This window comes from Schistocerca cancellata, chromosome 1 (assembly GCF_023864275.1).
Source record: "Schistocerca cancellata isolate TAMUIC-IGC-003103 chromosome 1, iqSchCanc2.1, whole genome shotgun sequence".
NCBI lineage: Eukaryota > Metazoa > Arthropoda > Insecta > Orthoptera > Acrididae > Schistocerca > Schistocerca cancellata.
Genome location: NC_064626.1, coordinates 740,044,689 through 740,188,867, shown reverse-complemented (window position 1 = coordinate 740,188,867; position 144,179 = coordinate 740,044,689). Strand labels below are relative to the sequence as shown.

General features: G+C 40.2%; 2 protein-coding genes across 2 annotated transcripts; one reads left to right on the top strand and one right to left on the bottom strand.

Annotated features, from left to right (window-relative positions):
- Positions 1-33,171: 33,171 nt before the first annotated feature.
- Positions 33,172-124,242, bottom strand: LOC126185554 (U3 small nucleolar RNA-associated protein 18 homolog). Its single transcript, XM_049928138.1, has 10 exons — positions 124,164-124,242; positions 101,934-102,095; positions 76,122-76,346; positions 75,581-75,764; positions 75,215-75,400; positions 72,099-72,296; positions 47,808-47,976; positions 40,024-40,322; positions 33,456-33,595; positions 33,172-33,360 (listed from the first exon to the last, which is right to left on the bottom strand). Exons 2-10 carry the CDS (start codon positions 102,083-102,085, stop codon positions 33,336-33,338), a joined length of 1,578 nt encoding a protein of 525 aa, XP_049784095.1. The 5' UTR covers positions 102,086-102,095; positions 124,164-124,242; the 3' UTR covers positions 33,172-33,335.
- A 192-nt stretch (positions 124,243-124,434) lies between these two features.
- LOC126185570 (nucleoside diphosphate kinase A) lies at positions 124,435-128,300 on the top strand. The gene is made up of 4 exons (XM_049928140.1): positions 124,435-124,696; positions 124,774-124,875; positions 127,851-127,963; positions 128,067-128,300. The coding sequence occupies exons 1-4, from the start codon at positions 124,520-124,522 to the stop codon at positions 128,185-128,187; spliced, it is 513 nt and encodes a 170-aa protein (XP_049784097.1). The 5' UTR covers positions 124,435-124,519; the 3' UTR covers positions 128,188-128,300.
- Positions 128,301-144,179: the final 15,879 nt, after the last annotated feature.

Genomic DNA, 144,179 nt, shown 5'->3' with positions numbered 1-144,179 from the left:
TCCATCCTTACTTTTAAACCCATCATTTGAAGTTATCGAGTTCAAATTTATTCAACTGTTGGATCTTCTTATTTCAAAACATCGGCCAAGTCTCGATATAGCTCAAAGATTACGTCAAAGTTCTTAATACATAGTTTTGCCACGCATTTTCTATCACTTCCGCGCCTGCTAATTTTAATTCATTCACTATTTTTTTAAAAAAAATACTGGAGAATATTGCTGTCTCACTACAGGCTCTTAACCTCGATTAGACCAACTTGTTTCTGCAACTTGCTCTGCTGTCGATTCCTTGGAGCTCGAACTTCTTCATTAATGGTCTCTCAAATGTAGTTTTCTTATCACTCACAAATTACAGTTACTTGTTCGAAATCGTGTAGTTCATTTCAGTCTCAGATTTTCTTCTTCTCAAATCCCCGTGTCGCCAATGTTCGTCTTTGATCTCGAAACGAATGTATAGTATTTCTTCATTTTCAGATACATCTCGATTCGCCTTTTCCAGTTCCCTAGTCCTCTCCATCAAATACCGGTATCTAAATGTCGGCTTTATCTAATTTCACGAATTACACTTCTCAAATCACAGTTCTCTTTTTAGTTAAAACCAACCACTTCTTTTCGAACAACAGCCTTCATTTTAGGGTTCCAGACCTCCATCGGTAAAAACATGATCCTTATATGATCGCTTTCTGGTCCTTCTGTCTACCTGACTACTCTTTCCTCAGGAGCGGTTAGACGCATAAAGTTGATATTTATGTCACATCCTGAGGTTTATGGTCCCTTGGCGGTGAAAATAATATAACCTGCCATTTATGTCACATATTTTGATAATTGCGAAATCTCTCATAAAATCGCATAGCGGCTTCCCGTTGACCTGGAGTTATGAACATTGGCAAGAAGCAAGGTTTCACGGTACAATAAGAGGAAAATCCTAAAATTGTTAGTTTGTAACTACCACATGAAGCCCGCATCTCGTGGTCGTGCGGTAGCGTTCTCGCTTCCCACGCCCGGGTTCCCGGGTTCGATTCCCGGCGGGGTCAGGGATTTTCTCTGACTCGTGATGGCTGGGTGTTGTGTGCTGTCCTTAGGTTAGTTAGGTTTAAGTAGTTCTAAGAGAGGGGACTGATGACCATAGATGTTAAGTCCCATAGTGCTCAGAGCCAACTACCACATGAGAAAAATATTTTTGTCTTTTATTTTCAGCCTGTTTTTCTGTCTACTAAGAACCCTTTATCTCACGAATTACAGTAGCAGATGCTAAATCACACAAAAAAATTTAAACTTAAAACTTAACATTAAAATTTCTCGAAGGTCTTGGAATTCCCGGGACCCATATTGTAAGAGTATCGACATTGATAAAAGACAAAAATTGTCGAAATTCTAATCCTAACAGCATGAGACCTATACGCACTTCGCCGATTTTTTAGTTAACAACCGTCATTTACTATGTTGTTAAGAATATTTACTAACACCTAGGTACATGTAACGTACATCAGTCTTTGAGCACTGAACACAATCCTGAAATGGAACTGATAACTGTTCTGTAAACGTATAGGCCTATACATGCACTGTTAAAGATGTACTCTAGACCGCATAGCAAGTCACTATTTTCAAATGTCAGCGATCTGGTCATTTTGACTTTTTGGCTGAACTCATCTTCTGTATTAATGTAACATAAGGTGTGAAGTCTCCTTGTTTTTATTCTTTTGTCTCGCACCTGTCTTCACACATTTCATCGTCCTTTGTAATTTCAGTTAAAATAATGAGGTTACTTAAGTTAATTGATATTTTTATTTAGAAGCAATTGGCCGCTATTCATTTACTGGTACCCCTGCTTTGAACCTGACAAAAATACTTTGTTTCAATACTGTATTTTTTTCAGTTGTGATACAATGGCTGAGGTGAGCGGGCTCGGTTACAAAGTTGAGGGTTTGTGTGTGTGTGTGTGTGTGTGTGTGTGTGAACAAGATCGCTTTGGTACAACCCCACCTCGTAAAGCAACCTTACTTCATTGGATTGGGAGAAACATTTTTTCGATTCGGACAATGCCATGGACAGGTTAAAAAGTGGATGTAAGAAAACGTGGAAGGAATATGTGTAATCTGCATTAAAGTCCATACTCACTGGCCACTTAGTTACAGAAAAGGGTTTCCACCTAATTTTGCACATTACGAGGGCTATTCGGAAAGTAAGTTCCGATTGGTCGCAAAATAGAAACCACTGTGAAAACCAAAAAGGTTTTATTTGCAATTGTTAGCTACACCTTACAGCTACTTCTCTACATAGTCATTGCTCCGACTCTTAGACATGTGTAGCATTGTGCCAACTTTCCAACACCCTTATCGCAGGAGGTAGCCACCTTCAAAATGTTGTCTTCATAGCTAGCAATTAATGTGAGCAGAGGTGAAACTGAGGACGAGCCAGTTATGGGCTGTGGTGTGGGTGATCAAATACTGAGCATCTTCATTGCCCTGCAGAGTGCGGCTGAGAATTGTCATTAAGAAGGAAATGCATGACGTGTTATGTGGGCTGGACGATATCATGGGAAATCTCTCACCAGGCCCTCTTGCTTGGCGACACACACTATTTTCTAGGCATCTTTACGTGCTCACTTTGCGCTCAGAACTGAAAAGAGCGACGTGCCGGGATCGACGGGAACACTAAAAACACTATGCAACACATCTGTGCAAAATTTTTATCAGATTCTCAAATATTTTTCCATTTCGCAATCGATCAGATCTTACTTTCTGAATAGCCCTTGTAAATTAGTAGGAAAGCTGCTACTTGGCAAAGGTCTGCTGCTTCACCAATACATGTCTACTGTTTCCTTAGTGGTAGCTTAGCATTTAAAAGAATAAAATTATAGACATTGCCTGACAAAAAAGTTAACTGCATTGAAAGGAGAAGACAAAACGAAATGAAACTTCGCGGGCTGATGGGGTATGTGATGTTATTTCAGTGACTACGAAGTCCAGTCAAATTCATAAAGACCTTGGCATATGAACACACTTACCAGCACAGTATTACACCCCTCTCTAGCCTGGATGCATGCACTGATTCATTTGGGAAGTGTGTCATAATGCCATGTGTGGCAAGTTAGCCCACAACTGCTGTCACTAGTCCTTGATATCCTGAACACATTCCCATGCTGTCCAGTATCACATCTGAAAGGCCCACAAATCTGGATACTGCACAATTCGAGCAGCCAGCCAAATGGAGACCCACGATGAGGCCACTTGCAAACTATGTCAGATGCTGATGATGCTGTCTGACACAAGTATGCAGCATCCCCGTGTTTTCCACAGTGATCACTCGACATCTGACACTGCTCGTCTCCTAGGTACCCTAGCAGACCAGGAATCAACACTAAAATGGCCGTTCTACCTTTCACAGCGAACTGTAACACTAATCATATCCATACTCACTGATGGTGTGTTCGTGTATGATGTTACACTGACATCTGAACATGTCTTCTGTGTGCTTCACCATTTTTATCAGGCAGTGCATTTCAAAGAAAATAGTTTTTATATACATCTATAACAAAGGCCTACTACTTGATGATGATTTGTGGGTAATGACACTAAACAGCAAAGTCATCATCAGTGCAGTACTACTAACACTGCAATGTACACTGGTGTCTATGGAAAATTATCTGGGAGGGTGTGTCATGGCAAGACTGCAAAATTACCATTTCATACAGCAATTGTTAAAGCCACAGTATTGTCTCATTACAGTCAGCTCCATAATGCTACAATTGGCTGGATGAGAGGTTTAGTAGAATCAGCTCTGAAAGTGCATGAGAATCTTATAATAACTAGTAACTTTGTACTCCAGATAGCGAGGGGTAGGGGGCAAGTGCTTCCTCTTGCGAATGCCTATGGCCATATAGCTATTGGGTATTTTGGCTCCCAACCAGATAATTTGCTGGAAAAATGGCTGATAAGGTAGGTTCTTAATTTCCTTTTGAATTGGTAGAATTTCCCAATTTCTTGCTATATGTAAGTTGCGAGTTTGTTGACTTTTGCACTAGAGTATGTGAATTCGCTTGGAACTAAAATCAATGGCCTGGCACAGAAATTAGCACACTAGATTTGCATTTGGGAGCATAACATTTCAAATCTGCATCTGGCCATCCAGATTTACATATAAACACTAATCTTCTTCCTTCCTTCCCAAGAGAAGAAGGCAAAGTCTAGAAGTAAATTATTTGCGTCTTACACTGGGATTATTCTGTCTGATGTTGTTTTGTAGAATCAACGACCAATGGTGTTAAGGAGTGGATTTATTGGGAAGTTAATGTATGAAATCCAAAACTACTGATGAGGCCACTACAAGATAAGGAATTATTTACTCTACACCAGGGCTTCATAACGTAAGTGCTCGCGGGGCTGTGAGCAGCAAGGCGCCAGCACGGAGCAGCGCGAGCACGCTACCCCCACTACCGGACCAGAGCGGAGAGTGGGGAGAGTTACGTCGGGCACCCAACAGCTGCCGCCAGTCAGTGTAAATCCGCGGCTACCTGCAGGGATATCACTCACGAATTATTACTGCGACAAATGAAACAAGGAGAATGTACACGTGCCACATAATTTTATTAGCTTAGTGTATGCCTCTACATTCGTATTAATTTGTGAAGTGTTACACAATAAAAGGTGTCACTGAAGTGTGGGATTCTCGGTTATCTTGTACTTTTTGCCCTTTGCAATTGCGTCTATGTTCGGAGTAATTGTTCTTGTGCATTGTAGGCGCACCGTGCAGTTAAATTTCGATCAGACAATGCGTTTCTCAGGCGCGTCTTGTTACATTTCATTGCAGAGAACAGTTGTTCACAAACATACGTGGAACGGAACATTGATATTCTTGTAGCCGCCAGTTTGTGCAAACGAGGATATCTATCCTGAGGGAAGTGTCTGTAGAATTCAAAAATGTTTTTCTTGTTCTGAAATGTGTCTCTGTATTCTCTGTCACACTGCAGGTCAATAATTTCTAGTTGCAGCTCAGGACGAATCTCTTCAATATTCGCTGAATACGGAGAGGAGAAGAGATCAAACTCACTGTCTAGTGCTGTCAGATCTTGAAAGCGTTGATCAAATTCTTCATTAAGGGCAACTAAACTATGCGAATAACGTTCACAGTCTTTGTGAACATCTTGCATGGATGATAATTTAGGAAAATGAGCTAGATTTCCTGTTTCCAGCTGACTCACCCAAAGTGTCAATTTCGTTTTAAAATCTCGTATTCGATCTATGAAATGAGTAATTAGCAGATCTTTACCTTGTAGTGAAATGTTGAAAGCATTCAGATGGCTAGTTAAATCTGCTAAGAACGCGAGATCACATTTCCATGAAGGCTCTTTCAATTCAGGAACACAGATGTTATTTATTTTCATGAACATATTTATCTCATCTAATAGGCAAAAAAATCGATTTAATAATTCGCCGCGACTAAGCCAGCGGACCTCGCTGTAATAAGGCAGGCTACCATACTGGCTTTCTACATCCTCAAGAAAGATTTTAAATTGCCTGTGTTGTAGCCCATGCTTCCTTATATAATTGGTTGTACGAACAACAACACTCATCACATGTTTTAAAGTGATACTCTTTGCACGTAAGTTTTCCTGGTGGATCACACAGTGAATGCCCCTTATTTCATTCGGCACGGTCAGTTTTTCCATTTTCTCCTTCAACAGCGCAACGAAACCTGATTTTTTCCCTGTCACCGCTGGTGCACCCTCTGTAGACACTGTAACTAAAGAATTCCACGACAATCCTATATTTTCAACACTTTCTTCAACACTACTTAAAATATCACCTCTGGTTGTAGTGTTCTTCATGGCTACTACATCGAGGAGCTCCTCCCTCACCTGAAGATATCTATTAACACCTCTAATAAATATGGCAAGCTGCGCTGTTCCAGTGATATCAACACTTTCGTCCAGAGCTAGAGAATACGCCGTAAAATCTTTACAGATATTCGCAAGCTGGCTCTGGACGTCGTCTGCCATGTCCTGTATGCGACACATAATGGTCATGTTAGATAATGGCACAATCCGAAACTGTTCAACTTGAGATGGACACAAATGTTCCGCTGCAACTACCAAACATTCTTTTATTAAATCGCCATCGGTGAAGGGGCACAGGGATTTTGCTAAAAGCAAAGCAATTTTGTAACTCACTCTGAGAGCTGCCTCAGTTGATTTTTCTTCGTCGTCCAGATCTTCTTCGGATAGCTTCCTTTTAAGTGTCGTCGTAACTGCCGTCTGCTTCACGTCTGCTGTGCAGCGAGCTACCTTAATTTAGGTATTAACTGTATTTTTCTTACTTGTCACTTCTTCTTCCGTGTGTATTTGCTTTTAGGAAGCTTTAATTGTCGGGTGCTATTAATAGTGTTCCATAGATTTCGTGTTTGTTTTGAATACAGTCAGAGAGAGTCCCTGTACTCAACCATAGTGCCAGTAGTGCTAGTGTTTGTTTTCAATACAGTCCAGAGACAGGTAGTGCTATTTTCATTGTTTTCTACAAGAAGTGGCTAGCAACCACAGTTTAGTGAATAAACAGCCGCCTTTAGTGAATTAGTAGTCTAGTTAAAGGTTGATTAACTCTCTTCAGTAAATTGATTCCTTAGGATGGATAGGATGTGGGACTGCTGTGTACGGACGCAGGAGGAGCTGGCCACTGTTCGCGAACGGCTGAGCGTGTTGATGGCCGCGGTCAGCCGTCTTCAGGCTGCTGCCTCGGAGTGTAGCGGCGGTAGGGAGTCTGGTGCGTCGCAAGGTACACCCCAGGTGTTACATGCTTCACCCACTGTCCCTGCTGTCGAGACATCTTCGCGGGTACCGGGCGCGGTTGGGCCACCCTCTCCCCAAGGGGAGTGGCGGGTTCAGCGGCGTTCGCGTCGCACGAGGCGGAGGGTCAATGTGGAGGCTGGCCGTGTGGCGTCGCCGGCTCTGCCTGTGAGTGGACATGTGGCTGCTCCTTCAGCAAGGTCCGAGCAGGCACACGGGGGGAGGGGTTTATTAGTTATTGGGAGCTCCAACGTTAGGCGGGTGATGGAGCCCCTTAGGAAAATAGCGGGAAGGTCGAGGAAGAAGGCCAGTGTTCACACTGTCTGTCTCATCCGAGATGTGAAGAAGGCCCTACCGGCGGCGATAGAGAGCACTGGGTGCACCCGACTGCAAATTGTTGCTCATGTCGGCTCCAATGACTCCTGCCGTCTGGGTTCAGAGGTCATCCTCAGTTCGTACAGGCGGTTGGCGGAATTGGTGAAGGCGGAAAGCCTCGCTCGCGGGGTGGAATCAGAGCTAACTATTTGTAGTATCGTTCCCAGAACCGATTGCGGTCCTCTGGTTTGGAGCCGAGTGGAAGGCTTAAACCAGAGGCTCAGACGATTCTGCGGAGATCTGGGGTGCAAATTTCTCGACCTCCGCTATCGGGTGGAGAAATGTAGGGTCCCCCTGAATAGGTCAGGCGTGCACTACACGCCGGAAGCGGCTACAAGGGTAGCGGAGTACGTGTGGAGTGCACATGGGGGTTTTTTAGGTTAGAGAATCCCCTCCCTAGGCCCGACAAGACGCCTCCTGAGACGCGGCAAGGTAGGAGTAGGCAAAATGCAACAGGGAATAACAATATTAATGTGCTAATAGTAAACTGCAGGAGCGTCTATAGAAAGGTCCCAGAACTGCTCTCATTAATAAACGGTCACAACGCCCATATAGTACTAGGGACAGAAAGTTGGCTGAAACCAGACGTAAACAGTAATGAAATCCTAAACTCAGATTGGAATGTATACCGCAGAGACAAGCTGAACAGTGAAGGGGGAGGCGTGTTTATAGCGATAAGAAGTGCAATAGTATCGAAGGAAATGGACGGAGATCCGAAATGTGAAATGATTTGGGTGAAGGTCACGGTTAAAGCAGGCTCAGACATGGTAATTGGATGTCTCTATAGGCCCCCTGGCTCAGCAGCTGTGGTGGCTGAGCACCTGAAGGATAATTTGGAAAATATTTTGAGTAGATTTCCCCACCATGTTATAGTTCTGGGTGGAGATTTTAATTTGCCGGATATAGACTGGGAGACTCAAACGTTCATAACGGGTGGCAGGGATAAAGAATCCAGTGAAATTTTTTTAAGTGCTTTATCTGAAAACTACCTTGAGCAGTTAAACAGAGAACCGACTCGCGGCGATAACATATTAGACCTTCTGGTGACAAACAGACCCGAACTATTTGAAAAAGTTAACGCAGAACAGGGAATCAGCGATCATAAAGCGGTTACGGCATCGATGATTTCAGCCGTAAATAGGAATATTAAAAAGGGTAGGAAGATTTTTCTGTTTAGAAAAAGTGACAAAAAGCAGATTTCAGAGTACCTGTTGGCTCAACACAAAAGTTTTGTCTCAAGTACAGATAGTGTGGACAAAGTTCAAAACCGTCGTACATTATGCGTTAGATGAGTATGTGCCAAGCAAGATCGTAAGAGATGGAAAAGAGCCACCGTGGTACAACAACCGAGTTAGAAAACTGCTGCGGAAGCAAAGGGAACTTCATAGCAAACATAAACATAGCCAAAGCCTTGCAGACAAACAAAAATTACGCGAAGCGAAATGTAGTGTGAGTAGGGCTATGCGAGAGGCGTTCAATGAATTCGAAAGTAAAGTTCTATGTACTGACTTGGCAGAAAATCCTAAGAAATTTTGGTGTTATGTCAAAGCGGTAGGTGGATCAAAACAAAATGTCCAGACACTCTGTGACCAAAATGGTACTGAAACAGAGGATGACAGACTAAAGGCCGAAATACTAAATGTCTTGTGTCTGTGTATGTGTGGATGGATATGTGTGTGTGTGCGAGTGTAAACCTGTCCTTTTTTCCCCCTAAGGTAAGTCTTTCCGCTCCCGGGATTGGAATGACTCCTTACCCTCTCCCTTAAAACCCAATCCTTTTGTCTTTCCTTCTCCTTCCCTCTTTCCTGACGAGGCAACCGTTGGTTGCGAAAGCTAGAGTTTTGTGTGTATGTTTGTGTTTATTTTTGTGTCTATCGACCTGCCAGCGCTTTTGTTGGGTAAGTCTCATCATCTTTCTTTTTAAATATAATCAAAGTGTTTACTTTGACGACGTGAGATGCCATTCTTGGGATACTCATTGATGGCAGCTGGTATTAGCCCACTGCAAGATAAACTTGCCATTATCGAAGAGATGGCTCGCCCCATTGATCATCACCAGTACGCTGGTTCTTTGGAACAGTTAATTTCTATAGACATCATCTGTCTAATGCGGCAGCCATCCAGGCACCTTTGACATCAAAACTAGCCAGGAAGGACACAGTGGGCAAATGATCTTTGCAGTTGAGACCAGAGATGCTGATGGCATTTGATAAGATCAAGGCATGCCTACGTCAGTCAATTATGTTGGCACACCCGGTTCCTCAGACGCAACTGGCAATTCTTGTGGATGCTACCCAGCAAGCCATTGGCACAGCTCTAGACCAGCGCATTCAAGGCCACTGGCAGCCCCTGGGCTGTGCTTCTCCATAAACTTACGTCATCACAAGTTAAATGGAGCACTTACAACAGGGAACTGATGGCAATTAACCAAACTGCCAGACACTTCTAGCCACAAGTGGAAGCCAGACCGTTCACGGTTTTCACAGACCACAAGCCATCTACTTTGACCTGCAGTAAAATCACGGATGGCTGCTCACTGCGACAATTTAGACAACTTGAATTCATTGCTCAATTCATGATGGACCTGCAGCATATAAAAAGGAGCTGAGAATGTTGTAGCAATTTCCTATCTTGGTTGGAATTGATCTCTCACGCTATTGACTACAGTGAGTTAGCTGCTGCACAAGAAACAGACCAACAGCTCAACAAATTATGTTGATATATTACACCCTGGTTATGTCTGTAGCAAATACAACCTGCCGGTGAACGTTTCTGAGTTTGGTGTGACATATCACAGGGAAAACCGAAACCTTTTGTCCTTGAGAAAGTGTGATGGCAATTATTTGACAGAATCCATGGGCTGGCTCAACCTGGAATAAATGCGTGTCAAATTGATGGAGATGTTTTTCATTCGGACCACGGATGCTATTTTAGTTCAATAAAACGAAACACATTGAGTCACAAGACAGATTTAAAATACCTTCACTGATTTCAGAAGTAACCTAAGAAAAAGATAGGCCTCTTGAAAAAAAAGTATAAGGTGGAGAAGAATTGTGGAAACCAACACTGCAGGTGACCACCGATAAAATGTTAGGTCTACTATGTTTGTTATTGTTGGTTATTATCCATGTGTTATACCTATTATTTTACAGTTATCTTGTGATTTTTCTTTCCAGCAATATGAGTATATAATGTATAATTTATCAGTGACTGCCACAATTTTCTTCACCTTACCGTCCATACTTTCTAACACATAAACTACTTCTGAAGTGCTAAAATATACTAGGACAAATAAAATGTGTATAAAACACCACATTGTACAATGTACTTGTGGTGAGGTAGTCACAATTACTGAAATCCATCACCCAAGACCTCTGGCCTGCTGAGGAGTACTGCAGTCTTGGGTCCATGGATCAACAACGGAAGTCTGCTGCATTATGCCACACAAACAGACCCGGCCTGCAGGCATATTGCTAAGACTAGCTCTGACGGGAAGGACCTGCACATTAGTGGGAAATGAATGGCTTCACATCGGCAGCCTCGAACCATTACAGATACCCACAGATACAGACTGTGGTTTTGGTCCATCACAGAAATCCAGTTGTGTGGCCAGCTATTCAGGAGCCACAGACAGCATGTTGATGAAATGACACCATGACGATCACTCCATGCAACAGATAACTTGTTCAAATACTCTGAGAATCAATAATAATGAGGACAGGTAGCAACTCACCATATGGATGATTTCTAAGCCGCAGACAAGCAAGTAGAAAAGACAATTACACTCTCAAATTTTCAGCCTTAGCTTTTGTCAGAAAGTAAGAGTATACACACACACACACACACACACACACACACACACGATCACTCAGACACACCTCATTCACGCATGACCGCCATCTCTGGCCGCTGTGTCTACAGTCTCTGGGAACCAGATCCAAACAAACCACTCCTCATCTCTGGCCGCTGTGTCTACAGTCTCTGGGAACCAGATCCAAACAAACCACTCCTCATGACTTCCTGCCTCTCGTTGACAGCTGCTAGACTAGTGGCAAGAAGTGGTGGCAGCACTGACTGCAAGTTGGGTGGGGGTGGTAGGAAGGAGAGAAGCAGTAGTAATGAGGGTGAAGGGAAGCAGCGCATGTACTTAGCTGCACCCAAACTTCTCTGATATTTCCCTGGCATGTTTGAAATTCCCCGATTTCCAGAACCTGAGGCAACCCTGCCAATGTTAAATAAGGACTGCCGTGGCTGGGCAAGAATGTGCTTTGATTGTCAGAGAGGTAGGGTTCGATGACACATACACAAAGCGATAGGAAACTTCCCACTAAAAAAGCAATATTTCACACACATGCATCTGGGCATCATAGGACCTCTGTTGCCATTGGGAGGATACTGTTACCTCCTCACTGCAGTGGACCGCTTCACCAGGTGGACGGATGCAATTCCACTATCAGACATTTCGATAGAAACTGTGGCATGAATATTTCTTTCATGGTGGATCGCATGTTTCGGCTGCCCTTTAAATGTCATCACAGACCAGGGGCATCAATTCGAATCGATGTTATTCTCAAAATTGACCAGCCTCTGTGGTTTCATCAGCATTATACCATGGGGTACCACCCAACAAGCGGTGGAATGGTGGAACGCTAGCATAGGACCTTAAAAGCCCTGTTTATGAGCCACGTGCAGTCTTGGTCATCAGCTTTGTCACTGGTTTTGTTCGGCCTTCGTATAGCATTAAAAGTGGATTTAGGAGCATCCACTGCAGAACTGGTTTATGGTGAACCCTTATGACTGCCTACAGAATTCTTCGCTGATCACACTGAGCATACGGCCAGACTTTGCTTATCCGCTGTCTCGAGACATGGGGCAATAACTACGTTTGAGCACAAAGATCTATAGTCATATACATATGTGACACTACAGATGAACTCTGTCAAGTCGCTGCTGCAGCCCCCATATTCTGGGTCCTAGAGTGTTCTCCCGGGATGAACATACCATCCATATAGATCAAAATGTGAAGAGCCAACTGGTACTATTGGAATGGGCCAAACCTGCACATACATTACTGACTGAAGAGAATGTACATGGTGAACACCAAGTGTCACCGTCCACACTACTGGACATGCACAACACTGTCTCAGCTCCACTGCCAGCACTGGAGGCTGAAGAAGTTCAAGCATTGCCTTCAGTACACATGAGAGCTGGGCGTTAGGTGAAATATAAATGCCCCTACACATTCCTGGAGCTCCACTCTAGTGGGGGGTGTACTCTCCCCCCTCCTTCCTTCTACTGTCCACATTAAACAATGCCCAATCCAAGTAATTAATATGCAAAGCCTTTGTGAAAATTTGAGAGAAGCGAAGATTGCAATAAACTTTCAAGTTTACTTAGCTTGTCAGGCTGAGATGGCTCCAGTTCTTCTTGTCTAGGTGTCTGATTCTTGAAGCTGAAAATCTAACATCAGCTCCTCACAGTTGGTTTGAACTAAATAAATTGGAAGGTTGTTCTTGCAGAATTTTTAACGTAAATATATTTTCCACTGATTTTCTCACATTTTAGTATATCATACAGTGTTTTGATTTTTGGTTGGTTTGTTGGGGTTGAAGGGACCAGACTACAAAGGCCATCGGTCCCTTGTTCCACGGCCATAAAATCCTACAAGGAATTAAAAAAACAAGCAATTGAGATGGCAAGGGATGACACAGAACCACAAAGACACAGACAAAAGGGATTAAAAGCACACAGAGTGTGACATTGATTGGCCAACCATGAAAACAAAAAAGGAAAAGCCAACCACCAAGAAACACTAAAAACCATGATCTAAAGCCGTAGGCCAAAGGCCAGACTCAACACAAAAAAGGACAGAAACCCTAAGATCGAGCGATAAAAGCCCCCTGCATGAAAAAAACTCAAAACTAAGTCTGCCATTGCAGCGTCATCCGATAAAAGTGCAGGGAGCATATCAGGCAGCGCAAACATCTGCCTGAGCGCAATTAAAGGTGGACGGGCCAACAAAATGTGGACCACTGTCAAAGCTGACCCGCAGCGACATAAAGGTGGGTTCTCATGGCGCAATAAATAACTGTGCATCATCTAGGTGTGGACAATGTGCAACTGGCTGAGGACAACAGAGTCCTTGCAAGAGACCCACAAGGAGGAGCGCCACGCACCGGTAGTCTCCTTGACCCAAAGTATGTTGGGTGAAGGCAGGGTGCGCCATTCATCACCCCACGTACCAAGTACCTTCTGCCACAAAACTGACCTGAGATCACACTCCAAAAGGCCAATCTCCAAGGCCGGTGCACTGACAGCCTGTTTGGCCAGCGTGTCAACTCATTCATTACCTGGGATGCCGACATGACCCGGGGTCTACAGAAAAATGACGGAGCGGCCACTACAAGCAAGAGTATGGATGGACTCCTGCATAGCCATCACCAGATGAGAGCGAGAAAACACTGGTTGATAGCTCATAAACCGCCCAGGGAGTCACTACAGATAACGAAGGACTCACCTGAGCAGGAGTGGCTATACTCTAGGGTGAGAGAGATGGCGACCAGCTCTGCAGTGAAGACACTGAAGCCAGTCAGCAATAAGTGTTGTTCATAATGATCCCCTAGAGTAAGAGCATAACTGACTTGACCAATAACCACTGAACCGTAAGTATAGACCACATCAGAGCCTTGAAACACGGCAAGGTTTGAAAGAAAGTGGCAATGGAGAGCCCCAGGAGGGACTGAGTCCTTCAGGCCCTGTGCCAAATCGAGCCGAAGGCACGGGTGCGGCACACACCAAGGGGGTATATGTAGTGGGGCCCAGAAAAGAGGCGGAAGAGGGAAAACCTAAAGCCCAGAGAGAAGTGCCTGGACGCGAACCATGATCGTACACCCTGGCCGGGGCTGCTGTTCTGGCAGATGGATGACCGAGTTGGGGAACAGCAGACGGTAATTGGGATACCCAGGCAAGCTACAAACGTGCAGCATAAGTGGCCAGTAGCTGGTGGTGCCGGTCCGTAATGGTGGGACACCAGCCTCCACAAGTATGTTGGTGACAGGGCTTGTGCGGAAAGCTCCAGTGGCGAGTTGTATGCCACTGTGAAGGATGGGGTCCAGCAACCGCAATGCAGAAGGGGATGCCGAACAGTAAGCCAAGCTCCCATAATCTAGACGGGACTGAAGTAACACCTGGTACAGTCATAGAAGGGTAGACCGATCGGCACCCCAGCTGGTTTGACTCAAGCAACGAAGAGCATTAAGATGCCGCCAGCATGTTTGTTTAAGCTGCCGAATATGAGGGAGCTAAATCAACCGGGTATCAAAAACCAATCCCAAAAACCGATGCATCTCCACCACAGAAAGAGGTTCATCGTCAAGATAAAGCCGTGGCTCAGGGTGAACAGTGCGACACCGGCAGAAATGCATGACATACTTCTTGCCAGCTGAAAACTGGAAGCCATGCACTACAGCCCAAGACTGCGCCTTGTGGATAGCGCCCTGCAGCTGCCATTCAGCAGCTGCAATGCCAGTGGAGCAATGGACAGTGGAGCTATAGTATGGGCAGAAGTCATCAGCATAAAAGGAAGCTGAGACTGACAAAGCACTGCAATGAGCCCATTAATTGCAAATAAAATGAGGCCGACGCTCAAGACAGATCCTTGCGGGACCCCAGTCTCCTGAACTTGGGAGGAAGTATGGGAGGCCACAACTTGCACATGGAAAGAATGAAGCGACAGAAAATCTTGTATGAAAATCAGGAGCGGGCCCCAAAGACCCCACCCATGAAGCGTGGAGAGGATGTGATGCCATGTTGTATCGTATGCCTTCCGCATGTCAAAAAAGACGGCAACCAGATGCTGACAGCCGGCAAAGGCCATACGGATGGCACACCCCAGACATACCAGATTATCAGTGGTAGAGCGACCCTTACAGAACCCACCCTGAGGCAGAGCCAGAAGGCCCCAAGACTCAAGTAGCCAACTGAACCTCTGGCTCACCATGCGTCCAAGCAACTTGCAAAGAACGTTGGTGAGGCTAATGGGGTGGTAGCTGTCCACCACCAGCGGGTTCTTTCCATGTTTCAATACGGGGATTACGATGCTTTCCCACCAACTCGACGGGAACTCACCCTCAACCCAGATTCGGTTGAAAAGGTCTAGGAGGCGTCGCCGGCAGTCCACTGAGAGGTGTTTGAGCATCTGACAGTGGATGCGATCTGGCCCAGGAGCCATATCAGGGTGAGCAGCTAGGGCACTTTGGAATTCCCACCCACTGAACAGAGCACTGTACGATTCAGGGTGGCGCGTGTGGAATGAAAGGCTATGATGTTCCAACCACTCTTTCAGGGAGTCGAAGGGCAGCGGGTAATTCGCAGAAGCGGAACTCTGAGCAAAATGCTCCACTACGCAGTTTGCAATCGTGTCGGAGTCAGTACAGACTGCTCCATTCAGTGAAAGTGCAGGTACGCTGACAGGGGTCTGATAGCCATAGTTGCCTAATCTTGGCCCAAACCTGCGATGGAGAGGTATGGAGACCAATGGTGGAGACATACCTTTCTCAGCACACCTGCTTGCATCGGTGAATGAGGCGGCGGGCTTGTGCACAGAGCCGTTTAAAGGCGATGAGGTGTTCCAATGATGGATGCCGCTTATGACGCTGGAGGGCCCGCCTGCAATCTCGGGTGATCACCAAGGCACAGTCCTCCGCCGAGGGGACCCAGAAGAACAGGGAATTGCAGATTCAGTGGCAATAATGATGCTGGTGATGATAGAGTGAACCACCGCATCAATGGCGTCATTGGAAAGACGCTCGATAGTGGCAATGGAGATGAACGAGTCCCTGTCAGCCTTATTCATAGCCCATCTGCAGGGGCACCCAGAAGAGTGACACTGTGGCAATGGCAGAAAGATCTGAAAGTGGTCACTACCACACAAGTCATCATTCACACTCCACTAGACAGATGGTAATATGCTATGGCTGCAGATCGAAAGGTCAATGGCTGAGTACATGCCATGCTCCACACTAAAATGTGTGAAGGCACTATTATTTAAAAGAGGAAGGTCGAGCCGTGCCAACACTTGCTCAATGGCGCTGCCTTGGCCTGTTGCCACTGATCCACCCCACAGAGGGTTATGGGCGTTGAAGTCATCCAGTAACAGAAAAGGTGGTGGCAATTGAGCTATCAGCACAGCCAGGACATGCTGTGGGACATCACCATCTGGTGGAAGATAGAGACTGCAGACAGTAACAGCCTGAGGCATCCACACCCGAACAGCGACAGCTTCTAAAGGTGTTTGAAGAGGAACACACTTGCTGTAAAGAGAGTGAAGGATGACGGTGCAGACACCATCAGATACCCTCCCATATGCTGCCCGGTTCTTATAATAACCCCAATAGCCACAGAGGGCCGGATTTTGCATCGCCGGAAACCAAGTTTCCTGAAGGGCAATGCAGAGGAAAGGGTGAAAGCTGAGAAGTTGGTAGAGCTCAGCAAGGTGGTGGAAAAAACTGCTGCAATTCCACTGAAGAATGAAATTGTCCATGGCCGAAAATGGCGTGAAGGAACCGAGGAGGCAGATTACACTGCTGGATCACCTGCTGCCACCGAATGAGTATGTGTGTGTGTGTGACATCCATGTCTGAGGTTCTGGCGAGATCTAGGTCCTCAGCGGATGCCAGAATCTCCACCTCGTCCTCAGCGGACGCCAGAATCTCCACCTCATCTTCAGATGCAGAGCTTGTAGGTGGTTGTGCGGTGGGTGCCACTGCAAGTTCCTTGGTATTTGAGGTTTTCTTCTTTTGACTTTTATCACTGCTCCTTGGGTTTCACTGGCTGGGAGGGCTTCACCTATTGAATCTCTGGGACTGAGGAGGATTGTAAAGCCCTACGACCAGGACCAGCTGCTTGTGGGCACTTACGCCACTGGCGGGCATCACCCTTCCCACTGGTGGAAACCTGAGAAGGGAGGGAACCCAAAGGTCTCCTCCCGAGCGAGAGGAGCCGAAGAAGTTGGACAATTCTCCGGCTGATTTTTCACATTACCAAAGCCGAAATTACATTGTTCGCGCTTATTATATAAAAATACGTCCGATAACATCAGAGATGAACTTATAACTTCACACTCTGTGGAAATCACAATACTGCAAAGGGTTTACATTTTTTCTGAACAAATGAATTTCTACTTTTTTTCATTACATTATTATTTCGTAAATGAATCCTGAAATAAACAAAGTAAACAGTGCAGGCCTGTGTAATTAATAATAGAAATTTTAAGTGTGCAAATAATTCATAATTTCAAATGTTTCGAAGAAAATAATTTTAACTGTACATTCAAAACTAGTACTTATCGATTATAACAAAAATATTTTATAAAGTAATTCGTTTTCATAAATTTTAGCTTGAAATATACATACTGTGTATAAAATGATATGGAAGTTTTCAGAAAAGCAAAAAGATAATAATGACCTGTTCCAAATTAGAAAAATAATACTGATGTTGACAGCTACTGTTGATGGAAAGTAATGCTAGAGAAGGACGTCCCATTACAGGGGGAGGGATGGGCTGTGTAGGAGTTGCCAGAACACCTGTGAATGCACAATGAAGCTCAGCAGTATTCTGTGGCAATGAGCGCACAGACAATCTTCTTTACTCTTTGATTTTTATTACTATTCTCTGCATTTACTTCAATTTTTTTTAGCATGGTGTTTGAGCTTAAAAATAAAAAGTCATCGCCTGACTACTTCCGTGTACGTCTTTATTGGACAGAGGTAATCTGTAGTTGGTTAAAACTTCTTTTCAAGATACTAACCATCCCACTCGATGGATTTTCCAAGTTCTTGGGCAAGATTACATCATCAGCAATCCTCAGAATATTTGTTTCTACTTCCTGAATTTCAATTCTCTTTGCAAACTGCTCTTTGGTTTCTTTTACTGTAAGCTAAATGAAAATACTGGATAATAGGGTGGTTAGTCTTTTATACTCTCTTCTCAATTAGTGCCTTATTTTTATTTCCTCTGACTTTTATAACTGCAGATTCTTTTTTACATGGTAACTTCATAATTTCAAAGAGTTTATACCAGTTAAACATGTTTTCTATACCTACAAATGCCTTTCTTAAACCCACCTTCTAAGATAACAGATAGGGACAGTACTGTTTTGTGTGTACCTACCTGTCTCTGGAATCCAAGATGATCTTCCCCCCAAGTTGGTTTCACCAGTATTTTCATTCTTAATGTTAGTGACTTACTAAACTGATGGTTTGGTAATACGTCTATCAGCACCTACCTCTTTTTTTTTTTGTATTAGGATTATTACATTCTTGAAAGCTGAGGGTATTTTTTCCATCACATATATCACACATTTCAGATGGAACAATTTTATTGTGGTTGGGTCTCTGAAGGGCCTGAATAATTATGAAGGTATGTTGTCTACTCCAGGTGCCTTGTTTTAACTTATTTCTTTCAGTGGTCTGTCAAATTCTTCTTTCACTATTGCAACCCCGATCTGATCTTTACCCACTCACTTTTCCCTTTCCATAATTTTAAGTTGCTTTCCTTTATACAGCTCTTTACTTCTATTATATTGACATATGCAAAAGTTAAATATTAAACCTGATGATGTGTCTTTGATTTTAATTCTTGGATTCCCTGATAACATCAAATGAGAAGCAACAGTAGAATACTGATAATGGTACTCTGTGTGTTATTGTTAACTGTAGTTAATCACAATGGCAAACAAATGAAATCATCTGTCAAGCTGAGAAATCAGACAGATTTTTCTAAATGCATGGTAAATGGTAAGTGGCATTCACGTTACCCATAAAATGTGCTTCCCACTACTACCAAAAATTTGTTTTCAGTGACATGGGCACCTGACAGCAGTTTTTTTATTCAATTCATCCAAGGCATTTGTGAAAAACAGTTTGGTTAAGCACAAGGGACTACCGAAAATTTAGGTCAGAATGAGACAAAGTGGAAATTCTCTTACACAGTGAGCAATGACCTAGGTAAAAGTAGTTCAATAGAAGATGAGTAGAAGGAAAAAATTAAAATAGGAATGAACATGGAGTGTAGCAAAAGCAGGGGTTAAGAAGCTATGGACTAATCATGAAATACTTGAGTTTATGGGTGGAATATTTAACTGAGGTATGGGGATCCAAAGGCATGAGGTTTGATCTCCAATCCGTGAAATGATCTTTTCTGTCAGTTACCAGCATTTTCACCTCTAGCAATAACTTGTTAATGTAAAAAGTGCCACATAAAACTGTCATTTAGTGTCCATATTGGATTGTACGTCTCCCTTCAAGTGGGTGGATAAATAAGTACAAAGATACAAATCTTTAACATATTGCAGCGTGTCAGCAACTGTGAAATGTACAGCAAATAAACAATGTTTTCAGCCTTCAGTTACAAGGTAATTTTATTCGTTTACCTAGGTTTCGATTCCAGTAATGGAATCTTCTTCAGAACCTGTTTTCAGTATACTGGAATCGAAACCTAGGTAAATGAATAAAATTACCTTGCAACTGAAGGCTGAAAACATTGTTTATTTGCTGTACATTTCACAGTTGCTGACACGCTGCAATATGTTAAAGATTTGTAAATTTGTACCTGCCAAGGCAAGTAAAGCAGCTAACAGATATATGGACATAGTGTATAAAATACTGAAAACAGGTTCTGAAGAAGATTCCATTACTGGAATCGAAACCTAGGTAAACGAATAAAATTACCTTGCAACTGAAGGCTGAAAACATTGTTTATTTGCTGTACATTTCACAGTTGCTGACACGCTGCAATATGTTAAAGATTTGTAAATTTGTACCTGCCGAGGCAAGTAAAGCAGCTAACAGATATATGGACATAGTGTATAAAATACTGAAAACAGGTTCTGAAGAAGATTCCATTACTGGAATCGAAACCTAGGTAAACGAATAAAATTACCTTGCAACTGAAGGCTGAAAACATTGTTTATTTGCTGTACATTTCACAGTTGCTGACACGCTGCAATATGTTAAAGATCTGTAAATTTGTACCTGCCGAGGCAAGTAAAGCAGCTAACAGATATATGGACATAGTGTATAAAATACTGAAAACAGGTTCTGAAGAAGATTCCATTACTGGAATCGAAACCTAGGTAAACGAATAAAATTACCTTGCAACTGAAGGCTGAAAACATTGTTTATTTGCTGTACATTTCACAGTTGCTGACACGCTGCAATATGTTAAAGATCTGTAAATTTGTACCTGCCGAGGCAAGTAAAGCAGCTAACAGATATATGGACATAGTGTATAAAATACTGAAAACAGGTTCTGAAGAAGATTCCATTACTGGAATCGAAACCTAGGTAAACGAATAAAATTACCTTGCAACTGAAGGCTGAAAACATTGTTTATTTGCTGTACATTTCACAGTTGCTGACACGCTGCAATATGTTAAAGATTTGTAAATTTGTACCTGCCGAGGCAAGTAAAGCAGCTAACAGATATATGGACATAGTGTATAAAATACTGAAAACAGGTTCTGAAGAAGATTCCATTACTGGAATCGAAACCTAGGTAAACGAATAAAATTACCTTGCAACTGAAGGCTGAAAACATTGTTTATTTGCTGTACATTTCACAGTTGCTGACACGCTGCAATATGTTAAAGATTTGTAAATTTGTACCTGCCGAGGCAAGTAAAGCAGCTAACAGATATATGGACATAGTGTATAAAATACTGAAAACAGGTTCTGAAGAAGATTCCATTACTGGAATCGAAACCTAGGTAAACGAATAAAATTACCTTGCAACTGAAGGCTGAAAACATTGTTTATTTGCTGAAGTTCAAAGATCAAAGGAAGGCATATAGGTATCACCTCCAACAGGTTCATGGCTAGTAAAGCAAAGTGGTGTCCAGACAAACTTTTGGACTGCATGCAGCTTTATACCACTGTTTTAAAACTGACACAGGAAGATAGTAGTATAGCATATTTAGGAATGAAATTAACAGGAAACGAAAACAGGTTAAATCAGAATGTATGAGAGGATCATAGAAAGATACTGAGAGAGATATAACTGTAAGAAAAATGACATATCGTACAGGAAAATTAAACATAACATTGGAGAAGTACTGTCGTTAATGAATCTTCATCATTTCTTGTAAAGTAGGCATTTTTAAATGGTCTGCTGATGGAAGAAAAATACCTTCACAGCATTTATTGACAACAACGAATTTTGACTGCAAGCAAAAAAAAAGCATATACATGTCAAATAGCCTAAGGGATATCATGGTAGCATCAGCAGAATATGTAAATTCTTCTTATGTCTATGCATTAAAGCGATCTGCAAGACATTGTTATAATCCATTTAAATATAAGTTGGCTAATTTTAAATTAATTGAAACCAGTTCATTTACTGTGGCCTAAAACATATGTGTAGACACTGACTGAACTGGATGCCTATCGTCCACTTTCCATCAGTCAGAAGATTTACAAAGTATGTATACTCAATCAATTTGCCTTAACACTAAGTGACAAATATGTACATTTGAAATATTCACAGTTAAGCATAATGACATTTATTTTGGGGTAAAATGTGTGACACATTTTCCATAAAAACAAGAAGATTGTCCACAGCCCATTGTTAAAATACGTAAAATGGATATTGTCACCTGATTTATGTGTGAAGCTGCTTAACAGTCAGATGAGCTGGAAGCATGAAGTGATGTTGGCCATTTCCTAAGTTGCCAAGTCTAGCAGTGTGGCAATCTTATGCGAGTACATTGGCGTGCTTGTTCTCATAACGGGTCGAGGAAACAGCAGCAGCAGCAGCAGCAACAACAACAAGAACAACGACAAAAACAACAACTTGTACTTCCATAAACTAGGAAGAAGAAAATAAAGCAAGAGTGTGGTATTCCATTAATTCTTTTCAATTTCGATCCTACATTTGCCCTTTTCAGCCATGCCTTCACAGGATACCACATCATCATTTTTTTTTTTTTTTTTTTTAAATCAAGGAAAAGGGAAATTACTATACCTTATGGAGCAACAGCCACACCTCAAGGTGCAAGCTGCTGAATTTGTTAAACCCTCAATCTCTCAAGACTTAATAGCATGAACAATGGATGTAGCAAGGTGGCACTCATTGCAATCCTACCATCAGATGCAATTTTGGCTGGGGAAGAAAACTGATGCATGCTAGTGGGGCTGGAAGAAAACTTAGCCTTTTTTCCCGTAAGCATGACGAAAGATGCTTAACCACACGCACATACAAAACAGGATGCACAGCAGTATGTGGGTGCTGCAATCCTGGACTGAACTGCTCCTCAACATGCAAACACTGTTGTGACTTATCTTGTGAGAACACTCCAGAAATTGGGCTCAACAAGGATGAGGAAGAGATCAAAGGTATGGTCCAAGATGAGGGAATTGGTGAAGGCATGCAATGGAGCTGCTGTAGTCTCCCAAATGACCTGGATGGAATTGAAATTTGATAAAATGTTCATATCTGATATTTAATTTTTTTAAAAATATTATCACATCCTTTCATTTTTTTCTTTTCTAAACATTTTTTGTTACTCATAGGTAAATAATAATGACCATTACTATTTACTTGGGTTTAATTTTGGCAACCCACTCTTACCAATTAAGGCAAGGATAAAAATGAATAAAAATAGACACACAGAGAATACATGTGTGCTCATTAGAGAGCACTCTCCACAATAGAAATTTCATTTCATTGAATAATTTTGACATAAAAGTAAAACAACAAAATGGAATTGCTTTGGCTTGTATAAACACTTAATAGTGCTTTAAACTGAGAAACTAGATGCTTCTGCAACATGAAATTTCATGCTCTACAACTTTGGTAACTTGACTTTTGAGATACATTTGCTTTTTAGCCAAATTGGTAAAAATGAATGAACTTTGACAACTGATTGCGGATGAACAGCTGCACCAATTTTCACATTTAAATAGACGATTTTACACAAAATTTAATGTTTTTCATTTTGGTAACGGTAACATTTTCAGTAGGATGCAGTTTCCAAGTAATAGGCGAAAATCGATAAAAGGTGCCAAATTTTTTTGTCACAAAAAGTTGTTCTGCAATTTTTGGAGGGTGAAAACTTGGATTCAGCATACTCTCAACTATATACACAAGACAAAAAAATAAAATAATCTACCTCGCTTTTTGCAAGCAAAAATTTCCCCGTTACCGGACTATGTAATATTAAACCCATGATAAATCTATGTCAGGGATCAAAAGAATATAGTACCTTCCAGACAGAAAGAAATTTTAACTGGGTTTATGAAATATACAATACTAGAATGTAAAGCGACAGCTGGAAAATCGTCTTTTGTCACCTAAACTGGCCTCGGCAGCCAGAGACAGTTCTCTCTCTCTCTCTCTCTCTCTCTCTCTCTCTCTCTCTCTGTGTGTGTGTGTGTGTGTGTGTGTGTGTGTGTGTGTGTGTGTGTGTGTGTGTGTGTGGCCAAAAGTTTACTTGTTTGACAGTCTTTTTGTTGTGCCTAGCTGTGACTCTACATCTCTGCTATATGGTGAGCAGCAATGTCAAATATAAGAAAATATGTGAGACTTTCAACCTTTAGTGAGAACCACCTTTACCTACTTTAAACAATGAAAACTCCAGGTAGGAATAACAACAACATAGAAAAAGACAGAGTGCCACTTACCGTAAAGACAACATGCTAAGCTCCAAACAGGCACAGTTAAAAGATACAAGTACGTTTTCGGCACAGCCTTTGTCAGAAAAACACAAACATACACCATTTATTCACAAAGCAAGCACACTGCACGCACATCTGGCCACCACATCCAGCAGCTCAGGCCCCACTGTAACTATCACTTGGGATGGCAGCAGCAAAGGGATGGGGTGGGGAAGGGATAACTTCTGTACAGGTGAGGCAGGGGAAGAGGGCTGTCTGATGGGATGTGCACGAGCTAGAATGCCAACAGGTGCAGCATCAGGTTTTGAGGCAGGAAGGTGGGGAAAACGGAGGGCACCGTGTAAAGTAGGTTGAGTATGGGATCTGTATCCTACCCTGCAGCCATTTCATGAAAAAAATGTTCTTAATTAGGTGTGACATCCCAGAGCCCTAAAACTGATAATAGTACCCAGAACAGCTTTTAGTTCGAATCTTGTCAAGTGCTTACAAATTTATTTTCCAATCTTTATCAAAATTATTTTGATCATTATTTTTTATCAATTAATTGATTTAAACGTATTTTTAAAATTTTTAATCCTTTGTCACATCATTTTAATCATTGTACTAATTATTCATTTCCTGTTATTTCTTTTGAAAATAAAAGGATTGGTAACTTTGTGCATTTTATTTTAATTATCTTTTATTTATCTATTGTAATATTAAATATTTAAAAATGCTGATCTATTGATTAAAAATGGGAGACAAAGTAATCTCTTTATATTGGCTGTGCAATGTCAAAATTGCATTCTTTAATTACAGGATGTACGTTTTTGGATGGTAATTGTCATACAAACATTTATAACACAAATTCTTCTTGCACTATGGACAAAATAATGCAGCAGAATATTTAAGCAAAATAAGGACTTGTAAATAAAACAAAATTCATGCAAAAAGGGGAAGAGACATAATAAATATGCAACAACATGGACAAACATATAAAATGATACAATGTAAGAAATTAAATCAAAGTTAATTCATGAAAATACATAAAATCAGATGCACAAAGATCTCAAATGACGAAAGAATGGCTGGAAGACAAAATATGGGCAAATGAAATATGGTGATTGAAATGACATGACAAATCATTAGAAATTTAAAACACTGCATTTAAACCAGTTAACAGAATACACTTAATGATAAAAGTCACACCGGAAGCAGCTACTAGGGTAGCAGAGTACGTGTGGCGTGCACACGGGGGCTTTTTAGGTTAGAGGGACCCCCCCTTGGGCAAAACGATAAAATACCTGACGGCTTACCAGAGAGGACATTATCATCGTTGATAAAGAACGTCCGTCCTCAGAGACCAAAAACAGGAAAAGTTAATGTAATATTGGTAAACTGCAGGAGTATCCAGGGCAAGGTTCCTGAATTAGTATCTCTTATTGAAGGAAATAGTGCGCATATAGTATTAGGAACGGAAAGTTGGTTAAAACCGGAAGTGAACAGTAACGAAATCCTAGACACAGAATGGAATATATACCGCAAGGATAGGATAAACGCCAATGGTGGAGGAGTATTTATAGCAGTAAAGAATTCAATAATATCCAGTGAAGTTATTAGCGAATGCGAATGTGAAATAATCTGGGTTAAGCTAAGTATCAAAGGTGGGTCAGATATGATAGTCGGATGCTTCTATAGACCACCTGCATCAGCAACCGTAGTAGTTGAGCGCCTCAGAGAGAACCTGCAGAACGTCGTGAAGAAGTTTTGTGATCATACTATTGTAATAGGGGGAGACTTCAATCTACCAGGTATAGAATGGGATAGTCACACAATCAGAACTGGAGCCAGGGACAGAGACTCTTGTGACATTATCCTGACTGCCTTGTCCGAGAATTACTTCGAGCAGATAGTTAGAGAACCAACTCGTGAAGCTAACGTTTTAGACCTCATAGCAACAAATAGACCGGAACTTTTCGACTCCGTGAATGTAGAAGAGGGTATCAGTGATCATAAGTCAGTGGTTGCATCAATGACTACAAGTGTAATAAGAAATGCCAAGAAAGGAAGGAAAATATATTTGCTTAACAAGAGTGATAGGGCACAAATCGCAGAATATCTGAGTGACCACCATCAAACGTTCATTTCTGAGGAAGAGGATGTGGAACAAAAATGGAAAAAATTCAGAAACATCGTCCAGTACGCCTTAGATAAGTTCGTACCGACTAAGGTCCAAAGCGAGGGGAAAGATCCACCGTGGTATAACAATCATGTACGAAAGGTACTACGGAAACAAAGAAAGCTTCATCATAGGTTTAAGAGTAGTCGAATCATAGCTGATAAGGAAAAGCTGAACGAAGCGAAAAAGAGCGTAAAGAGAGCAATGAGAGAAGCATTCAACGAATTCGAACATAAAACATTGGCAAACAATCTAAACAAGAACCCTAAAAAGTTTTGGTCATATGTAAAATCGGTAAGCGGATCTAAATCCCCTATTCAGTCACTCGTTGACCACGATGGCACCGAAACAGAGGACGACCGAAGAAAGGCAGAAATACTGAATTCAGTGTTCCGAAACTGTTTCACTGCGGAAAATCGTAACACGGTCCCTGACTTCAGCCGTCGCACGGACGCCAAAATGGAAAATATTGAAATAAACGATATCGGAATTGAAAAACAACTGCTATCACTTAGTAGCGGAAAAGCATTCGGACCAGACGAGATACCCTTAAGATTCTACAGTGATTATGCTAAAGAACTTGCCCCCTTTCTATCAGCAATTTATCGTAGATCGCTGGAAGAATGTAAAGTACCTAGCGACTGGAAGAAAGCGCAGGTCGTTCCCATTTTGAAGAAGGGTCATAAATCAGATGCGAATAATTATAGGCCTATTTCGCTTACGTCAATCTGTTGTAGAATAATGGAACATGTTTTGTGTTCTCGTATTATGACGTTCTTAGATAATACAAATCTCCTTCATCATAACCAACATGGATTCCGCAAACAGAGATCATGTGAAACTCAGCTCGCCCTATTTGCCCAAGAAATTCACAGTGCCGTAGACACTGGCGAGCAGATTGATGCCGTATTCCTGGACTTCAGGAAGGCATTTGATACGGTTCCGCACTTACGTTTAGTGAAAAAAATACGAGCTTACGGAATATCGGACCAGGTTTGTGATTGGATTCAGGATTTCCTAGAAGAAAGAACACAACATGTCATTCTTAACGGTTCAAAATCTGCAGATGTAGAGGTAATTTCGGGAGTACCGCAAGGAAGCGTGATAGGACCTTTATTGTTTACAATATACATAAATGACTTAGTTGACAACATCGGTAGCTCCGTGAGGCTATTTGCAGATGACACGGTTGTCTACAAGAAAGTAGCAACATCAGAAGACTCGTACATACTCCAGGAAGACCTGCAGAGGATTAATGCATGGTGCGACAGCTGGCAGCTTTCCCTAAACGTAGATAAATGTAATATAATGCGCATACATAGGGGCAGAAATCCATTCCAGTACGATTATGCCGTAGGTGGTAAATCATTGGAAGCGGTAACGACCGTAAAATACTTAGGAGTTACTATCCGGAGCGATCTGAAGTGGAATGATCACATAAAACAAATAGTGGGAAAAGCAGGCGCCAGGTTGAGATTCATAGGAAGAATTTTAAGAAAATGTGACTCATCGACGAAAGAAGTAGCTTACAAAACGCTTGTTCGTCCGATTCTTGAGTATTGCTCATCAGTATGGGACCCTTACCAGGTTGGATTAATAGAAGAGATAGACATGATCCAGCGAAAAGCAGCGCGATTCGTCATGGGGACATTTAGTCAGCGCGAGAGCGTTACGGAGATGCTGAACAAGCTCCAGTGGCGGACACTTCAAGAAAGGCGTTACGCAATACGGAGAGGTTTATTATCGAAATTACGAGAGAGCACATTCCGGGAAGAGATGGGCAACATATTACTACCGCCCACATATATCTCGCGTAATGATCACAACGAAAAGATCCGAGAAATTAGAGCAAATACGGAGACTTACAAGCAGTCGTTCTTCCCACGCACAATTCGTGAATGGAACAGGGAAGGGGGGATCAGATAGTGGTACAATAAGTACCCTCCGCCACACACCATAAGGTGGCTCGCGGAGTATAGATGTAGATGTAGATGTAGATACAGATTTAGAAAATAAAATACATGGAACCTGATAAGAATTAAACCCCATGACCTTCTGTATCTTAACCACTATTCTACACCACTTCCCTGTATAGCATTATCATTTTTAAGGATCTATGAATAAGACAAAATTCCCTTTTATCGCTCACTTACTTGCAAATGAGGGCCCACCCTGGTGAATGGCTGCAGGGTGTAATACCCAGGACCCAATCTACATCACTGTACCGTATAGGTGGTTTCAAAAAGTCAGTCCCACTACTGGGGACCTCTCCTTGTTAGCTACAATTCCAATCCTGTTTACATGCCTGTAGATCACTTGGTAGCTCAATTGTACAACTACATCTACATTTATACTCTGCAAGCCACACTACTTATACCTCCTCGGGAGGTATAAGTAGGGGGAAGCAATATATTCGATACCTCATCCAGAAACGCACCCTCTCGAAACCTGGCGAGCAAGCTACACCGCGATGCAGAGCGCCTCTCTTGCAGAGTCTGCCACCTGAGTTTGCTAAACATCTCCGTAACGCTATGACAGTTACCAAATAAATCTGTGACGAAACGCGCCGCTCTTCTTCAGATCTTCTCTATCTCCTCCGTCAACCTGATCTGGTACGGATCCCACACTGATGAGCAATACTCAAGTGTAGGTCGAACGAGTGTTTTGTAAGCCACCTCCTTTGCTGATGGACTACATTTTCTAAGGACTCTCCCAATGAATCTCAACCTGGTACCCGCCTTACCAACAATTAATTTTATATGATCATTCCACTTCAAATCGTTCCGCACGCATACTCCTAGATATTTTACAGAAGTAACTGCTAGCAGTGTTTGTTCCGCTATCATATAATCATACAATAAAGGATCCTTCTTTCTATGTATTCGCAATACATTACATTTATCTATGTTAAGGATCAGTTGCCACTCCCTGCACCAAGTGCCTATCCGCTGCAGATCTTCCTGTATTTCGCTACAATTTTCTAATGCTGCAACTTCTCTGTACACTACAGCATCATCCGCGAAAAGCCACATGGAACTTCTGACACTATCTACTAGGTCATTTATATATATATTGTGAAAAGCAATGGTCCCATAACACTCCCCTGTGGCACACCAGAGGTTACTTTAACGTCTGTAGATGTCTCTCCATTGATAACAACATGCTGTGTTCTGTTTGCTAAAAACTCTTCAATCCAGCAACACAGCTGGTCTGATATTCCATAGGTTCTTACTTTGTTTATCAGGCGACAGTGCGGAACTGTATCGAACGCCTTCCGGAAGTCAAGAAAAATAGCATCTACCTGGGAGCCTGTATCTAATATTTTCTGGGTCTCATGAACAAATAAAGCGAGTTGGGTCTCACACGAACGCTGTTTCCGGAATCCATGTTGATTCCTACATAGTAGAGTCTGGGTTTCCAAAAACGACATTATACTCGAGCAAAAAACATGTTCTAAAATTCTACAACAGATCGACGTCAGAGATATAGGTCTATAGTTTTGCGCATCTGCTCGACGACCCTTCTTGAAGACTGGGACTACCTGTGCTCTTTTCCAATCATTTGGAACCTTCCGTTCCTGTAGAGACTTGCGGTACACGGCTGTTAGAAGGGGGGCAAGTTCTTTCGCGTACTCTGTGTAGAATCGAATTGGTATCCCGTCAGGTCCAGTGGACTTTCCTCTGTTGAGTGATTCCAGTTGCTTTTCTATTCCTTGGACACTTATTTCGATGTCAGCTATTTTTTCGTTTGTGCGAGGATTTACAGAAGGAACTGCAGTGCAGTCTTCCTCTGTGAAACAGCTTTGGAAAAAGGTGTTTAGTATTTCAGCTTTACGCGTGTCATGCCATCATCATCCCAGAGTATCTGGACATGCTGTTTCGAGCCACTTACTGATTTAACGTAAGACCAGAACTTCCTAGGATTATCTGTCAAGTCGGTACATAGAATTTTACTTTCGAATTCACTGAAGGCTTCACGCATAGCCCTCCTTACGCAAACTTTGACATCGTTAAGCTTCTGTTTGTCTGAGAGATTTTGGCTGCGTTTAAACTTGGAGTGAAGCTCTCTTTGCTTTCGCAGTAGTTTCCTAACTTTGTTGTTGAACCACGGTGGGTTTTTCCCGTCCCTCACAGTTTTACTTGGCACGTGCCTGTCTAAAACGCATTTTACGATTGCCTTGCACTTTTTCCATAAACACTCAACATTGTCAGTGTCGGAACAGAAATTTTCGTTTTGATCTGCTAGGTAGTCTGAAATCTGCCTTCTATTACTCTTGCTAAAACAGATAAACCATCCTCCTTTTTTTTTTTATATTCCTATTTTCTTCCATATTCAGGGATGCTGCAGCAGCCTTATGATCACTGATTCCCTGTTCTGCACTTACAGAGTCGAAAAGTTTGGGTCTGTTTGTTATCAGTAGGTCCAAGATGTTATCTCCACGAGTTGGTTCTCTATTTAATTGATTGAGGTAATTTTCGGATAGTGCACTCAGTATAATGTCACTCGATGCTCTGCCCCTACCACCCATCCTAAACATCTGTGTGTCCCAGTCTATATCTGGTAAATTGAAATCTCCACCTAAGACTATAACATGCTGAGAAAATTTATGTGAAATTTATTCCAAATTTTCTCTCAGTTGTTCTGCCACTAATGCTGCTGAGTCGGGAGGTCGGTAAAAGGAGCCAACTAATAACCTAGCTCGGTTGTTGAGTGTAACCTCCACCCATAATAATTCACAGGAACTATCCACTTCTACTTCACTACAGGATAAACTACTACTAACAGTGACAAACACGCCACCACCGGTTGCATGCAATCTATCCTTTCTAAACACCGTCTGTGCCTTTGTAAAAATTTTGGCAGAATTTCTCTCTGGCTTCAGCCAGCTTTCTGTACCTATAACGATTTCAGCTTCAGTGCTTTCTATCAGCACTTGAAGTTCCGGTACTTTACCAATGCAGCTTCGACAGTTTACAATTACAATACCGATTGCTGCTTGGTCCCCGCATGTCCTGACTTTGCCCCGCATCCTTTGAGGCTGTTGCCCTTTCTGTACTTGCCCGAGGCCATCTAACCTAAAAAACCGCCCAGTCCACGCCACACAACCCCTGCTACCTGTGTAGCCGCTTGCTGTGTGTAGTGGACTCCTGACCTATCCAGCGGAACCCAAAACCCCACCACCCTATGGCGCAAGTCGAGGAATCTGCAGCCCACACGGTCGCAGAACCGTCTCAGCCTCTCATTCAGACCCTTCATTCGGCTCTGTAGTTACCAATCACAATCAGTCATAGCAATAGATTAATGAGCAACTGTAGCTAAAGTTTAATTACAAAATTTGAACATCCTGTGTATCAAATGGGGAAAGATCCATCTTGAGGAAATGTTCATGGAGCTTAGGGCATAGTGAACCTTCTTGTGCATTGCTCCAACACACAGAACAACTGTTCTGATCATTTGGTTATGGTGACACATTGGTTAGCACAAATAACTGCATACGTATTGCTCTGATTATTTTTACCTTTTGTAACATGGGTGAGTCTACAGTTGATACTTTCACATATCTGTAAAAATATTAATAAATTGCTTATGCTTGTTATTGCACCATGAACTCTTGCTCACACTGATCGATCAGACTTATACAAACAGTTGTATTGATAATCACGTGGAATGAGAAGAAAGTTAGTTATCTTCTTTTCAGATGATGCTATTCCATTTGTCAACGTCAAAAAACGATACTTAAAAAAAGTTAAACGATTTTTTCATTTCAAATACCTATATGAGGAATGGGCTTTTCACTGCCATAATTACTTTCAACAGAAACATTTTTAAATATATTTGTGTCTTTTTGTCCCACACTTGACAGAGAATGTTTAGTCAAGAAACATATATCACATGAATATCTACTGGTTCATGGTTTTACAGCTGAGGAAATTCTTAATCCTTAAATACAAACTAACAAATGGACAAATGATGTTTTGTTTTGTTTTGTTTTTTCCTTTTCTAACTAGAAATTAAAATCATTGCCAATGACTTATTGATTTTGTATTCTTAGAAATTTGAAAAGCTTTGCTAGAATACTACAATGATGCCTTGTATTGAAAGGGAAAAAAAATCATGTTATTTATCTAACCAGGTTTGTAAATGAACTGAAAATTTCTTGGCAGATATGACACATGACCTTAACACACAGTAGAATAGAAAGTACCCACTGTCACACTGTGTATAGATGCAAAAGATGTTACAAGTAATGTTACCAATACATTATGATTTCTCTATGTATCTTCATTAGCAAACTTAAGTTATAAATCTGCATTACAACCATTATTGAGAATTCGTTGGCTCTTATTAAAGGGTTTTCTTTATCCCTTGAACTACTGTAATGTTCTATATCAAAATGTTAAGAATGATCCAGCATTGTCTTAAGCAAAAGGTTGCAAATGACGAAAATAAGCTGAGGGTCTCTTAGTTTCCAAACTAACATCTCTTTTGTCAAATAAAAAGTGAGAAGACCTAAATGACCTACAACTGAGTTGTTATGTACAAAAAGAGAGCAAGAACAAAAATAATTGCTTCATATTAATTTGTCTATTGGAAGGGGGCAGCAATGGAATTAAATAAAGGGATGAAAAGGCAACAGACTCTACTGAAACGAAAGGCGGCAAGAGCAAGGCCGTAACATGGGATAAGGATACAGGATCTAAATCAACAAGACACAGCTGGGAGGGTATGCAAAAGATAAACTGCACAGTGGAAAAGACACTGACAACAAGAAACGCTGAACACTGTAAAGCCAAGTTGAGATTAGATGCTTGTATGCTGAGAGGTGTGCCAGATGGAGAAGCAGCAAAGGAAGGGCCAACGTAACAGTTTCAGGGCATCAACATTAATGCTGATGGGACAGAGCAAAATGGCTGTTGGCAGAAACAGCTATTGTCATTAAAGGACTCATCAACTAGTCAACAATGGCTTAATTTATTTATGAACAGTAAAATATTTGACAATGACTGCTAATTCTTATAGAATGTCCTCGGCGCTGGTAGGCACTGCAAACAGACTTTTCTCTTGGAGTGAACATAGTTTTGTTCTGAAACAATCATTAATAACTGTAATCAAGTATTGGGTAAAAGGAAGGATAGGGGGAAAAAAAAAACAACTGCAACTAATTACACATAAGTGACAACAGTAATAAGTTCTGTAATTATCAGTATATTCACTATTATTTTGTCTTAGATCATTTCACATTTGACAAACATGAGTTACTGATATACACAAATGCAGGAAAAGCGTAATTATGGCAATTCTGTGGTCAATTATCCCATAAATGTTGACTTCATTAAAATAACACTTTTCTTCCTTAGTAGTTCCCATAGTGTTTCAGCCTGTAAACAGAATAATGGGTCTCACAATTATACGAAGATCTGAAGAAAAAAAAAAAAAAAAAAAATATATATAAATAAATAAAGCAAATACAAACCTGTACAGAAGAGCAGTACTTTTGTTATTTCCCACAGACAAATAACCACTGTTTCTAGAGAAGTTCAGGCACTGCGGCCTGGAAATTTTTGACTCAAATGCTGGAAAATTGCTAAAGACAGTCATCGATGGGAAGTGAACCTGAAACACACAACCATGAAAGCCACAGATAGGTCGAAAATTTTAATATTAAATCATCATAGTTTTTCCTGGTAAGCGTGCCACGAAATAATTGCCTAACATTGTCCCTAGAAGATACAAAAGAGAAACCTATATCAAACAGTTTAGATCTGCGTGTGCTGTAATTTGTGAGAAAATTGGCACGTTAAATAAATAGCTATTAAGTCAAACTGTTTCAATTTTCTAATTTAATCTATAAGGGGGGGGGGGGGGGAGATAGACCTGAAAACAGTGAATTCTGTATCAAATGTGTTTCTATTATTATGCCATATTACAACCTTAAACTTCTACTTTCCTGGATTGAGAGTAATCAGCAACTTCTACAATAAAATAAGAAACTTTTAACTGAGTAAAATATATTTTACTTCCAGTAGATTTGTAAAATGTAAAGTGAGAAAATTTATTTTGCCACCACAAGCGAAACACAGTTCAATTCACTGATAGCAAAGCAAAGCTAAAGCTTCAATTACACTGCATCAAGATAGTGGACAACTCAGACCTGAAAATGGAGTTAGGAGAGGTAGCCAGATTTAACAAAAAATGTATTCTGTTTTCAAAGCAGATGTCTGTAAATCATTAATTTGTAGTTAAACAGGAATAAGCATGGAATTAAATAAAGGTTGATAAGAGAAGTGCTGCAAATTAAGAATGATGATTAGCAATGACTAACAAACCAACGAAAGACGGCAAATAAATGAAAAAGAGAGATGATGACTGTAGCATAGAGACTACCATCAAACTGAAAGAGACAGGGCATATAGACAGATGAACATAAAGGAGATGACCTAAACACAATCTGCAAGCCAGCCAACCTCCCCCCCATGATGTGGGAGATGAACCGCCGTGGGTGGGAAAAGGAGACTGTAATTTGGATGCACAGGAGAACTACGAACATGGGCAACGTAACTGGCCAGCAGTTGTGCATGCCTAACCTGCAATGGAGGGATTCCAGCCTCCACAAGGACGCTGGTCACCAGACTCGTCGTAAATGCTTCTGTTACTAGACGAACGCCACAGTGGTACACTGGGTCGAGTAAACGCAATGCTGAGGGCGCCGCCGAACCATAAACCGGACTCCCATAGTAAAGGCGGGATTGAACAAGCGCTCTGTAGAGCTGCAGCAGCATAGAGAGATCTGCACCCCAGTTTGTGTTGCTCAAGCAGCGGAGGGCATTGAGGTGCTGCCAGCACTTCTGCTTAAGCTGACGAAGGTGAGAAAGCCAAGTCAATTGTGCACTAAAACCAGTCCTAAGAATCGATATCTCTCCACTACAGTAAGTGGATCATCATTAAGGTACAGTTCTGGTTCCAGATGAACGGTACAATGCCGACAGAAGTGCATAACATATGACTTTGCGGCTGAAAACTGGAAACTGTGGGCTAGAGCCCATGACTGCACCTTGTGGATGGCTTCCTGTAGGTGCTGCGCTCAGCAACACCAGTACTGGTGGAGCAGTACGAAATCCGGAAGTCATCTGCATACAGAGAAGGTGAGACGGATGGCCCTACAGTTGCTGCTGGATGATTAATGGCCACTAAAAACAGATATACACTCAATACAGAGTCCCTCCAGGACCCCATTATCCTGGATATGGGGGGAACTACGGGAGGCACCAACTTGGACACGGAAAGTACGAAGTGACAGGAAATTTTGGATAAAAATCAGGAGCGGGCGTCTGAGACTCCACTCGTATAATGTGGCAATGACATGATGTCGCCAGGTGGTGTCGTAAGCTTTTCGTAAATCAAAAAAGACGGCAACCAGGTGCTGGCATCTGGAAAAGGCTGTTTGGATGGCGGACTCGAGGGACACAAGATTATCTGTGGTAAAGCGAGCCTGGCGGAAGCCGCCCTGACATGCAGCCAGTAGGCCACATGACACCTGGGCCCAACCCAACCGCCGACACACCATATGTTCCAGCAGCTTACAAAGAACGTTGGCGAGACTGAGGAGCCAATAGCTATCAACATCAACAGTGTTTTTACTGGGTTTCAGCACTGGAATGATGGTGCTCTCCTGCCATTGTGATGGAAAGATGCCATCGCATCAGATCCGATTGAAGGTGACGAGGAGATGTCGCTTGTAGTCAGATGAGAGATGTTTAATCATCTGACTGTGGATCTGATCTGGCCCAGGAGCTGTGTCAGGGAAATGTGCAAGGGCACTGAGGAGCTCGCACTCTGTAAATAGGGCGTTATAGGATTCACTGTGGTGTGCAGTGAACAAGAGGACTTTCCCTTCCAGCTGCCATTTGAGAGTGCGAAAGGCTGGGGGGTAATTCTGTGACGCAGAGGCTCGAGCATAGTGCTCGGCAATCGCGTTTGCGTTGGTAGATAACACACCATTTTGTGTTGATAGATAACACGCCATTTATGTTAACACCGACAACACCTGTTGGGGTCTGGTACCCGAAAACACGTTTGATCTTTGCCCAGACTTGGGAAGGTGACATTCGGCACTCAATGGTCGAGACTTCTCTCTTCCAACACTCCTGCTTCCACGATTTGATAAGTTGGCGAACGTGGGCATGGAGCCGTTTAAAGGCTATGAGGTGCTCCAGGGAAGTGTACCACTTATGCAGCTGTAGAGCTCACCGACGCTCCTTAATTGCTTCAGCGACTTCCGGCGACCACCAAGGGACTGCCTTTTGCCGGGGGCATCATGAGTGCAAAGGATCGCATTTTCTGCTGCAGAAACGATTGTTGTAGTCACCTGCTCAGCAATCACATCGATGTTACCATGTGGGGGAGACTCAACAGTGACAGCAGAGGTGAAAGTTTCCCAGTCTGCCTTGTTTAAAGCCCATCTGGGCAGGCGTCCTTGGGCCTGACACCGGGGCAGTGACAGGAAGATGGGGAAGTGGTCACTACCACACAGGTCGTCATGTGCTCTCCAGTGGATAGATGGGAGAAGTCCTGGGCTGCAAATTGATAAATCAATGGCTGAGTAACTACCATGAGCCACACTGAATTGTGTGGCAGCCCCAGTATTTAAGAGGCAAAAGGCAAAGGTCGAACTAAGTAAAGTTTCGACATCTCTGCCTTGGCCAGTAAGCAGGGTGCCAGCCCACAAGGGGTTATGGGCGTCAAAATCTCCCAAAAGTAGAAAAGGTTTAGGGAGTTGATCAATCAGTGCAGCTAATACATTCAGGGGTACTGCACCATCTGGAGAAAGATATACATTGCAGACAGTTTTTCCCTGCGCCGTCCTTATTCTGACAGTCACAGCTCCAAGAGCAGTTTGAAGGGGCACAGTTTCACTACAGACTGAGTTTAGGACATAAATGAAAACTCCTGTTGACACTCTATTATAGTCACTACGGTTCCTGTAATATTTTTTATAGCCGCGGAGGGCTGGGGTCCGCATTGCCAGGAACCAGGTTTCCTGGAGGGTAATGAAGAAAGCGAGTGTAAAGATTAACAGTTGCTGTAGCTCAGCCAGACAGTGGAAAAAACTGCTGCAATTCCACTGGAGGATGACGTCATCGTGGGGCTGGGAAGGCATGGAACATTCAATGAGGGAGGTTACACCTCAAGGTCACCTGCTGCCACCTACTTATTGCCTTAGCATTGAGTCTGAGGATCCAGCAAGATCCAGGTCCTCAGCGACACCAGAACCTCGACCTCATCCTCAGACACAGAGCTTGTAGATAGCAGTGATGTGGGTGCCACCACAATTCCCTTGGTCTTGGGGATGATCTTTTTGGACTTCTCTCACTGTTCCTTGGGCTTCCCTGGCTGGGAGGACTTCACTGATTCAGTCTCCTGGACCGTGGATGAGTGTGAAGCCCTACAACCAGAATCTTTTGGGCTCTTCAGCCACTGGCAGGTGTCATCTTTCCCATTAGCAGAAACCTGGGAAGGGAGTGACCCAAGGGACCCCTTTCTAGCGAGAGGAGCCGAAGAAGACTTACGCTTCTCCATCTCAGAAGTGGGGACTGATATCCCTGACGTTTGGGGGTTTGTTGCTCCAGAAGTAGGTGGTGCGGGAGCAACAGGGAGGGAAGTGCCCCCCACCATCAAGGGGGCAGGTGTAGTCTTCTGGTTCTGAGAGGCAACAGGAATGTGAGGAACTGATGGGGCGAGAACTGTTCTTGCAGCGGTGGCAGAAGAGGTGGTCGTAGCCACAGAATGTAGTCGCTCAAATTTCCTCTTAGCCTCAGTGTAGGACAGTCTGTCCAGAGTCTCATATTCCATGATTTTCCTCTTGTTTTGTAAAATCCTGCAGTCTGGCGAACAAGGTGAATGATGCTCTCCACAGTTGAAACAGATGGGAGGCTGGGCACAGGGAGTATTGAGGTGTGATGGGCATCTGCAATCTCGACATGTTAGGCTGGAAGTACAGCAGGAAGACATAAGGCCGAACTTGCAGCACTTAAAAGCACCGCATTGGGGGGAGGGGGATATATGCTGGCTTGATGTCACAGTGGTTGACCATCAACTTGACCTTCTCGGGCAATGTGTCACCCTCGAAGGCCAAGATGAAGGAACCATGGCAACCTGATTATCCCTCAGACCCCGATGGACGTGCTGGATGAAATGAACACCTTGCCGCTCTAAATTGGTGTGCAGCTCGTCGTCGGACTGCAAAAGAAGGTCCCTGTGGAATATAATACCCTGGACCATATTTAAGCTCTTATGGGGCTTGATGGCAACAGAAACATCCCCCAACTTATCACAAGTGAGAAATGCCCGTGACTGGGCGGAGGATACTGTTTTTATCAAGACTGACTCAGAGCGCATTTTGGACAAGCCCTCCACCTCCCCAAACTTGTCGTCATAATGCTCCACAAAAAACTGAGGCTTCGTGGACATGAAACATTCCCCATCAACTCTCGTACATACGAGGTACCAGGGCGAATAAGCTTCACTACCATCCTTAGCCTGGCGTTCCTCTCATGGTGTGGCCTAGCCAGGGAGGGGAACGATTTGGAGTCATATTTATTACCACTGAGGTTAGACTTTGCCCACTTAGAAACTGCTGGCGGCGGACCACCAGCAAGAGATGATGTACCATGCTTCACAGTGTGTCATCGACCCTGATGCCACCCACTCTGACCAGGGGCCCTCCCCACGGGCACTGCCCAGCCTCAGCAACGGCCACCTGGCAGGATGGCCATTGCTGGGAGTCCCGATGCCCCAGGGAGATGGGCATCTACTCCATGGCATATATGGGGAGTTAAAGGCTCAGGCATCAGCAGAGCAATCCCTGTGTTGTCAGGGGGATACAACCAACAGGGTACATGGCGGCCCCACCACAACAGACTGGCTACCGTGCTGGATATGAGGTCACATCATGGTCATCATCGGCACAAAAAGCGACACTGCATAGCGCATGGTGGAAAAGGAAGGTGTCCTTGCCCAAGAGATGGAGAATGAGCGGGACTGCAATGCGACGACGAGAAAGTGGGCTAAAGATCTCAATGCACGATGGACACGATGCACCATGTAAGGCGCCCTTCCCCAATTGGCTCGCTCTGTGGGAAAATTTAAAAAGATGGAGGTCAAACCTGACAGGGGACCATCACATTAAGGCTGAATCGTGTGAGACTCCTTTTAGTCAACTCTTACGACTGACAGGAATACCTCGGGCTTATTCTAACCGACCTAGTGAAACAAGTGTAAAAAATCAGATTGGATAAATAGTGACGTTTAAGTTAGAAATTTGCATTACATGAAAAGCAGTTAAGAGAAACCTGTACTGAGCAGTTTCCTGGATGAAATGAACTGAGAACATTACTTGTGAATGAGCAAAATCAAAAATTATTCATAAAAAATTCAAAGGGAGCACAATAAGCATCATGACCATCCAATCAATTGTCAACAAAACCCCAAAACTTAGGGACACATGACACAAAAACCAGGAGAGACTGCTCATAAAGACACAATCCTATGAAACTTCATCAAACTGTCATCTTGCTGGGGAATGAAGGTGTTTTACAATATGCATAATGTTTCAATAGCTGAAGGTAATTAACATTTTTCACCTAAACAAAATACAATTTTCAGAAGCTATATGCAGTGATTTCAGGAAGTATATCCTGATGTTCCAAACCTTTCCAAATAAACAAGATAACTGAATTACAGTAGTCAAAGAATAAGTTTGAGTAGAATAACAGAATATTAACAATGTTCAGTAAATAATATATTGTCAGATACCTAAAATTCTGCATAAACATGTTCAAAGTGGTTTAATGTGCACTCCACACAATATTATTAGCATGCAAAATCAAAATTTATAAAACAAATAAATTAACAAACACACTAAAATAAAAAGTAATTATCCATGTTTGAATACACAAATTTGTGATGTATACGATCTGATACCAACTGCTTTCTGACAATACGACACCGATTCACAGTAAGTATCTAGCAACATAATAACTTACCAGTTTTAAAGCGTTCTTCTTATCATCAGAAGCCATGGCAAGAATCTCAGATGATGAGTTAAACTGCAATGAAGTAACTGCAGTAGTGAGATTAAGTAAGATCTTGGCAGGTCGAGGAGCAGAACTTAATGTAAGGCTTGCTGATTCATATATATTTACGACTCCCGAACGTGACCCACAGGCCAAGTACTGTCCATTAGGAGACAATGCAAGGCTTGAACCAACAATGCAGCCATCATCAACAAATCTATGCAAACACGTCCTGCTTCCCATATCCCAAACATAAACTTCGCCACAATCTAAAAGAAAGGAAATTAACCACTCTCAGATACACATAAAAACGTTTTTATTTAGAATTTATTGCAAATAACCCAGAGGTAGTTTCTCTCTCTCTCTCTCTCTCTCTCTCTCTCTCTCTCTCATCACACACACACACACACACACACACACACACACACACACACACACACGCACACACACGCACACGCGCTACTGTGACAGTCTGAGGTAAGCAGCAATCTCTGTTTGTGTGGTAGGTAGAAATACAGAAGAGGTATAGGTGTGAACAGAGAAGGATGGCAGGGTGGAAAGGTGCTATCATTGCCTGTGGGAGCATGCAGGGACATGGTGGGGACAGAACAGAGCTGCTAGGTACACTGTTGGGCTGCATAACATCACTGAGCAAGGGGCATGAAGGATATTTCTCATTTCAAGGCATGATGAGAGGTAATCAAAGCCATGGCGGATAATGCAGTTCAGTTGCTCCAATCCTAGGTGGTATTGAGTCACAAGAGGCATACTAGTCTGGCTGGACAGTGGGTATATGGGGGTACAGTAGATGACAGGACAGACATGACACCAAACATCCTTTTCTGGACAAGGTGGGGTGGATTATTTTTGTCTATGAAGGATGTAGTCCAATAGCTGAATGTATCTAGCATTCATTTCCATTGTGCCTATTGATCATTAATTGCCACTGTGGAAGGTCTTCAATGTTGTACATCATTGATTGACTGCCTTGCTGTTGTAGGTATGCAAATAAACACTCTGTTAAAGTGACTGGCGTGTATTTCCTTACTTTCTGAACTTGACGGAATTTTGTGGTGCTAAAACTTGTGAACAGGGAGCTTGAGGGATGTCATTGGGCAATACACTGCCACCTTCTAGCCACTGATGGAGGACACAGCTGCTACAATATTAAAAAGGTTCCACAAGTGTGTGCTGTAGAGTAGGCACACTACACAGAAGATTACTGATGCTGACTACTGCTCTAGTGGCTGAGAAGAGAATAACCATGGCCCACATAGCCTGCTGCTGCCATAAGAAAAATACTAGGAAGTGTCTTGTCTAACCCAAAAAAGATCATATCGTCGTACATATTTAATTTAAAATTACTTGTCAATTGGTGTGTGGTAGGCACTAGCATCTCTGACCAGTGAATTGCTTCATTTAGTCAGTCTTGGCTTACTTGAAACAGTGGAATATTTTGACAGCATGCACAGCATTTATTTTAAATGCTAAGAACAACAATGCCCCTTTAAGAGTTATAAGGTTTGGAAAGAACACAATCTCATCAAGAGAGGTCTTGTCATGTGTCTAGTATCCAAACTTAAATAATGTTCATATGACACACTGCAAGAGGATATTAAATATCGCAAGACATGCTTGGAATAAGAGTTGTTACTTCTCTCACAGCTTGATGACATTTTACACCATCTTATCTCGGATGAGGAGTACAACAAGGACTTAGTTCTTTGCTATGGGTATTCTGACAAGCTGAAACATTCAATTTACGAGGCTGAAAAAGGTATTAAGAAAAAACTTGTCTACTTCTACAGTGACATCATGTGCGACTGATGCAATCTCGTTAGTAGTTCGGATCCCTATGCCGATTAAGTTGCCATGTATTAAGTTTGAACCATTCTCTGGAGACACTGAGACCTGGCCCAGATTTTGGGAACTGTTTAAAAGCTGTATCAACAGGAATGCTTCTATGTCTATTATTCTCAAATATGTGGTCCTAAAATTAGATTACATTAGATTATATTTCCTTTCATTCCAACTGATCTGTAGTGAGGAGGTCCTCCAGGATGTAGAACATGCCAGAAAAACAATAATACATGACAAATATTTACAACTAAAATGAATAGGCTAATGTACCTTCCACAGGTCCCAAGTGTAATGACTGACAGTTTTTTTCTTCCCACTATATGAAAGGATCATTTTACAACACTCTTTTACTAAAATCACACTAAATTTAAAATTAAAAAAAAAGTTTGTTATTTATAAGATAATAATAATAATATAATAGAATTACTAAAATACTTATTTTCAATTAACACATTACTGCACTGAAATGGTGCAGAAGTTTGCCACACACACACACACACACACACACACACACACACACACACAAAAGTCAGTTGGTTCTACTGAGAAATTCATCAATGGAGTAGGAGGAGCTGGCCACCAATAAATTCTTTAGGCTTCTCTTAAACTGAATTTCACTGGTTGTTAAGCTTTTTATGGCTGCTGGCAAGTTATTGGAAATGTGTGTTCCTGAATAATGATATCCCATAGGTTAGCCCTAACAAGTGGGTGATGGCACAGCAACCGCACAGGACTGGCCCACTCAGAATATTTACAAGAATCATGATCCACTCGAGCTGAATCTTCTGAAACTCTTAATACGACACTCACAGAATGCATTAAACACATCCAAGCTCTGGAATACTTAGATAAGTATGTAAATGCATATGGCAAGGTTCTTGTGCCAAAAACTTTGCGCACTTTTCCTACAGACATTTATCGGCATTGGATAATTAAAATCAAAAGAGAGAAACTATTCAAAGGAGACATGCTACACACTGCCGCATCCACTCTCAATGTTAACTTGAAGCAAGATTGTTTGAAACACAAAGATATACTGTGAAGCTTTACTGTGTGTATTGCAAACATAGAGATAATTGAGAAAAAGACTGCAAGACAATAAAGGACATTCCAGAGTGCCTCAAAAAACTATGATTAATAGATTTGGTCTTCATCAAGGCCACACTGTCAAAGACTTTTTGAAGAAAGAAAGAGCTGTCTGCTCTTACTGCAAAGGGAGTCATCACTGAACAATTTGTGATGATTCAAACTATCCAAAGCTACCCCACAAACAATCTGATTCACCCATCATCCCAGTTAATAGGTCAGTGGGCAATGCCATAACGGGATCCACAAGTTTCACACATCTTCAGACAGCAAGCATATCAGTATTAGGGTCAGCAGGAAAGCTTACTCACATGTTGTATTTTGGAAGCAGGTAGCAAACCAATTTTCATTTGCTAAAATCTAGTTGATAATATAAACCTACGGATATCAATATTCGGCCTCTGTCAGTAGATGCATTTGAACCTTCTTTGACATCCATGCCTCGCAGATTTGTGCGATTCAAGCTAAGCAATGCTCATGTTAGGCTCGATGATTTCGAGAGTATACATAACACCACAAAACATCGAAGTTTGCCCAAAGATGTTGCAATAAATAAAAATTTCCTACACTTACAACTGGTGGATCCCACTGAACGGAAAGCTGATATTCCTATAGAATTACTTACTGGAGCTGATCACTAACTGGAAATAGTGGACAATGCAGTGCCGATATGCATTTCTCCATCTCTAGCACAGTTTCTCTCTAAACTTGGGTGGATCCTCAGTGGATTTTGCCTGGATGTTTTAGCTGAACACACAACCACTAATCTCGTTAATTTAACTGTTGAAGAACTGAATGACACTACACACAGCTTTTGGGACTTAAGACTCTATTGGAATGAGTACCAATAAAGAATGATTAATGAGTGAGAAAGAGGCAACAGTACTGAAAAAGTTTTGGGCAACACACATGATTGCAGATCAACGATGAGTAGTTAGCTTCCCTCGAATATCCACTGTTGTACCACCTAATAACTTTCACAATGCTGAGAGGTGTTTTGGTGCCTTACAGAAAAGGCTATGCAGAAATGATGACCTAAGATGCACTTATGACAATTTAGTGTGAGAATACGTTAAAAACAATCGCAGAGTTGGTTCCTTCAGATGAATCTATTAATTCCTTTTATTTGCCTCATCAACTGGGCAAGTGAGAAAGACAGGGAAAGTCTATATGTCATTCAGGTAACCCAAAAATAAATGTAGGTTGAGGAAAAATAATCTGACAGTTAATGGGTTATGACTCTTTAGAAATCAGGCCTACTTTGTTGCCTGATGTGATTGAGGTCATTTTAAGATTCTATCTATGACACCTCGTTGTCACTGCCGACATCGTTCGAGCTTTTCTGCAGGTTTCTATACCCTGATGGTAGAGATCGCACTAGATTCTTCAGGTTCAAGCCCAGCAATAAGAAGGTTGAAGATTACATTAATGCAAGGCAAAGAACAATTTACTGATTCTCATGTCTTCCTTTCAACCTCACATCATGCCCATTTCTACTTTCAGCAACCATTCATGAATTAGCACACACTTGTCAGTCCCAGTTCCCTGAACAGCTGCTTTTCTGTATTAGAATATGTTCATGGATGACTTTGCTGCAGGAACTGAATTGGAAAGCAGCCTCTTGCTATAGCACAAGTTAATTTATGAAGAAAATACAACTGATGTGGTCAAAGTGGGTGACTAATTCACTACAATTATCCACTATTTGGAAGGTGGAAGGAAGATATACCGAAACAGAAGTCACAATTCTAGGGATGACATGGAACTCAGAATAACGTACAATGTCAGCGAGTCAGCAACAAGTCACCAAAAAATTTTCAGAGACAATTGCAACAAAAAGAAATTTACTACAAGCAACAGCAGGTCTTTATGATCCTTTGGGATTAATAACTTTGATATCCATCACACCAAAAAATCTGTTTCAAGACACTTGGCTGCTCAGACTAGGTTGGGACAAATGCTTGCCCCACAACTTAGTTAGATGGCTCACCTGGATGCCAAACCTCCCGGAGCTACCTAATATTACTATTCCAAGGTGGAGCCAACTGTCAGAGAATGACAGTACCTACATTAATATTTTCTGTTATGCATCTGAGAGAATATGGCATTGTCTTATATATCACTTCTAGTGGTAACATTGCCAAACTAATGTGCATTGAAAGTAGATTAATGCCTGTGAAAGAAGCAGTACTTCCTTGGCTTTAACTGCTAGCAGCACTGACATGAACCAGACTACTACACTACCATTGCAAGGTCAAAACCTTTGACCTTAATAGAGTGATACTTTGGGTTGGCTCCATTGTAACACTTGGATGGATAAAGGGTGATCTCGCCACTCATAAAACACTTGTATGCAACTACATGACAGAGATACAAACACAATCCACACCATCTCGGTGGAGACACTGTCCATACAAAGACAACCCAGCAGACTTAGTTTCTTTATTGCCGAGCAATCGTCATGTACCTATTTCACCTAAATTTTTATTGGGAGCTAGGAAGTTGGAGAAACTTCCTCAGACTTTACTCATTTAGGCTCCACAATCATTCCATGTAAACAGATCCAGCTCTTAATGGAAAATGTTACGAATCACAACTTACGTCCTCCATTTCAAAAGGAAACACTTTCAGCATATGGACACATGCAAAGAATTCACTGTAGGAGAGACAGCAGTAGCTCATCTTTATTGGATTAAAACTGTGCAGCAAGAATGTCTCTCCTTAGAAATCATCACTCTAAGCAAAGGTCTCCCATGTCCTAGCATATCCAACATAAAATGCTTCAACCTATATTTAGATGGTGATTTATTAGGTTTAGGAGGTCTCCTGCGACATGCCAAGGTGTCTATTGAAGATCGTCATCCCATTATTCTAGAATGAAACCACCACTTCACTAAACTTCTGATCATGTACATGCATATCAATTTACACCATCTTTGAGTTTGAGTGGTTCTTTTACAACTAGGAGAATCCTTCTGGATACTATACTCTTGTCGTGTGATCAGAATGGTCCTATGTAGTTGTCTTCCCTGTAAAATTGCACATAAGATTGCCGGCCCGCAGATAGAAACACCGCTATCAGCTGATATGAGTGAAACTTCAAAAGCCATTTGCAATTTCTTTAATTGATTCTGCTGAGCCCCTATACTCAAAAACAGGCATCACTATAAATAAGTGTTACATCCTATTAATCCATCCAGCACAGTTGTGTGCTGTAACTAGAGTGCTATATTTAGAACTAATAACCAACTTGACAACGGACCACTTCCTATTAGCCTTCCAAAGGTTTATAGGTTGGCATGGTATTCCACATCTAGGTTAATAAAGCCAAAACTTTCCATGCAGCTAACTGAGTGATAACAGATGTATGGGCTGTTATCTCTCCTGACAAGACACACCAGTTTGTCGCACAACAGGGTATCACATGGAAGTTAATACTGCCACGAGTGCCTTGATGGGGAAGATGGCGGGAGCAGTTGGTTTGCTCAATTAAATGATGCCTTCACAAGGTACTGGGTCACTGCAGCACGGATGAGGATGGGCTACAAACTATAGTTGCGGACATATAAGCCACCCTCAATTCAAGATCCATCACACAAATTGAGTACAAAATGCTTACCCCAGTTCATTTTTTCCCCACATACCCTGAGTCACCAAAAACAACAGAATTGTTAAGACAATTTAAGCTGCTGCAGAAGATATCTGATGACTTTTGGAAGCGGTGGAGCAAAGAGTACTTATTGCTCCTTCGCACCTTCCATCAAGTTAAGAACATTGGCACGACACTGAAGATCCAGGTTGGAGACATTGTACTTCTTCAAGAGGATGTACTTCCCTGCCACATGTGGAAGACAGCAAGAGTGAAAGCACTACAAAGAGGTCATGATGGATTACCTCAAACTGTCATACCAGTTACCCTGGATGGAAATGTTACCAGGGTCACTGCTGCGGAAATTGCCCAGGTTGGGGATGATATGGAAAGTCAGCGACATTGTACATCGTTGTCCTGAGTATTTTATTTTTTGTACCTGTTTGTATAATATTGTTAACTGCCTTGTTGTTGTAATCACATGAATAAACACTACTAAAGTGATTGGTTTGTACTTTCTTACTTTCTGAATTCTACAACAACAGCCTACTCTATATGATGAGCAGTGATCGGTCTTTCCACGCTGTTGTTGATCCAACCTGGATTTTCCATTATTTAATGATACATTCTACCTACTTCAAGAAGCTATTTATTTAGTTGGGTCCTTTAATCAGTTGAATCTTATAGGAATGCATCTGTACATAAAATTTTACAACTTCGTGTATGATACTTCTCCAGCTTTTAAATATTAGTGGATAAATTTCTTTGGGCCCCTCCTTTCCCCACCAGACTTATGAATGCGAATACACTGATAGAAGATTTATTTTCACAATAGACACTGTATTCAAACTTCTTTGTTACTGAACGGTACATTTCTTTGGAATACTGCGTCAATAAAAGATTCTTCTCATAACATCTCTCACATTTGTAATATCTTCTCAGCATCACACATACTGTTCCCATGCATTGCCTCCAAAATTACTAGCTAAAAAGGAACAAATTTGATCATACAAAGTTTAAAGCTGCCAATATAACAAAGATAAGGCAGTGTATAACTCAAAAGGTGTGAAATTTTTAGTAACATTTTGCAATATATTCATCAACAATGTTAAGATTATTAATTGAGTCATAACCAAGCATCATGAGCTCTTGCTTTTATAATTACTAAATATTACAACAGGACAGTAGTAACAATAATGTAACACAAACTGAATCATACCGCCATGAGAAAACAACCGTGACCCATCTGCACTAAATGCGATTGACGTGACTTCTCCATTCATTTTCAATGTGAAAAGATATTCATCTGTGTGGGCAGAAAGGAAATGAATATTGCCAAATTTCCCACTGACAGCTATAAGATGTCCATCTGGTGACATTTCAAAGTTCTGAAAAATAAAAAAAATGTCGCCGTTCAAAAAATTTTGTAATTCAGGCATACTGCACAAACCAATGTGAATACTGATACAAATTTAATATTAACATAACTAAAGCTTTTTGGCTGTTGCTTAACTCACAAAAACTATTAAGGGTTTTATGAAATAAATGTGCATCAAATCAGCTATACAGGTACTACCCATTTTGTTCATAGCTAGGACTCAGATTTCTACGTTTTTACAAAATAGATTTTAGTTCCTTATTTTTTCATAGTATCCCCTTTTACATTTAAACAAACTATTTTAGTCTTTCTGGAGACCATCAATGAAAAAGAAAAGAAATGAACAGATACTGACACACTAAATTTTATTGTAATTTTAACCGAGTTATTCTAGTTCTTTGTCGAAAATAAAAAAATTAACTCTTCCATATATCAGCACAACCCGTTCCCTAATGCTACAACTACCATGAAATTTTGTATTACATTTTGGTATTGCAGTACACCATTAACCAAAGTCTTGTAAAGTGGAACTTATTTCCATTGTGTCTCAGAGCATTTTTGTACAAGAGGTTAATGGTGCATATTTCAATGAAACAATTGCTCATGGCCCCTAATACAATCCACCGTTGAACTTTTCCCCTGAATAATGGTGAACACTTTCCATTACTCATATCAGATTCCTCAGAAGAATATTTAGTGACACATGCTGTAACCTCTGAACCAGGTATTTCTCCAACATATATTTGCAGCTCGGAGCTCACATTTACAGTATTTTTCAGTGGTAAATGTGTGGCCACTAGGTGTTGAACTGCAACAAGGAGATGTTGGAAGCGAGCTCTTAAAAATGCCAAGGATGCAACATTCTTCTTATTCTTAAGGGCTATATTTGCTTTCTCAATAAAAGCTGATTCACTAGAGTACTAGAGTCTAGCGTGTCTACTGCGTCTTTGTTTTTTTGTTTTTTAAGTAGTGTTTGACACAATACAGAGCCTGTATACCAAGTATCGGGAACAATTTTTTCCTTATCTGACAGTACTTCGCACCGTGCTTGTTCGATGTGGGGGGTGTGACCTTCAACACATGCCACGTTTGCCAGTTGCCTGTTAGCATTTTTTCAGGTGAGATCGTGTTTTTAGTGTAGCTCAGTTGACTGACACAGTGCAAGAGCAAAATGCAGCGAACAACTGAACAGCGGCATGAAAGTTCCTGGCAGATTAAAATTGTGTGCCCGACCGAGACTCGAACTCGGGACCTTTGCCTTTCGCGGGCAAGTGCTCTACCATCTGAGCTACCGAAGCACGACTCACGCCCGGTACTCACAGCTTTACTTCTGCCAGTACCTCGTCTCCTACCTTCCAAACTTTACAGAAGCTCTCCTGCGAACCTTGCAGAACTAGCACTCCTGAAAGAAAGGATACTGCGGAGACATGGCTTAGCCACAGCCTGGGGGATGTTTCCAGAATGAGATTTTCACTCTGAAGTTTGGAAGGTTGGAGACGAGATACTGGCAGAAGTAAAGCTGTGAGTACCGGGCGTGAGTCGTGGTTCGGTAGCTCAGATGGTAGAGCACTTGCCCGCAAAAGGCAAAGGTCCCGAGTTCGAGTCTTGGTCGGGCACACAGTTTTAATCTGCCAGGAAGTTTCATATCAGCGCACACTCCGCTGCAGAGTGAAAATCTCATTCTGTGAACAGTGGTACATCACCAAATTTTGTATTGGATTAGGGAAATCTGGTATGGAGACGGCCATGATTCGCCAAGTGTTGAAGGATGAAAGCAAGTTACCCAACCCAGAAACAAAGCGGCAAAGTTACAAATGGCACACTGCGGCACCACCTCATCCAAACAAGCTCGAATGAGCAACATGCCCAATTGATCATACAGAAAGAATTCTACTGGGATAGAATTCTTTCACCGTTGCTCCCACCTTTAACATACAGGCAGCAATTCACCAACAGCAATAATTTCTTGTCCCTATCTTCTCCTGGCCATAGGATACAAAGGGCATTCATGACAGTGAGGGCTACAGTACTAGGCTTCAGTTTCTATACTGGAGCAGGTGGGGTTTCCCTGGTGCCACAGAATACAATTTCCCCACTACATTAGCTATAAATCTGCCACAGCTGCCAGCAGTTTCATCGACTGAAATCCACATATAGTTGTCACCAAAGGCTGTTTTAATATCAGCAATGTGTTTCAAATAATTTCTGCACAATGTCTACTCATCTGGTATACTGCGGCTGCTGATATTTTCCAGGAAGCCCTTAAAAGTATGTTCTTTAGCAGGTTCCAGGGTGTTTTAGCTGACACTCAAGCCTCATATAAGTTTAGATTAAAGCTGTCAACTGTGCTAAAGGACATTAATGGTTGAATTTGTTGTTTGTTCTTCTTCCTAGTGATGCTCGTAATGTGAGCTGTGGAATTTGTGTGATGTTGAAGGAAAAGTGACCTTTTGTTATTTCTAAAATTAAAAAAAAAACACACACACACACTAAGAAATGGCACTAACTAAAAAATAAAAACATGATAATGTAAAATATCAACTTCAATTGAATCACATACACATCTGTAAACAAACTCTAAATTTCGACTTGAAAATCTGAGGGAAGAAGACTAGCAAGAAGACTGTCGCGCACCTCACAGGGAGCCATTTCTGTAACTTGAGAAGATCAACGATTTTTAATTTACAGTTCTTTGAAAACTCTAAATAAAATGGCTGAATGGTGATTTGTTTTCAGTGACCTTTTGATTTTATTGCTTACTTCACTCCCATTTACAATCATTACTGTAAAAACAGGAAGAAGAAGAAGAAGAAGAAGAGCTATTTCTGTCTTATCTGTTCCGAGAACTTTTGTCTCTATGAAGTTATTTTTCTCTGCTTGCTGATATTTTAAAACCAAAGCAATCAGACTAACTGTTTGATTACAACAATGTTAATAATCGAATATATTTTATTTTCTGATATTTGTTTCAATTGAGCCATACACATTCTATTAGTTCACTCTGGCTCGATTCTAAAGATAGCTGTAGCATGATTCTCAGGATCGCTGCGGCACACCACAACAGTGTAACCCCACCGAATCTAACTTAATTTGTGTCATGCTCACCCAGTTCCCTCATTCTCTACCATAAATTACATGTTTCAAGTGATCATGAAAATTTGGTGAAATTTGTGAGATGCTCGCTATAGTGCAAGGAGTTCAGATACATTACTTCACGTGGCATATTCTAATGACAGAACAAATGAAATAGACCATGTTCAGTACTATACAGGCTTTTTAAAATGAATGTCTCATAACAGTGTGTCCGTTGGGTCAAAGAAAGAATGTGGTAATTGTTATAACTGCAACCATGCTCAGTGTCAATAGCTTTAGTGGAACAGTTGGTTGGTTTGAGGATTAAAGGGACCAAACTGCAGAGGTCATCGGTCCCTTGTTTCATAGACACACAGAGCACAGGGAAACCATCCATTAGTCATTCGAAGCAGAAGATAAAAATTCCAGGGGCAAAAAATCCCCAAGGTCAATAATAACGAAACATGGGAAATGGAGCACAGCAACAAAAACAACATAGAGAAGAAAGGCAGAAGGAATTAAAACGCACAGCAGAGGACTGTGGCTGGCTGATCACGAAAATAATAGGATGAGCCAGCAACTCTGCAACACGTTAAAACCTCCAGCCTAAAAGATTAGGGTGGAGTCGAATTACAACACAAAACAAAGTAAAAGATACAGCACAAAAGAGGGTGACGCAATAAAATTAGAGGGACCTATAAAAGCCACTTGCTCGACTAAAACTTAAAACACGATCTGCCATAGAAACATTGTCACCTAAAAGAGATGATAAATCACCCTGGAGATTAAAATCACGCCTGAGAGCAGTTAAAAGAGGACATTCCAACAACAGATGGGCCACCGTCATGGTTGCACCACAGCGACAATGAGGGGGGTCCTCGCGACGCAGCAGATGACCATGCGTCAGATAAGAGTGACCAATGTGGAGCCTACAGAGAATAACAGAGTCCCTGCGAGAGGCCCGCATGGAGGAACCCCACACGGTCGTGGTCTCCTTTACACGCCGCAGCTTGTTGGGCACAGACAGAGTGCGCCATTCGTCTGCCCACATCCCAAAGACCCGACGGCGTAACACCGATCGGAGATCAGTGGCCGGGAGGCCGATCTCCAATGGCAGTTTGCGGGTGGCTTCTTTAGCCAACTTGTCGGCGTGTACGTTTCCCGCTATCCCAACGTGTCCTGGGGTCCATACGAACACCACCGAACGACCACGCTGTTCAAGAGCGTGAATGGAGCCCTGGATGGCACCAACAATGGGATGGCGTGGGTAGCACTGGTCAAGAGCCTGCAGACTACTGAGCGAGTCACTGCAAATGACAAAGGACTCTCCAGTGCGGGTACGAATACGCTCAAGGGCACGAAAAATGGCTGTCAGTTCTGCGGTGTAAACACTGCAGCCTTCCGGCAAGGAGCGCTGGGCGACACAGTCCGCATGAGCATAAGCGTACCCCACACGGCCATCAACCATCGAGCCATCGGTATAGATAACCTCCGAGTCATGGAATGCGCCAAGGAGAGCAAGGAATTGACGGCACAAGACTGCAGGAGGAACTGAATCTTTTGGCCATCGGGAAAGTTCCAGCCGAAGCTGCGGCCGACGAATACACCAAGGTGGTGTATGTGGGCGGACCTGGAAAGCAGATGGAAGAGGCAAACACTCGAGTTCAGTAAGGAGCGACCAAACATGGATCCCAATGGTATGGCCCGATCGAGGCCGCCGGTGTGGGGTATGGACTGCCGCATTAGCGAAAAGGAGACGGTAGTTAGAGTGACGGGGAGAACAACGGACGTGGGCAGCATAGTTGGCTAACAACTGTTGACGCCGAATACGAAGCGGAGGAACCCCAGCCTCAGCAAGGAGGCTATTAACAGGGCTGGTGCGGAATGCTCCTGTCGCCTGTCGAACCCCACAGTGGTGAACGGGGTCCAGCAGTTGCAACGCCGAGGGCGACGCTGAGCCATACGCTACACTCCCATAATCAAGCCGGGACAGCACAAGGGCTTTGTAGAGCTGCAGCAGCGTATTACGATCTGCACCCCAAGTTGTGTTGCTGAGGCAGCGAAGGGCATTCAGATGCTGCCAGCACTGATACTTGAGTTGACGAATATGTGGAAGCCAAGTAAGCCGGGCATCGAACAGCAATCCCAGAAAACGGTAATTGTCAACAACCCTGAGCATGGCATCCTGAAGGTAGAGCTCAGGGTGGGGATGGACAGTTCGACGCCGACAAAAGTGCATAACACAAGTCTTCGCTGGAGAAAATTGAAACCCATGGGCTAGGGCCCACGCCTGCGCCTTGCGTATGGCTCCCTGCAACCTACGTTCTGCAACACTAATGGTGGAAGAGCTGAAAAAGATGCAGAAATCGTCAGCATATAACGTGGGTGAGACAGACGACCCTACTGCTACTGCAAGGCCATTAATGGCCACAAGGAAAAGGGGCACGCTCAATACAGAGCCCTGTGGAACACCGTTCTCCTGGATATGAAGCGAACTACGGGATGTGCCAATTAAAACGCGGAATGTCCGAAGAGATAAAAAATTCTGAATAAAAATGGGGAGAGAGCCCCGGAGACCCCACCCGTGCAACGTGGCGAGAATATGGTACCGCCACGTCGTGTCATATGCTCTGGAGAGGTCGAAAAAGACGGAGACGAGGTGTTGGCGCCTGGAAAAAGCAGTGCGGATTGCAGACTCAAGAAAGACCAAAGCATCGGCGGTGGAACGGCCCTGACGGAAGCCACTCTGGCACGGAGCCAGAAGACCCCGCGACTCGAGCAGCCAACACAGCCGTCGACTCACCATACGTTCCAATAGCTTGCACAGAGTATTTGTCAAGCTGATGGGACGATAGCTATCCACATTAAGCGGGTCCTTACCAGGCTTCAGCACCAGAATGACGGTACTCTCCCGCCACTGCGACGGAAAGACACCATCGCTCCATATGCGGTTGAAGATGGCAAGAACACACCGCTGACAGTCCGGGAACAGGTGTTTGATCATCTGATTGTGGATGCCATCTGGCCCAGGGGCTGTATCGGGGCACTGTGCCACGGCGCTTTGAAATTCCCACAAACTAAATGGGGTGTTATACGCCTCAGGGTGGCGAGAAGTAAAAGAAAGCCATTTGCATTCCTCCTGGCGTTTTAGCGCGCGGAATGCGGGCGGGTAATTCCCCGACGCAGAGGCCCGAACATAGTGCTGGGCGAAATGCTCGGCGATTGCATCGGCATCGGTGGATACCGCCCCGTTGATGGTAAGCCCTGTAGAGTGCTGCAATCCAAAGATGCGCCGAATCTTCATCCACACCTGGGAGCGTGAAGTACGGGAACCAATGGTGGAAACGTACCTCTCCCAGCACTCCTGTTTCCGCCTTTTGATGAGCCGCCGTGCCTGAGCACGGAGACGTTTGAAAGAAATTAGGTTCTCCAAAGACAGGTGCCGCTTATGTCGCTGAAGAGCCCGCCGACGTTCTTTAATGGCTTCAGCGACCTCTGGAGACCACCAAGGCACTGACTTTCGCCGGGGGCACCCTAATGAACGAGGAATGGTACGTTCCGCAGCGGAAGCAATCGCTGCAGTCAGTGTCTCAACCACCACATCGATGGTACCGTGGGGGAGAGAGTCAACAGTGGCAGCAGAGGAGAAGGTTTCCCAGTTTGCCTTGCTAAATGCCCATCGAGGCAAGCGTTCATGGGAGCGACACTGGGGTAGTGAAAGGAAGATGGGAAAATGGTCCCTACCACACAAGTCGTCATGGACTCTCCAGTGGACCGATGGTACAAGCCCTGGGCTGCACGACAGATCTATGGCCGAGAACGTGCCATGCGCCACACTGAAATGTGTGGCGGCGCCAGTGTTTAAGAGGCAGAGGTCGAGTTGGGAGATGAGATTCTCGACCTCTCTGCCTCGGCCAGTAACCTTCGTTCCACCCCACAGGGGATTGTGGGCGTTAAAATCCCCCAGGAGAAGAAAAGGCGTGGGAAGTTGGGTGACAAGTGCAGCCAATTCGGTCAGGGAGACTGTACCACCTGGAGGGAGATAGACACTGCAGACGGATATGTCCTGGGTAGTCCTTACGCGGACAGCCACAGCTTCCAACGATGTTTGAAGGGGCACAGGAGCACTATATACAGAGGTAAGGACATACACGCAGGCTCCACCTGACACACAATTGTAAGTGCTACGGTTGCAGTAATAACCCCTGTATCCACGAAGGACAGGGGTCCGCATTTCCGGGAACCAGGTTTCCTGGAGGGCAATGCATAAAGCAGGTGTCGTGCTTAGAAGCTGACGTAGCTCAGGTAGATGGCTAAAATAACCGCCACAGTTCCACTGGAGGATGGTGGCAGATTATGCCGCTGGGTCACCTACTGCCTCCAATGGAGCACCCGTGCAAATGCTATCCATCGTGTCCAAGGGACCGCCGAGAGCGAGGTCCTCAGCGGACGCCAGAAGCTCCACCTCGTCCTCAGACGCAGAGCTTGTAGGAGGCGGTGGGACAGGTGCCACCGCAATATCGTTGGTCTTGGGGACTTTCTTCTTTTTCTGCTTGTCGCGCTGTGCCTTCGGTGGGTCAGGCTTCATGGGCTTCACTGGGTCAGTCTCAGGGACAGACGATGACCGGGAGGCCCTACGACCAGGGACGGGTGGTTGTTTCAGCCACTTTCGTGTGTCCACTTTTCCACTGGTCGGAACTTGCAAAGGGAGATCCCCAAGGGATCCCTTCCTGGCGAGAGTAGCCGAAGAAGTCTTACGCTTCTCCGGCTCGGAAGGGGGAGCTGATGTCCCCGATGGTTGGGAGGGTGCTGCTCCTGAAGAAGATGGAGCAGGAGCAACAGGTAGTGAAGTGCCCCCCCACAACCAAGAGGGCCGGTGAATTCTGACAGAGCTGAGAGCGAACTGCAGGTGACGACACTGTAGAGGTTCGAACCGGTGTTGCAGCAGCGGCATATGTAGACGTCATAGGCACAGGATGTAGCCGCTCATATTTCCGCCTTGCCTCGTTATAGGTCAGGCGGTCCAAGGTCTTATATTCCATTATCTTCCTTTCCTTCTGGAAGATCCGACAGTCCAGTGAGCAGGGTGAATGGTGTTCTCCGCAGTTAACACAGATGGGAGGCGGAGCACATGGAGTATTGGGATGCGAAGGACATCCACAATCTCGACATGTGATGCTGGAAGTACAGCAAGATGACATGTGCCCGAACTTCCAGCATTTAAAACACCGCATCGGAGGAGGGATATATGGCTTCACATCACAACGGTAAACCATCACCTTGACCTTTTCGGGTAAAACATCACCTTCGAAAGCCAAGATGAAGGCACCGGTGGCTACCTGTTTATCCCTCGGACCCCGATGGACGCGCCGGACGAAGTGAACACCTCGTCGTTCGAGGTTGGCGCGTAATTCATCGTCAGACTGCAGAAGAAGATCCCTGTGGAATATAATACCCTGGACCATGTTGAGACTCTTATGCGGCATAATGCTAACTGAAACATCCCCCAACTTGTCACAATTGAGCAACATCTGTGACTGGGCAGAGGATGCCGTTTTGATGAGCACAGAACCAGAGCGCATTTTGGACAAGCCCTCCACCTCCCCGAACTTGTCCTCTAAGTGCTCCACAAAAAACTGGGGTTTGGTCGACATAAACGATTCTCCATCAACCCGCGTACACACGAGGTACTGGGGTGAATAGTCTCCACTGCCTTCTTTAGCAAGACGTTCCTCCCATGGAGTGGCCAGGGAGGGAAATGATCTTTGATCAAGTTTCTTTCCATTGAGGTTAGACCTCGATCGCTTAGAGACTGCTGGTGGAGGCCCACCAGCGAGAGATGATGTACCATGCTTCATTGCGGGTCATCTGCCCCGATGCCACCTACTCCAACCAAGTGCCCTCCCCACGGGCGCCATCCAGCCGCAGCAATAGCCACCTGGCAGGATGGCCATTGCCGGGAGTCCTGATGCCCCAGGGAGATGGGCATCTACTCCTTGGCATACGTGGGGAGTTAACGGCGCAGGCATCAGTAGAGCAATCCCTGTGTTGTCAGGGGGCTACAACCAACAGGGTACATGGCGGCCCCACCACAACGGACTGGCTACCGTGCTGGATCTTAGGTGCAAAAATGTCCAAGGTCGTCGTCGCAGTTAAAAGCAACACTGCAGAGTGCAGCGTGGGAATTGCACCCAGGGACGTATCCTCGCCCAAGAGATGGAAAACGAGCGGGACACCATTGCAACGACGAAAAAGCCGGCTAAAGGTCTCAATGCACGACGGATACAGTGCATCATGTAAGGCGCCCTTCCCCAATTGGCTCGCTCTTCGGAATAATTTAGAAAGATGGAGGTCAAACCCGAGAGGGGACCATCACATGAAGCCAAAACATTTGAGACTCCTTTTAGTCGCCTCTTACGAAAGGCAGGAATACCGCGGGCCTATTCTTACCCCCGAACCCGCAAGGGGGAGTGGAACAGTATGTAGACTGTCTGTAGGAGAGGCTTGATTCTGTGGAATGCCAAGTGAATACTGTACATTTCATGTGGACAACATTGGCCATTGCTGCAACATTTGTTAGTGCAATAGAAATATAATTAATACATGTATAGTACATTACTGTCACCCTTTCACCGAGCAGATGTAGGAGAGATGTACAAGTTCTTTGATTTGTTTGTTCCTGTAGCACTGGAACTATGTAATTCTGCACATATAATCTTATTTAAATCATTATGTAGTTCTCTAGGAGATTGTAAGTAAAAAGTTTTCTGATTGTAAAACATTGTGACATGAGCCTCAGAGACCTATCCTGATCTATGATCACTCAACTGCAGCCCACAACTCAATGGAAATTGGTCAGAGCAGGTCCAAATGATGCACTTTTTGTTTGGTAGTGTCCAAGATATACTCAGTAGGATGTGTGTGATGCCACAGAAGCATCCTCATTTGTGTCAAGTATTAACTATACAGAAACAACAAACCAGTGCATTGGCTGGTTGGAGGTACAGGTCACCCGCATGTTGCTATACAAGAGCAAGCAGATACTCATGATGGGACAGTAGGTTCCTGTATCATTTGCCATACCCTAACAGTGGCATGTACTGCAATTCCTAAGTTCACAACCTTTTCTCATTATTTAGCATAGCCACACATGTAGAGGCTTTTGTAGCCCTTTGTGAATGATGGTGTGATTACTTTCTGTCCAAGTGATTTCAGACATACTATATGTTCTTAACTTTGTGACAGTTGATAGCGACCCCTGTCATCAATGTACTGTTGCCCTTGGCAATTAACTGTAGTGACAAAGTTCACCAAGATCTGAAATATTTGTGGTAAGAGAACTGTTCAAAAGGTATCTGACTTCTATTTGTAAAATCAGTCTTCATTCACACACAGTTGTTTGACACTAGTCACCTTCAAAGAACTTCCCATCAGCTTCTAAACCCCTCTCCCTCTCCCAATACTGCTGCGGGTGTTGGATGCATAGCTGGAAAGCCTCTTTTGGTATGGTGTGCAGCTGCTCTGTGGAATTCTGCATAATGTCTTCCTGTTCTGAAATCTGGTCCCTTTCAGATCTCTTTTAGTTTAGGGAAAAGACAGAAGTCACTTGGTGCTAGGTCAAGGGAATAGGGAGGCTGACAAATCACAGCCATGTTGTGTTTGGTCAAAAAACTCTACATTAGTTGAGAACGACAAGTGTGTGTGTTATCGTGGTGAAGGCACAACTGCCTGCAGCCCACAAGCCTGACCATTTGCATCTTACTGCTTCACAAAGGTGGTAGTACTTCTTATTGAAATTAGTAGCATACTTGTTATGAACTACACCACTGGAGTCAAAAAAGGCAGTCAGCATGACTTTCAAACTGTTGTGGGCCTGCCACACTTTTATGGTATCGAGGACAATGGACGCTTTCATTGAAATGACTCAAACTTTGTTTCTAGGTTGTACCCATAAACCCAGGATCCATCACACCAGTGATCACCGTGTTAAAGTTGAGATTACTGTTCATAGTATGCAGCATGTCCTTTACAATCTCTGAATGAAGCTGCTTCAGCTCTGTTGCTAGCAACTTCGGCACAAATTGTGCTGGGATCCTCCTGAGGTCGAAATGTTCTGTACAATGGAATGAATGGATCAAACACTAATTCTAACCACATCTGCAAGTTCTCTGATTGTGATTGGTCTATCCTGCATCATCAGGGTCCTTAGTGGTCAATAACCACCTCATTTGCAGATGCTGAGGCCTTCATGAACATGCTTCACTGTTCACTGATGAGCAGCCATATTTGAAGTAGTTGTTCCTCTTTCTTATCTGTGCTGTACCTATTGCTTCATCCCCAAACACTTGCCAAAACTTGTTGACTGTGTCAACTTGAGAATCGCCAAGCTTAAAATAATATTTGATGCAATAATGTTGTTCCATTTTTGCTGTCATTTTGCACACTAAGCAAAATCCAATGATTAACACTTACACGTGTTCACATGTCAATGGCAGGCCATCAAATGGTTGTTTCTGCAGTCGTGAGAAAAGTCAGGCATGCGCACTACATATGCTTACAAATATAAAGAACACAAGCCTTCTGAAACCACTGTTGCTCTCGACAACAAAAAATGAAGTTGAATACTTTTTGAACAGTCCTCTTACACTCATGGCACTGCATCATGTGAAAATCCAGTGTTTGCACAACCATCTAGATGGAGTTTCTCAAGTGTTGGGTTCCCAAAATCTTAACATGATCCTGAAGTATGCGGTACTAACACCACTTATAAAAGTGGCCAGTATGAGGCCAGTACAAGGTTTGATGACACTCCAGTCTCATGACAAACTGAACTACTCCCTTCACTGTGGCACCTGGAAAACATTCTCTCTTCAACACAGGATTTCTCACTTATTTATCATGATTGTAAATGTAACACCTTGTTTGCAGATAATGGAGTAGTAGATGACATTACCATAATGCATTTCTTTAAATGAAGTATTATTTCATGTGGTAACTCATTCTGGATTCCACCTGAAAGCTTATCACATAAGCCATTCAGCATTATTGCTTCGTTGGATGATGTCATCTCTCTTTTCAGATTTTCTTCCTTCTCTGTCTCAATCAGACTTATGACAGCCCACTCTTTGATGCTAGCATTGACTTTTCAATCCTGTTCCAGTGTTCATCTCCTTCCGTCTTCTAAGGGATCTGAACAGAGAACTAAAAAGGAATTTGTGCCAATGAAGAGATCACTTTTTGCAGTTACATCGCCACGAGACACTAATTCTGCAATCAGATACTGGTTTGCAGGTATACACTAAGATCATGATTTATTAATGATGAGGAACAAGCTGAAGTTTCAGAAAATAATCAGAAAGAGTCAATGTACAAAGAAGTGGGCTTTTAAAGTACTGCGGAATAATTGTTTGCATTCAAAGTTCTCTGAGGCTACAGATTTTATGATAATGGTAACCACGGTAGGTAGCTGAGTTCAGTAGGAATGAACATCCCTAAAAAGGGTAATCACATCAGTGGGACAGACAAATATAGGCAAGAAGTAGCAGAAGAAATATGTCAATTGTTTGATGGAAGAAGAAAATTAAAAAAGTTCAGGAAAAAAAGGAATTAAAAAACTGGACATCTTTGAAAGACACATTGCAAGTCAAGAATTTATTCACTTTTCAACAATTCTTTAATATAAAAATAATTTTGAAATGGACATTGTACTATTTTCAAATTTTATGTCAGATCTTTGGAAGGGATTTTCAGCAAAATTCCAAGACTTCCCATACAGAGAGCAGGTGGTGTGAGTTTTAACATCGCCTTTTGAAGTTTCTCCAGTGGTATAATGTACCGAGTTCTGCATTTTAAAGCCTTTACTCCAAATGGAGATAATGGACTCAAAAGAAACACCATCCCTCACAAATATTTAAAACTGTGTCCACTGCAGAATAATGGTGTATAGCTCATACAGAATACAGTGGCCGATGCGCAGCGACCAGTTTTCATCTAATGCACTAGGTGAGTTCATTTGTTTATTCAGAAAAGGAGACCGATAAATGTTTACCACCTTTCGGCCGGTGAGAGATGTCACAACTGAGGTGTGGGCCCTGCAATCCTTCTCATATGATTTTACAGAAACTATTTGGTAAAAGAGTTTCATTTTGCTTTACTTATAGCTTTGTATATCAGGTTCATGATGATGTGCCCATTATTTCATTAATGGTTATAGTTTTGTGATGTTGTTGTTGTTGTGGTCTTCAGTCCTGAGACTGGTTTGATGCAGCTCTCCATGCTACTCTATCCTGTGCAAGCTTCTTCATCTCCCAGTACTTACTGCAACCTACATCCTTCTGAATCTGCTTAGTGTATTCATCTCTTGGTCTCCCTCTACGATTTTTACCCTCCACGCTGCCCTCCAATACTAAACTGGTGATCCCTTGATGCCTCAGAACACGTCCTACCAACCGATCCCTTCTTCTGGTCAAGTTGTGCCACAAACTTCTCTTCTCCCCAATCCTATTCAATACTTCCTTATTAGTTATGTGATCTACCCATCTAATCTTCAGCATTCTTCTGTAGCACCACATTTCGAAAGCTTCTATTCTCTTCTTGTCCAAACTATTTATCGTCCATGTTTCACTTCCATACATGGCTACACTCCATACAAATACTTTCAGAAATGACTTCCTGACACTTAAATCTATACTCGATGTTAACAAATTTCTCTCCTTCAGAAACACTTTCCTTGCCATTGCCAGTCTACATGTTATATTGTCTCTACTTTGACCACCATCAGTTATTTTGCTGCTCAAATAGCAAAACTCCTTTACTACTTTAAGCGTCTCATTTCCTAATCTAATTCCCTCAGCATCACCCGACTTAATCCGACTACATTCCATTACCCTCGTTTTGCTTTTGTTGATGTTCATCTTATATCTCCCTTTCAAGACACTGTCCATTCCGTTCAACTGCTCTTCCAAGTCCTTTGCTGTCTCTGACAGAATTACAATGTCATCGGCAAACCTCAAAGTTTTTATTTCTTCTCCATGGATTTTAATACCTACTCCGAATTTTTCTTTTGTTTCCTTTACTGCTTGCTCAATATACAGATTGAATAACATTGGGGAGAGGCTACAACCCTGTCTTACTCCCTTCCCAACCACTGCTTCCCTTTCATGCCCCTCGACTCTTATAACTGCCATCTGGTTTCTGTACAAATTGTAAATAACCTTTCGCTCCCTGTATTTTACCCCTGCCACCTTCAGAATTGGAAAGAGAGTATTCCAGTCAACATTGTCAAAAGCTTTCTCTAAGTCTACAAATGCTATAAACGTAGGTTTGTCTTTCCTTATTCTTTCTTCTAAGATAAGTCGTAAGGTCAGTATTGCTTCACGCGTTCCAGTATTTCTACGGACTCCAAACTGATCTTCCCCGAGGTCGGCTTCTACTAGTTTTTCCATTCATCTGTAAAGAATTCGCGTTAGTATTTTTGCAGCTGTGGCTTATTAAATTGATTGTTCGGTAATTTTCACATCTGTCAACAACTGCTTTCTTTGGTATTGGAATTATTATATTCTTCTTGAAGTCTGAGGGTATTTCGCCTGTTTCATACATCTTGCTCACCAGATGGTAGAGTTTTGTCAGGACTGGCTCTCCCAAGGCCGTCAGTAGTTCCAATGGAATGTTGTCTACTCCGGGGGCCTTGTTTCGACTCAGGTCTTTCAGTGCTCTTTCAAACTCTTCACGCAGTATCATATCTCCCATTTCATCTTCATCTACATCCTCTTCCATTTCCATAATATTGTCCTCAAGTACATCGCCCTTGTATAGACCCTCTATATACTCCTTCCACCCTTCTGCTTTCCCTTCTTTGCTTAGAACTGGGTTTCCATCTGAGTTCTTGGTGTTCATACAAGTGGTTCTCTTATCTCCAAAGGTCTCTTTAATTTTCCTGTAGGCAGTATCTATCTTACCCCTCGCGAGATAAGCCTCTACATCCTTACATTTGTCCTCTAGCCATCCCTGCTTAGCCATTTTGCACTTCCTATCAAACTCATTTTTGAGACGTTTGTATTCCTTTTTACCTGCTTCATTTACTGCATTTTTATATTTTCTCCTTTCATCAATTAAATTCAATATTTCTTCTGATACCCAAGGATTTCTACTAGCCCTCGTCTTTTTACCTACTTCATCCTCTGCTGCCTTCACTACTTCATCCCTCAAAGCTACCCATTCTTCTTCCACTGTATTTCTTTCCCCATTCCTGTCAATTGTTCCCTTATGCTCTCCCTGAAACTCTGTACAACCTCTGGTTCTTTCAGTTTATCCAGGTCCGATCTCTTTAAATTCCCACCTTTTTGCTAATTCTTCAGTCTTAATCTACAGTTCATAACCAATAGATTGTGGTCAGAGTCCATATCTGCCCCTGGAAATGTCTTACAATTTAAAACCTGGTTCCTAAATCTCTGTCTTACCATTATATAATCTATCTGATACCTTTTAGTATCTCCAGGGTTCTTCCATGTATACAACCTTCTTTCATGATTCTTAAACCAAGTGTTAGCTATGATTAAGTTGTGCTCTGCCCAAAATTCTACCAAGCGGCTTCCTCTTTCATTTCTTAGCCCCAATCCATATTCACCTACTACGTTTCCTTCTCTCCCTTTTCCTACTGACGAATTCCAGTCACCCATGACTATTAAATTTTCGTCTCCCTTCACTATCTGAATAATTTCTTTTATTTCATCATACATTTCTTCAATTTCTTCGTCATCTGCAGAGCTAGTCGGCATATAAACTTGTACTACTGTCATAGGCGTGGGCTTCGTATCTATCTTGGCCACAATAATGCTTTCACTATGCTATTTGTAGTAGCTTACCCGCATTCCTATTTTCCTATTCATTATTAAACCTACTCCTGCATTACCCCTATTTGATTTTGTGTTTATAACCCTGTAGTCACCTGACCAGAAGTCTAGTTCCTCCTGCCACCGAACTTCACTAATTCCCACTATATCTAAATTTAACCTATACATTTCCCTTTATAAATTTTCTAACCTACCTGCCCGATTAAGTGATCTGACATTCCACGCTCCGATCCGTAGAACGCCAGTTATCACCCAAGAGGACGCCATCATCATTTAATCATACAGTAAAGCTGCATGCCCTCGGGAAAAATTACGGCTGTAGTTTCCCCTTGCTTTCAGCCATTCGCAGTATCAGCACAGCAAGGCCGTTTTGGTTATTGTTACAAGGCCAGATCAGTCAATCATCCAGACTGTTGCCCTTGCAACTACTGAAAAGGCTGCTGCCCCTCTTCAGGAACCACACGTTTGCCTGGCCTCTCAACAGATACCCCTCCGTTGTGGTTGCACCTACGGTATGGCTATCTGTATCGCTGAGGCACGCAAGCCTCCCCACCAATGGCAAGGTCCATGGTTCATGGGGGGAGGAGTTTTGTGATATTTCTGTGAAAGTAACACAATGTGAGAAATTCATAAAAGTGTGCAGTGAAAAAAGAGGTTGCTATGACTCTGCGTTTGGTGCATATTACGTAATATGTTGTTGCATACGAAATTTGGCTAACATATTGAATTTTTCATTACACTTGGGTAGAGGTACCTATCTGTCACCAATCTCATGAAAACTGATTTGATGTAGCACCCTCATTTGCGATCGCACAGCACCAGCAATAAAGTCATAGTGAAATATAACAATATTCCTCATATTTTATAAACAGTTTCAGATATCGAAATGAGATTTTGGTTCATGATAGCACACAAAAAGGAGAGTATTTTACCATATCATTATTACGTAAAACTTCATTATCTACCTGGTTATTGGAGTAATTACACACTTTTTCAGTGATGACGATGATGATGATGATGATGCTTGGTTTGGAGGGCACCTACTGCATTGTCATCAGTGCCCGTAGAAATTCCCAATATTTATACAGCCCAATTTTATTTATTTATTTTTTTTTTTTTCGCTGTCCAGTCTAACCACTGTCACGAATGATGATGACGAAATGATGAGGACAACGGAAACACCCAGTTCCCGGGCAGAGAAAATCCCCAACCCAGCCGGGAATAGAACCTGGGATGCCGTGATCCAGAGGCAGCAACGCTAGCCACTACACTACAAGCTGCGGACTCACTTTTTTGGTGAAAGAGCATAATTTTTAATGGCCATCGATAGCCAGTGAAACGAGGAATTATATGGGTTTTGGAACAACATATGTGACAACATTGCTATTTCATAAGCTACCGACTTTCCTTTTCCTCAGTTCCTCACTTAATAAAATTAATAAATCACCTTTTCAGAATTCTCTCGCATTTGTGTTCACACAACATGGTAGCGAGGTGAGACAGTATAGACTCTGCTGTGTTTTGGCAGCATAAGCAAATTTGGACATGTCATCCAGAGGAATGTGAGGTTTTACTCAAAACTCATCATTTGACGCTTCTCTGAAAGGTACAAATGTCTAACAAGCCAGGCGAAAATAAATCGCTGCATTTTCCGTGGAATTATTTTTAGATACTAACAAAAGCAGAGGTGACGGTAGATCTTTTCGAATGGTCACCACGCACGTGTGGGCGTGAAGGGACTACACTTAACATTTACAGAAAATGTAAGCGAAGGTTTCAGTTTAGAATGGCACTTCCCTTCCAGCGCTTTGCATTTCCCCTACAAAGCCTGCCCATAACCCCCACCACTACCATTCTCCCCATGTGTGCCCTGTCGTCTGTTCATCTACCGGCCACGGCACTCTGCGAGGACAATACACATGTCCCAGACAAATATGGAAATTGCTAAAAATTTGTCATTTATCTGGCTACTACATTTGGCTCCATATATTTTTTAGAAACTTCATTTTCAAAAATTAATTTTCTGAAGAACCAATATCGCTCAAGATTAAAAGATGCCCACCTTGAAGAATTCTTCATAAAAGCTGCTTCCCGCATGAAAATAAGTCTAAAAAAAAACTGGCTCAAGATCACAAATGTGATTTCTTCCACTGAATATAATTATGCGTATCTATTGTATTTTGTATTATTTTGCAAGTGAAAATTAAAATAAATGTGTTATTTTTGTTTAACATTGATAAAAAAAATTTCGAAAGTTTTCGCACCCTACCTGAGATCACTTGCCAACAGCTGCTCTAGATCAATGGTCATCACACTTTTTTGCTCAAGAGCCAATATTGAGATTTTGGGGCAGCACCTAAGGTTGTATATGTGATGACCACTATCTTAATTAGCAACCTACATACATTAGTGAGTTAGGTCTCAATAGTCTAGTTAATAGTAAGGGAGCAATAAATTGGCCACTGGCCACCTGATACTGATAGGAACCATTCGGAACACTGTGTGCCGACTGTGGTCCCCTCCTCAAGTGATCTAACAGTTCTGGCACTATAGTTGCACAGTGAAATGTTGTTGGTTTTACTGCAAGTGTGAACGACTTTGATTAGTAATAGTATTTGTAATTAAATTTAAATGCACTACCAAATATAAGGCACAAAAAAAAAATTGATAAATGATTTAAATGCCAGTTTTTCCTACTCACAGCCTTTATTAATTTAATGTCCCTTGCTACAAATAACTACAACATTTACAGATGACAGCCTCTGTGATGTTCATTCATGAAATCAGGTAACTTTCGTGTACAAATTTATACCACAGCATCTGATTGGTTCAAGTCGCACATGCTCGTGAGTTATCAGTATATGAAGACAATAAAACACTCTTGCTCTCACATCCTCTAATTCCACAGTGGCCACATTACTTATCCTTCTGCCCCTGATGTGTACAGCCAACTTTACTTACCTCATGGCCACATTCTCCAACATCAATTAAAATTAAACATATCTTAATATATTACTGCTTCTGTAAGTATTTTTATTTGTTTCTGAGCAGTGAAACTGCAAACTTAAAATGTTCTTAACACTGAATGACATTTCTCGATTCAGTTGTTAGTTGCTAGATACATATTACAGTAAAACCTCCATACAATGATTACCCATACAATGTAAACCCAGATACAGAGGTAATTTTAGATGATCCCGACTGATTGCCTATATGTACTGTGTTAATTATCCCTCATTACAATGATGCTAAAATTACTTCATCACCTCGTTATAATGAAGGTAACGTTTTGGGGCTATTACTATTTTCTGCTTCTAAGAATCTGATCATAACGGTACATATTGTTTGTTAAGTCTCTTGATGTTCTACACTGTACTTTCAGAAGTGATGATGATGTTTGGTTTGTGGTGCGCTCAACTGCGTGGTTATCAGCGCCCGTACAATTACCCAATCTTTGCTCAGTCCAATTTCGCCACTTTCCTGGATGATGATGAAATGATGAGGACAACACAAACACCCAGTCATCTCGAGGCAGGTGAAAATCCCTGACCCCGCCGGGAATTGAACCCGGGACCCCGTGCTCGGGAAGCGAGAACGCTACCGCGAGACCACGAGCGGCGGACAACTACTTTCAGAAGATTTGCTACATACTCTGTGCTGATGGTAAGCAAGTAGCAAATAGCCTATAGCTGCAGGTGAGCTGTGCTGAGCAGAAAATAGAAAAATGTCATAGAGCTCCTGTATCTGAACCAGAGTTAACAGATTTAACCTGTACATTGTTGAGCTTGTAGTCAGAAGTGTTTTGTTGGGCTCATACACAGTTTATTTACATTATTTTTGCAATCTGTCAGTGGTTTTAAGTTGATGCAAATACTCTTTGGACATAGTTAACAATATTTGGACAATAGTTTGAACTCAGGAAAGGATAAGATTAGAGACAAAAATGGAGGTTTTAAAAGACATAGATAATGGAACGAAACAGATAAACACGTCGAGGACTTGCATAATCAATGTTAGCTACATTCTTTAAATTCTAAAACATCTAAAGGTGATTCAAAATGTTGGCGGAAAAATCCCACATGTTAAATGGTGGGAAAATACAGTCCTGAAAACATGTACAATGCAGATTACATGGAATTGTTTTATCAGAAGATGACGGCCTTTAGAGACAAAAATGTAAAGGCAGGAAACAATCTGAGGTACACAAAATGATCCTTTCTGCAGCAACACATCAGTTGAAAACACTGGTAATCAGATGATCAACAAATCCCCGAGGTTTAAAAAAGGTAAGAAGCTTACCAGGTAAGATTACAGACATTTTATTTTACCTTCCTTTACTTTATGAATTGATTCAGCATCTTCAGCTGTACTGTCATGAGCATGCATGAAGAGTACATACCGTACAGTACTTTAATTTTGTATTTTTTTTCCATTGTTCTAAATATGATTTCTTTTATTGCAGCCAATTACAATACAATTTGCAAAGCCTGGAAAAATAAGAAAATTGTGTTGCTGGTGGATAACTGCAGTGAGTATAACAATATGCCAGCACTGAAGAATGCAGAACTATGCTGCTTCCTTCCCAAACTGTACTTTGATCTTTCAGCCGCATGACAAAGAGATACTTAAAAACTTACCGACAAAGTACTGTTCACAACTAATCCAACATGTGACTGAAAACTTGGGATGAAAAAAATCCCAATTTCTACAGTCTCTATGTGTAGCAGGCTTGTGACGTGATTGCTAGCTCCTGGAACAGAGCAGAGCCAAATGTGATTGCGAGCTGCCGGTGAAAAGCAAAGATTTCTGAAAGTGTAGATGTTGATGTTGTGGTGGATGAAAAAATGCAGGATGATGATCACTGCGATCTTGGGATGTATTCAGAAGTAACTAGTGAAACCATAGTAGTTAAATATGTGTCAGTGGAAGATGAGGCACTCGTGTTTGAAGAATACACCAAAAAATCTACTGTCTAAGAATTAAATGGTAATTTATCTGTTGAAGATTGTAAGAATGACAATGATGTGATATGTGCACGCCCTTCTCCTCTGATGGGGCCAGTAGGATAATTGGAAACTATTCAGCAAACAGCATCTTCAATCCCCACATTCCAGTGGAACAATTGTGCTGAAAGTGATAAAGACAATATTTACAAGTTCATTATTTGTCTTTTAAAGTTATTTATCATGAAAAAAGGCACTAAAGTACTGTACACACTGTCCTTTGAGGTACAGTACTGTAGTAGTCACTATTAAAATAAAAAAAATAAAAACCATGTTGTATGTAACAGTAACCCTGCTATAACAATATCATTTTCATGGTCCCACGAACATCATTTTATCGTGGTTTGACAGTACCATAAAATAGGGCCGAGAACTGTGAGCCACACGAACACTTGATTGGGGATGCATGTGATCCACTGGCTGCAGTTTGACCACTGCTCTAGTCTATCTGGTGTTATTTGAGGATATAAAGTTAACAATAGAACAAATCACTTGTCCAATGCTGTACAATGACCTTGTTATGAGATTCAAAAGTAACCACTGCACTGGAATACATCAGCTCACTGCATATCAGAGCACAGAAATTAGAGTGGCTGTAAGAAAATAATTGTTTGGCATTCAATACATGGGAGAAGTTCAGCTACTCTGACAGCTCACACATACTTAACATAAGTGTTGTAGCGTATGAGATTGTCGGAAGTACATAAGGTAATCCATCCCTTCTGTCACTAGGGCAATGTTCAGGCAGGTGGCTGCGGTAGTCGTGAGCATAAGTTTTACAAGAAATGAACTGAGGCCCTCAGATAAATCTACTATGACTAACCCAACAATAATTTTTATCCTGACCATGGTAACTATACTAGCCTAAACTGTTTACATGTTGATTCAACTCCTAATTCAATCGATTAAAGATGCATATCTGCTGCTACCAATACAATGTAAATCCCAATCATTCTGTCTTTTAAAGAAACAGTAAGACCAGACCTGATGATTTCAATGCTTTCTGGTCCTCGTTTCATCCAGCTCCTGGTAGCATGTATAATTAGCCACATAGCTTTTAACAATTGTGTCAAACTCTGAATATATCTAAGGTTGACTGCTAACAATATTCACATGTACTGGGAGCAATTCTTGTGGTTTGGTATTTCTGTGAGCTGTGATGTATTCACTGCAATATAGTGATTAGAGTCACTGTCTAGTGTGCTACAGGTTGCCAGTTCAAACCCGGCCACCAGGGATTATTTGTTACTTAGTTTATGATGTCTGGAAGGTTCTTGTACATCTTTTCTTTGTGTATTTTGAAATATTTGATCTGTATAAATACAAATATTCTGGAATAGCCTATGTTTGTAAAATAGCTGCACTCTCCGTCCAAGAGTTCAGTTCTGTTCTGTTCTGGTTGTACATTGGTGCCAATAATGTATGCGCTTCCAGAACTAAGTACTGTATTTCACTGCCTACAGATTTAGACTTGATTGTGGTTTCGACGTGATAAAATTTTCATTCCATCAGTTTTTGGTAAAACTCCACACTGCTTCGTATTCCAAGACCACCCTTTTCTTCCCACGTGCATAAAATAACTTTCTGACTGTCATAAAAAACAGATTTATTTCAATAGTTATAGAACTATGCAGCTCATGTGTTGTGAAGCAAAGAGGGAACAAGTTCACAGCTACTGAATAATTTTATTTTATTGTTTTAAACATATACTGCAAATCAAAGAGACAATGAATAATCAGAAAGCTAATGGGTGGTATGCTTGAAATATAACCTGATGAACAGACAGACATGTAGTCTTTTCTAAAACTTCGGTCTGCCTCTTGGCCACTTTACACAACATGAATGCACCCCACGTCTTATCAATTGTAAATCACTTGTTCTGTAGCACAGATTTAGGCCATCAATGTGGGATCGTTGGATACACAGGGTGCAGAAGAAACTTTGTATCAATGTCATTGCAGGTTGGACAACACTGAATCAAGTAAAACTCAACAGATAAACAATAGGTTGGAAACACACCATTGTGGAGCTGCACAAAGAAAATTTGTGGCAAGCATGCAGGAATTTGTGCACCTATCCTACCTTTCTCCAGCAACTAACTGTTACACTAAAGACCCCACAGACCATTCAATTTGGTTGCTTAAGCTGAACAATAAAAATATATAGCTTTGTATATAGAGCTGGTTACATAAGATAAGATTTTGTGATTTTTATATAATTTTGTGGTTTTTACTGGGCAAAGCTTGACTATTAAATCAGCTGCAGTAGGAGTACTGTAACATTCCTACAGTCAGGTAGTTAGCATGAAGTACTATACGCTGTAATGTTGCTTATGATTAAATCCAAAAGTCAGGTGCTTTAATTTCCACTAATGTACAGATAACAAGAAAATTTTGTTTCTAAAAACTAGATCAGTATCAGTCAACCAAGACATTAGTGAAAAAGAAAACAATTTAAATTTAATACACATCACTTTCACCCATACTTGACTGAATCTTCCTGACTAAAATTGCTATAAAGTTGGTGTGATTAAAAATGTTACAGGCACACACTGTACAAATTTTCCGAACAACTCTTCATGCACTGCTGAGCACATCCAATCCAATTCATTTACTTGACAAATTTTTGGAAGATACTGACTGTCTAAAATTTGATATGATAGATTTTGCATCAATTCAGTAAAACCATTGTGAAGCACAGAAGAATACTGACAGCAAAGCTGCCAAAATATAGCCTATTTCAGATGTCTCTTAGGAATCAAATTTCACAAAACACCAGCAGAAAATTAAACAGTACTTCATGAAAGTTGGCAAATATTTTATAATTTGACGAATTCTCCACAAATTATTAGTAGAGGCTTGAAAGATAACAGTGATCCATGAAGAACTCAGTATTTCTTATCAACTGCAGCGTAAAAAAACATTGCCCCAAGTCATTGTATGAGATTAAATGTACCTGATCCACATTCTGTTATCGTTGTACTACTATCATAGACCCTTTTTACAGTCTCCTTGTATCCTAGAATTTATCCCAATTCATCTCTTAAGCAACATTTACTACAGAAAGCTCTACCACATCATACCAACACAATAGCTAATTCAGAGTTTCACATAAGTATTAAATTAATTTCTTTTGATATTTAATAGCCCTTTGGATAACTTTACTACAATCATAATTACTATGCTCAAGTTAAATTAAAAATTTACCTTCATATTTGTAATATCACCTCCTTGCGACAAGTTGACACACATACTCTTTCCAGCTATCATGTCATACTTGTAATAATGACTATGATGCTGAGAACCAACAATAAATTTTTCTCCATCCATTGTAAAATGAGAACAGCGGATTGGAAACCGCTCAAACTGAACTGACTGTAGTTTTGTATTGTTATGGCCATCAACCTGAACCAAAATTAAAAGCAAATTTCAATGGTAACAAATCGTTAAGTATCTGCAATTTCAAGACAACTAAATTAAATTAAACATTCTTATTCACTTAAAAAGCTATTTAAAAATGTTTCATCAAAAGCTTCATATCATTATAGTTCCCCAACTATCACAGTTCTTTCCACCATTGAAAATATTTTTCTTCAACTTGTCATAAAAATAATTACTCGCATTTCAATATTTTATTCTGCTTAAAATGTGGAATAATGAGAACATTTTTAACTGCTGGATAGGGGACAATCTCCCATATCCACGGCCGTAGACTATGGCACAGCCACTGTCTACGCAGCAAGATGTGTCTGCCATTTTCTCCAAAAGGAAGAGGAATGTAGAATCGAGCTGGTGCCTTATGATCAGTCACATGCTACACAACAGAGCGCTCTGGGTTGATACCCAGTCAAGGTATCTGCAAGTTGATGCAGCTCATCTTGCTTGAGACACCCACTGCACTATGAGGGTACCAAATCCACAAGGTACAGCCAGCACTAACTTGTGTCCGTGAGCTACGCGACACCAGACAACTTCCCAATATTGCTCCGCCTGGGCGGCCTTTATAGCAGGCTGCCCAACAGCTCAACAGTCATGCCTCAATGTCTCGACTCAACATCGGAAGTGCAGCCAATCTACTCATCAGAGCACAGTGCTCATCAGTAAAACTAGGGACCTCACCAGTGCCGCATATAAAGACTCTTCCTATGGCACTATTTCTCAGTAAAGACTGACAATGTACTCTGTAAATTCAAAAACTGTTGCAGTGTTTGTGACAAATCTTCATCAGATCAGGAAAATCTGTACGTTGCTTTGACTCCGAAGGTGTTTCAGTTGCTACCATTATTGTGTGCTTTCTATATACACTACTGGCCAATAAAATTGCTACACCAAGAAGAAATGCAGATGATAAACAGTTATTCATTGGACAAATATATTATACTAGAACTGACGTGATAACATTTTCACACAATTTGCGCGCACAGATCCTGAGAAATCAGTACCCAGAACACCCACCTCTGGCCGTAATAACGGCCTTGATACGCCTGGGCATTGAGTCAAACAGAGCTTGGATGGTGTGTACAGGTACAACTGCCCATGCAGCTTCAACAGTTCATCAAGAATAGTGACTGGCATATTGTGATGAGCCAGTTGCTCGGCCACCATTGACCAGACGTTTTCAATCGGTGAGAGATCTGGAGAACGTGCTGGCCAGGGCAGCAGTCGAACATTTTCTGTATCCAGAAAGGCCCATACAGGACCTGCAACATGCATTATCATGCTGAAATGTAGCGTTTTGCAGGGATTGAATGAAGGGTAGAGCCACGGGTCTTAACACATCTGAAATGTAACGTCCACTTTTTAAAGTGCAGTCAATGCGAACAAGAGGTGACCGAGACATGTAACCAATGGCACCTCATATCATCACGTCGGGTGATACGGCATATGTCCCCAAACACTGATGAGACCATCATGATGCTGTAAACAGAACCTGGATGCATTCGAAAAAATGACGTTTTGCCATTCGTGCAGCCAGGTTCGTCATTGAGTACACCATCGCAGGCGCTCCTGTCTGTGATGGAGCGTCAAAGGTAACCGCAGCCACGGTCTTCGAGCTGATAGTCCATGCTGTTGCAAACGTCATTGAACTGTTCGTGCAGATGGTTGTTGTCTTGCAAACGTCCCCATCTGTTGACTCAGGGATCGAGACGTGGCTGCACGATCTGTTACAGCCATGTGGATAAGATGCCTGTCATCTCGACTGCTAGTGATACAAGGCCATTGGGATCCAGCACGGCATTCCGTATTACCCTCCTGAACCCACCGATTCCATATTCTGCTAACAGTCATTGGATCTCGACCAATGCGGGCAGCAATGTCGTGATACGATAAACTGCAATCACGATAGGCTACAATCCGACCTTTATCAAAGTCGGAAACGTGATGGTATGCATTTCTCCTCCTTACGTAGACATCACAACAACGTTTCACCAGGCAACGCTGGTCAACTGCTGTTTGTGTATGAGAAATTGGTTGGAAACTTTCCTCATGTCAGCACATTGTAGGTGTCGCCACCAGCGCCAACCTTGTGTGAATGCTCTGAAAAGCTAATCATTTGCATATCACAGCATCTTCTTCCAGTCGGTTAAATTTCACATCTGTAGCACGTCATTTTTGTGGTGTAGCAATTTTAATGACCAGTAGTGTAGTAATAAAGTTTTATTGTTCTTGGCTACCTTGGCACTTTTCTCTGCTTGTGCATGCATTACCCACAATGGGATACTACACAACCTAATAGCCTGAAGGTTGTATTTAGCAGTCCCACACAGCAAATGATGAAACATCACAAGAAGGATATGTATGTACATCAATTCTACCATTTCATAGATTTGGTGGACAAATTTTTCTGGTAGGTTCTTCACAACCTTTTTTATTTTTTTGTTTTGGAATTAAAATTAATAAAACAATACTTTCACTGAAATTTGTTTCATTGTACCACAGCATATAACCCATGCAGATTCACATATGTGCATATAGTTGTACCATAATTAGTTATTTCATTCTATTTTCCAATTCGTGTTTTTTCCTTAACATGTAAAGGTCAGTGTAATTTTACTATATTCTCATATGTCTGATGTCATTTTTGTAAGGTTTTGTATTTATTCAGAATATTTGATATATGTTCAAATCAACTAGCATCTATTTCATTTTCAGTGCTACCACGTTTCATTAACAGATACTCGGCAAATATCAATGTTGGCAGTAAATCAATTGGAAATTAAGGAAATAAACATTAAACTGTCTTATTAATGCTCTTACAATAATGAAGTTGTGTGCTTGATCTCTTAAAACCACTCTTCAAGCATACCTACAAATGGGCATACCTGGAAAAGAGATGCAACACCAGAGAGACCAGCAACTAAAGCTACAGTTGCCGACGGATGGAACTGTACAGATTTAATTACAGGCCCCTCACTGTAAGTGTCTCTATTTAGGTCTTTCAGTCGCTTCAGTTCTATTGTTCCCCGGTGTAATATAGATGACTTTTTGGCAAGGAAGTTCCCACAATGCTGCAATGAAAATGAAGTAAATTTATTTGCATTAAAAAAGGAAAAATTCCACAAAGTGCAAAAAAAGACAAGGATAAAGGGAGAATGGGAGGATAAGAAATAACAAGAGACAGATGGTCAGAGGGTTGTATGTATGGACTGAAAGACAATATTTTTTAAAAGATTCAATAATTTTAATACCTGCAGTAATTCGTTATCTGATTCATCATCTGTATCATTTATTTTATTTGATCTCCCCAGTTCTGCCCACTTAGGAACACCCATAACGGATTCAAATTTTCGTTTGAGAGCATGGGTGTACTCATCTGAGGATGTGCTTGGTATTGCCAACCTTCGTCCTTGGCTTGCCAATGCTTCTTTGACACTATAAAAAAAAAAGACACACGATGATGTACAAAGAAGGTCATTGCGTCATTCATTAAGACTTAAAAGCTACTTCCATACAAATGTGTATGGAAATGAAACAAATAAAATATATGTAAGAAGACAGTTTAATTTATACAAAGTAAGCAGAAATGATTCAAGATCAATAAATAAACTGAATGTGTAGGGTTAACTTGATTCAGAATATTTCTCTGTTACAAGAAACATGAAATTATTCCAAACAGATGCTCTAACAATCCACTTACATAACAACAACATAAACTGAACAGCACAAAGTGCACTGATGGTCACTGGTTTAGCAGAATACATTTCTGTGTCATTTGATGGTAGTACTTACCATATCTCATTATCCTCATCATCATTCCAGGCAGGTTGTCTCTCAGGTGAGGCGAGAGTATCAGATGCTGGAGAGCTGTCAGAGTCTGGGCTATCATCCCCTTCATCAACACCAGAGTCTTCAGGATCAGAACCCTGTTCTAATACACGAGATACATCATCAGATTCCCATCGGTTGACATTCTCTATCACTTCAGATGGGTCTCCAAATACAAGTCTCTCCAGCCTGGAAAAAAGTTTGAAAGAGAGGTTGTGAAATTAAGTGCAGTTCAACTCCCCAAGAAAGACAGGAAAACGAAAGTCATATTTGGCTTAATGCTGAGAGATAAAGATAGCCAGGAAGAAGGGGTAGGTACAGAAAGAGAGGAAGTTGAGGGGAGAAGAGGACGGGGGGAGACAAGAGGGTGCTCACATACATGAAAAAAAAGTAACTGTATCAAAAGGAAAATTCATTTGGAAAAAAAGTACAAAGAGACAGTATAGTGGGCCAGTTATCTTCTAGTGGCAAAGTTCCAGCACTACCAGTACACATTTAACACATTTAAAAGTGAAGAAACTCTTCCTAGCCTTTAGAGCTATTAGTTCCTTCCTCACAAAGGAAAGAGGGATTGGTTGGGAAAGGCTTCAAGAAAGAGGCTGGTCACTCAGAACCCATGATGAGATGGACCACTCTCCAACAGGTTAAGGGAACTGCCGTTTAAGAAAGTAGGAATAGCTTTTTCACTTTTAAATGTTTCAAATGGCAGTTCTGGAATGTCACCTCAAGAGGGCAAGTACCGTTCAGCCATTAATCATCTTTGCAATTTTACGTGTATGAAAGATTTCATTTCAGATATGTCAAAATAGCAAGATTTGATGTTTAACGATTTTGTTCCACTGACTATAACATACATCACAGACTTAAAGAATCATGAACAGGTTTAAAACAGATTCTTTTTTAAGTTATCTTTAGACGTCCCAGAGAACAATTTAAAGTTGGATACGGATGGCTGTCTTAGAATTCCTCCCTGCAGTTGTTAGTCACACAATTACATAAGGTACTTACACCCTGAACTTTTCCAAGGCTTGTTTTGAAGTACATTAATTTTATAGGCTATTATTACAATGACGTTGCCACTAGCAAAGGCATTTTTTGATCCACTGCCAGCATAGGTTTAGGCTGTTCCTAATGTGGAGAACAGATGCCTTTTGTTGCCACTCCTCTGGAGTACAGGCACTACTGGTAATATAATATGAAGACAGTTCTTTCACTTTTTCCACTGTTGCGCCTATTGTATTCTCTTCCACTTTTAAAATTGTTGACTGTCTTCAATTGTTACCCTGGCAACGGGCCCATAGAGAGTGCTACCATCTGAAGCTAGGTGGATCAAGCATGCTGACAGCATGACAAATACAGTACACTGACAATGAGGAGGTAGTGAATAGAATTGGGGAGAAGAGGAGTTTGTGGCACAACTTGACTAGGAGAACAGATTGGTTGGTAGTACATGTTCTGAGGCATCAAGGGATCACCAATTTAGTACTGGAGAGCAGTGTGGAGGGTAAAAATCGTAGAGGGAGACCAAGAGATGAATACACTAAGCAGATTCAGAAGGATGTAGGCTGCAGTAGGTACTGGGAGATGAAGAAGCTTGCACAGGATAGAGCAGCATGGAGAGCTGTATCAAACCAGTCTCAGGACTGAAGACTACAACAAAAACGACATATGCATTGCAGACCATGACAATGACAAAAAGAGAGGAGAGTACAATTCAAGAGAGTGAAATGAAATTCCTAAGAAGTATATTAGGGAAATGAACAACATGCAAGGAACAAAATTGGACTAATAAGCTGAATGAGAGAATTGAGAAGAACACATCAAAATGGTTATGACATGTCAACAGAATTAAAGCTGGAAGAATTCCAAAACGAATGCCGGAGACCAAGTTTGACACCACGAGGGAGACCTGGAGCAAATTTTGATTGACAGAATAAAGACCAGTTTAAGAAGAAGGAATCTGGATCGGAACAAAATAATTATAGACGAAGAATTGTGAACAGACAGGGGAAGTGGAGAAGTACCATAAATGTACTAACTCTGCCAATTTCTGGATGAAGGGAAAAGATGACGACGAATATCACGTAGAGTCAAATAGATACAATAAATTCTATTCTTAAGACATGTTGTAAGATTGAAAAGTGCCTTCAAAAATGGTGATACATTTGTGTCTTTAAGATGCTGCATAGTCTCTTCACTAAGTCTCCATTAGAGATACATGAAGCCCCTAACTACCTGGGTTAATGTGGACCCAAAACGGATAATTGAAAAAAACGTGGATACTCCAATATTAGTACGCACTTCAGTTTCAGATGTTGAGATGTTGTAGGCGTGTCCTTTAAGTTCCGGGTAAAAACGGCTATGTTTGATGTTACTGAAGAATTCATTACAAAAAGCACCAGCTGTTGTCTTCGTTGGCATTAAGTTTCTCACCCTGAACAGCACTTTCTTGAATCCCTTAACAACATTTAAATCACCTCAGCCATCCTGATGAACTATCATATTTTCCTTCAATCTCATGAGTTTCACTGAACTCTCGTCGTTTCTTTATTAACATCTGACGGGGAACAGGAATGCCCGTTCTCTCTCTTCTGCCAGAACCACAAGTGGATTGAGTAACTGATTTAGTTTTGTGCAAGCTGATGCTTTAAGGCACTTACACTTTCATGGGTTGGCTTGGTTATCAACCTTGCTTGCAAAATGTAACATTTTCTTCTTTGAAACTTCCTGGCAGATTAAAACTGTGTGCCCGACCGAGACTCGAACTCGGGACCTTTGCCTTTCGCGGGCAAGTGCTCGCCCGCGAAAGGCAAAGGTCCCGAGTTCGAGTCTCGGTCGGGCACACAGTTTTAATCTGCATGAGCACTTGCCCGCGAAAGGCAAAGGTCCCGAGTTCGAGTCTCGGTCGGGCACACAGTTTTAATCTGCCAGGAAGTTTCATATCAGCGCACACTCCGCTGCAGAGTGAAAATCTCATTCTGGATTTTCTTCTTTATTTTTTTTTAAGTCTATCCCTGTCGGTATTCCCATCTCACAAACTTAAAAAAGTTTTACTGAAGATTCACCATTTTCTAACATTTCTATAGCTTTGTCATCTTCCTAGCACGTGGATACTGTCTGTAGGTTCAGTGACAACAAGAAATGTGATACAGGATAACACTTACTGTCAAGTTTTATTCACAGAAGCTGCAGTACTACTAAGATCTTTTGGCAACTAAAAAATACACCCAACAATGCATTCTTTATGGCACTGTTTAACAATATGCTTTCATTTCTTATCAGTGTAGAGCAAGAATGATGAAGAAAACTATCACAGAAAAAACCTAATTTCTTTTTTTTTTTCCTATATCGCAGAAGAAACCTAATTTCTTTTTTTTCTTTTTCTTTTATTTTCCTCTTGGCTTTAAGTGAGTCACAAATATTTTGCAAGGGTAGATCACAGAATGTACATCAAGATATAATTGGAAACAACAATTAAAATACTTCACAGATTTCCCACAATGGGACTGGGAGTTGCATCATCTTCTGGAGGTAAAACACGAGTCCCATGCATAACACTCATAGTGCATGCTAAATGAAAATATTCGTTATAAATTTTACAGAATACTTCATGTTTCTTTTTTCATTTTTTCAAAAAATGCCCAACCATACATAGATAATAAAACTGGATAACATACTTGAAAAATATGTAGACTAAATGCACTTGTTATCATCGCTAAACTGTGAAAGAGACTGCAATAATAAAAAAAAAAGTAACACCCCACAAGTCTGTTAAAAACTGTGTCCTGCTGATAAATGGTGAAATGTAATGAGGTTTCGTCTTACAATAAGTTCTCAGGCCACTGTCACAAAGAAAAACTACAAATATTCAAAGATTGCTGGTACAGCCATTTTCCACAGCAAGTATATAAATATTGTCAATCATAATTAAGTCCAAATCCAAAAGCAGGGTCATGAATGAAGTACAACACTCAGCACTGAAAGCTCATAATATTAATATCTGAACACAAGTCTCCAATACCAGAACATCAAACATTTAAGAGCTATCAGCCTCTGCCTTGTGCACCAATCAGGTGCTACGGTAGAAACGACACACAAAAGTAACAACATTTTGTGAAATTGCATTCTAGGGGTTTTCATGTTTACATGCTTCATTTGCAGTTAAAATATTTATACCAGGAAGCTACAATGTGACAACATTAAGTCAATGAGATTGTCAACAGTGACAGTCAACATATCACAGTAACAAAATCTGTGAACATCATATATTGGTGTCGTTATTTTGCTTACTTTTCTGTAAAAATAACAGTGTGGTCACTTCCTGCTATTACCATAAATTTGAAGTAAGTTGCTAATTTTTAATTTTTTTCATTTTGAATAACTACAACTTCTATCTTCCCTTACGAAGCAGAAACTATTTGTTTTAGGGTACTCCTAGAAGGAGAATGTTAACGGGTTGGAGTGAAAGACACACAGCTAGACAGACACAATTTTTGCATAGAGAAAGTAATAGCAATATTGACATTCATAATGATAATGCGTGTGTTTCTTTTAATTATGATAATATTAATATGTGAGCATCAAAAATGGAAGTACTGATTTTTAAAATTAATTATGTTTGGGGGCCAATGGTGAAAGGAACATTGCCATAAATGTGCACAAAAGAAAGAATCATATGTATACATAGCCATAACGAGAGATAAAAGGAAGATGGTAGCAATGTCAGAGACAAAGGAAAACATTTCTTTTGTGTGTGTGTGTGTGTGTGTGTGCGCACCCACCCACACATGAGAAATGTTTTCCTTTGTCTCTGAAATTTCTACCATCTTCCATCACATGTAATCATTAAATGCTGTGGCAGAAAAGGACACACAAAATTAACACTTTGTGAAGTTCAGTAACAAACACATACCGTACAACTACAATGCCACAATTAATATGTCGTCAATGTTGTCAACAGTGGGAAATGAAAGATGGTAACGAGGCCATCGTCGACAACAAACAGTTTGTTAGTGTCGTTTTTTCACTTACTTTGGCCTAAGAGTAAACAGAACCAACTCTGTGATTGTTTGCTGCCGCCACCAAAAAAATTTAGTGTGTTCTTAATTTTCAGTATCTTCATTTTTAGTAGCTACAACGTCCCTTATTACAAGAAAACTACACTTGTTTTATGCTATGCCTCAAAGAAAAACATTAACAGGTCAGACTGAAAGAGAAAGAGCTAGAGAGAGAGAATGTTTATGTCGAGAAAGTAATAGGAATAGTGCAGATGATAACGATAATTCTATTGTCATTCTGAAAGATACATTTAAATGTGCACTTAACATAATTTCAAATAATTTTGAGAACTGCAACTGTGGTTTGATGAATTTACAGTGCAAATTTTGTAATGCAAATTATTTCACGTCTGAGGTGACTGTATGTGATGCAATGCCATTCACACTGTGTTGTCATAAGGGAAAAGTTAATTTGCCGTCATTAACAAAATTTATTTTTCAACGCAATGTTTCAAAGAGGCCCTTGATATGATCAAACAATTAAAGAGAAATCACAGAATTATTTCAGAATACACATACCTACAATGCAATCTTTGCTATGGATCAGTTCTGCAGCTAAAATTTCAGGATACTTTAAGATACACAACGTTTACTGTCACTGATCAGATTCACTGCCACAACTGGTCGAGTTTCGACCACAGGCGATACTAGTATTAATTAACATTCACACAAACTAAGTTGACGCTTGGCATGGTGGCTCATGGGAGCGACAGCAAATGGGAAATGCCTTTACGGTCACACAAAACTGAACTCCTGGATGTAGAGTGCTGGAAATCATGAAATTTTTATGAAATTTTGCTCAGCAAACTTGTATGGAATCACATCATTTGAAGTTAACGGCAGAAATTTGATTTCAGTTATGGCAATGAAATCCGAACACTGATGACAATCGATTCTACACCACTCTGATGTATACTGACATATCACATAGAAAATTGTTAATTTCTTTTCTTACACAGGGAAGTGAGAAATTAAACAATATCCAACTGATTCTTTTATCAGGAGGTGTATTGTGTGTTGGAAATAGTTGCTGATCGCCAGTGCATTCAATCTTACATTTTGTGATTTGTTTTTGTGCTACATTTTATTAGTATGGTAGTGACAGCTTTTTCATACAATGCACGCTTTCAAGGCCAGCATCTTCTTCAGTTAAAACTTTGGGGCGGAAGGGCCCAGAAGTTTTAACTGAAAAGTGACAGTTTTTTCTCAAGAAGAAAACTTTCAGCAAAATTAGTGTCAGAGAAAGGACTTATGCCTAAAACATATTAAGGAACAGTTCTTCCCATAAGTGGACAAGGAGAATGTGCTAATGACAGCACGTGTTGAAACACAACTTACTCTCACACACATCCATGCAGCAGCAAAAGAAGTGAAAACTGACAAATAAGAATTCATTTTATCAACAACTCAAGCTTTTATCAAGGCTAATATTCCACTGGAAAAGGCTGATCAAAGCTGAGAGAGAGGATGAACATTGTGTAATATTACACATTATTTAGGGGGAATAAATATGAGTTTAATTTATACTCGTGCCAGTTCGGGGGTTTAGCAATTTTCTTAGTGGTATTAAAATTGACAGACACGGTTTCGTGTAACGACATGTAGCTGGGAGGAAAGAGAATTCGTTCATGCTTGCCTTGAACCCACCCTCCCACTCCAAAAACTATTCTTATTTTTATAGCAAGAATGAGACAATTCTTGTGAATCAGGAAAGCTTGGACTTTTCTGTGCTGCCAACTGTCATGCAATAAGACTCTTAAAATGTAGAAATAGAGAGGCCTACTCAAACTAACCAAATTGTTGTGTGTCAGATTAATTTACATGTGCGCATGTCAGCGGCAACAACACGCTACCACTATGTTGGCAATTAGAAGTCCTGCAATCAAACCAAATTTTCTCACAATATTGTTTACTCCATTTACATGGGAACTGGAATCGAATTGAATACACTTTCTGTATTCAGTATGTTAGTTATTATTCTGATATTAGGCAAAGCAAAATGAATATTAGTGAACTGAAAACAATTATACACAAATGCAACCACAGGTACAATACATGTGGCACAAATTAAGATCAAATACCAACAGGAGCTTTTCTAAATTGATATCAGTACCCACGAAAATTTAATAATTGTGTTGTTATGCTCTTTTTCTCATTCCATGATACTTAGATATTGGTAATGAATGCTGGATCCCTAATTCATTTAAAATACAAGAAGACTAATAATTTAATTTTAACAGAGAATTTCACAACTACGAAACAAGGAATAGGAATGATTTCCCCAGAGAAATTCATAAAACAACTATGTATCACAAAAGTGTACTATACCAACCCAAAATCCTCTACAGTGCTCTCCCCAAAGAACTAAAAATAATACCAAAACTGCACATAATTAAAAGAGAATTACAAAACATGTTATTGAGCAATAGTTTTTACAGTACTGAAGAGTTTATGAATCATTGACAATAAAAGCACAGTTAATATTTCCCTGACATAATAAATATGTGTAATTAATTGCCCACATTTAAATACTTGCTGTTCCTATGAAAGTGTGAAACAGTGTTAATGTAAGAATGGAAATAATCTTTGATGTGAGAATCACTAGCATTATTTTTTTTTTTATTTTTTTTTTTTTTTTGTACGTTGTTATCCTACTTGTATATTTTTATGTTAATGTTCTTATAGTTCTATTAAAATTGTAATGTTTATTGACAAGTCCTATGTCATTTTGATGATGTACTACAAGGACGCTAATAAATTGAAATGAATTGAATTGAATTCCTTACATGGTTTTAAATAGTACTCTAATATCAGGTCTACTGACATTTTTAAGATGCTGGAGACTTGTTCTCATCTGGAAGACTGCTGAGCAGTTCTGTACCTTGAATCTTTAAAGAGGAATAGGAGGAGGAAAGATTAAAAGAAACTGTGAAAGATGAGTGTGTTTCATTTCTTTGTAATAAAACGACAGACAGAAGATGACTGTGTGTGTTCATGGTTCTGAACAAAGTACTTAGTAGTGCTAGTGGTATAGTTCAGAAGCTGTTTGTTAGGGTAGTGAAAGTTATTGCAAATGCAAAAGCTACAAAATGTTCGCAAGCAATGCCAAGCGTACTTCAAAAATTTGGAATGAAATGTAGTTTTTATAACTCTGGATTCAACCTGTTACATGGGTAAGCATATAAATGTAACCACGGTTTTAGTTTCAGAAGGATTACTACAAACAGTGCTGCACTTATAATTTAAATCTGGTGAGCAGTGTGTGTTGGTTATGGTACTCAATGGTTTGAATCATTGTGTTGTGCAGGCAAAACATATCTTCCTTAACATCCGAAAGAGAGTACATGCATACAGTCAATTCTTAATTCAGAAATATGAAGCTGAACCCACAAAAGCTAAAATTTTCCCTATTCCTGTCATCACCAGGTGGATCTCATGGTTTAGAAGTGTTGAGTACATTGGAGAATATCTCAATAATACAGTAGAATTCATTGAAACTGTTGGAAGATGAGAGTGTTGCTGTAAACTATTTTAAAGCCTTGACCTCCAGTGAAGTAAAAAATTGAATGCCTAGCTATTTTTCTTATTGAGCATTGTTCAAAACTGTTGCAACTGGCTGTTGACATTAAAAGTACTCCTCCAAGATACCATATTCATGTTCTATGAGCTAAGTTTAGTGACCTTCCAAAGAGCTTTACATTACTAGAGATTGCTTGTTTTCCCTCCCAAGACTACCTTGGGTTAACTTCATAAATTGCCAAAGCAAATGCAAGTTTATTTAACATCCCTGTTCCAATCTGTAGATAGAGCAAGTCTGATAAAACTGAACCACTTAATGGAGTGAGACACAGGAAAGGCTCTCATTTCTTCTATCAGTAAACTGTTTGATCCGAGAAACATAACAAAAGGTGATTTAGCCAGTGATGAAATCTCTCGGTTAATGAAGCAAATTTCCATTCTACAAGAACTTTCAGCATCAGAATGTCTTGCACCACAAATAATGTTCAGGGATTTAGTTGCTAGTTCTTATAGAGAAGGTAAAAAATGTTGATGTGATTGTTGATTGTTCTTGTTCTTGTTCTTTCGCTGAAATCAGAATATGGGCATTTTGCTGCAATAAAGGCTTTGTGGATCCATCAGTAACATTGACAATGAGAGGTAATTTTCAATATATTGTAATATAATTGATGACAGCAGAGCAGCTCTGACTCTTAGTAATATGGAAGTCATGGTATCCCTGGATTATGGACATAGGCTAGGCCCTACTTATTAAAGTGGCAAGATAAAGGTTTTCCCCATATTCATGCCTTGATTTGTGTGTTTTCATCAGATGTATCATTTTCATGCTTTTTTAATTTATGTAACAATAAAAGATGTTTGAATGCCTATATTTTTGCTTTAGCCTTTAGTGCTGAAAAGCGAAAATAAAATTTAGCAAAATTACTGACAAAATGATACAAAAATAGTAAAAAAGTACCGAAGAAGCTTTTTTTAAATGACGAAATCAGGGAAACGCATTCACTACAAACAGATGCCTCTATGCACTGAAATTCCAATTCCACAACACACAAATATTACACATATAAGAAATTCTGATAACTTTCCAGAAATGATAAATATTATATAACAAATAATTGCTGGTGGTTGGGTTTGAAGTGGTGATCCACAGCATGCAATCTCCTGGAGACATACTGACCCGCTGATTCAGCTCTCACTGGAGCCAACTACTGCACACTGAATCTAGATTGTGTCACTAATCTTCTTTATGGCAGTGCTGGCAGGTCCCTGTGTCGAGGTCATGTGGTCACATCCTCTTGCTTATGATAAACACTGAGGGTAGCCCCTTCTGTCACAGGCTTGCAATTGTTGATATGTCTTCTGGTTCCTTGAATGAGGAGCCCTCATATGCCAATTGCACCTCAGGATGGTAGTAGGCCATTATACAGAGGACATGGACTACACCTCTGTGCTTTTGTCTTGTTGACGAAGGGTATGGGTATGTGCTTTTGTCTTGTTGACGAAGGGTATGGGTATGTGCTTTTGTCTTGTTGACGAAGGGTATGGGTATAACATTTCAGACAGGGTACTGGTCAATTCAATAACGAATCCAGTCATATAACGAACACTGCATTAAACTTTGCTGGGTATAAAGTTCGTTGAAGGCTTCCACATGCAAATAATGGTCAAAATAAAAAACTTTAACATACTGTATTTGCCCGAGTATGAGAAGACCCTAATTACAAGACGACCCCCTTATTTTCATGACACTCCTAGAGAAAAATTTATTTTCAATATCTTCTGATTAATGAAATTAAAACCATTTTATTGCCATAAATATCAGCCAAAAAGGTTAACATAATACCTATATAAGTTTCTGCAATTTATTGATTGCCTAAATTTTGATAAAAGAAGGAGAAATAAACTAAACGAAAAGAAGTGATTATCATTAATTTGAGGACCGTTTTCTTTTCTACATTTTTCACTTACCTACCCTGACGTCTGTTTTATCACTATTTTTAATCATCATGATGCTAAGAGCGTAGCTGTCAAATTTATTTTGGCAAATATTTGGCCGTTCTTCCAAATATGTTGTGAGTTCTGAGGTTGTGGTTACCGAGGGACCTGAGAACACAGCCATTTTTATTGATTACACATCGGAATTCCCTTCTGTGCTGATGTGGGGATGTTAGTGTGTCCCTTGTTTTCAAACCTGCCACTCTTCTCATTGTCTTCACAGGCCCAGGAGCCTTTCGTTACCATCATATGTTGCTGTGAGTGTCGACAACTTTGCAGCATGAAACACGCACGCAACTGGCCCCTGTCTAGACTTTTACCGCCTCCTGCAGAAATTAATGCTGCTGTTGATTACTTGTCCAGTTTTAAAGTTAATTCAATTCGACTACAAACTGATTCTGGCAAAGTGAAGTTTAAACATGGTAGTTGTTCCTAAAAAGCCAAAGTACACGGGATGGATTCCCATGGTTGGCAACATGACATAATTTGTTTTCGGCTCACTACCCACCTCCCTGCACTCATCTAGGCCTTAGTCAAGCTTGTATCTATGTTCCCCTTCAACCCTTCTGTAGTTCTGTGCTTGAGCAAATCTGAAACATGGACTGCAATATCTTTTAGAGTGCAAGTCATATATAACAACAGCAACTAATACATAAATTAAAGATTGCAATCACGATTCAGACCATTTTCAAACTTTCACGTGTCCCATGATCTACTGATGTCTGTTTATACTATCGGCATGACAGGTCTTGCCACTGTAATTTATTCTTGTGACAACGATGATAGTCAGTTTAATAAGATTTATTTCATTACGAATTAATTTTCCTTCTTGTATCTTCATAATGTCACCACCATGTTTTAGAGCTGATTAAAATCTGGTAACGCTTTTACTCAGTATTCTAATATGTGAACAGTGACCGAAATTCTCCCTTGCAACCCACTTAGTAAATCATTACAGTCCCTCATAATAAAAAAAAATGGTTCAAATGGCTCTGAGCACTATGGGACTTAACTTCTGAGGTCATCAGTCCTCTAGAACTTAGAACTACTTAAACCTAACTAACCTAAGGACATCACACACATCCATGCCCGAGGCAGGATTCGAACCTGCGACCGTAGCCGACGCGCGGTTCCACACTATAGCGCCTAGAACCGCTCTGCCATCCCGACCGGCCCCTCATAATCAAGTAAAGTGTTGATCTGGGTTCAGAAACTAATAACGTTTCTTGAAAGTCAACATTTCTGCTTTTAAATGTTACCTTTACTTTAAAAAAATGAAACAGCATTAATGTTTGCACACAGTGTCAATACATGTATGGAACTTTCATTGCAAACCTGTTCAAATGCAACAAGTGTTTGTAAGATGATAGGATTTTGTGCTATTTTCTGCTGTGTTTCACAAAACTGTCAAATTTTAAGCAGAGAAAGAGACTGTTCTAGTGGCTAGTTCATAGTTTTTCATACATCCCTTGCACTAGTGCCGCATGATTCAAATTTCACACAATTGTTTGAACGTCAATACTGTATCAAGCATTCCAGCGTTTCGGGAAATCTCGAGCCAGTTCGAATGAAAGTATTGTATGACCATCCCTGACCTTCCGTATTCTTCAAAATAATTCTGCATGTGACCTCAATAGCCAAAGATTCATCTGTAAATGTAAGACAACCCCTATATAATCTATATAAATAACGTAAAAATGTTAACATCGGCAATAGTTTAATCTGGGAATATAAGATAACCCTGTATTTTCTGAATAGTGAATTTTGGAAAAAAATTTGTCTTATAATCAGGTAAATACGATTAACATCTGTGGTACCTATACAATACCATAATACTCAACCCATATTCTTGCATTTAGTAAGTAGAACAAAGTTTGTTGACAAGCCATAATTACAGCTACATTTTAAACAAACAAATGTCGAAAACTATAAATTGCAAAGCAATTTAAATAACAACAGCACTTAGTTGTGTGTGACTGGCCGCTATTGTGGTTATAAGAGACTAAAAAATCGACCTGAATTATTAGAAGATATTAATGACACATAAATTAATGAAATATATGACTTGCAAATTTGCCTATTACAAAAACTACTTGGGTAATTCCATGCCAAGTGGTCATGACCATCATGTATTTTAACAAAATTCTGTGTGAATACACACACTTTCCCAATAAACACTGGACAAGTTTCACAATTACCAGTAAAATACTTGTGGAGATACAGTCATTTAACTGACACTGTAAAGCAGCTTTCAATAACTTTCAGAAACCTTGAGACACTATCTCAGGCAATATTGTCTGCGAAGAAACAAAAAAAGATTTCATAAGGAATTTTCATGTGGATAATTCGAAGCAAAGTTGGTCAGAAAAATGGCTGTTTGAAAAAATATGTTAAGTTTAGTTTTCTTTAGCTCGGAAAGTAAGTGAATGATAAATCTGAAACTTTGCATGTTATGACTTACAAAAAATGGGTATTTTCAACCCAGTTTAACAAAAAAATTCTGCCAACTCTTTTAAACAATTTTCATTTAAAAAATCATGTTCCAAACCATCTAAACAAGTAGGTTTGTGGCCATATTCTGCTGATACTTAAATTAAATCTAACATTTTTATTTTGTTTTACAGTTGTTTAATACTCTCAGGGGAATGTAATATCAAAAATCCTGATGAACAGAAAGTGAGCTTGAGCCAGAACAACTTGAAAAAAGACAAAAAAGAAGGGCACCTTGTCAAGATTCATAATAACATATTTCAGCCAGTTTTTCTGCTGTCATAAGTAGTTATAAACTTCAAAATTTAACCATGCATCACTGAGGCACTAGGGATCACAGTAATAAAATTGTTGCCGAACAGCTGCAACACACATTCTACAAACTGCCTTCAATTTTTACATCCTTGTAGCATTGTGCAAAGTTTGGAGAACTTCACAGCAGTCTGACTCTCCCTCTTTTCTTTTCTTTTCTTTTCTTTTTTTATTTATTTATTTATTTATTTATTTTTATTTATTTTTTTTTTTTGAAAGGATTCATGTTAATGAAAATTTTCAATGGGAGTTTTTCTTTTGGGATGCCACTGATATGCAAATTTAATTCCAGTCTACAAAATAGCATATTTTGTGTTTGCTGTTTATGTGGAACATAAGTACACTGTTGTAAACTTGTTTGTATAAATGTGTTGATATAGTCGATGATGGCTTAACCACTACTGAATTATTTTAAAGAGAGAAAACCAGCACCCCCATCTCCATACAGTCCATGCCCTAAGCTATGCAACAGGTACCTTGGGTGGGTTTCAATACCAAAAAATATGATGCCTGATTGGGTCTGTTTCCACAGAGTCCCAAATCCGATGAGCCAGTTCTTTCAGTGTCCCAGGCCAAAGCTAAAAAATATTTCTTTTTGGATCTTAAGCTTATGTTTACTACAAGCTGCTTGAATCCTTTAAAGATTTAATTAATTGCTGTTGAATATCACAAGGAAAACTATACTGAAAGCAAGATGATATCACTGATGGAGCTGGAATAACTGCAATATTGGGTTGTTTTAGAACTCAGCACATGCCACTTCCTTATGGCGAATACAATGAATTTGCCGGGCCACGTGGATGCATAAAGCATCTTTCTGCTGAGGAAGTCTAACAAAGGATTCCAATCCACCACTCTTTTTCATAAATGCATTTAGTATATTGTCCTGCTTGGAGATCTGATGTTTATATCTCCTTCACTACCAATGGAAAATCCAGGATAGAACGTAACAATATTATGAAAAGGATAGTTGCTACTCACCATAAAGCGGAGATGCTGACACACAGGAAGTCACAACAACAACAAAAAAGTGTTTTTGTTGTACCTATCTGGATTCAGCATCTCTGCTGTATGGTGAGTAGCAACTATCCTTTTCATAATACTGTTACTCTCATTCACTACTCTAACTTAATTTTGCCACAAAAGATGATGCATCATTCTAAATTCTGATGACCTGAACTGTTTCATCGGCTGGTAAAAGTTGAGATTTTTCTCTAGCTCCTGCTAATGTATGCCTATATCGAAACCCGTCTTCTTGTGGCCCTTTTATTTTGTTCAGTTTATTCTTAGCTGCTGAAAGACAATTTAATATTGTTAATGTTCTCAGTACAGAAGCAAAACACATCTACAGGTATTAGAATCTGTCTATTAACTGGCCGTACACAAATTGAGACAGTTTTTGAAAGTTTTGTACTGGATATCAGAGCCATCTCTGAAAAATGGATATGGAAATCTGAGCAAACTTCATTTTTACAGATTTGATCAGTTCCTTGACGAAAATGTTGAGCATTAATTGTGTCTTGCTGCAGTTAACGCAAGAACTCAAGAGATTCCATCTTATGTTTTTGAGTAAAATAGATGACAAATGGATGGATTGTTGGCTAACCATTTTCTCAAAGGAAACCTCGCACTGCATCCTGAATAATAAATGAATAATTCTCAGTAAAATGCATTAGGATAGTAAGCTCATCTTTCTCTGGATCTCATTTAACAACATTAAGATACAAACTTAGATGTCTGGTGATGTACATCCATTCTTGTGTTTGGAGGTACTTCAGCCATTCACTTATATAATACAATGTAACACATACAGCCATCCTATTATGTCATTTATTATATTGGCTACCATTTTTGGTGCTTCAGTGCACCGCCTTCAGGCCTTAATTGATGCTCTTCAGGCCTTAATTGATGCTGAGAGGATCCATATGCACAACCTATCAGTGGCCAACATCTATAACTGGTTTTCAGAGACTAGCTGTAGCAGCGATGTCTCTCCAACCATCAACTATCACTAGTTGATAGCTGATCGCTGGAGAGACAACATCATTATCACAGGTAATCTGTGAAAACCAGTTATAGATGTTCGCCACTGATACACTGAGCAAACGGATGGTGCTAACCCACTTAGCTTGAGCTAAGGCCTGAAGATGGTGCACAGAAGGACTGAAACTGGTAGCCATATAGTAAATGATGACATAAGGGTGGCTGTAGGTGTCCCATTTTATTATATAACTCAACTTTTGTTCCTATTTCTTCAACATTTGTTTCGTGTCCAGAATGTTCTAAATGGTATGGATCCATTGCTTATATCAATAATTTCCTTTGGATCATGTTGTGATGCTATAGCTTCTGGTCTAGGACACTTTTCACAGTGATGTGGCACATATTCTTGAAATTCCACACTGCAAACTGCCGCACTGAGAAGCTTGAGTGATTACCTCACATTGTTAGACGAACAAAAACTATCCTTATTACTGCCCTTTAATTTTTTATGAAAAGTATTTTTTAAGATATGTGGAATTCACAGGATGTTAAAGAAAAACAAAAGACTACTTTTTTGCAGTTTTTCGAGTTTTTCTGATTCAAGCTCATTTTCTGTTTATCGAAACATCTGATTTTACTTTCCCCATGCTCTAGAAAACAAATGCAAAACACAATAAAAATATCTCACATTTAATGTGAGTACCAGCACAATATGGCCACATTTTCACCACACCATAACCTCGTCTTTTTTTTATAGCCTTATATGGTCACATTGCTAAACCAAATCTTGTTCTTAGGTGATTTAGAACATGGTCTTTCTAACGAAAAGGGTTTTAAAAAGTCTGTAATAATAATAATAATAATAATAATAATAATATGCTCTCAACGTAAACTATGGAAAGCAGTATGAGAATGAAACTTTATATTCTAAGAGCTTATGTTGATATGTTATTGCAGTTAAAGTTTCAGGTTTACCCCAAAATTATTTATGGAGATATAAAAAGCTTAATTTCACGTTTTTTCTTTAAGATACCATTTTTTGGTTGACTGTTTCAAATTATCTGTATGAAAATTGCTCATGAAACCTTTTTCATTGTTTATGAAGAGAGAGCAAAACATTCTACAAAATGGCCTAGTTCTGTTTCTTTCAAGAAAATATTCCTAGAGATATTATGTCTCAAAGCTGCACTACGAGGCCAAACAAATGACTGTATCTCTGCAAGTATTAAACTGATGAAAGTAGAACTTTATCAATGTTCATTGCAAACATGTGTCAACATTCACATAAAATTTCATCAAAACCTGCGATGGTCACTTGTCCGAAATTAGACCACTTGGTTTGGAGTGGCCTAACTACTTTTTTAGGAATTTATAGCTCATCAAGAAACTTAGGAGGAGGAGGAGGAGGAGGAGGAGGAGGAGGAGGAGGAGGAGTATCCAGAATGCATTTTATTTCTTGCCAAGCTTGTTGTTATCAGAATATGAAATATTTAAATTTTGATGTAATTCAGAAATTCAGAGCACACCTGATCTGTAATCATAATCAGAATTCTGTTCAGATTTTTACTCTTAATTCAATACACAATAATTAAAAAGTCTTGTTCTGAGGAAAACTAGAGCTTTAAAATATATATTTGTGGACCAAGTTCCAAAACAAATATCAGGTTCCAATTACCCATACGTGCGCGTCATTTATGTTGGCGGCTGAGTTTAGGTTTGTTCTGCGCATCTGACGTCGCAAAACACAGTCAGCCAATGAACAGAGAACGACGTTGCCAGATCTCGACTGCAGTGCAGAGCATGGACGAGTGTCTTCATTTTTAGAAACGTTCAGTCATAAATAAAGTAATAGAACAAAAGCAACGTCTTGATAGCAGACTTTCTTTTATAGGAAGTTTGGAAAAAGCATTCTTTATACCAATTGCTTCATATTCTATTAATTAATTAAATCAAACAAGCAATAAGACTCCTAATTCAGGCGATAGCAAGGTAAGGTGTTTGTATCAATCTCACGAACTGCTTTTTCGCAATAAAGAACAGCGGTAATTGTTTACTTCCTATTGTACTTCGACGAAGTGTGAGTAATTCATAGTCATACCAACAGTGTTTGTCAGTTTTTTGCGTGACAGTTATACTCCTCATGGCTTGAAATAGTCAAACGAGGTGCATTAGTGTAATAGTTAAAGTGTTGGGCTTCTACGCGAAAGATTATGAGTTCAAACCTTGTGCGGTGCTTAATATTTTCATTATTTAAAAACAATATCGAAGTGCCTTACTTCACGAATTATATTCGTTTGAATGTAATTTTTTGAAGTTTCTAGTGCTTTGTCTCTTCATTAACCCTTTCGCTGCTGCAGACACGTGCTCCCCGCATCCACGCTGTGCGCGATTTTGTCGTCACAGCACTGCTCGCCTGTGCAGACACATGGTGTTCCCACTGCTTTGACACACTTATCATTCGATTTCACAAAAACTATTTGGCCCAAAAATTTGATTTTTTACACGTCTTCTTGACTGATACCTTCCCCCCATAAATGACTTAATTTTGTTTCAATGATCAACGCAGATATTATGCAGCATTAAATGTAGTAAACCATTGCACGAAATTTTGAAGAGTTTGCAGAGGTAGAAGTCCATAGCGTATACTTTCCATATGATCGATTTTAGTTGCCACAATGTTGAGAATGAAATGTGGGCAAGATACCTAAATTTCATACAAAATTTACTGTATAACAATATCTCATTTAATTTAAGTACGGCGTAGGTGTCATATGTAATATTGAGAAATATTCAGTCTTTCGCGACTGTAATAAAAGTATTATTTACACCGGATGCGTTTGGCTTTATTTTAAAGCACTTCAATCAATGAAAAGTATGGCACATACACAGTGGTACTCATGTTCTCTTTTTTGTTTTTGTTCCACAGTCGCAGTTTTACCAATGGTACTGAAATATATTCCTCTTCTGCAACTTTAACAAGCGACTTATTTAGACCAGACGCGTTTCTCTCTTTTGAAGCATCTTCAGTGGGCAGTATTTTGTCTCCTCCATTGCCAAGTCACCTTTCGTAGTTTTGTGTTGCGGTAACACAATATTCAACGTTTGTGTTGGCTGATCAGTGTTTTAGCAAATAAATGATGTCTGTGTGTGCCACACACAAAAATTATATTTGACATAGCTCAGAGCACTTCACTGATAGACGGTATATTTAAGTCCTAATGTTTTTGTAAGTCCACAGTTTTGTTTAATGTATTTTGTCTACTTCCTCTTGATTGATTGAAGTGCTTTAAAATAGAGCCAAACGTGCTCAGTGTAAATAAAACTTTTGTTACAGTCGCGACAGACGGAATATTTCTCAATATTACATATGACACCTATGTGGTACTTAAATGAGATATTGTTATACAGTAAATTTTATATGAAATTTAGGTATCTTGTCCACATTTCATTCTCAACATTGTGGCAACTAAAATCGACCATACGGAAAGTATACTCTATGGACTTTTACCTCTGCAAACTCTAAGCAGTCGGAACACGATGTGTCTGCACTGCTCGTGCAGGGAGCAAGTCTTTGTAGCAGCGAAAGGGTTAATGCGGCCGTGGTGGCTTTACTTCATGAACTGCGCGCTCCCCCCTAAACGTAAGCTTGCGAACTATGCTATACTATGGCGCTGCTTCTATTGGGGCATGCGTCGTGTGCAACTGTCAACGCAGCAATCTCCCGCGTCTGGGCGGGCATGCGCGAGCCGCCAAGATAAAAGAATTGAACTATAGTAAATGCAGAGACCAAGAAATGCTATTTCCGTAAATAATGCTCACTACATAAATACAGAATTTGTTCATGAAAATAATCAACATCTGATCTGTTTTTATCATAAATATTGTTCTCTATTTATAATCTGCGTAAATAGGCTAAAATGTAATTATCAATTGGTACTGTCAGCCAGCCATATTGGAAGCCAAGACACCAACTTGCACTCAGTTTTATGACACTATATTGGGCAGACATGCTTTTGAAGTATTCGTTGATGCTCAAGTATTGTGCAATTATGGCGCCAGATGTGAAATGCATCACATTAACTAACGTAATCTCAAGGGACTAGTGGACTAAATGAGCTTATAAAATGAATTATATTGCCACAGTTTTTATTTCAAATAGACTTAGGCCTATTATACAGAACGGAATGGAAATAAAAATGATCATCGGACACTCAACAACGCAGGTTCAGTATTGAGAAGATTGGCATAACTCAAGTAAAGCAGTCCTTGAAAAATCTGGCATTTCTACCAGTTACAGATTTTATTATGCTAAATTCACATAACATGATTGCACTTACAGATTCTAGTCAAGACTTCCGAGTAACATTTCACTATGGAGCAGAAAAAACAGGGCGAAGCTTGCAGTATCTTGCTTCGCTTTGTTGTATGCAAATGTCAGATGGTCAGTACTGTGTCTCAATCCCTTTATTCAACATCAGCGCACACCGGAGGGGGCGTATCTCCCAATGTCTTATATGATACTAGTTTCGAGAGGGTAAGATTTCCAAGATCAGAAATCACTACACAGCCTGCTCTTGCTTAAAAACAATGTCTTCTACAAGTAACCTTGCAATTTCCAGAGCTTTGGTAGTTGGCACAGCTTTGGTACCGCCAAAGCAGGTAAAGCAGTTTGTCAACTTTGAGAACCTTCCCAAGAAGTCGATTGCAATTTGGTGGAATGACACAAGGTGGATATGGTACTAGATGCCACATAGGTAATTATGACATATGCTTCCTATGCTGGTATTCCTTACAGTGGCTCACATACTGTCTAACTGATCAGTAGAGATCTGGCCAATTCTGGCCAAATTCTGTCCAGCTCCACAAATCCCAGGTAACCAGACATTGGAGCATCATGGAAAAAACTTCAGGATAGCTGGACGTAGATGAGGTGGGGGGACACAAAACCATTTCCACCACACTTGACCATAGTTCCCCTCATATGGTATGTGTAAATAATGTAATGAGAGTGATTTTTTTTCCCCACCAGTATGATTCCAATAACATTATAATTCAACATTTTCCCCTTCAAAGTACTTGGCTTGAGAAGTCACATGGCACTGGAGACTTTTCTTCCACTACTCATAACAATTCTGGAACTCCGATCCTGAAATAACCTCGAGCTGGTCAGTTACAGCCATTTGAATGTAGTCCAGAGCCCCAAAGCAACATCTCGGAAATGCATGTTCAATCTCAGAAAGAGAAAAATGGCACAAGGACAGAATACGAAGGCTGAGGAGCCATAGGAATGCTTTTACTGGCCAAAAAATGGTTTACTGATATCACTGTGCGACAAGCAGCATCATAGTGACACTACATCCACTTCTTTTTGACGATTGGTTTCTAATGAAGAGAAGCAGGACACAAATTCAACTCTGCACCAGCCTTCCAACTGTCAAATGAAGATCTGCATGAACATGATCCCGGACTTGGTTGATATTTGCATCACTACCGAGACTGAAAGCCTTCCACTGTGGGGTTCATCTTCATCTGCAAATGCCTTAAACCACCGAAATACCTAGGTCCTCGACAAAACACTATCTTTGTAGGCCCACTGAAATTTTGTGACCATTTTTGTTGCACTGCGTTCAAATCCAAAGCAAAATATAATTGAACACTGTTGTTTGAAATTCACATCACTCATTGCCGGAACACACAAGCAAAGCCTTCTTCACCAAAAATTTGCTACACACAACCAGTATGCCACTACACTAGCCAATCCAATGCACACTGATGGCATCTCACATGTCCACCTGACTCCCCTCCAAGTCCAGCTTCAGCAGCATTGCCAGAACAAACATTATGCTATCAGCTTCATTACTTTATTTACAAACCTCATACAATGTCTAGTTTATTAATCGAAATGCTTCTTTTGGCAATTCCTACTCCTTCAAGGCTTCTATGGTTTTCAGCAATGCTGTATTTTCCCTCTGTTCAGCAGCAATATCAGTTAATGCAGTAAGGGCTGAGATTTCATCCACAATGCTGTGTTTTGCCAAACTAGTCCTTGAAAGGTAGTCTGTGTTCTTGTGTTTGCATTCACTTTTGTGTACCGCGGTGACATTCTACTCATGAAGACTCAGTGCTCAGCTCAACAGTCAACCTGATGGATCCTTCAGGCTTGTCACCTAGCATAGAGTATGGTTGTACAAATAAAGCTGGAACTTAGAACTTACGGATGGTCCAAGCAACTGCAAGGCACAAATTCTTGGTTGTAGTGTAATTCATCGCTAACTTGGAGAGTACTCTAAAAGCTTAAGCTATCACTTTTTCAGCACCTGCATGAATTTGTACTAGAACTGCACATATCCCATATTCAATAAGATTGGTGTGAAGTTCACTCTCAGCATTCTTATCATACAAGGCTTGAAGCTGAGATTTTGGTACTTCCTTAAGGACAAGAAAAGATCTTTCTTGCACATTGTTCCAAGGAAATTGGCAGCTCCCTGAAGTTCTTGTATGGGATGTGCCCTGGCACAGAACTGCTTCATGAATCACCAATATTATGAGTACATTCTGAAAAATCTTCTCACATCATGACTGTGCTGAGGGGTTGAAAATCTGTGATTTCTTTTTTACCTCTGGATAGAGATCTCCATCGAAATTCACTAGATCCCTATTATTTATATTTCCTGAGTGGCGAAGACCCACTATTTTGGATTCATGCGGAGACTTTCAGCCTTGAACAACCTTTAACACGTTTGTCAGGAGGTCTAATTGTTCTGAACTTGTCTTAAAAATAACAACGTCATCATCTGGATAGGAAAGATACGCCGTCCATTTAAAGTTCAAATCAGTTTGTCCCTAGAATGCCCGTGTCATCCTTCTGTTTGACAAGGACCACAGGAGAGGACCAAGAGCTCTGTGGAGGTTCAATGATATTATCTTTCAGCATCTTCTCCACTTCCTCTCCAATTACCTGCAGTCCAGCTGGCAACACCCTATATGAGAGCTGGCTGATTGGTGGATCGTCCCCAGTGCTGATATGGTGTCTTACCATGAGCTGTTTGATCTGTCTTCTCTCCACTCCGAATTTGAAAGCAATAAAAATTAGCACAGAACAGCTAATGCTCATAGATGTTGTTCCTCAGTCAGGCCAGATCCTATGGGCAGTTCAATAGTAACTTTTTCCAATGCATTTCCTTTAATGTAACAAAAAACAAGTCAACGGCAATGGCACTAAACTGTCTTTTTTGGACTGGTTTGATTGCTAGTGTACCCGTTCCTTTAGAGACAAGTTGTGTAAACTTGTAATGATAAGTAATTCAAAGTTGCCCTTGACCACCTGCAATGCTTACGATCACTACTGGTACATATATTTCATTTGAAAGTCCGAGTAGCTTTTTGCAGTCGAGAAAAGCATCACTATTTAGCTGAACATCTACACTGACTATTGGGTCTTTTCTCATTCGTTATCAGAGGACAGCAACATATGCAGCAGTAAACTACTGCCCAGGGCGATTTTTGTTATGTGTGCTTGTTGGGACAGCTTTGTAAATCTGGTGCCCTGATCTTCCACAGTCTGTGACTGCTTGTGACACCTGCATGAAGTTCCATCTAAAAATAACATTATGGATACATTCTGCTAACACTACAAATTCAAAGGGCTATGTTCTGTCCTGTTATTGTTAGTTATTTTAGCAATACATGCTCCTGTAATAGTGCAGGGAATAATCAAATGAAAACAATCATTTCAATCAGTTGCTGGATAACAATCAATTCAATCAGTTGTTGGATAACAATAGACTCATTTGGTTGTAACTTTATATATTGCTTCATTCGTTCTTTTCAGTGAAATCAGTCTACAGGAGCAACCAAATGGAAACAAACAAATCAGGCAGTTGTAGCTTTATGTGCACCGTTGTATTATTATACATTCATTTCTTTTGAGTCAAACCAGTAACTGGGAGCAACTGAATGAAAATAGTTGACACAATCCTGTGGTGTTTAGTGTTCTGACTGAGTTATTCATTCCTCCTTTCTTTCTTTCTTTTCAAGTGAAACCAACCAGTCTTTTTAATTGTATCTGAGTGTCCCACAGACTCCACATCACTGTCCTGCTGCTATCAGGGCCAGGGTAGCAGCCGAGCGAGGAGCTGGCCAGCCACCACTAGTGCAGGTCCTAGTAGTGCTGCACTCGTTGGACCTGTACTCGCACCAGCCACCGCTGGCTACACCCTTGGCCCTACCAGTAACAGGAGAAGGCTATAAGTGGCAGTACCACCTTGTGCCTGCCCCCAATGACCCCCATGGATAATTGCAAAAAAGTATGGAAGTGAAATCACTCAAACCCAAAGACTGAGTGCAAACATTTATATAACCGAAACATAATTGTCTCAGTCGGTTCTCTTGCATTGAATGAAACCACTCAAGCATGGTGAGTGAAAACTTTCATATAACAGCCACTGCCGAAGGAAAGTTGTTTTAATCAGTTGTCTCACATTGAGTGAAGCCACTTAAACCCAGTGAGTGAGTGAAAACATTCATATAGCTGACACAGCTGCAGAGACCAGTTTCATTTGGTTGTTTCATTCATTGGAAAAAAACCAACTGAAGGAAAAAAAAGTACTCTGAATAGTTGGTTGTCGAAAACAGTCGGTTGTCCCATCACAACCAGTCAGGTGGGCATATTTCCCATTCACATCCTTCAGCACAATGATTTTTTTATCACAGAACATAGTTTATTTAGCTAGTGATTTTCGAGTAAAAACGTAGATCTGGCCACACTTTTCATTTCTGTTGCTGTGAATTAGATTATGGAATACCTCTACGTTCAACTTGCAAACCTTGTCCACTGAATGCAAATTTTGCATGAAAGTTAAATGGTCATAGTCATTGCATTTGCCAATAATTGGGTACAGTAACATTGCACTGTAGATTGTAGGCAAAAGGTGTAAAATGTCTTTATCGCCTGGATGGATACCGAGTAGTGTCGGGTAGCTGGTGGCTGCCAGCTAGCGTCTGCTCCCTCCAGAGGAAACACTTGCACAAAAATTGTTCTCATTTGGACAGACAGCCATAAGCTCTTTTGTGGAAATATTTCTGGTAGTTTTGCAGTAATTGGCAAGTTAGACAATGATGTCAATTATCTCTCAGCTTCTATCTGACTAATACTTATAGCAAAAAGATGAAATGCAGTTAAAAAATTAAGGAAAGAGTGGGTTCAAACTCTCAGCCTCTTGTTTACAGAGTGTGCTGTTAATCATTAGACAACAAGCAACTTCAGCACCAAAACAGCTCGAATGGAAGTCAACAGTTTCTGTACAGACTTTAGCTTCCTACTGTGTTGCCAGTTCATGCAAATGGCTGGTCTCAGGATTCTGAGGGGCAGACAGTTTTGTTGGTACCTTAAGTGAACAATTCGGACTTGGCTCAGGAGCATCTGAAGAAGACAGCAAGTCATGGCATCGAAATATCGTGCGAAAATGACACGAACAACCAGCGTAATAGACCCAATTATGCAACGTGTCAATTCAGACTTAGTCTCTATGGCCGCAGGACCACCACTTTATGCCACAGACTGTATGTACAACCACACAGCTTGTCTCACCAGTCTAGGCAATAACTTTTAAGATCCAAAGGTGGGGCGATATTTCTACATCTGTGCTATCTATGCGCCCTGAAACACACTGGGAGAATACCAACTTCAGGAAATGGTGGTTTCTGTACTCAATATCTATGAGGTGGTTCGGAAGGTATAGGTCCTCATTGGTTATTACTATACTGAATTGGACAAGATTTGCTGCAATGTGGCTGGTCTATCACTGATACAACAGACAAAGGTTGATTGTGATCCTGTTACCAACAAATAGTAGCCCAAAGCAGGTGACTATGGCGGTGACACGTATTCAAAGCCTTGACATGCTGGATTCTAAAAGCGCCTGCACAACTTCGGAGATGAAGTTTCCCACACATTTGGCATCTGTGATTTGGCCACAATGAAATGCGTTGATATTGGGCACCATGTTAACTTGATCACAATATGCAAATAGCAAGAAGGTTTCTTTCCCACAGAGATACCTTTAATTCAAATGCTCGTGAGTTCAAATGTTAGTGACGCTCTGTTCCAAGAAATGTAAATCTATGCATATTGCTGCAAGCCTACTAGATACTATGTTAACACAAAAACCAACTTATTTTGTATATAGATATTGGCATTCAAAATTATTTTACTGTTAGATTATAGGTCAGATGGCACCCCTCCCCCCCTCCTCCACATTGTCAAAATAAATGATTTTCTCTCAACAGAAGAAACTCCAGTAAACTCAAGTGAAAAATAAATATATTTAATAACATTTCTGGAGACAATGAAAGCACTTTACACAGGAAAAAGAGTAACAATGATTATTTCACTTTTACTTAATTTGATAAAATAACCAACCTTCGTTCTTCTTCTTTCAGTGACTGTAAGGGTATCACATTTTCTGAATGTTTCTTTTCTCTTCTCACTTTCCTTTCACGCCTGTTCTCACCATCATCCTCATGCTTCCGCTTTTTTGGATGTGTTCTAATTCTTGGAGAATTTCGCAACATTGTTATTCCCCTAAAACAAAAGATGGTGCTGTCTTAATTATGTACAATGAAACAGACATGCATATTTACACTACACGACAAGCATAAATTGTGTCAGGAGGTGTTGGTTTTCCTTCCTGTCTCATAAAACAAACAGTGAGAAGTCAAGGTTTGTTCAGTGTCTTACATCTATACGTCAAACTCAAAAATATTATCAAAACATAAGTAAATCACCCGTGGAAGGTTTCCTTTCTGAAGTTACAAAGTCATTTCAATTACAAATTGCAGTATCACTGAGGGTTCTAACTACATACATTCCACAGAAAGTACACTGTTCATATGGTGATTCTTTATCCCACTTGGATCAAAATTTTCATTCATTTACTGAATAGTGTCAGGACTAAAACCACAGAATAGATACTATTGTGCAGAAGCTCCCTTTCGCTAATCCAACAGAATGTAGGAACTTGTCTTGATGTCCAGCCAAGAACAAAATGGGAGAGATACTGAGTACAACACTTTAATAGTTGCTCAAAGGCCCAAACTATCTGTAACATTATGATTTACACCACAACTGTAATGTACTCAACACTGTAACCACCCTACCATCTAAAATTATAATAAAGCATATTTGAACATTCTTTTTCCTCTGAATAGATATATCAGCCTGTTGAAGATTGTCCCTTACTATGTATATTTGCAACAATTACACATTAGAAAGCAAATAGAACTGCTCAGTAAACTAGTGACATACAGGATTACAATGTGCAAAACAGACAATTATTATCTACACAAGAAGTGGCATAAATTAACCCTTAAAGATCCCGTGTCAGGCACATTTTATACAACAAATTGCCCCTCAGAATCAAATGCATTGAAAACACATCTGTATTTATAAATAAATTCTGAGGGTATTTAGTCTCTTCCTCTCTATATAGCCTTTCCAAGTCATCTTGTATCCTCCTACAGTCACTCAACGATGACACCTTCCCGTACACCACAGCATCATCAGCAAACAGCCACACATTGCTATCCACCCTATCCAAAAGATCATTTATATAGATAGAAAACAACAGCGGACCTACCACACTTACCTGGGACACTCCAGATAATACCCACACCTCCGATGAACACTTACCATCGAGGACAATGTACTGGGTTCTATTACTTAAGAAGTCTTCGAGCCACTTACGTATTTGGGAACCAATCCCATATGCTCGTACCTTAGTTAGGAGTCTGCAGTGGGGCACCGAGTCAAATGCTTTCCGGAAGTCAAGGAATATGGCATCCGTCTGATACCCTTCATCCATGGTTCGCAAGATTTCATGTGAAAAAAAAAAAAGCGAGTTGCGTTTCACAGGAGCGGTGCTTTCTAAAGCCGTGCTGAGGCGTGGACAGCAACTTCTCTGTCTGAAGGAAATTCATTATATTCTAACTGAGAATATGTTCGGGAATCCTGCAACGAACCGATGTTAAGGATATTGGTCTGTAATTTTGAGGATACGTCATTCTATCCTTCTTATATACAGGCGTCACCTGCGCTTTTTTCCATTCGCTCAGAACTTTACATTGGGCAAGAGATTCGCGATAAATGTAAGCTAAGTAAGGAGCCAATGCAGTAGAGTACTCTCTGTAAAACCTAATTGGAATCCCATCAGGACCTGGCGATTTATTTATTTTCAACCCATTCAGCTGCTTCACAACCCCAGGGATGTCTATCACTATGTCCTCCATACGGGAATCTGTACGGGACTCAAACGGCGGTACGTTTGTACAATCCTCCTGCATGAAAGATTTTTCAATGCTAAATTGAAAATTTCAGCTTTCGTTTTGCTGTATTCCGTTGCCAGGCCAGACTGATCAGTGAGTGACTGGATGGAAGCCTTCGACCCGCTTACCGATTTTACGTGAGACCAGAATTTCCTTGGGTTTTCAGCAAGATCTTTTGCTAAGGTATGACGGTGGTAGTGGTTGTATGCTTCACGCATCGCTCTTTTTACACCAGCACGAATCTCTACTAACTTTTGCCTGTCCTCATTCTCCCGATCTTTCTTGTACCACAAGTGCAATTGTCTTTGCTTCCTGAGCATTCTCCGAACTGCGCTGTTAAACCACGCTGGGTCTTTTCCATCCGTAACCCCCTTTTTCGGCACATACTTCTCTAATGCGTGATTTACAATGTGTTTAAAATTTGCCCATAATTCTTCCACGTCCATCGTACCAGAAGCAAATGAAGTCGGTTCATTTACTAAGTGAGATGCTAACAACTGCTTATCTGCTCTTCCTAGTAAGAATACTCTCCTAGCCTTCTTGACCGACTTTTTAACTTTCGTAACCATAGTCATAATGACAACATCATGATCACTAATCCCTGTCTCAGCATTGACACTGTCGATGAGATCTGTTCTGTTCGAGGCTACCAGATCGAAAATATTTCCATTCCGCGTTGGCTGTCGATTTAGCTGCTCAAGACAGTTTTCGGATAATGTGTTCAAAAGTAATTCACACGATGGCTTGTCTGTACCACCTGTAATGAATCCATAGACATCCCAGTCTATGATCCGGGTACTTCTGCGATACAGAGTGTAAACTCCCTTTGAATGATTCTAGAACTGTCATGGTGGAACCTGGTGGCCGGTAATGCCATTGCTAACGTAATGAGAACCCCGAAAGGAACTAAGCCAGAGATAAAACCTGATACACCAGGTAAAGCTTTTCTCATGTACTTCGATGATAACATCCTGGATAACATTTTGATGCGTACCAATCAAAAGCTTGGAAATCTTAGGGAATCATCTGAAGATATTTTCATAAAAAATTAGAAAGCATTTGAAAGGGAAGAAATGGTGTCAGCAATTGGAATTCTATTGAACTGTGGAGTCCATAGACAGAACAAGGACAGTTTACATGATACGAGGGCTATCCACAAAGTACATTACGTTTTTGAATTAAAAATAAATAAAGTATTGGAAATTTTTTTTATTATATACAGATGAAAGCCACACTTAAATACTACTTCTCTACATAGTTGCCATTTAAATTGAGGCACTTATCGTAGTGATGGACAAGCTTGGAAATCCCTTCATCGTAAAATTCGGTCGCCTGCACCTTCAACCATGTGGTTACCTCTTCTTGAAGCTGTGCATCGTCATCAAAACGGTGCATAGCCAACCACTTCATCATTGCTGGGAATCAGTGGAAGTCGCTCTGTGCCAGGTTGGGACTGTACGGCGGATGAAGAAACAACTCCCACTTAAAAGATTCGAGAACTTCATGAGTGGCATTTGCCGTGTGGGCCCGGGCGTTGTCGTGAATCAGCAAGATCTTTGAGCCCAACTTTCCCCTGCACTTGTTTTGTATTGCTCTTCTGAGGTTGTGCAGAGTTTGGCAATACCTTTGAGAGTTTATTGCAGTGCCTCTTTCCAGGAAATCCACAAAAATCACACCTTTTCTGTCCCAAAAGACAGTCGCCATCACCTTCCTTGCCGACATTGTCTGCAAGCATTTCTTGGGTTTTTGGGGGGAATTTGTGTGCCCCCACTGCATTGACTGCAATTTTGTCTCGCAGTTCACAAGCTTAACCCATGTTTCGTCACCAGTAACGATGCGATCAAGTAATGAGTCGCCATCTTTCTCGTAAGCGTCCAAAAACGTTAACGCTGCAGCCATTCGCTGATTTTTGTGAATCTCTGTCAATATTTTTGGTATCCATCTTGCACAAAACTTGTGGTAACCAAGCTTTTCGGTAATGATTTCGTGCAACAAACTTCGTGAAATTTGTGGAAAACTCATAGAGAGTTCCGTTATTGTGAAATTACGGTTTTCACGGACCACGGCACCGACTTTTTCGGCAAGTTCGGCAGTCACTATGCTAGGTCTTCCACTTCGCTCTTCGTCGTGAACGTTAGTTCGGCCATTTTTAAATTTTATGACCCATTGACGCACTCCACCTTCAGTGATTATGGTGTCCCCATACACTTCACAAAGCTGCCAATAGATTTCTATCGGTGTACAGTTTTTTGCAGTCAGAAACCTTATTACAGCACGCACTTCACACTTCGCGGCATTTTCAATTAATGCTGACATTTCAAACTGTCACAGTAACTCAACGGAGTACAGCACGAACCTCTCACTAGCACGGCAGGATGCCGACTGAGCAGTGGAATGCCATGACACCAAGATGGCCGCGCTAACCCCGCCCCTAACGGACACAAACGAAAATGTAATGTACTTTGTGGATAGCCCTCGTATATTTAGTAAACAAAACTTTCCGATGTACCGAGCTTCATTTTTGGAGTATAGACTGAGGCTCTTACTGAAGTGCTTGCGTTTTGATGATGCTCTAACTCGAGTAGCTAGAGAACAGACCGACAAATTTGCTCCTATCAGGGATATACGAAACATGATACTAAATTTCCTGAGTTTTATAATCCTAATGAGTCAGTCACAGTGGATGAAGAACTTGTGACCTTCCACGGGCGATGCCCATTCAGGCTATATATTCTAACAAAACCAGGAAAATATGGAATAGACGTGAACCTGTTATGTGATTCAGATACGAAATACTGCTTCATTGGGGATCCCTACGCTGGAAAGCACGCTAATGAGATGAACCATAACAGTGGTCCTAAAATAGTTAGAAGATTGATTGAAATGTCTGACTTGAAACAATCTGGATGAAATGTTACCATAGACAGAAAGTTCACTACCGTTCCACTCGCATATGATCTTTTGAAAGAGAAAATAACTACAGTTGGTACTATTCAAAGTGACGTTTCTCTAAACAAAGCTACACTGGGAACAGTCCGATTTGCCTTTAGTGATGATGCCACTTTAGTCAGTTACGTGCCTAAGAAAAGAAAGGTTGTTACAGTATTGTCAACCCAACATCATGATATGAATGTGACGGAAGAGAAGCTAGACATAACCCTATTCTACAATTGTACAAAGTCAGGAGTGGATACATTCGATAAGTGTGTAAGAACGTACAGCTGCCGTCGAGCAACGCGTTGATGGCCAATGGCGGTGTTTTTCAACTTGAATGACATTGCAGCATACAATTCATATGTTGTGACATTGCAGCATACAATTCATATGTTGTATTTCAAGATACATACAAGGAATGGACAAAGAATTACCTGACAAAGAGTTCTGGAAGAAAGAAGTACTTGAAAGATCTTGCTCGTGAACTTTGTGACCTCAACATGAAAAGACGTGCTCAAAATGCTGTAGGTCTACACTCAAAATACACTACAGCATTATCAACTTTTGGGTATGAGTGTAATCAAACTCAAGGTACTGTGAGCAGAGGAAACAATGTTACGGAGCCGCAACAGAAAGTAACACGTGCACCTGTGCATAATCTGCCAAAAAAATGACGCTGTTACTTATGCGCCAGAATCAAAGATCGTAAGTACAGGAAGGCTTGCACTTCTTGCAGGAAGTATATCTGCTCTGCACACACCAAGAAAGAAGAAGTAGTTCATATTGTAAAGTATTGTGAAATTAATATAAATAAATGTAAAAAAACTATTTATTTTTTACTAAAAATGTCCCAGAAACCCTTTCCCAGTAATAATAATCAACATTTCTAATCTGCCAAAATTATGGAAATACATAAATAATGTGATTTATCCTAGATAGAGAATGTGTGATGGTTGTGGGGTCAGTCACTGACCCCTCCCATTGGCGCTGGCCAGTGCAACATACAGCATTGGTATGCAACTGTTAATGAAGTAGTTATCAAATGTAGAAGCATTCACAAAAGTTTGAAGCTCTTCACAGTGTAACTGGGTTCACACAATACTTAGTACTAAATGTTGACTCAAAACGAAAATCGATAGTGATGAGATTTTTGGGAAAAATCACAGTGTTCACTGAGAAGACATGCTGCATGGGGCCAGAAGGAGGCATATTTATAATAGTAAAGAAGAATCCTTCATAAATTGTACTACACGCTGAGTTTTGATGAAAAATTGTTTAGACAAGGTCATTATCAAGGATAGGTAGAAAGTTATAGCTTGATCTGCTTACTCACCACTAGCATAAGTTGCAGAAGTAACTGAAAAATTTAGAGGACACTGCATTTCACTAGTATTTATGACCCTTAATAAAGCCATAATAGTAGGAGAATCTTTCCCGCATCTCCTAAAACAGTGAATAATTTCAATTTTATAAATCTGGGATTAGAGGAAACTCCACCTCAACCTGTTCTAAAAGCCCTCTCAAAATTACCTACAACCGATAATACAGAAAACTACCCATGATAAAAATATATATTTGTCAGCAAAACCTATATCCAAGCTCTTCAAGGATGCCAATATACACACGGAGATCAGAGACATTCATGTAACTGTAACAACCATGACCACCACAATACAAAATGCTACAAAAACAAGCAAATGTGGCTTAATTTCAGCAGAATAGTTAAGCAAGGTCCAAAAAATATAATCAAAGATGGGACTATACAAAAAAGTTAAGGAATTACACCACCTACAAAATCGGTAAAAGTACAAATCCACAGATAAGTAGACTTTTTTTAAAACATTCAATGTATGAAGTCTTCAGTAGCAAAACTGTATTGCAGAACACCTCTGAAAATCCTTGTTTCACAAAGCCTCTCTGAAAATCCTAAGAACATAATTTTGATATTATTAATGGATTAAATATTAGTTGGCTAGAATCTTGCAGACATATTCTATAAACTCACGTCTCACAGAAAGTGTTTGCCATAATCCCCTCAAACACTCGGATGTGAGACCAATATTTAAGAAAGGTAACTATGGATCAATTTCACTAGTCCCAGCATTAGCCAAAGTCTTTGAAAGCATCATGCATCATCAAATGTATGAATACCTACTATTCAATAAGACATTAAGTTTCTCACAAAAAATGAAGGAAGATTACAGTTTAATGAACCTCTGACGTCGAGGTCATTAGAACTGTAGCACAAGCTTGCATTACAAAAGGATGGGGAAGGTAGCTCGCAATGCCCTCTGCATGGACCAGTTTTGGGGACTCGCAGAAAACTTAAATCTGGATAGCCACATAGGGATTCAAACAAACATCCTCCGGTATGGAAGTCCAGTGTGCCAACTACCATGCCACCTTGGTCGGTAAGCATTATGTAATTCTTCTTTGGGGAAACTCAGCTGGGTAAAAAGATGTATTCCTCTGATAGAAGAAAGCCATTAGATGTATTTTTGGTTTGAGCAAATTAACTTCTTGCAGACAGTGCTTTATTGAGCACAGAAACTTACAATCCACGGTCTATACATACTCAAAGCACTTATGCAAGACAAACAGAATGCCCACATGTATGAAAGCAGGAAATTATGACATTCCTTGGAGGCATTTGAGTAAAGCCCAAAATAATTTTGTACATGCTGGCAAAACATTTTTTCAACACTATATCACATGGCACCAGGGAGTTGCATGAAAATAAATTTAAAATGGTGGCAGAGACATGGCTGAAAGAGAAAGCATTCTATAGTACAAGTGAATTCAGACATAACAACAAAATTTGATGCTTTTATATACAATGAAAAATATGATACTCTTTTGTATAATGAAAAATAATACAATGAAAAATATAATACTCTTTTGTATAATGAAAAATATTACGTTCTTTTGTATAACGAAAAATGAACATTATTGTGAACTCACAAAATTGTGAGTGTGATCTAACAAAATTATAACGTATGACATACAACAAAATTTGTGTGTGTAAACGGTGTAACTAATTATGGATGAGTACAAGATATGCAATGTTTATATAACAGTATCTATATATGTTAACCTTTTGTATAATCATTTGTATAACCATCTGTAGAAATATGTATCTATCTTTTGTATAATTTGTTTAATCAACTGTATAATTATGTAGCAAAAGGCAACACCTTATACAACACAATAGTTGTCTACAGACAAATAAATCCAATTCAATTCAATAGCATATCAGAGTTTGGTTACAGAAAGGAAAGGTCATGTATCCCATAGAACTCTTAGTGAGAGACATTTCATTAACATTCGAGGACCATTTTTCACATAAAGTAACCTTCTGTGATCTGAGTAAAGTGTTCGACTGTGATGACCACTGTTTTGCACTATAAACTTGAGTACTATGGAAATTCTGGAAAAGATTTAAAACCAATGAAATCACACCTCGATAAAAGAAAGCAGGTGGCGAGTTCAGGAAGTCAGCTATCAAACACACTAGAGGTTCAACACAGAGTGCCAGGCAGATCTAAATTAAGACCTCTTCTATTCCTTGCACAAGTAAACGATATACTGGTAAATAACGATGTGAAGATGTGTGTCTATGCAGATGACACTTTTCTGACTGTAAACCATGTATTTGAAGACGCTGTCATCAGTACAAATTTGGTGAAAGAAACTGCATCATCATGGTTTAATGCAAATGGTTGAAAAACGAAATATATTTGCTACAGAGATTGATGTCCTGTGTCACTTCTGCATATGTGGTGACAGCTTACTTTGCTTTTTTTTTTTTTTTTTTCAACCTATTTTAAGGAAGACTATGGTCAAGTATGGTAGGAAGAAAACAAAAAAAAAAAAAGTTCTTGCGATTCAGAAGATGGCAGTCAAAGTAATGGCATGAGTAATCATAAAACTCATTGGAAATCTCTGTTCATAAAATATAAGATTTTGACAGTAATCAATTTTTATATTCTTTATAGTTATAATAGTTATAATTAACCAGATTAGCAAAAACTAATAACAACTATGTGTACATGGCAATCAAATATACAGTATAAAACTGCCTAAGCACATATGCCAATCAAATCATTTACGAAAAAGTTGCACAGTTCTTGTTAGCTAATTCACTTCATTCATTAAAATAATTTTTAGGAATGCCCAAGTTGAGCATAACAATGTAAAAATATAATTCTGTAAAATTAATAAGTGTACTGCCAAAGTCTGTGTGTACTAATGCTGAATGACTAATAAAAAATCTTAATCAGAATCGCATGGACCAAGTACCAAGTAGACACTAGCAAGACAAATGGTCACATTTTTATTTTTGTATTTGAAAGTTCCTTCACAGAGCCTAACTGAGGTACGTTCTCACCATTCAATTGCTGAACCACTACAAAAATTGGTAAAACAGATATCAAAAGCCATAGAACTGAAAAGCCCAGCAGTCTGGCAAAGTGCGTTTCCCACGTTATCTGAGAAGATATCAGTTTCCAGTGATTAGAAAAGGTAAGAGGTCTTATTCAGCTTCAAAAAGATGTAACACATTGAGTATCCACAGAACTATTGCAGAACTACTGTTCTGTTCATGAATATTCTTGAGAACCCCCACACATCCCTCACGTAGACAACAAAGATAAAATCTGACGATTAAAAGTTTGAAAGCAGGCAAAAAAAGGAAGGTCTCCACTCCTGAACATGCAGTAAGAAACGTTAATGTATTTTACAACACAAATATTCTCTAATACATACATTATATAGATTCACTAATAGGACTCCTATTCCATAAAGAGCTCTGCATTTTACGCAGTGATATTTTCTTTGTTATTATTAGAACAATCTCATAAACAGCTGTTTTCATTTTTATAAAATGTGAGTATCTGCTAGCTGTTTTGAACTACTGGCACAGTTTTAGCATACCAACAGGCGATGCAAAAACTAACAATACTATTCATGTGCAACAGGCAGAATAAAATTAATGTGGCATGAGTAGCGGGGATTTCTTTCCTTCTTTCTTAAGTTACTACCCCTTATGCAATGCAGAACATCAAGTACCAAATTAACAGACATTATCATACGCTCTAAGTCACAGAGAACATATTTCTGACTGTTGCGCATTTCTTTCTTTTATTTCTTAGTTTCATGTCCTGGTGATCCTTGTTGTGAACATATCATAGGATATGGAACATATCAGTTCTACAAATCTGTTATGGTATTATGCAAGCAGTACTACTTTCATAGTTAAGAATTCAACTTAGGTTCTATTACATAAAAATAAATTTTACAGAAAATATATCACACAGAAATAAATACATTTACAATAGTAAATAGACACGATCACACATGAAGGTCTGGGAATGTATCTGAGAGTTACAGGTACATCGGTACTACTCATGGTGGATCAGAACTCTCCTGTAGTGTAAAATGGTGCTTGCAATAGGAACTTTGATAAGATGTTTCTTCAAAATTTGTCATCTACTAAACTCTTGATCCGTGAAAGGAGTGCACTAAAAATTTTACAACCACTAAGTGGACCCCCTTCCGTACCATATGCAAATTTTCATGCTCATACTGAATATTGTTTTTTTCTTCTAGTATCATGACACTGATACATATTATTAGGTTTGAAAAGAGGCTTTTTCCCTTTATGAAGGGGTGTAAAGCTAGTTCGCATCTCTCTCTCTCTCTCTCTCTCTCTCTCTCTCTCTCTCTCTCTCTCTCTGTGTGTGTGTGTGTGTGTGTGTGTGTGTGTGTGTGTGTGTGTGTGTGTGTGTGTGTTCATTTATCACATGGGATTTTTGTGCTGTGGCTTTATGGATGTGATACTTTTTATAACATCAATATTCAATGTCCAAAAGTAAAGCAAAATTGTTAAAACACACATATGTTCTGTACATAGATATAAATGTAGATATATTCCAGGCCACTGAAGATACCTTGTAATTAATAAAGGCAAAATGTGTATGGCAAGAGAAAAATGTTTTGTCCAGTTGTGATTAGATGGTTGTAAAATTATAATTATCAACATAATATTACATGCATTTGTGAATGACAGGACAAGAAATAATTAACAATGTTTGTTTTATTATTATTGCTTATATTGGGCATTAGACCAATGGCCTTGTCGCAGTGGTAACACCAGCTCCCATCAGATCACCCACCACTGTTCGGCTTGGCTAGTACTTGGACGGGTCACTGTCTGGGTCTGCTGAGTGCTGTTGGCCAGCGGGGTGCACTCAGCCCATGTGAGGCCAATTGAGGAGTTACTTGATTGAGAAGTTGTGGCACTGGTCATGAAAACTGACAACGGTCAGGAGAGCGGTGTGTTGACCACATGCCCATTCACATCTGGTGGTGCCTAAGGGCATAGGATGACTTGGCATCCAGTCAGTATTGTTGGGCCTTCAAGGCCTGTTCGGACAGTGTTTGTTTGTTTTTATATTGGACATTAGTTATGGTATATTCATCCCTTTTATGAAAACTCCTGTCATCCTACTGTGGTCTGGTATTTCAAGTTTTTAATATTTTTGAAGGTATTAATGAAAAGGACATCTATGCCCAGAACCCCGTACTCACATGAAGGTACCATTAGTTCGTTGATTATGGTTTAGCTAACTTTTTGTGTTGTCCATTGTTCATTCCTTGAGGCTTGAATGTAAAACATGTTAATGACATCATAAGATTAATGGTGCAGTACCAAATTTTTTCACTAATGCCACTTTTCTTGAGTCTTGCTTCCCTATCTACTCCAATTCCAACATGGCAAAAATCACACACCTCTAAATATATCTCTTGTCTGTGTTTAAAGTTTAAACGCCTCTGCAGTCCTCACCATTATTAAGTTTTGTTTTTGTTCGTGTTCATATTATCGTCATTACCTATCATACTTTCCATTTGATTAAGCACCTGTCTCAATTTTTGTTCACTTTCTAAGACTAATACTGTTGTCAGCAGAACATATTATACAGTTTTTCTGTACTCCCTTCTCAAATGCCCCTCCTTTTTGTAAAAGCAAACCGATCCTTCCTATTCTACTTAAATTTCCTCTTCCATTCTCTTGATAATGTACTCTTGAGTGTTTTTGGCACATGCAGTACAAGTCTTTGCCTGATGCCCATCAGAGTTTTGCTGCATTTCTTAAACACTTGGGCATTTGTTCCCTTCAAATTTGTACCCAAACATTTTGAAACACAGAAATTTCTGTTGAATCTCCTTATTTTTGGTTAGCCTAATTTCTTCTGTGAGCAGCTGTAAAGTTTGTCCAAGTACTGTTTCCATCTTCCAACTTTATTTATTATTTTTATTTTTTTTCCCCTCTAATACCTAGTAATCTTTTTCATCTCTGAGCACTGTGTTCCTTGTTCTACACTCCCTCTAGGGATTATTTTTTCGACTGCATGCAGCATGTATGATACCACATTTCAATTTTTTTTAATCTACAACCCAGTCATTCTTTCTAGGTTTTTCTACGTCCATGGACAATTTTGTTCTGAGTGGATGATGATGTAGTGTTTCACTTCCAACATTTTTGCCTTTTCTTTATTACCACCAAAGCAAGGTGCTGCAGTGGTTAGCACACTGGACTCGCTTGCAGAATGACAATGGTTCAAACCCATGATCAGCCATCCTGATTTCGATTTTCCATGGTCTCCCTAAATCACTTCAGGTAAATGTGAGGACAGTTCCTTTGAAAGGGCACAGCCGTCTCTTGACCTGGTTGACACAGGCATTTACTATAAAAATCTCAATAACACTGCTTTTCATTGCTATATCCCACAAAATGAATTGTGGTAACCTCACAATACTATTATGCACAGTTACAGAAGTGGAAAAATTTTATAATTTACAACAATCTTAAGAGAACATTTAATGAACGGAGGAGCATTCAGATGTTCGAGGCCAACAGGGAAGCTGCTTAAAATAGTGAGAAGAATAGTGACACTAAAACTGCCAAACTGGTTTCTCATGGAAAAGCTTACAATAGGATCAGCCTCTGGCATGTGTACCAAGTTACAACACTATATGTCAGATGGGAAGTCTTTGAGCATGTTAGAAACAGTTTGAATTTCTCTCAGTATAAGTTAAGAGCAATACTGAATCAATTGCAATAATTTATATGTGAACTGGTATAACAAATAATGAGTCTTGGAATGATTGAGATGCCTTGAAAAACTAGTAGCAAGTGTGTAGATGGCAATCTGTGGAACAAATACTGATGCAGGCTAGCTGTGTGGTGAGGTGTTCATAGCCACCTTCTTGATCTACATCTTTGTTCAGATAATTGTAAATTCATCTTTGCTGATGACACTACACAACTTGTTGATAATTCAGTAGAAAAACTTGAGGTTTCAGCTAGTAAGGTTGTAGGGGTATTGTGAACTGGTGTAACATAAATGCTCTTTCTATTAATTACAGTAATAGCAAAATATACCCATTTTCACATAACCTTAGAAGATAAAGAAATGCGAGAAAAACTAGGTGATCTGCAGGTAACTTGGGTGGGTAGTTCAAAAAACCGGGGTATACATACTGATAGCAAACTAAACTGGTCAAACCACATCTTGGATTTGTGTAAAAGACTGAATCCTGCAACTTAAATACATTGTCTGCTGTTATAGGAATATGACACCATTAAATCAGCTTATTATTGTTATTTCGTGCCATTTTGGCATATGGAATCATATTTTGAGAAAATCAGCCACTTTTTTGGAAAGTGCTATGCACACAGGAAAAAGCCATGGGAATCATGAGTGGAATCCACCCGAGCCACATGCAAAAATCTTTTTAAGAAACTCAAAATCTTCATGTCCACTCAACAGTGTATGTTCTTTCTGATGTGTTTCTTAAAGGGAGATGTTTAGCAAACTCAAATGGCAGACTCTGCAAGAGAGGCAGTCTGCATCGCGATGTAGCTTGCTGTCCAGGTTACGAGATGGTGTGTTTCTGGATGAGGTATCGAATATATTGCTTCCCACTACTCATACCTCCCGAGGAGATCACAAATGTAAAATTAGAGAGATTCGAGCACGCACGGAGGCTTTCCGGCAGTCGTTCTTCCCATGAACCATACGTGACTGGAACAGGAAAGGGAGGTAATGACAGTGGCACGTAAAGTGCCCTCTGCCGCACACCGTCGGGTGGCTTGCGGAGTATAAATGTAGATGTGAATGTAGATGGCAGTACAGAAACATAAGAAAGAAACAGACAAATCACTAATATAACAAACGTTAATAATTGCAAACAAACATCACTAATATAACGAAGTTTAAGGATTACAAACAAAAATTAAGTCTATTCATATAATCTATCGACACTGGAGTTGTGAGCAGGAAGTCGTTGGAGCTCTCATTATAGGCTCTTCTGGAGCACTCCTCAACAATGTGGCTGATGGTCTGATTTTCTCTGCAGTCACACTGAGGGGATGGTATTTTACCCCATTTATACAGGGAGTAAGCACATCTGCCATGACGAGTTCGAATCCTATTTAGAGTGGACCACATTTTGCATGGTAGGTCAAAACCAGGTGGCTTTTGTGTGATGTAAGGCATGTTATGATTTTGCCTTGCGTTACATTTTTCAGACCATGCGTTTGATACTGAAACCTTCTTGTACACAGGTCCTTGCTGTTCTTGTTGGCGGGTTCCTCGATCGAAGCCTATTAGTGTTTGCAGCCTCAATGTCTTGGTGGATTGTTAGGCTTCTATTTCCCATGATGTTTTTATATTCACGTACAAGGGCGTCAGTACGTTACAGGTATGGCGGCAATGAAGGCCACTGATGTTATCAATTTTCTCTGGAATCCCGCCTCATTGTAAGTAGTAAGTGACAACACCTGGTCAGTACAACTTCTTCCTGGCCGAAAGCCTGCCTGTTCAACTGGGATCACCCTGAGCAATTCTGGGCTAATTCTGTTATATATAAGCCTCTCTAGTAATTTGTAAATTACAGACAGCAGGGCAATTGGTCTGTAGCTTTTTGGGTTGTCAGCTGGCTTCCCAGGCTTTAGAATAGCTATTACCTTAGAGCGTTTGAGTTCTTGTTTGGATATTGCCAGTTGGCATGATGTTTGTGAAAAATCAAGCCAGCCATACTTTTGTATACTTGCCACAGTTTACTATGAATTCAGGGTGAATGTTGTCGAAACCTGGTGCCTTTGTTGGTTTAACAACTTTCAGAGCTTTTTCTATTGTCTTTGCTAGAGTAGGGCGAGAGTGTTCAGTTTCTGTGGCTTCATTTTTTAAGATTTTGAGTTCTCGCTTCACTTGGATTGTATGTGTTTTATCCTTTCGTGTCCTAGATGTGTTAACTAGATGTGCAGCTATGGCATTTGGTCTTACAGCTGCTTTTTGTCATTGTGCTGGTGGGCTGCTCCCTAGTTTTCTCAGCAGTAACCATGCTTGCCTGCTAGACGTTTGGAAATTGAGGCTGTCTACTGTTTCCATCCATTTTTGTCTTCTGGCAACATCCAAGCTGTGAAGCAGTTCATCCGCTATTTCCTGATATCTGGATTCAAGGAAACTTTGATATAGTTCTTCACTGGTTTGGGACCATCCAGGGCTGTATTCTTTGCGGTACCCTCGTGGTATGTGCTTCTTGGCCGTGCTTATCATGGCACCAACAAATCTTTGGTAATTTTTGCTAGTAGATGGTATCCATCCCAAACATTTGTCTAGACCTGTGGAGAACCCAGCCCAATTGGCTTTTTTAAAATTCCGTCGTGGGTGAGGAATAGAGGTAATTAGAGGAATTTGAGTTCCTAGCTCTATTATGATTGGACGGTGTTGACTGTGCGGAAAGTCAGGCAGGACTCTACGTGAGGCCATGAGAGGTTGGTCTCTGTTGTTGGACGAGACGAAACACAGGTCACAAATATAAAAAAAAAAAGGGGACGCAGATCACTGGTGTTACTAAGACACATTCAACAGTTAGCAACACCATCCAAAACATATCAAGTAAACAAACGGTCATTCCCTGGTGCTGTGAAAAAGAAATCTCTTATGGCCGAAAGCAGAAGAAGAAAAACAACACAAGCAGACCAGCGTCTATTAAATTTGTAAGTAGAAATTATACTATCACGACAGCACACACCAGCAAAAGTGGCAGACGCATTTATAACCTCAATATAAAATGTCCAAAATGTAAAGCACAGTAATTTAAACACCAAGGATGCCTTAGAAATAATAACAGGTAAAACATGTATGACAAGAAAAATTTTTTATTCAGTTGTGATTAGATAGTTCTTAAGTAATATTATCGATATCATAATAATAAAAAAAAAAGCTTGTCACTACGTATGATTAAAAAAGGACCACTCTCAGTAAAGTATAAGTGTTGAGTTGTCGGACACACAAAAAAAAGAAATAAACAGTAAAGTATAAATGTTGAGTTGTCGGACACACAAAAAAAAGAAATAAAATTTATAACCCTTTGACGAGCAAGAGAGTAAAAAATACACACAGAAAGCATACTTGCCTGTGCCCTTACATGATGCTGGCTGGATGTCCAGTTGGCACCATGTAAGGACACCATAGAGAGAGAGAGAGAGAGAGAGAGAGAGAGAGAGAGAGAATGTGAATCTGAAACCATTACATTCTACAATAACTTTCCTACAACAAAGACTGTCACTTCATTTCTTTGGTTTCAACAATTTAAAGCCAAACTTTCACATACAACCTAACCTACACAACAGTTCAGTCTGTCAAAATTTCCATTTAATGCAAACAGTGCCAAGAGTGATGTCTCTGGCCAAAGCAGAATGACAATATGGTGATTTTGAAAAATGAAGAAACTGTATAACAGTTGCTTAATCCACAATCTTTTATTTTGTACATGACCGGTTTTTTAAACACTTGAAGTGCCATTATTTATAGTAAAATAAATAAATAAAGAAGATTAGATGGATAGATCACATAACTAATGAGGAGGTATTGATTAGGATTGGGGAGAAGAGGAGTTTGTGGCACAACTTGACTAGAAGAAGGGATCGGTTGGTAGGACATGTTCTGAGGCATCAAGGGATCACCAATTTAGTATTGGAGGACAGAGTGGAGGGTAAAAATCGTAGAGAGAGACCAAGAGATGAATACACTAAGCAGATTCAGAAGGATGTACGCTGCAGTACATACTGGGAGATGAAGAAGCTTGCACAGGATAGAGTAGCATGGAGAGCTGCATCAAACCAGTCTCAGGACTGAAGACCACAACAACAACAAATAAATAAAACAAAATCACTTGATCACCTGAGGTTATCACCAACCCAATGTTGTCATGGAATCAAAGGTTCTGTGTCAAAAGGGAAAAAGGCACAAAAAATTCCACGACAACCGTTTCCCTGTTCTGCATGACGAAGAACACAAACATAGTTTTCAGTTTGTGTTCCCCAATACACAGCATGGGCCAATAATTGTTACGTAATTTTTGTCCCTTTCAGCCTTTTGACATGGAACATTTGGTTCCATTACAACATTGGAGTGAGGTAACCTTAGATGATTAAGTGACTATCTTTTTACAACAGATGATAGAACTTAAGTGTTCCAAAACTGGTCTTGTACACAAGAAAAACCTGTAGATTAAGCAACAGTTCTGCAGTTTCTTGATTTTTCAAAATGGACCTGCATAGTTTCTGCTGCCCCATAAGAACAACTCTCTGTACAATATTATGATCTTCAATATATTCAGCATCTTCAAAATACATATGGAGAGCAAGTCACGACCCAAAGAAAATAAACAATACATATAAACAAAACACACAAACCTCTGCAACTCCAGCTACCCATTATGGTGCTCTTTATCCAGCAAATTCTAGGTTGGGAATGGTATAGTACTTCTCCAAGTCCGCGCTGATGGAGTTACCACCCCCATAGGCATTTTAAAGCTGCTGCCAAGCTCACCACTGGGGAGGAATCCGTGTACCTTTCCCGCCTACATCTAGCGCATATCACATGGTCAAAAGTGACATCATTAGTAAAGTTAATGCGGAAAACTACTTAGATATGATGGCCAGGTTGGCTGGCAAACTGGTCCCATTGTTAGTCTGCAACACTGATTTGATCTGGCATCAGCGTACCTCCCAGTGTCCCAAAAGCAGGCAATTTTAACTTGCTATTCACAAATGTTACACACATTAACAAGTCAAATAAACCAAAACAATGAAAAGGTCATCTACACATAATAAAACAATGCCACAAGTGTGAGAATAAAACGGACAAAACATATAACATAAAAAGGAAAGAAAGGAAGAGCGGCTAAAATTGGGCAGTCCGGCAAAAGGTGGATGACTGTCATTTGGGAGCCACAGCGACACTGAGGTGGGTCCTCGAGGCAAAGTAGGTAACCATGCATTAACCACGAATGTCCAATGCCGAGCCGGCAGAGGACAACTGATTCCCTGCAGGATGTATGCATGGAAGACTTCCACACATTCATAATCTCCTTAATGACATGCAGTTTGTTGTGCGTGCTGTTATGCCATTCTGTCTCCCGAAACCGGAAAACCCTGCGGAAGCATGTGATATGGCCACCAGCTCTGCAGTGAAAACACTGCAGTCAACTGGCAAGGAGTGCTGCTCAAGTCCTCCATGAACATGTGCGAAGCCTACGTGACCATCAACCATTGAGCCCTTGGTGTAAACCACTTCAGAGAGTGGCGGGGTTAACGGAGTCCTTGGCACCATGCAAAAGGTCCAGACAAAGCTGTGGCCGAGGCGTTCACCATGGAGGCATACATGAATGGACCGCAAGTAGAGGTGGTAAAGGGAAGGACTCCAGCTCAGAGAGAAGCGACCGCATGCGAACAGCAATCGTTAGCCCCGATTTGTGTTGCCGATGTGGGAGATGAACTGCCGCGGGCGGGAAAAGGAGACGGTAATTCAGATGCTCAGAGGAACTATGAACGCGTGCTGTGTAACTGGTGAGCAGTTGCGCAAGTCTGATCTGCAATGGAGGGACACCAGCCTCCACCAGTACACTGGTCCCTCTCCCTGTTCCAATAATTCAGAAAAGTTAAGTTTGATTATTCATTAACCAAACAGATGCACAGATCATTACATTGCATGAAATTCAAAGTGATACTTGATACTGATGGATAGAATCAGCAGCACTCGGTGTGTGTTTGCTGATAACACCATAGTATTCAGGTAAATGTCGTAGAAGGTTACAGGATGAGTTGGTCAAGTTTTTTTGTGGGTGCTTGCTATAAATGTAGAAAAAGTTAAGGTAGTGCAGACGGACAGCATAAACAATCCTGCTATCTTCGAATACAGTGTCAGTGGGGTGCACAGTCATGCCGATTAAATATCTATGCTTAACATTGCAAAGTGATATGAAATGTAATGAGAATATAAGGACAGTAGCAGGAAAGGTGAATGGTTAACTTCGGCTTACTAAGAAAGTTTTGGGAACGACCAAATCTTGAATGTTTGGGATCCCCATCAGGTGTCAGTTAAAGGAACGCACTGAAGCAATTCAGAAGCGTGCTGCTACATTTGTTACTGACACGTCTGATCAACACATAAGTGTTATGGAGATGTTTCGTGAACTCAAACGAGAATCCCTGGAGGGAAGATTGCATTCTTTTTGCAACACAATGTTGAGAAAGTTTAAACAGGAATTTGCAGTTGACTGCAGAATGATTCTACTGGCTCCAACTAACATCTCACATAACAACTGCAAAGAATAGATTACAGAAATTAGGGCTTGTAAGGAGGCATACAGACAGTCCTTTCCTTTGCTCCATTTGCACGCATTTTCATCAGCATTGTATGTGAAGTGGAACATTAATGACATGTGTGACTCTGGTGTACATGGTACTCTCTGCCACACACCGAGTATTTATGTATGTATGTACGTATGTAGAATCAGTGAACAAAGATGTCACCTGAAATAATCAACAGTTTCTTTATAATATCAAATCATCTAAGGGAAGGCTACTAATGCACAGTGTTTTTCAAGAAACACTAACTAATGAATACAATTGTTGGTAAATTATCATCTGGCATTTTCATCAGCATCGTATGTGAAGTGGAACTTTAAAGTAAACAATGACTTGGGTGATATGTGACTTCAAATTCAAGTTCTTCACAATATGCATACCAAAAACTTCTGAAGAGAATTGCACTACTGATATAGCCTGGTAAAGATGTACTGTGCTACACCGAAGATCAATGATGTAGAGGTATTACAGGGTAGGTCATCCATGTCAAATAAGCTTGTGTCTGCTTTGGTATGAGTTTATGGATAACTGACATTGCAGCTTTGGTGCTAATAAAAGAAAAAAATTATCTTTGAATTGTCTTGTTTGAATCTGAATTTTTTAAAACATGAATTAATCTACACAAAATTAAAATTATTTTACACCCTAAAAATATAATTTACCACCCAATTTAAAGGCTATATATAGTAGATGGAACTATTATACAAGCATAAAAAATATATCTGGGCTCAAGTGTGATGTTGCACCCCCTGAAAACTTGGTTTTGGAATCCGACTGATCTGTTGTGTAGCCCGAGGTCTAGGATAGGTAAGAAGGCGATAATTGGTTGTGAGTCAGAGTCAATCAATTTAAATGTCAAATGAAGGTTGTGATAATAGACTGACCTGTGAAGTAACCTAATGTTTACATTCACACCAAATTTAACACACTTTGCCATATTAAACATTTTTCCTCTAAGCACTAAAACTGCAAAGTCATTGTTTTCACAAAATACAGTGGAACATCATCTAAAAAATATAAGCCTGTCTTCATGACAAAACTTAATTTTGGATGCCAAAGTGCTTCTGGAACCAAGGTGCCACTCAGCGCTGGGCACATACGCAATTCAGTATCAAAGGTGAAGAAACGCAATAAGTGACCGAAAATGTCCCAGGACCTATGGATTTGTAGTCTGACATTTATCCATCGTATCACTGAGCCACACAAAGTTTATTTACATGTATAAAAATAACAAACAGCAGTGGGTACAATAATGCACCCAACAAGTCTGCTCACTGAACATTGTTTCCAATTGCAAGATAATGAAAGAAGAGGCAGTGGGTAGATGAAAGAAGAGGCAGTGGGTAGATTAAGATTATCAAGGATGATGCAGAAAGGTGTAGGTATGACATCAGCTGTAGCTTTTTTTTTTAAAGAAACCACTAAAATACATCTTAAGCCATTTAGAAACACCATGGGAAACCAAAACTTGGATGGTCCATGAAAACAAAGTTGACACTTGGAATGGTGGCTGATTGAGGCAACCATAAATGGCAAATGCCTCTACAGTTGGTCCCATATGCCACAGAGTCAAGTGTTAACTTAGTTTGTGTGGACAATATGATTTACTGCCATACATATTACATGCTGTCACAGTATTTTTCAACAGTATATTGCATGATATAGTAAGGGTAAAAGCATCCTAAACAGAACTGCATTAATATGTAATTAAAAAAAAAATTATTACAAATGTGACTGAACAGATAAAATTGTAATTTATGGCATACAACTCTATTTGCAGTCTGTGCCATATGCGCAACAAAACATTATGCGATTTATTATTTATTTGCCCATAGACCATTTGGTACAACAGCATCGGACATGAGAGAGCACACGCACACACACACAAAAAAAAAACATTGACAAAATTGGATAGGATAAGGCTGTGATAGTGCAGGATGAGTACAAGATTAGCAATGTATAGTTATGTATGTACTAATGATGCCTTAGCCAGCACACCAAAACTGTTTGGAAGCAAATAAATCAATTCAGTTTCTGCAATTATGCGACATTTCAACAGCTTCCATTTTTTTCTTGTCTGAATTGTTTATCGCCCACTTTTCACTTCCTTACTACACGACACGCCTGACAGAGGCTTTAGTTCCAAACACTCACTTTTATATTACATTCTCATCGTAATGAAACAACCATCTAACAAAAGTTTGGTTTGAAAACCACGATGCCCTACTGCTTTTGCTTCCATCCAATATGTGCACAGTCTAACCGTCAGTTCGCCACATTACCACAAAATTCGTGGTACAAACTGGGGTCGAATACTAACGTTCAGGATATGTGGCTGGACACTTTTACCCATGCAGATAAGAAATCACTTCCACTCAAAAGATACATGCACAAAATATTGCTTTAAGAGGCGGTGTCGAGTAGCGTTACACACCTAAACGCTCTTTATCCAAAACGCCTACAAACAGTCGGTACAAAACCTGAATATTTTATCATGAATTTTAGGAACACTAGTCTGAATAATTCCAATAGTACTCATATTCCTGCCAAGCGAAAACGCTTCATATTTAATGGTCAGCGATTATTATATTAATTTGTTCTTATGTAAATAAACACTCTTAAATCAGAACATAAGCAACTACTGAAAATTCACAACAAACATTTTACACTCACCCGACAACTCTGACAACCTCCGTACCAGAGTTGATATCAAAAAATGTACACGAATCCAAAGATGATTGTACTATCGAAACTGCAATACCAATGTTGGAAAAAGTGACATCAACTTCAGAAATATTTTGAGATTATGTATGAAAAGGAAAATAAAGGCAAACTTACCACAGTTGTCACTCTTACGCTAACATCTGTGACCAACTCAAGACCTTTTTTGCACTGGATATGTCTCCATTCACCCGAGTCCAAATTTTCTAATATCTGTGACCGCACAGTAGTTCCCACCGGAACCTCATAAAACCTAGTACATTTTACCGGCTTCCTTCTCTGTCTTCTGAGTTCCTCGTGGACGTCGTATGGTTATTTGTACTGTTCTGTATATTTTCTCCTTATTTTCCAAAGCAATGGCAGCAAACAAGGAACGTACATTTATTATGGTGAAACCAGATGGTGTTCAACGAAATCTTGTTGGTGAAATAATAAAACGATTTGAAGCTAAAGGTTTTAAACTAGTAGCGATGAAGTTTGTATTGGTAAGTTACTATGATAGTTACTAAAAACATATTTTCCTCGTATACGTATGTTACATTGATCAAATTTCTATTCGTAGCCGTCGGAAGACCTGCTAAAGAAACATTATGCTGAACACATTGGGAGACCTTTCTTCGCCGGACTGGTAAAATACATGTCTTCTGGCCCGGTTGTAGCAATGGTAAGTAAAAACGTTCATCTAATGGATCCCAAGAATACAAGTATATGGAATTTTAAACAGCGATGTGTTAAATATGTGGTGTATCAGAAAATACCACGTGGCGTTAATTTTTTGCGACTTCTGTCAAGAACGTTTCGGGTTTCACTTGTGCTATCATCAGCACTTCAACAGTTTGTGAATGCTGAACCAATGCAGACTCTCTGAATAAATAATAGGTTTTTTTCCCCTTTTCTGGCCAGCTCTAGCTCAGTGCGCAGAAACTGTGGAAAAATTTGATTACAAAAATTTAATAATATGGCTTCCTAATACCCGTGAGGAAAGACATGCCTAATTATCGATGTTCTTGACTGTAAGGTTTCGTTCGTTTCTCTGAAAGTACGTACCATTGCAACACACATTTAACAAATATTGACTGGTTACCAGTTTTAGTCTGGTATGCAGTCTGCCATTCTATGGAATAATTCCGAAGCAGTGGGGTCTCATAACCGCCCGACCGTAGTTTCCGTTGATTCCCCATAACCATCTCTGGCATTTTCCTCAATTGAGGACTGCCGCACAGTCGTTTCCCTTCAGCCGAAAGGGCAAGTTCATCATTTGAAAAGATTCTCATATGGACAAGACATGGAGTACTCATGTCTCTGTTGTGGAATGGTTTACAGTGTAGTATACCTCCCCCTTTCCCCATGAAATGTTGATTCTGGTACCGGATTGATCTATAGTGCCTGATGTCTTCATTCACAGCAGATTTAGGGCCTAACCTGTTTTAACAACTAAAATTGCAATGTAAATTAAAAAAAAAACATTAAGTAATGAGTTTGATGGATATTATCACATGTCGTACACAAGTTAAGAAAAATTCAATATGGTACACTTCTACTGTTGTTGCAGTCTACCGTTACTTATTGGCAACTCATCGTTCACTCCTTAATATACACATCATTCTCTAAAATACCTTTCTTCAAAACACGCTCTGGACACCCTCTGCTTTGCAGTTGGAATGCGCACTGTTGTGACGAGATGCACTCACTATATATAAATCATTACCTTATTTTATAAATTTTATTCAGCTGTAAGCACAGCTAAATGACTGGTAAGATATATTAAAATCAACTAGTTATCACTTACTCCTCGAATGCAGCATGTGGATTTGTATACTGAAGCTATTCTGGACCTTAAAATAAACATAGAATACATGTTAGTGTAGCTGTGCATCGAAAGTATGACTTTAATTGATAAAAGTATTAGGACATTTTAGTGCTTTCATTGTGGGCAAACCTCAGATATGTGCCGTGGTTGGAAGAAGTGTTGTAAATGACACAAATTAACTTTCTTGAAGCCACATTGACATATAAATCTGCTCAAATCACACCACCATGAAATTGTTGAATGGATGATATGGCAAGAGAACAATTAGGCATCAGATTAAGGAACATAAAGAACTGGAATTACTAAAAATCTGCAATGCTAAAATCAAACATGCTCTTTGCATGGCATGCCACATGTAGCCTCAGTGTGGAGAGAGAAAACAAACTTGTGAATATAAAAATGTCTGTTGCTAAAGCTTGAGTAAATTGGTTACATCCCATTATAAATTTTATGTTGTGCCTAATTTGTTTTTTCCGCACTTCCTTGTGTTTTTAAAATTTGAAGCAGGATAAAGTGAGGGAGAACTAAAATACATGCCCATGTTTTTGAAGGGTAGCTCTTATTTCACATCAGCTAATATTCTGGTAAATGGAAGTGAAGGTGAATCTTTCATGCAAGAGCAGTAGTGCAAAAAATCCTCAGTGTACAGGGAAATCTAACATATCAACATCTTTACTACTTACAAATATTAAGATGTCAGAATTACCATATTAATTTGCTGTTTGACCTTACAACATAATGGTATGACATGTAAAGGATGGGGTCTAGAAATAGTTTGTTTTCTATTGAGTTGTTCCTGCAATTTTTTTTTTTTTTTAACCTCAAACCATATGCTAGAACTACGAAGTTTAATGGAACAGGAATGCTAAGACACATTTATGCACAAAACATGTGAAGCCCTGACACCACTTCATTACTCTGATTCATCTTGACGTGTTAGTTTCTTTTGTACTATCTACAACAGAGGAAACTAAAAACTATAGCTGATACATTTTTGTGTAAAGTTACACAGCAGAGACAGTTTCCCTGCCATTGGATAAGAACTGGATAATTTCACAATTTATCAGCTCACAGAAATACTGATCTTGACTTAAATTGTAAAAACCTTTCTGAAACAGAAATTTTAAGTTCTTGTTCACTCTACAAGCAGGGACACTGTTGTGGGTATTGTAACTTGAATTCTCAGGCATGCAATAGATTAGCTTGAATCAGCTATTTTTTAACTCGTTTAGCAAGGACTTTCATTCTTTTTACTGTGAAACAACAAATGAGTTCTGAACTAGTATAGTTAAACTACTACTAGAAAAAGCGTGGGAGTAAAGGGAGGGATAATTGCAACAAAGAACTGTACTGTGGCTTGTATATTTTCCATTTCATTGATCTGATATTTTCAGCATGTCCCACACTACTTTTAAATGGTGGTATTAACATTGATGAAATGTTTCTGAATGTTTGAAGGTAACTTAATCTCTTGATGCTCACTTGGGTGGGTTATGGTAGCAGAGTTAATGCTTTTGTGTCTTAATCTTCAACTGTGATTTGACGGTGTAAAGATTGTAGGTAGAGTTAATATTTTTTATTTGTGTGCTCAGACAACAATTGCAAGATTAACAGGATAGGGTGTGTTGAAAATAACAACTGTGGAAATTGTGATGAACAATGTTGCATTGTACAAGGTCTAGGTTAGGTTGTAGGGTCATACTTGCACACTGCCTTTGTACACGTACACACCATTAGCTTGTATGTAAATGAAGAATTGTAACTGTTACATGTATTGAGACTGTTCAAACATAATCTTTAATCTAAAATTGCTTTTAAATGTTTCACAGGTCTGGGAAGGATTGAATGTTGTCAAGACAGGGCGTTTCATGATGGGTACAACTAATCCGGCTGATTCAGCACCAGGTACCATTAGGGGTGACTTCTGCATTCAAGTGGGAAGGTAAATTATACAAACAGAACAATGTGGTACATAACACCTAATTAAACTATGTAGTGTTGATTATACCATGCTGAAATTGGATCTCATTTTGTTCTTTCTGCAGGAACATCATACACGGTTCAGATTCAGTGGAGTCAGCACAGAAGGAAATAGGCCTCTGGTTCGAGTCAAAGGAATTGGTTGCTTGGCAGCCAGCAACTCAGGCATGGATCTATGAAGACTAATTGAATCTTATATACTGTGTACATTCCAGTTACACAAAATGCGCCATTTATGTGATAATAATAAATTTTTCAAAAAAAGTGTAATAATGCATTTATAATATTGTGTAGATTACCCCCTCTAAATCTGCTTCAAATTGCCCAAGTAAATTATTTTAACTTAAGAATCTATAAATACAGGCTCACAATTAGTCTGTAATTACTAGTTGCTGAAAGGTGATATGGAAAACAAATGGACAGGGAAATCTGTAAGAGTATTGCTCTAGAGGATAAAGGTATCTTCACAAGAACCAAAGAAACATCTCTGGATGTAACAGTATCTGTCTTCACAAACATTGCCAAGTACATTCATTTGTATCTACAAATAAACAAGAATATTGCACTTGTTCCAAGGACTGAAAACTTGATAGGTTGGGAAAAAACGTGAACGGAAATAACACTTTTATTTAATGCTTCATGGAAGATAATTCATACCATTTAGTAATCTTTCACTAGGACATGGAGTGAACGGATGAATTATAGGTGGAGAAATGAGTGTTTGATGACATTGAAATTTGTCAATGAGTTTCTGTGTCCTTTATGATTCTCATGAATGTGAATATTTGTTTCCCATGATTCAAAGGACTGAGTGTCTGATAATAGGCTCTAGGCACATTTGTGTGGAATAGCCCAACATGTTGTCATGGGAAACTCCCCATTGCACCCCCGCCCCTCCATTCCCAGATTTAGTGGTGAGAGCCCAGTAGACAGCTCATCAAAAACCGAACACAGGTGAAACATTAAGACAGGAAGATTATGTACTGGACTGTGGGAAAAAAAGGCAGAATAGAAACAGTGAACAGTCAAAGAACAAAGTGCAATATAGAGCAGCTGGGAACAGAAATGGTGATGTGGGTAAGTGGTTAGTGTTGGGTTAGCACACGGGTGTGCAGGGTTCAAATCTCTATCGTGCAAATTTTCTTTTCGCTTTATTCAAATTTGTGTCTGTCGTGTTGTAACATATTTCAACAGTGAGGGGTGAGGCAGACCTATAATGAAAGTTGACTCTGCACAACTACTCTATTAGGAGGCGAAAGGAAATGGCTTTTGTATGGGAAATGCAAATGTTTGAAGCCAAGGCAACAAGTGCACTGAATCCTCCACTGGAAAACATGTCTGGTGTCATACATGACATTGACAGCACGTGTGTCAATGAGATAGTAACCTCATATTGACACACCTAAACTGCACAACAGGTGAGTGGGTGGGATATGCCTCCTCGCCCAGTATAAATGTTCATGTGAATGTGATCACTCCGAAGGAAATGACGAAAACCTAATAGTTTGTCACATAGGCTGCAACAAATTAATGCAACCGTTTCACAATCGCACAGTTTCTGTGGCCTGTCAAAATGTGTTTCTAACTTTTTAAGTTGTTCTGAAAGTACTGACTCTTGAACTCTTGTGACATAGTTCACATGTGTTGTTTTCATTTCTGTGAGAAGCCTGTGGTACCTTGTTTGCTGTCTCTATTCATCACATTTACTTATGACTGTAGTGTATTTTTACCACTTGTCTCATTCTGTAACCAGTATATAACATGACAACTGCCAAGACTATAGGAAGAGAATACACATTTCAAGGACTGGATGGGCAGTTCATAATATTATAGCAGGAGGTGGAATAATAGTATTAAAGCGTGTTGAACTCGGCTTGGCAGTCCAACACCATGACCACTTACCCATGATGCTTTTGCTATTTGTGGTGCTTCTTCTCCTTGGACTGTTTACTGTTTCTATTACCCCCGTCCTCCATAGTTCAGTACACCTCCTTCCTATTTTCACACTTGATTTGTGTTTAGTTTTTGATGGGCTATCCACTGGGCCCTCTTATCACTAAATCAGGAGGAGAATTTGGGGGGGGAGGAGTTATCAAGAATTTCCCTTGTGAGGTGTGGTCTTATATTCATAGCAATAAATGAAATACTTGCATTGCATATTGATGGCAATAAATAGGGAATTGTGGGTCTGAGAACATTTAGAGAATGTCCCAGAAATAGTGCAATGTTTCAGGTACATTAGTATTTAAAGCTGAAATACAGTGGACATGGGTCCCTATTTGAAGATGACATATTTAAAGAGAACCAACAGCTAGTTAACCTTGATTGCAGGTATAATTGACTCTTGTTAATTTTCTGTGGATGATATTTGTTATTTTGTTAGGGGATAATAACTTTGTCACTAAGTTTGGTATGCATTGGATCATTTTTTTTCTGTTAGCATTATGTCATTAGCCACCTCTCTGCCCATCTGGGCTTACACAAACTTGAAATGTATTCAGATACAGTTTTTTGTATTAAGATGAGAAATCTCTTTTAAGAATGTGTCTTGCAGTTAAGGTGTCGTAGTACTTACTTTGAAACTGGACGCACATAGTTAAAAATAGAACATCCCTCCAAGTAAAGCTAAGCTTTAGTTATGGGTGCATATTTTTGATGTGCAAACATCAGTTTTTTCTTTTTTGTACTTCCTGTGAGAACCAAACACTGCATAGAAGTGCCACTGTAAACAGATGTCTTCTTCTGTGTAGGTACTGACAAAAGGATATAAGAATAGAGTCTATGAGTTTGTGTCTCTGCTGCCAATATTTGGATCCAGACCTCTTGCAGAGTTGTCACTTCGCATTTAATTTGCAATGATGCTGATTTTACTGAAAGATCTTCCACTAATCTACAACATGTAAATCAGAAGGCTGGAGTTTTGTATAGGAACCACAATATACAATTTGTGGCACTGTCCACATTTATCCTCAAGCCATGTAGTGTGTGGGAGGGGTACTTCAGCTGCCAGTTTCCAAACTAAACCCACTTTTACCACACTCCTGGTAGTTTGCTTTCAGTATATTGATACAGCTTGTCCATTATAGCTTCGATGGCATTCAAGGTCCAACTTGGTCATTTCCAAAGAAACAATGACTCACATCTGTAGTTTGTAGATGGCATGACAGTTTGGGCTGCAACTATGTTGGTCAGTGGTTGTCAAACATTGCTTCTTAGCCAATGTTGACACTGTAGGGTGGCATGAAAATAACATATTGCAACTACATGCATTTTCCTGAAGACTTACATAGCTACTCATCTTCTGTACCTAGGAGAGTGCGGTGGCCAGTGCCATATTGCAACTGGATCCCACGTTTGTTTTTCTTGTTCATCATCATCATCATCATCATCATAATTTAAGACTGATTATGCCTTACAGCGTTCAGTCTGGGGCGTAGCCCCCCTTATACAGTTCCTCCATAATCCCCTATTCAGTGCTAACATTGGTGCCTCTTCTGATGTTAAACCTATTACTTCAAAATCATTCTTAGCCGAATCCAGGTACCTTCTCCTCGGTCTGCCCCGACTCCTCCTACCCTCTACTGCTGAATCCATGAGTCTCTTGGGTAACCTTGCTTCTCCCATGCGTGTAACATGACCCCACCATCTAAGCCTGTTCGCCCTGACTGCTACATCTATAGAGTTCATTCCCAGTTTTTCTTTGATTTCCTCATTGTGGATACCCTCCTGCCATTGTTCCCATCTACTAGTACCTGCAATCATCCTAGCTACGTTCATATCCGTAACCTCAACCTTGTTGATAAGGTAACCTGAATCCACCCAGCTTTCGCTCCCATACAACAAAGTTGGTCGAAAGATTGAACGGTGCACAGATAACTTAGTCTTGGTACTGACTTCCTTCTTGCAGAAAAGTAGATCGTAGCTGAGCGCTCACTGCATTAGCTTTGCTACACCTCGCTTCCAGTTCTTTCACTATGTTGCCATCCTGTAAGAATATGCATCCTAAGTACTTGAAACCGTCCACCTGTTCTAACTTTGTCCCTCCTATTTGGCACTCAATCCGTTTATATTTCTTTCCCACTGACATTACTTTAGTTTTGGAGATGCTAATCTTCATACCATAGTCCTTACATTTCTGATCTAGCTCTGAAATATTACTTTGCAAACTTTCAATCGAATCTGCCATCACAACTAAGTCATCCGCATATGCAAGACTGCTTATTTTGTGTTCACATATCTTAATCTCACCCAGCCAGTCTATTGTTTTCAACATATGATCCATAAATAATATGAACAACAGCGGAGACAGGTTGCAGCCTGTGAGCTGATATTGACTTAAATTGTAAAAACCTTTCTGAAACAGAAATTTTAAGTTCTTGTTCACTCTACAAGCAGGTACACTGTTGTGGGTATTGTAACTTGAATTCTCAGGCATGCACCATGAACTCAATTTACCGTCAACTGTAACTGCTGCCTGACTATCCATGTAAAGACCTTTAATTGCTTGCAAAAGTTTGCCTCCTATTCCATAATCTTGTAGAACAGACAATAACTTCCTCCTAGGAACCCGGTCATATGCCTTTTCTAGATCAATAAAGCATAGATACAATTCCTGTTCCACTCATAACACTTCTCCATTATTTGCCGTAAGCTAAAGATCTGTTCCTGACAACCTCTAAGAGGCCTAAATCCACACTGATTTTCATCCAATTGGTCCTCAACTAATACTCGCACTTTCCTTTCAACAATACCTGAGAAGATTTTACCCACAACGCTGATTAAAGAGATACACCTCTGTAGTTGTTACAATCTTTTCTGTTTCCATGTTTAAAGATTGGTGTGATTACTGCTTTTGTCCAGTCTGATGGACCCTGTCCCGACTCCCAGGCCATTTCAATTATCCTGTGTAGCCATTTAAGACCTGACATTCCACTGTATTTGATGAGTTCCGACTTAATTTCATCCACCCCAGCCGCTTTATTGCACTGCAATCTATTGACCATTTTTTCCACTTCCTCAAATGTGATCCTATTTCCATCATCATTCCTATCCCATTCTACCTCAAAATCTGAAACATTACTGATCGCATTTTCACCTACATTGAGCAACTCTTCAAAATATTCCCTCCATCTGCCCAAGGCATCCACAGGATTCACCAGCAGTTTTCCTGACCTGTCCAAAATACTTGTCATTTCCTTCTTACCTCCCTTTCGAAGACTGCTAATTACACTCCAGAATGGTTTTCCAGCAGCTTGACCCATAGTCTCCAACCTGTTTCCAAAGTTTTCCCACGATTTCTTCTTGTATGCTGCAATTATCTGTTTGGCTTTGTTTCTTTCTTCAACATAACTTTCTCTGTCTACCTGGGTTCTGGTAAGTAGCCATTTTTGATACGCCTTCTTTTTCCTTTTACAGGCTGCCTTGACTGTATCATTCCACCAAGCTGTTTGCTTCATCCTACTTTTACACACTACTGTTCCAAGACATTCTTTAGCCACTTCTAGTACTGTGTCCCTGTACCTTGTCCATTCCTTTTCCAATGACTGTAATTGACTACATTCAACTAACTGGTACCTTTCCGAGATCGCTGTTACGTACTTGTGCCTGATTTCCTTATCCTGAAGTTTCTCCACTCTTATCCTCCTACATATGGACCTGACCTCCTGCACTTACGGCCTCACAATCCCAATTTCACTGCAGATTAAATAATGATCAGTGTCATCAAAGAATCCCCTGAATACCCGTGTGTCCCTCACAGCCTTCCTTATCTGTTGTTATATAGTCAATGACAGATCTGGTTCCCCTGCCTTCCCAAGTATACCGGTGAATGTTCTTATGTTTAAAAAAGGAGTTTGTGATTACTAAGCCCATACTGGCACAGAAATCCAAGAGTTATTTCCCGTTCCTGTTGGCCTCCATATCCTCTCCAAATTTACCCATAACCTTTTCATACCCTTCTGTTCGATTTCCAATCCTGGCGTTAAAATCACCCATGAGCAGAACACTGTCCTTGTCCTTTACTCTAACCATTACATCACTGAGTGCCTCATAAAAACTATCCATCTTATCTTGATCTGTCCCTTCACAATGCGAATATACTGACACAGTCCTAATTTTCTTGCTAGACACTGTCAAATCTATCCACATAAGTTGTTCGTTTACATACCTTATTGCAACTACGCTGGGTTCCATTTCTTTCCTGATGTAAAGCCCTACACCCCATTGTGCTATTCCTGCTTTGACTCCTGACAGGTAGACCTTGTATTCTCCCACTTCCTCTTCTTTCTCACCCCTTACCCGAATGTCACTAACAGCTAAAACGTCCAGCCCCATCTTACTTGCAGCCTCTGCCAGCTCTACCTTCTTCCCAGAGTAGCCCCCATTGATATTAATAGCTCCCCATCTCATTACCATTTGTTTGCCAAGTCGTATCTTAGGAGTCCCTGGTTTGTCAGTTAGAGGTGGGACTCCGTCACCTCCAAAGGTCCGAGGCATTTTGCTCTGATTGTTGCCAGCATCATATTTAAAGTACCAGGGAAGCAGGTTGCTAGCCTTACTTGCCCCGAGTCCCATTGGGTTTTACCCCTAACGGCTGAGGGACTAACTGGTGGATTTGGTAGTCTTTGCCATATGAGCACAAAGGTGACCACGACTCAGAATATGTCCGAGATGCCCAGCCTTATTCCAAAGTAACTGGTATCCCGACTGTCGGGAGCACTTACTTGGCCACTCTTGTTTGGGGGCATATTTTCTAGTTGTCTTCATGCCATAGTATGTGAAAGATTAACATGCAGCTGCAGCAGACTGTTTCCAGTTGGCACTTTGTACTGGGCCAAATAGAGTAACTTCATTCAAAACTGTCACAAAGGGATAGAACTTTCATTGGGGGTGAACACCTTGGCCAATTTTCCCTTTGGATGCTGTGTCAGCATTAGCGATACACAGGATAAATCATCAAACTGAAGTAAACAAGGAACTACATCTGTAGGCCAGAGGAAGTTGTTTAAACTTTTCATGACCTGGCCATTTTACCACACCTTCCCCTATTGAACTTACTATTGACTGGAACCCTGTAAATTAGTATGTTACATTAATTAATAACTTGCAATATGAGGAACCATCACAAATGTTTTGAATGGCAGTTTTTACTATTGCACTGTATTACAATAGCTTAATTTGATTGCATATTACTTGCTACAAAGATGTGCCACATTTGAAAATGACAATCTCTACAATGTACATTCATGAATCCATATTACTTCTGTTTGACATTTATGCTACAGCAGCTGATCGGTGCTACTTCTGAATGCTTGTAAGTTGTCTGCATCACCTCTTACTTCTATTAACCCTGCAGTGGCTGTGCTACTAGTACACTGCTCCCGACATAAGTGGCAAAATTAGCTCAAGGCTGTATTCACCAGTGTCAGTTTTAATTAAGAACATCTTAAAATATTACTGTCCCTATAAGTACTTTTGTTATTGAGCAAGAAAATTACTCTTAAGCTCTAACGTTAGTTGACATTTTTGAATTTGGCTGTTAGTTGCTTGATGCATATTATTATAGAATAAGATTAATAATTGGGGGCCACATGAATGCATGTTGCAGTTTGATGACTGCGGATGTAGGTGCTAGATGCAAAGTGAAAGTATAAGGGAAATAAATGGGCAAAGTAGATTTGATACAGGCAAAAGCTGTTTTCCTTAAGATTGATTGTTTTATTTGGTGTCAATGACCATACAGCAAAAACTGTTTGGTTCATTTTTGTAAGCCTCATCCTCAACTAAGCATTCGTACATGCCATGAAATAAATAAATAAATGCAGTAACCTCAAGGACAAGGTCATTTCACTGACGAGAGAGGTGACAGGTACTTCATCACTGTAAGTGTGTATGGTGACAATGACCAAATGATACATGCTATGGTAAAGGGTGCCCAGTGTACCCCACTCTAGCGGCAAGGCAGGGATGTATTCTAGCATGCAAATGATCATAATGGTGCTGAATAGCATTCTGCAATAGACTCTCCTGAGCATCTTGAGTCTTTTGTTACAGTTCAGCATGGTTCTTGCAGGCACTGGTGAGCTATTCCGTTCCCACTTATTCGTGTTCCTTAAATGTTCAACTGGCAAGAGATATGATGCTCTCGCTGGCCGGGACAATTCTACACCACCTCAAGAGCATGTTGCATTGCAGCAGCTGTATGTGGATGTGCATTATCTTGCTGAAAAACAAATCACCTTCCTGCCTAAGAAATTGGGTGACCTTTTTGTTGAGGAGAAATGCACTCTGGAGTAAGCTGCTCACAAAGTCTACACCATAGTACGTCTATCATTTGCATACAGACAGAACTTACTCCCATCACTGAAAACTGTACCATTCCACTCTGCAGTCAACTCTCACTATAGAAAAGCCATGTTTTGTGGTGTTGTGGTGCCACTGGGAACCTGGCCAGAGGCACACATGATCTTAATTCTGCTGCAAGCAGTCAATTCCCAATGGTCCCTGATGACAGAGCAGATGTGACAAGTGCTAGGATTTTGTCCCAGGAAGATGATCAGTTGGCTGCCACTGCCTGCACAATATGTCAATCTTGATAAGACTCAGAACCTGATCTACAGGCATGGGAATGTTCCACAGATAACTGCCGAAAGCAACAACACACCACTGATACATTGTGCCCAACACATGCAGCAATTTGTCAGTATATCCATCCAGACCATTCAAGGTTCACAATGTGACCCAAATGGCTGATGCTGTTTAACAGGATTATATACATGTCAGTGGAGCATGGTTGTACCCGAGAATGAATGTTAGTGTTCATCTCTAAACTCTGCAAAATGACTGCCTGCAGACTCTAAACAGACACGCCTCCTGATGCCGACGACAATGACAGATGAATAACTGATACTAACACCCTCATTATGTACCCTGGTGCAACTGAACTGTCCTGAAGGGTGTAGCGCTCAGCTGTTTAAGGCTGCCCAACTGCTATGCAACTTCGTTTTGTGTATTTAGCAACCGCGACAAATGTGGGAAGTTAATATGCAACTTAACGTAATTGCATTGTTCCTGTAGTTAAGTTATTAATGCTACGTTGATTTGCAAGGTAGCACAACACTTATTGAGCTTCTTGAGAATTAGCCTCATTTTCTTGAGACTATCCAGCAAGACAATTTTTTTATGCCTAGTAGTCACTGCAATGTGTGCCTCAGTATTGTAACTACACACTTAGTGGTGAGTAACACCCATAAAATGAGTGTTTACCCCCATACAAGAAATATTGTGAAGAACATTATTAAGAAGATTCAGAATGCAGCAGAATTACTCTACTAATGGCTCAAATTTACTTTTTAAGCACAACACTGATTACCAGCAGAAAAACTAATTTTCGAACATAACACCTCACTGGGAAAGCCTGAAGACCTACTTTGCGTAACATTCTGGTCTGAGTTCCAGAGTTGACGTTTGTGTTTGTGACGTGTGCTTCTCTGACTGAATGATGTGTGTTTCTCTTTTTCTGACAAAGGTTGTGGCCCAAAGCTTTGTGTAAGTGTCATTTAATTGTGCCTGTCTGCAACTTAATGTCATCTTTATGGTAAGCAGCAATTTATCTCTCCCTACAATGTTGTTAACAACCTTATTTTGATGTCTCAAACTGAATACAAAATGCTAAGAATATTAAGAATTGGGTAACTTGTGCAATAGATAAACAAGCATCTGAATCGGCAAGTATCACACTACTACTAAACAAACTGAAAAGACTAACAGTCCAATGTAGAGTTCAGTGACTGATTTGATTAATCTTGTGTGAAATAGAATTGAAAAATATCAATGAATTTGCCATGCAATGTACTGCTCTGATATACGGAGTCTCTCTCCCAAGAGTCATCAAGTGCATTTTATCTGTGTTTCAGCAGATTCTTGCTTTCATTTTCACATTGTGTACTTGGAGTCAGCCGAAACAAATAGCGTTAGTCACATATTTCATGCAACGATCAGTGCCAACAGAAAATGACAGTTTGTTTCCTGTTACAAATAAAATTATTTTTAATGTGGTAATTTGCATGCCTATTCAATAGTGGTTTCAGATTAGTTTAGTTTGATGTTCGTCTCCTCAATATGTATTTAACAGGAACTGCAAAACCTGAATAATAACCAGTACTCCAGCAGTGACAGTACTGTCCTGGCTGCACTGACCGCTAATGCCAAGCATGCACTACTGACATAGTATTTTACTGTCCATGTTAATAGAAACTAATAAAACAAATATCAGTTTAGACTAATTTGGAAGCACCCCAAAAAGTCATGTAAAATTCCATTTTTTTTTATAAGGGAAACAGACACATTCTGTTCACACTGGGCATTGCATGAAAAATGTGACAAGCATTAATTGTTTGGGCTGACTCCAGCTACGCAGTGCAAAAACAGAATTTCAAACATCTGCCGAAATACCAGCTGGTGACTCTCAGAATACACCTAGTATATTCATTCCAGACTGGAGTAATAAAAGGCTTTTCTTCCAGCTTGGAAAAAAAATTATACATTAGTGTACCACCAACATAAACTCTAAAGCAAATCAAGTGCAGAGCATATAGCAATCACATTTTTCATAGAATACTGTCAAAATGAAATGTAGTAGATCAGTTTCATGACATTAATAAAGAAAAGATAGCTAATTAACTATCAGCTGCAGTTTTGGACTGTAAGATATGAATCAATCTAACTTCAGAAGATCTTACAGATCACCAACTGAGATTAAACTGACCTTTGACCTAGTGGAATTTAAGATTATTTTGAACGACACAACTTTCAGGCTGCCATATGATTACAAGTGAGAGAAACAAAATATGTAACAAAACTGTTAACAGAACATTTATTGTTACCAAAGTATGCTACACTTAAAAATGCCACACTGGATCTCCATTAAACTGTACATACTCTGTTCCTCATCATGAATTTGTGACAGGAGAATGTACAGCCTGCAAGCAATAGCCCACTCTCTCTCTTCTTACACTGTCTTTCACAAAATGGCCAAGAAGCAGGATTCAGATTGGAGTCTTGTATATTTTGGCCAAGTACAAAGGTTTAATTCATTTATGTGAAAAGCAGTATTCACTCACGAAATAAATATGCCAAAAACCATGAAAGAAAAAAGAATTTAAATTAGTTCTCAATGAAAATCTTTGTGTGTAGTTATCTTCACACATTTGTAATTTCTGTACCAGGCAGTGCAATGATATTGGAAGTTCAGTTTTGAAACACTTTCCTGCATATGGGTTGACATCCCACTTTATAGAGAAACCTGCTGAACTGCTTCAGTTTCTACTGTATTTATCATAATCAAAATGTTCGTTTACAACAAAATTGTTATGGCCGTGATAAGCATTAATGTCTTAGTTGAAGAAGAAATAATCTCATATGGTGGTGGAAAGGGAGAGATCAACTTAAGAACTATGATACCCACAATACTAATGATCTACCTTGGTAACAGGAGGAGAAACAAAATGTGAAAAACACTTAAACTTGTTTGTCAAATTTGAGCCTTAATAATTGTTTCTGTGTAGTTATGTACTCAAGGGTAAAATAAAGATGGCTGGGAAAGTAAGATTTGCAATATATCATCCATTTCTTAGTAGCAAATGAATTTATAACTCTGATCTATTTTGAAAACTGTTGTCCCAAATATATTTGTCCTCTCGTGTAAACAATGATAGGTCATGTGTGCTTGTATACTCACAGTTAAGTTTTCTCTAGTGCAAGTGACATGCAATAACTTGAATTGCAATTGACAAGGTACTGTTGTCAGAGGACAACAGAAGATATAGTAAAAGTTAAATGCTAACAAAAATAATTGCCATGTAGTTGCTTCTTTTCATGTTTCATGGAACATGTTCGCAATTTCTCACAGACTGAAACGTTTGAACCGATTCACAATAAATAGTTTCTCAATGAATATTTTGATGTATGTTGACCATTTATGTGAATTGCTTATACTTAATCTAGATTTAAACTGGTTAAATGCACACTATGAGCTGCTTTACTGCCATTGTGCCAAATTCCAGGTTAAGGTGAAATTTCCTGTCGTGGTGTTCCTTCAGTCTACACTTCCATCTTCTGAAGCACCCTCTGTGTGGCTGTCGCTTTTGTTTCTTTCTACTGCTTCTTTTCTGCTACCAAAGTAAAAGTTTTTTTTACTTAGCTTTACTGCTGTGTTATTACTCTTGCATTTAGTCTGACAAACAGAGTTCTATCCATCAGGACTGCTCATGGCCCCGATCCTTGATGTTTTCACTACTGGAGAGCACTTTTCATTGATAAAACAAGCACACTACTTCTTGGTACTGTAGACTCATAGAGGGCATCAGCCAGTACGCTGAGATGGAAGTGTAAGGCCAATCTAGGGTCCAGTTCTGGATTTTCTGTATCCTTCTTACATGAGAGTAAGCAGCCAAATACTATTGACACATACTCCAGTATGGGTCATATGAGTTATCTGAAGATCACAATGTGGTGTGTGAACAGCACCCATCCCAGAATTCATCTACATCTATACTCTGAGAACCGCCATGAGGTGCACGGCAGAGGGTACTTTCCATTGTACCATTTATTAAGGTTTCTTCCCATTCCATCCCCTATGGAGTGCGGGAAGAATAATTGATGCATGCAGTAATTATTCTAATCTTATCCTCACATCACTATGTGAGTGATACGCTGGGAGTTGCAGTACTTTCCTAGAGTAATCATTTAAAGCCGGTTCTTGAAACTTTGTTAATAGACTTTCTGGAGATAGTTTACATCTACCTTCACGAGTCTCCCAGTTCAGTTCTATCAGTATCTTTCCAACTCCCTCCCGTGAATCAAAAAAACCTGTGGCCATTCGTGCTGCCCTTCTTTGTATATGTTCAGTATCTCCTGTTAGTCCTATATGGTATGGGTTCTACACACTTCAGCAATATTCTGGAACAAATTGCACAAGTGCTTTGTAAGAGCAATATCTTTGTCATTGGATTGCACTTCCCCAGTATGCTACCAATAAAACAAAGTCTGTTACCTGGTTTACCCATAACTGAGCCTATATGATCATACCTTTTCATTTTCCTACAAAGTGTTACACCCAAGTATTTGTACAAGTTGGCCAATTCAAACAGTGGGTCACTGTTATTGTAGTCATAGGATACAACATTTTTTTCATTTTGTGAAGCACACTATTTTACATTTCTGGACATTTAAAGCAAGTTGCTAATCTTTGGACCTCTCTGAAATCTTATCAAGGTCTGACTGAATATTTATACAGCTTCTTCCAGACAGTACTTCATCATAGATAACTGCATTATGTGCAAAGGGTCTGAGCTTACTATTGATATTGTCTGCAAGGTCATTGATGTCCAGCATGAAATTACTTCTACATCTGATGATGACCCTCCATCTAACATAACATGCTGCATCCTCCCTACTAAAAAGTCCTCAATCCAGTTACAAATTTCACTTTATACCCCATACGATCATACTTTTCACAATAAGTGTAGGTGTGGTATTGACTCAAATGCTTTTCATAAATCAAGAAATACTGCACCTACCTGACTGCCTTGAACCGAAGCTTTCAGTACATCATGTGAGAAAAGTACGAGTTCGGTTTCACATCATCGATGTTTTCACAATCCATGTTGGTTGGCATTGAGGAGGTCTCACTGTTCCAGACACCTCATCAGGGTTGCCACAAGTTTCCCCATATGAAGTTCCTTGATTTCCAGACAAGTTTTACCATTTTTCCCTGACAAATTGAGATCTCAACGGTAAGTTAAGAAGTAAGTTGAAAATCTGTATTTGCAGCTAGAGTACAAGAAACAATAGAGTAAACAAGGAAATATCTAAAGAAAACTTGCAAGCAGATGGTGTTTTCTGATGTGACCAAAAATCTTAAGTACTAACATCACACCTTTTTTAATGAACTGTTTTTTGATGGAGAAAGCAAGTCAAATGGAATTGTGTTTCATTAAGACCACTGATATTATTTTATTTGAATAAAATGAAACACATTTGGTGACAAAAATACGCATTTCCATGGAGAGACAAGACATATTTAAAATACCTTCACCGGTTTCAGAAATAACCTCAGAAAAAAGTAGACCTCTTGAAAGAAGTGTATAAGGCGGGGAAGAATTGCGTAAACCAGCAATGTAGGTGACTACCAATAAAATCCTTGTTCTGCTATGATCTTTATTTTTTGCTGTTACCCACTGTGTTATATCTATTATTATACAGTTATTGTGTGATTTTTCTTTCGAGAAATATATGAGTGCACAGCGCACAAGCCGCCAGCGACTTCTTCTTATTGCCCATGCTTTCCAATATATAAATTACTTTTGAAGTGCCAACATGTACTAGAGCAAATAAAATATTTATAAAACACCACACTGGTCAACGTACTTGCGGTGAGACAGTCAGAATTCCTGAAATCCATTGCTCATGGCCTCTGTCCTGCTGAGGAGCACCAGGAAAATCCACTGCATTACGCCACAAACAAACAGACCCGGCCTGCAGGCACATCGGTGAGACTAGATCTGACGGGCAGGGCCTGCACATTAGTGGGAACCAAAGGGCTTCAAATTGGCAGGGCCGATACATTAGTGATAACCGCGGAAACAGCTTGCAGTTTTGGCTCATTGCGGAAATCCACTTGTGTGGCCAGCTATTCACGAGTCACAGACAGCATGTTGATGAAAGAAGGCCACGATGATCAATCCATGCAACAGATAACTTGTGTGAATACTCTGAGAATCAATAATAATGAGGATAGGTAGTAACTCACCATAAAGATGATCACTGAGCCACAGACAGGCACACAGTAAAGACAATCACACTCTCACAACTAAATTTTCTGCTATAGCCTTTGTTAGAAAATGAGAGCACTCACAGAAGTCACTCAGAGACAACTCATGCACACATGGCTGCTGTCTCTGGTCACTGCATCTACAGTCTCTGAGAATCAGACCCAAACAAACCACTCCTCATGTCTCCCGTGTCTCCCTGCTTCTCGTCAGCAGCTGTTAGGCTAGCAAGACGTGGCAGCAGCACTGACTGCAAGCTGAGGGGAGTGGTAGGAAGGGGAGAAGTAGTAGTAATGAGGGAGAAGGGAAGCAGCACATGTGCTCAGCTGCACCCGGCCAGCAATGATGTATGACACCTCAATAAACAAACCATTTCATCTACTGAGACAAAAACACAATTTTTCCAGTGTTTTCTTCTAGTTTCCCTGTTATTTCCCTGATATGTTTGAAATTCCCTGATTTCTAGAACCTGTGGCAATCTAGCTCATTATGTTTGAGCTGAGGATGTGGTCTAATATTCTACAACAAATTGATGTCAAAGATATTGGATGGCAGTTTTGCAGATCATTTCTACTATCCTTTTTATAGAAGGGTGTGACCCGTGCTTTTTTTTCAGTAACTGGGCACAGTTTTTTGTCTGAGGGATCTACGATAGATTACTGTTAGAAGAGGGGCTCACTCAGCTGAAAATTCAATATAGAATCTGAAAGGGATTCAATTGGGCCCTGGAGCTTTGTTGAGTTTTAACGATTTCAGCTGTTTCTCAACACCACTGACACGAATACTTATTTCATTCTTCTTTTCAGTGCTATGAGTATTAAATTGGGACAATTCTCCTGGATTTTCCTTTGTAAAGGAACATTTGAAAACTGAGCTTAGCATTTTAGCTTTTGCTTTGCTAACCTGAATTCCATTTCCTGTCTCATTCGCTAGGGGCTGGACATTAGCTTTGGTGCCACAAACAGCTTTTAGATATCGCCAGAATTTCTTTGGGTTTTGTGAAACATCATTTGACAGTATTCTGCTATGGTAGTCATTGAATGTGTCATATATTGCTCTTTTGACAGCCAAATGCATTTCATTCAGCTTCTTTCTATGGCCCTACATTTTGTTTTACATCTATTATGCAGTAATCCCTGTACATATACATCTTTACTCCCACTGTGAAGTGTATGAGAGAAGAGTATTTCCCTTTGTACTATTTACTAGGGCTTCTTCCATTCAAATATGGAGCATGTGAAGAATGATTGTGTAAATGGAAATGTCCAGGCTGTAATCAGTGTAAACTTTTCTTCATAATCCCTATGGGAGTGCGAAGTAAGGGGTGGTTGTATGTTCATACAGTCTTCA

Excerpts from the sequence above, each read along its gene's own strand:
- LOC126185570 (XM_049928140.1), top strand. The coding sequence starts at position 124,520 with ATGGTTATTTGTACTGTTCTGTATATTTTCTCCTTATTTTCCAAAGCA. Across the intron at positions 124,876-127,850 it reads CTGGCCCGGTTGTAGCAATG|GTCTGGGAAGGATTGAATGT; the intron begins GTAAGTAAAAAC and ends AATGTTTCACAG. Across the intron at positions 127,964-128,066 it reads TTCTGCATTCAAGTGGGAAG|GAACATCATACACGGTTCAG; the intron begins GTAAATTATACA and ends TTCTTTCTGCAG.
- LOC126185554 (XM_049928138.1), bottom strand. The coding sequence starts at position 102,085 with ATGTTGCGAAATTCTCCAAGAATTAGAACACATCCAAAAAAGCGGAAG. Across the intron at positions 76,347-101,933 it reads CTGAAAGAAGAAGAACGAAG|GCTGGAGAGACTTGTATTTG; the intron begins GTTGGTTATTTT and ends ACTTTTTTCCAG. Across the intron at positions 33,596-40,023 it reads AGAAGAACGCTTTAAAACTG|GTTCACTTCCCATCGATGAC; the intron begins GTAAGTTATTAT and ends TGTGTGTTTCAG.